Source organism: Astyanax mexicanus, chromosome 7 (genome assembly GCF_023375975.1).
Source record: "Astyanax mexicanus isolate ESR-SI-001 chromosome 7, AstMex3_surface, whole genome shotgun sequence".
In the NCBI taxonomy this organism is placed as follows: Eukaryota; Metazoa; Chordata; class Actinopteri; order Characiformes; family Acestrorhamphidae; genus Astyanax; species Astyanax mexicanus.
Genome location: NC_064414.1, coordinates 39,983,365 through 40,099,669, shown reverse-complemented (window position 1 = coordinate 40,099,669; position 116,305 = coordinate 39,983,365). Strand labels below are relative to the sequence as shown.

The following is a 116,305-nucleotide window of genomic DNA, read 5'->3' as shown; positions in this document are numbered from 1 at the left end:
ATATTTCCTTTCCAGAGTCAGCTCGTGTCGGGGTGCGTCCCAAATCACAGGCAGCACTAATCGCGCTAATTGTGACGCGCTATTTTATTTCATATTCCGCCAGCAACACCCCCCGTTCTCACCTGAAGTACTGCGCCAGCACCCCCCTCCCCCCCCGTTCTCACCTGAAGTATTGCAACAGCACCCCCCCCCCCCCCCCCCCCCCCCTTCTCACCTGAAGTACTGGGGCAGCACCCAACCCCAAAATTTTTTGATTTTTAATAATTTATAAAATTATAGAATAGGCTAGACAATAATGGGTAAAAATCAAGTTCACAATATTTGATAATAAGCAGAAAAGGTTAGTCGACAACTACTCAAGTTCATATGAGCCTTGGAATGCATTTCACCTTCTGTTAATATTTGAAATGATTACATAATTTTAACAACTCATTTACTCTAATTATGAATGATAAAAATCAGTACCAGAGTAAAAATGTAAATACTTCAATTCAGATTGTAATCTTATTTCTTTTTTGGTGTCAGATTTAAAGATGGACTGACTACACTTGGGGTCCTTCAGATGGTAACCTCACACCCTCAAGCTTTTGAAAAAGTCTTTCTTTACGACCCAACGCCACTGAAGGCCAGCGATATTGTGGAACTTTTCCATGCCAGGTGTCGATCTTTGCCAGCATCAAACCGAAGGCGGTTGGAAGCCAGCACCATTGCCTTCTGGAAAGATTGGCTCCTAGAGGTTGAAGGTAGGAGTATCTCTGCCAGATGATACAGAAAATGTGTTTTTTGTGTGTATAAAATTACTTTCATAAAGTCAACTATTTGCTATGATGCATTCTTTTTGTATTGCTATACAGGTGGAGTTGCCCATCCAATAACTCTTGAGCATGTGCTCATTTTTGCCACTGGCTTTCGACGAATCCCAGCAGTGGGTTTTCCAATGCAGCCAGAGCTGGCATTTTTGCACCCAGATGATGGACTAGCGAGGTTTCCAAAGGCCAACACATGTTCACTGGTTCTTCACTTACCTGTAGGCCAGACTTACACTGAATTCAAAAATAACATGGAGCTTGGACTAGGCTGTGCTTCCCAGTTTGGGGAGGCCTGAAGTTTACAGAATGCTTTTGAAGTATTTTATATATTAAATTGTATTTGGTTTGTTTGTCAGTAATAAACCTTACGAGTGCTTGCTTATTCTAAAACGTGTGTAATGACTTTATTCATTTATGTGAATTTCCTATAGCCATCTACAAAGAATTACCATGACAATTATAGAACAAATTGATATTAAATCTCTCAGTACCCTGGCACCCTGAAATAAGTTACACAATTAACAGTTTTGAATTTGTTTAATTCTTAAAAGTTATCATTAATCAAGATATGAGCGTGTTTATTCACAAACATTGGTATTTAACATTTTGAAGTCTGTCTGCAAAAAGTTAAAAATACTGGATCAGAGCAATTGGCATTTGTATTCAAGACAGGTAGTTAAGTATCTGTTCAAAAATATCAGTTCCTAACTGATATTAGGAACATGTTCCAGTTGCACCCCCCAAAGGATATATGTTTTGCCTGATGTGTTCCAATTGTTCTCCATTGAGTATAAACCGATTCACAGGGACATCCACTGTTTGATGCCAGTCAAAGGCAGGCACTCTTGCCTCGCCGCCCTCCGCTGCGGCTGCCCCTGCCTCGCTGCCCTCCGCTGCGGCTGCCCCTGCCTCGCCGCCCTCTGCTTCTGGCTGTTCATCTGCTCCAAAGAGGCCTTGAATGCCAGTGTGATGTTGCAAATGTTGTGACAAACAAGCTTGCACAAAAATCTGATGCAGTGACATGTGGCCAGTTCTCAGCTTGTGGTGGTTCCACTGATGAATGAACAATCTGAGATCACGGTTTATCCGAGGGAGATAAACAAAATGAAGAGCCCACATGTGCATTTCATTACTGGAGTCCAATTTTCCTTCATTCTCCAGCCATGCAAACAATGAATAATAGACGTTTGTAACACCTCTCCACACATCACTCCATAGTCTCTCAATGCGCTGGTTATGAGTGCTCCTCCCTCGTAAAGCACTTCCCCTGCTTGAGCCTCGGAAGATATCCATGAAGAGACACATTCCATTGTTTTCCCCTCCATGGTCACATCTGACCCTTGAAGGGACACCATACTGGCTGACTGCTCCAATTAACAGGTTCATAACAGTGTCACTTCTATTGTTGTTTGAAGCTTGTAGGAAAACCACAAATCTGCTGTACCCATCAACACCTCCATGGATCACAATTCTCCACCTAAAAAAGATCAGGAGAATGACAGAAAAAAACACATTAAATTAAGAGTTAACCACAAAGTACATTGAATTCACACTTAAAATAATGCCCTTATCAGTCCCCCAAGATCACTTAAGACGAACACATTTTTACACCCAATCAACATGGAAAGCATTGTAAGTGCAAAGGGTAAAGAGTTGTGATTTTACTCCTTCAGGATATTTTTAACGTTCAATTTATACCACAGTTAATTTCGACCATGCAGTGTGATTGGCCGAGAAGCGTTTTATGAGTGCCATGATCAGCCTGTAATGCACTGAAACCGAAGCTCTGCATGTATTAATACGGCACATACAGGTAACCTAGCAACAATTCAACGCTTACAAGCCAAACAGCACAGCAATAGAACTATTTTGTGTTTATAACCTCTTTTCGTCCTGTTTAAGTCAAATTTTTTTTAATAAACAGAGATAATGGAACTGTAGTATAATCGCAATAATACACTCAAGGATCATGCTATAACATGTAATATAAACTATGACCGTGGCACAGCAGTGCCAATATTACACGTTGTAGCATGAACCTTGAATGTATTATTGCTCAATTGAACTTAATCTTCATAAATAAATAGGTATCTTTACATTGGGTATTGACACAGTTGGTGCCAATAAATCACATTAAGTAAAAAAAAAAAAAAGTTTATATTGCTACTTACCTATGAGTTTATGATTTCCATCTACATGCCACAGTGAATTTGGTCCTGCCACTTTGTATGTTCTTCTGTGAAGCCTGTGGGACATTGTCCGAAGAGCAGCACCTTCAGGATTAGTCCTGATTACACTTTGCTGCACACGTCGTCTCTGGACTAGGATGCCTTCACCAGCAAGCCGAGCCCTAACAGCTTCAGGTCCTATTTCGTCATTGGCAGAGACAATCTCCAGCACACTGCTGTCAAGTGCTTCATCTGATAGAGTTGTGTAACGACCCTGAAATGATAGATTGTACTGTCTACAAACACAAAGTGCAGAAGAATGCAGATTGGATTTATGATAAGGAAAAGACATATTTTAATACTATGCTGCAGTAAAAAAAAAAAAGTCAATACAGTAAACTGCTTTACAGTGAACAAATCATAAATCAGTTACTAAAACAAACAGAACTCATTCACATATTTTAAATGCATTTACAAAAACATGGCTAGTAAATGTGCTGTTATATGAATAAAAATTACATGATGCTGCATCAGTCATAGTTCAAGACAGTGGCTGTCTTCATATATATCGGAGGAAGCATGTTATTCTACACCCCCACCCACCAGTGAGCAATTCTATAATGCAGTTCCAAAATGTTGTGTTCATTGTGTTGTGTAATTTGTAGACAAAACAATTCACAAAATGTTTCTTGACCACATATTTTCCTTTCAGTGCTTTATCAAGAACATAACCAATTGACATACCTTAACTGTCGCTTCACTGTGCTTCTTGATACACCCAATATGTTTGCAATCTGTTTGCCAGAAAAGTTAAATGATAATAACATCTGCAGCTGCTGTTGTGTTATTTGACAAACTGATCTTCCCACATGTCCTGCCCTTCGAGGTACAGTGAAACCAGGAAAAGCTGTAGTCCAAGACAAAATAGTATAGAATTAATAAAAAATAGAAAAGTTTAAAAAATATCTCCAGAACTTTTAAATTAAACATAATTGAACAAATTAAATAAACAATGAGCCTAAGTAAAATGATTTGCTTTGACATTTCATATACCCAACTGTGGGATGTATGGGAATGCCTTGAATATTGCTTGAATAATTTATACACAAATACTTTTTGCAAACAAATGTTACTGCAAATGGTATCACAAACAGTTTAAATTAGCCTTTTCATTTAAAGTTTAAAGTAGCCTTTTCACATTTTATACATTTTAAATAAACTTTTATATATGGTAAATATAATAATCATGTAAAAGCTGCATTTGTGTTTACTCAAATTGTCTTTTAGTATTTTATAACCTGAAAACTGATCTTGGAAAAAAAATATGAAATCAGCTGGAGAGTATTTTAACACAACACTGTTAAAACCTAATTAAATAGCAACTGTTTTATTTGACAATTAAACTTACAAGGTTGATGTTGATTGCTGGCTTCCTGAATTAATTCATTGATGAGCCCAATCATTTCATCAGCCACTTCGGCTTCAATGAGTCGCCCACTGGCCCAGCGAATGCTCGAGGCCATTGTCTCCAATCTGTTAGTCACATAATAAAAAGAGATGTAATTTCACTGTTTTAATATGAATAATTTTCTCTGCTTTCTGTTTGTGTGTTGATGAACTTGGTTCAGAATTGAAAATTATTAACTTTAAAACTGGGTTCTTGAATCATTCTAAAAGTCCAATTAATAGTTTTAAAGACCGTTTTAAGACCTCATCAAAAATAAGACCAAAAATCAATCGTAATTTATTTGGTAGAAAATAATATAATGTATTGGAAATCAAAAATTAACGTTTCCCTTTTTTTTTTACAATTTTGTAATGTGATGCAATACAGAGCCAACATAACGTGCAAGTTGCATTACAATAAACAACAAGAACAATAAAGAATAATGAAACACTTAAATCAGACTCCATTATAAATAGCTCAAAATTAAAAGCCTGTCCCAAGTACTTACTTAAGTTGAATAGGAATGTACAAAACAGCAAAACACAAATGTTTTACATGCCTCTTAACAAGAGAAACCTATGGAAGCCCATTCCCGCCACCTAAAAAATAAAAATACTCCAGCAATTTTTTTTTATTATTATTAAGTAAATTGCTATCTCAATATTTTGAGATACTAAGTCAATATTTTGAGATACTATCTCAATATTTTGAGATACTAAGTCAATATTTTGAGATACTAAGTCAATATTTTGAGATACTAAGTCAATATTTTGAGATACTATCTCAATATTTTGAGATACTAAGTCAATATTTTGAGATACTAAGTCAATATTTTGAGATACTAAGTCAATATTTTGAGATACCTTAAATGCTGGCTGAATATACATGCGGCCACCTGTAGATAATGACCTGGGAATTAGGCCAAAAGTGAGAGCAATAACGTTTTAATTCATATTTAATTTTATTTACATTATATTTCACTCAGAGTTAAACTCTGTCCCTCGCATTGTGTTCTCCCCTTTATTCAGAGCGTTTTCACAGCACTTTGCTTACATGCTGTTTTTTACTGTTAAAATGCGACATCTACAGGCGGCCGCATGTATGTTCAGCCAGTATTTAAGGTGGAACGGAAATCTGAATAAGACACTGGCGAATAAGAAGCTAACTTCAGCCTCGTCCAAGATCCGGAGGCTTATTTTGATATTGTGTGATTCCTCTAAAAGTTCCAATATTTCATGATTTGTGAATCCACGTCTGAAGTAGTCCTCAATGATGGTATCCATTTTGCATCTTTGTCTCACCTATATTCAGCCAGCATTTAAGGTATCTCAAAATATTGACTTAGTATCTCAAAATATTGAGATAGTATCTCAAAATATTGACTTAGTATCTCAAAATATTGACTTAGTATCTCAAAATATTGAGATAGTATCTCAAAATATTGACTTAGTATCTCAAAATATTGAGATAGTATCTCAAAATATTGACTTAGTATCTCAAAATATTGAGATAGCAATTTACTTAATAATAATAAAAAAAAATTCCTGGAGTATTTTTATTTTTTAGGTGGCGGGAATGGGCTTCCATAGAAACCAATGAACGTCATTAAGAATAATAAAAAATAATAATTAAAGTATCTTCTCTACAAATTATTATCAGTGTCCGTTTATCATCATTATTTATCTCCCTGCTAACCTTAGTTCTCGCCTTGCTAATCGCTCACTACATTTATGTGAAGACACCCGACTATAACAAATAACTTAATAATTGATAGAATAAGTTACCTGGTTATAACAGGCTGAACATTATCAAGTTGCTGGTCATCCGACGATAAAACTCGGGTACATTCTAAAAACGTTCTACGACAGTCGTTCAAAAAATTCCGGGACGCCATCTCGTTCTGTACTCCACCAAATTACTCTCACAGATAAACCCACCCGGCACACATGGACCATTCCGATTACAACTTCACAGCTGCGTATAAGACACGTGATGGATACGTATCCTCAGAAACAGCCTACGTAGAGCCCATGTGACCACAACGTAGAGCCCATGTGACCACAACATAAACCCCTGTGTCGGACCGCGTATCATTTTAAGGAAAACCACGTGACCGATGCAGTTCCTCGCATAGTTGCTTGCAATGACTTTCTCAGTCCAGCAGATGTCGCCATTAAGTGATACAGCAACATAGTTTCAACACAGTGTCGACACAGTTTGGGAAATGTGCCATACACCAAATGAGGCTTCATCTGCCCATCACTACTGGAGATACAGGTAGAGAATGTTTAAAAGGCGTATAACTGGAGTTCAGAATTATACAAAAAATGATGTTTGCAGTACTGAAACATTTGACATAGTCCTGTGTTGAGGACATAAGTGCATATTTCAATATAAAACTGATCAGACATTTATAAACTCTGATTTTGCTCAGTTGCTTTATATGAACCCGTTCATGTTGGACTCATTGCAAGTGCATATTCTCCTCTATAGAGATTCTCTGGCATGGCATCTAGTTTTCGTGTGTGTTTAGTTCAGGTGTGTTCTCGTGACAAAACGTGTTTTTGGAGAATTAGAAATCGTGTAATTTGTGATCGTAATTTATGTCGCTGACCAGTCATGTAGTGTGAAAGTCTCAACAACTGAAGGACTCAGGATTACAGCACAGTAGTGTAAACAGCACAATGACGGAAGACTCAAAAAGTAGTGTAGTGTGAATCTGGCATTAGTTGTTTTGCCATTTGCTTCAGACTTGGGCTGGTTTAAGCTTCTGAAGGGCGGGTTTTAGACTGACTAATGAGGGAGACATTTGACCAATGACCATCTTAGACCATCTGAAATCAGTTACAGAGAAAAGCTGGGGTTGGTTGTATTCTTCAGCAAGGTTGTCATTATCGATCTCGTTAATTATTCACGCTCTTGGTAAGAAACACCCGAGAGTTTGGAGCTGATTCATACTGCTGAATCGGAGAATCGACTCTTCCTGGATTCAACTCCCAGCCTCACCCCCTGCTCCGTGCTGTTGCTGTGATATGTCTCTTAGCGACAAGCACGCGCACACAGTGGCTGGTTAACTCTGAAACGTCTCCTTCAGTCAGTTAGCCTGCTAGCTAAGCTTCATTTCACAAGTAAACAGTTACATTTAGATAACCTAGTTAATTAGTTAGCAAGCTTAGCCTTATTTTTTTGTCCAGGTGCGAAGCCGTATCTATTTCTACTGTGTTTTGTTCTGTTTGACGCGTTTTAAACGGTGAAATGTAATAGAAACAGCGGGCTCTAGCGAAGAGATACTTACTAATTAGCTAATTAGTTAGTTAGCCAACTCTAGCTGGTTACTACGACTAAAAGCAGAAGCTGCTCTTAATATTTGGACATTCCTGGTGTTCAACACAAATGAATGGAGCTTCAGATCCGCCACTGTTTAATACAGGCACAGGACAAAAACGGTAATAGTAGCTAATTACTTGTTTTCTATTAAAACCGTAATAATATTATAGTTAAGTAACTACTTTAATTTAATTTCATGATGTCTTGTTTTAGTTTCCTATAATTAATTAACCTAGTTTATTTTCAGCCAATCTAACAGATAACGTTGTTAGAACCTTTAACAACGTTTTAAAAAGGTTCCAGGAAGGTTAGCCTGTAACAATACAGAAAAAGGTTATAAGAATGTTTTAAAAACGTGCGACATTACCTAATAATGGTTTGCAATAACAACTTTATTAGAATGTTTCTCAACGCAACGTTACCAGTGACCCTGCAGCAACATTATTAGAACGTTTAAAAACGTTAGACCTAGAAAACTTCACAGATTCTAAGAATGTAAATTGTAATTCAGAAAGCGTTTTACTAACCTAAAGTGTTAGCAGGGAGTAACTTAGCGGACAAAGTTCATTAACCATGTAACTAGCTTATTTTAGATGATTAGAAGTACTAAAGGTAAAATATTGCTAAGTAAAAGCAAATCATTTCGTTAATGCTTAATGAAATAATTTTAGGTGAGAGTTAGTGTCACTCTTGGTACACCCATATTAAAAAAAATGTTACTGTTTAAGTAATGAAGCACAAATCACTGAAGACAACTTATTTTCCCTTATTGCCCTGATCGAGTACTGGTACATACAGTAATATTATAGTGAAAGATCTCTCTTAGAGCAGATCTGATTGGGTTTAAACCACTTAGGTATTTTCCACCAGCTCGTAAATGCTTCAGCAGTGTTGAGGTCCAATCTAAACATACAGACAGGGAGTGATAGCAAGAAGACTTTCTAAAGTTTATTGTTCAGACAGGCAGTGTATTATGTGTACTGGTTAGTACAAGATGTGTGTGTTTGTTACACCAGATAAGACAAGCAGGTTGTTCAAGGACTGAACACACTGAAATGGCTTAGTGGCAACAACGGTTATTGGGGCTAACAGTTTCCTGGGTCACTTTATCAGTATGGCTTCTGTTGACCTAACATTGCTTTTTTGCAGATCCTGAAGCTCTGAAGAAAGCATATGGCCTAATTAAAGATGTTTTCTCAGGAAATACGCCAGTGTGTCTTCTCCCTGAGCTGTATGTGTTGTGTTCAGAGCAAGCAATACAGGTAAGAGATATAAGCATTGCACAGATTAAACCTAAAATTGATAAACCATAAAGTAACATTAAGAAAACAAATCTCAGTATAATGAGTGGTTCTTGCCGAGTTGAAAAACTGCTTCATCTAGCTAGGTTACTTCAAGTCACTCTTTGTATGCCTTTAGTTCATATTGCACTGCCAGGATACATTTAGTTGCTACTGACAGGTAGCTTTGTATACAGCTAATGCCATAGTTAATATTCATGCTGTGGCAAATATAGTTTGGACATCCATATCCTGTGTCCCATAAAAAACTAGGGCTTTGGGAACACTGTGCTGATAAGCAGAGTCTGGATATTTAGTTGAGCTGTCTGGCATTAGCAGCTATGTGATTGCTTGGCTTGCATGACCCGGGCAAATTTTCCACAGGCGTGGATAGGATTGAAATCAGAAAGTTGCTGGAAACGCACACGAAAATGTTCCAAAGACTGCAGACACTGATATGCAGGGCTCCCCTTCCAGGCAGAATGACAGCAGGATCAGGCTGTGCTTTGGAGAGATAACACTAGCAAAGATAATTGGTCGCAGGACCTTTTTTTAGATTGGTACGTCTTTTTGACGTGCTGTGATTTTACTGAACCCATTGCTTATCTATGGTCAGGGCCAAGTATACGGAAATAGAACAGAGCAGAACACTGCTGCCCCTTTGTGTTGTGTGCCACAAGGGCAAATATAAAGGAAAAAGTAGGTTGTAGTTATCATGTCTTACTTTTGGGGTTTTTAATTAAATAACTTATGATTATGTAATACTTATTATTTGGATTTAATCTTTACTTTACATTTTTACTGGTTATTTTTGCTAATGTTATTCCATATGACATCTGTGTTTTATAATGAATAGCTACATTGTATAATGTTATTTTATTATAATGTCAGTCTTACAATGTTTAATTTTTTATTTGACAATATAAACAAAGCTGTAAATAAGTAGTGCACTGGTGCTGATTCATAAATTGCATATTAAACAGCCCTAAATCCAAGGCTAGGCTGCATAAGACACTTCCTTTAGCTCCCTGAGAAACCATGGGTCACATTGGAAATTTATACCTGTCTGAAACAGAGAACTGCTACATTATCTATGTAGGGCTAAGCTGAGGAAGTCTGAAAGTGCTGGTGTACAAGAGCTTTTAAAGTCATGATTTTCCCACTGGATCATATTTTACATGCTAAAATAATGCGCTGCCTTTTCAGCATGAAGCAAGCCATGTTTGATTAAAGATACTTCACAAAGGGAAAAAATGTGTAAACACATTAATTTAGCCTATACTTGCATTGCTATTCCAATATTAGGAAATTAATTTCATAATCAATTGAGAATGAAGTTATGGTACTGTAATGTAAAAAGTTGCATCCAGAAAGTGTATCAGATGTCAGTCATCTGGACACAGGTGTATTTTAGTGTGTTTGCTGTGCTTTCAGCTGGGCTGTAAGGAGATCGCAGAGCATTGCCTAATGATGTATTTTGAGACCAACCCCCCATCGAATCAGTTTCTATGCCGCGCTTACTTCTGCCAGGCTCAGTTGAACTCGCCCCACACTGTCACCACTGTGGTGAGTAGCCCTGTTGTACAGAATCTTTGCATACCTTTGCGTCATTTCCAAAGAGTGTTATATAGGGTGCATGAGTCATAGGGGTTCATGGGAACATATGCAACATGCACAGATCATGAACACATAGTTTCTCTTGGTGCATGCGATTAGTCATTGTAAGTTGTTATGATATTTTTGCTATTCTCTGGTGTTTGCAACAGGCACATCAGAGCCCTCATTTTACTGCTTTTGTGTGTCTGTTCCATTTTCAGGAGGATATGGATAAGGCTGTGATGTACTATCTAAAGGCCATAGAGATTTCCAAAGACAACCCGAGGTAGAGTGTGATGTTAGCAGGGAAGTGGAGCAGTGCTTTTCCATCTCCATTCTTGACCAAAGAGATACAAGCCTGTGCTATTTTTGACATGACAGACTGTGTTGAATGCACTGATGTTCTGCTGCTTTTCAGGTTAAAAGCATCAACTGAAATAGGCTAGATATATTTCAGGAGAGAGTACTATTTTCAGGTGCTTGGTAGAAATAACTTCACTACCAAGTTGATACTGAAATAAAAAACAATTATACTGATGATACTGTTACCAAAGGAACCCATACCTTTTTTGCTCAGGGGTGCTGCTGGAGATTTCTCTTTCACAACCACAAATGCACATCAAAGTGTCAAAAACATTTGACCTGTCTACTCACTAAATATTAGAATATTTAAATTTAAATAATTTAAATTAAAATAAATCCTGTTTCTGCCATTTGTTAGTAATCAAGAGAGACGAGTGATGTACTGCTTAGTACATGGTATGCTGTAAAAAGGTATGCTGTAAAAAGGAAAAATATGGACTGTTCTGCTTCTGTGCAGCAGGATTGTGAATTAATGGAAATAGTATTTTTTGTTAATATGTACATATCAAATCAAGACATATGATAGCATAGAATAGCATAGAATCTTTTGAAAATTGCATCTGGAATATGTGACTGTCCAGAAATACTCCTGTAAAAATTATAATTTTCTTAAGAAAAATAAAAATTCATTAATTTTTATTATTTGAAGAGAAAAAAATCATGTTATTACTAAAGTCTCCATCTCACAGCTCTTACTAAACAAAAAGGTACGATAGTGTTTTATTTTTTATTTTTTTTTATTTTCTTTATTTTCTTTGGCATTTTAAATTGGCATTTTACATCAAATAATTCTCGAGGTGTTGGTACTACCTACCAGATTTTTAGTATTGTGATATCCCTAGTGAAAAAGTGCAGAAAAAAGTAATTACAAACAAACAGTCTTGAAAATTTCTGCAGTTCATGCATGTTAAGTTGAGGAGATCTGTTGTGAACTTCCATTTCATCTTTGATGGATAACAAATTATTGATTTGTGTCTGCTATAAAAGCGTATAGCCCCTATCCAAGCTAAAACATATTGGATATGGAGCATGCTAATGTGCGTGAAGCTCCCTGGTGAATAAATTAGCCCTCAAATAGAGTCTTCAACCCCTTTTTTGGTTTGATTCCCCTTTGGATCCACATCACTCCTGTGGCTCATTTTAAGGCTATTTACATGAACCGAGACTTAAGGTCACCACAGGGCGAAAATTGAGATGTTCAGAAAAATCAGACGGGGTTTTCCCAGTAGCAGCAGCCCTGAATAATAAAACTGGTTTCAGTGTCCCAAAAGCAGCACTGTGTAAAGATAATCTTAACTGTTAGAAAGTGTTCAAAGTGATGCTGGCTCGGCAGCTTTTGGGAAAACAAAGTCTGAATATTTTATTCACATCACTGTCTTGGCATGACTTGCTACTCTGTCCCATTCTCTGGCTTTTCTTCACTGTATTTTCGTCTTGTTTTTCTATCTCTCTATCTTTCTCCCCCCCTTTCTTTTTCGTCTGCTCATCGTGTCTTTCTCTTTGCTTTTCAGGTACCACTTTCTGGTCTTCAATGCATCGCTCCTGTACTTCCAGACTGTGCGCGCATTCCTGCGACCTGGCCAGCGGCAGCACCTGGTCTGCTCTCTCTCACAGGTGGTCAGCGCTCTGGAAGCAGTGCAGGAGCCCGATTACGCTTGGCGGGCTGAACTTATGCTGTGAGAGCTTGCAGATCTCCACTTTTAATCTGAACATTTAAAAGAGGTTCAAGAAGTCTTGTGGAAATATAAAAAAATCAATACAAAAAAATGGGGCTTTATCTAATTTCTGTTAACAATTAAAATATAAAATTAGCCTAGATGTTTTTAGAATTGTCTAAAGTGCATGTTCATGTGTAGTTTAGTTTAATAATTTGTCCACAAGGGAGCAGAAGTTAGCTTCATATTTACAATATTTTTGTTAAACTAACAGTATTCTAAACTTGTTTTAACAAATGTTTCTTTTTTATATAAATTTCTGCATGTTGATCCATATTTAACAAAAGTATATATATATAAACCCCAATAAAAATATATATTATTAATAATTATAATATTTTTACTATCACAGCTGCAAATGTTATTAGTTTTATCTTAATTGTTTTTATTTTTATAATATAGCCCAGAATTTCTGAAGGATTTTATTTTAGTTCTGTTTTACTAAAGACACGTTGCATGTCTGACTGGGCAGAACCGTTTTGGCTTACAAAGCACTTCAGCAAATGCAGACAGAACTGGAGTTTAATTCATTTTTATTGTTTTTGAGAAAGCCTGCTTAAGTAGTCAGTAGTTATCTTTAAATGGAATGTGTAAGAGCTGCCACTGATTCACATTGTGGTTTTGTGTTTAGACATCTTGTTGAGTGCCTGGTGGATAGTGGGAAACACAAGGAGGCAGCTGCCTTTTCCAAGGTCACCTCTGAGTTTATAGAAGCGCATAAACCTGAAATGTATCCACGCATTTTCTCCATACAGGTAAATCATTTGCTCTTTTTGTCTTTACGCTGTTGACACCTTTTATTAGAACCTGTTTGGACAGCTGACCCCCCTCACACTCTGACAGTTTCTGCAATCCATTTTTCACAAGAAATAGCTAATGTTTGCTGTTGGTGTCCCTTTTTTCTGGGTTTTGACAACAGCATTTAAAATCTGTGTTTTGACCTGATTTCCAGGTACTCCATGATCTTCTAGATTCCTCCCAAACTGTAGGAAAACGAAGTCATAAATTACTTGTCATCTACAAGATACAGAAACTTAAACAGTGAGTGGATTGATTGCCTTTTCCTTCTCTGTCATGAGGGTTTATATGATACAATATTATCAAATATTTCTACACTGTAGAGATTTAGGAGTGTTTAGTATTTTAGTATTTAGTATTGTGGTAGATATATTTTTTATATATATATATTTTTATAGATATAATTTTTTCTTTTATGTTACATTATATTTTACTCTTTTATAATGTTTCTTAGTATGTTTCTGTTGTTTACAAATTAGACAAAGTTTACATATGTCTTTCTATTGAATGTTTGGAACTGTTATATTGTTTCAAACTGTTTTATTCATATTGCCAAGAATATAATTATCGCAAAAATATCATAATATTATCTTCAGGTTATATTGTCCACCCCTATTAAAGATTTTTGAAAGAAGCCACCACATGAAGAAAGTGCCTACTTTGTATTATTGTAGAGTGTATGAATAAATATTTCTGCTGGCCTCTGATCCTTTGATGAAGTGGTGTGGGCTAGTTTCTGATCCTTCAGAAGAAAGCCCACAGGGTGTGTGACTGTGTCCAAATATAAATGAATTTATATAATATATATAATATATATAATATATTATTTTTTATCCATTCTGGAACTAAAGTTTGAGGCAATTTTTGGTTCACATTATACATCTTTGAGTATCTAAGCATTCCTGTCAAATACTGTTCATATTTAAAGGTTTTACTTGCAGGTTTTTGTTCAGACTGTTCCACAGTCACTTCATTGTCCCTGACTCACTAAGAATAGTAATATATTTGCAATGTTTCTGTCTGTCCATCTGTCTGTCCATCTGTCTGTCCATCTGTCTGTCCATCTGCCTGTCCATCTGCCTGTCTATTTGTCTGTCTTTGTCCCCAGCATTGCTGAAGTGAGTGAAGTCAGTAATGAAACTGCTGAACTGAAGGAGATTTTGCTCTTGCTGAGCCAGTCATCCCAGGCTGAATCACCTGCCTCTCACAGTTCTAGTCCTGATTCTGATGACAGCTCCCACATCCTTTTGTCTGACAGGTAGACCAGATACTTCATGGTCTAACTGTAGTGTAGACATTTATGGACGGGTACACACAGGGGTGAATGATTACATATGCTCGCAATAACTGTAAAACCCCAAAAAGGAATACATTTAAGTATACATTATTCATATGTCAATAATTAGTTCTGTGGAGATTTATCAACTTGCAACAAAGGAAAAATGTGTTTAAAAATGTTACAAACTGTGAGAAATCTGGAAAAAAAACATCCACAGGTATAATTTCTGAACACTCTGCATCTGAAAAGAGCTTATCAAGAAGCCCTTAGTGAGAACATGAATAACAAAAAAGAGCATTTGCAAATCAAGAAGAAGCTGCTTGTGCTTTTAGGGAAACTGACCTCCCAAAGCCCAAAATTTAACACTAATAAGAAGCAGAAAATACTCTAAATTCAGAACTTTGTAGGTGTAAAACATGAATTATATGTATATAAATATATATGCCGTATAAATATGACATACCAGTGTATCTGTATTTTTAGAAATATATTTAGTTGATGAGGCTTCAGTATGGGTTTCAGTTACATAAAAAATGAAAAACTATCAGTAACTGGTAATTAATTTGATTGATCAGAAATAAAATAAACTCTAATGCAGTGTTTTATGTTAAATTTTGCTAATTGCAAAAAAATACTGACAAATTTTGTTAAATATGAAAAAGAAAAATTAAACTATCATTGTTACTGTGGTATATTATGTGATGGGGTAGACTACTAACCAACAAGTAGTTTGTATATACAGTATTCTAACTAAAAAAGCAGGTACAACTGTGTGTCTTAATAACATATATGCACAATGATGTAAGCTCTAGATTGGCTCATCTTGAATTTCATATCTGCTTTAATAGGATTGAACTTCTGTTGGAGTTGGCCTTCTTCTGTATGCAGCTAAAAGAGCACAGGGTCGCAGAAGGCTGCCTTAAGGAGCTACAAGCCATAGAGGGCACTGTGAGTGAATTGATAGTTCCTTATTGTCTGCCAAAATCTTTCAGACATGGCAGATAGATTGTCATTGCTTCTTTACTGTATTAATCCTGCTTATGTTCGATTTTCTACACAGACTGTTGCTCAGCGCATTAAGATGGAGTGTGTTGAGTGTGAGCTGACCCTTAAGGGACAGGTCAGCCGCATCGAGGACTACACCAAAAGCAGTGTGGAGGTGCTAATTTGTGTTTCTTAATATGTGACGTGAGATGTGGCTGATGTATTTTTAGCAAAAACACAGATGAGCTCCAGATGGTGTTAATCCATACTGGGTGCTTGATGCTGCCAACAGAGGGCAACATCTGTGCTGAGACATAGAGAAACACATAATTGCCATAAGTGTATAGAGTATGTATGGAAAATTAAATGAATGTTTCATGTTAGTTTGGCTATTGTGCATATGTAGGCAGTACATAATGCACTATATTAAGTGTGAATATGTTTTCTTCACTCAGGCCCAGCTTGCAGTAGTTTGGCGATTGGATGCTCTGCTCCAGAGAGCAGTGAGAGAAGGAGAAGGCGAGGTAACGCAGTGTGTGTGTGCTGCTCAGTGGAACAGCTGTCTGCCCCTTCTTCAGCACAACCTCCGGAGGAGCATCAAAAGACCTCTGCTCAATCTTGCACATGCACTGGATGACATCAACAGGTATTTTTCCTAACATTTTTTATTCAAAATCTTTTCTACTCTCTGGACAAAAAAGCAGGTCAGTCAGCTCTGAGCAAAACTAGATCAGTGTTTTTGAAGCTGATATTGATAGTTTATGTGTCATAATTATCAGGGCTGGATATCGCATTAACCTTACCAGGTAAACAGGTAAACCTGGTAATACATCATTGTGCAGGACCATCACTGGCCACTATTACATTACAATAGAGTACCATCACAATTGCCACTATAACATCACAATGGAGTATTGTCTCAATGGCCATTATGACATCAGAATTGAGTACCATCACAATAGCTGTTCTGACATTACAATGCAATATTGTTATAGTGGGCATTATGCTTGTTATAAACAAAGCTCAGATCTATCACTTTGGTTTAGGGGAATTAAATAATTTCAAAAACAACAAACAGACAGGCCTGTTTTCAGTCTGTGTAGGTTGAACAAATTTAAGCCTTATGTCTTAAAACATGCATATTTTAACCAGACTGTTAAAAACTGTGTTGTAATAATGATCAAATTGGCTGGAGCACTAATGTAGCTATTTCCACTGTATTCAGAAACCTGTTCATCTGCAGGCATGTGGAAATTCGGAGGTAACTGTATGTGTACCTGGTATGTGTTTGTGTGTGCAGCACGTTGTTGGACATACGCTGTCAGGTCCAAGCTGAGCTGGCTGCTATAGAGGAGAAAGAGGACAGGCTGGAGCCTGCATTAAAACATCTCCATGCAGCCCTGCGCCTGGATGAGAGAGGCCAACATCAGGAACGTTTGTCATCCTCACTGCACCTCCTTCAGCTGCGCACCAGCCTCTACAACACCCCCACTCGCCCAGAGGACCAGGCTGCTGTGCTTATCCAGCAGGTCAGACCACCATCATTTTAATAACCATTTTAGTGTGTAAATCCAAACTGGAATGCTATATTTAGGATGGGTCTGTATAGATACTGCTGAGATCAGAAGGTGTTGTGTGTTTTGTGTTTCACAGGCAAAAGAAGGGAGTGGCTGTATGCCAACAAAGAAGTGGCGCCCCATGCTGGTTAGTGCTGGAACTGCCCTGGCACCTGACACCTTCCAGATGGTGCTGGATGCAGACAAGGCTGTGCAAGGTATTATTATATGAACAAATTTGTCTGTCATGTTCCTTTTTGGTGCTGTAAATGGTAGTGCACTTGAGCAGCATATAATCACACTCATTCCACACCAGTGCTCAAACCAAGTCCCGTCAAACTGGAGCTCTAGTCCCACTGGCATCTCCTCTTTCTGCATTTCCTCTGAGTGGCAGATAGATGATTCCGGTCTCTGTTTCGTTTGATCTCTGGCCTCATCTGCTCTCTCAGGCCCCAAGAGTACCACCCTTCTCTGAAGTTTATTAACCCCAACAAGAGCTTCACATCTTCAGTGCCTGTGTCTGACTGTAATGTGGTGTGTGTGTGTGTGTGTGTGTGTGTGTCTTGTGAGGGTCAAAGTCTCCAGACCTCAGCCGCAACTTCCATTATTCAAGATCCAAAGGGCAGAATGAAGAAAAGGTGTTTGAAGTGAGAGCTGCAGTGCTGGTGTCTAGAGTGTGTGTGTGTGTGTGGGAGATGAATAAATGATGAGTGGTAATGTTTAAGTTGTTACATTGTAGTGGCCTCTCTATTGAGATACACGCGCACGCTTAACCTCTGTGTCTATTATTTAAACCAAACCACTGCCAAGACTGAGCACTCCACTATGTTTTGTTTTGCATGCGCCACAAACGCATGAAAATGCATTATGACATGCAACCTTTATATTATATTCACCATGCTTATTTTCACCAGCTATGTCTAGATTTGCATGATGTGGTGATTAGGAATTGTCATGATTGGAGGGTCTAAACTGCAAATCACACATGTACACTGCAGCTAAATTTCAAAACACTAGAGTGAGTTTTCTGCTTAGTCCCGTTTTCCCCAGATTCAAAGCTTGCTTGCGCTGCAAGTTTAAGGACAGTGAACCTACACAAACAAGCACAAGTCAAGTTCAAATATGTTTGCAGTGGCAATGTATAATTTGTAGCAAACTGAGTATTATGTTTCCTTATATTTTCATGCTGGTTGCTACAACATATTTTTTTCTGTTGTGACTGATAACAGTTTATGTCAGCATGCTGTAACATGACAGCATCAGCTAGCACTATTCTGGATCAGTTTACCTTTCTTCAATATTTACTTCCAGCTGCTTGAAATTACTTAACCAATGAATGAAATTACTTAAAATATCAACCCCTACTACTAGATGATTTACCACCTTCATAATCAGAATTGCATGTAATTAATGTATATTTTAGGGCAAATTACACTTCCTAACTGTATGGGAGTCCAGGAGCAACAAATACAGATTTTTCGATAATGCTACTGATGACAACTTACTTTTGTCATATTTTCACAATGTCTGAAAAACATCTTTGTTGCACTTTGTCATAATTTTGTTCTGTTCCAGGTAAAAGACACCATATCCCTGTGGAGCAGCTTGCTGCCAAGGCCCAGCATCACATGACCTGTATCCAAAAGGTAGAAGGACATCTGGCCAGGCTGGAGGGAGGCACAGATGATAGAGAGAGGTATGAGGATATTGTTGTTGATATCTGTGCCTGTGCACATCCCTAGATAAGGCTTTGTAAAAAAAATGAATTATAGATGTTATGAGAGTTCTTCACTTGGAACCTCACAGTACTGACAGAAAGTTTTTCAAGAATAGTCAAGGACATGCAAGGAAGCAATTTCTAATAAACTTGAATCCGCTAGGACCTCATTAAGATAGCCAGAACCATTAAACAATGCTGCTTAGGGATGGAGAAAAATACCATTAAGAATAGCCATCCTCGAGGTAACATACATTATGTATTATAACCCAAACTCAAACAAAGAAACTTTCTAAAAATGTTTGTTCATGTTCTCTTTCCCCACTGATGAACTTAAGTACTGTTTTTTTCTTACCCTTATTGTATTGATTATAGAGATTTTTTGTATGTACTTTTGTGGCAGGATGAGGTTATGGGCCTCTCTGGTGAAGGTTGCACGGAAGCAGGAGGTGTGGGATATTTGCAGGGCAGCATGCCGCTTCTGTCTGCTTTATGATGATGGCAGATGGAACAGCAAGAGTAAGTTACAACAGGATAAATGTTAAAGAAGAAATCCCTTGTGAAATGGACATGAGGTGTAGTGAAAAATTATAACAATTATGAACTTTTGTTGAATAACCCACCTCCATTTGCAATCAAGAAAGCTGTTTTCCCCCAGATACTTCACACCTTATGTCTGAACGTTTGTGAATATCCCTTCCTATTAGTGAACTCAGCTGCAATATGTTTTTTTCTACTGCTGACACAAATGTTCAGTTGCACACAAAAGCTTAAATAATCTCTAAAGAAAAGCATTCACTAATGAAACTGGATGCTTGTACATGAGCCTAAGGTGGCCACGCACAGCAAAGATAAAAGCCCCTTTGAAAGCCTGTATACAAAAAAGAATAATGATGCAATATGTACACACATCCATTTGCTGAGATTAATATAACCTAAGGTTACTTTTATAAGTGTTTTTAAAGAAGGTCAAAGACGCTGAAGTCTTTACTAATGCATGAGTGGGCAGGTCATAAAAATGACAAAAATAGTGAATTGGGAGAGGACAAAACTAATTTAGAAACTAATCCAGTCCAAACAGGGCTTTTGTCACCAGTTCATTTGAGCAGGTGTATATTTTTGTGTTCTAGAGCCCTCAGGTGAGCTGAACGGCAATGGTAAGCCAGCAGGGAGTAGCCAAGGGGACCATGGAGGAATGAAACAGGCTGGAGAGAGAGAGCTCCTGCTTCTTCTGGCTGAGGTCCACTTCATTAATGCTGAGGTAGAAGAGAATCTACATTCAGTTAATGCATGCTTACCTCTGGAGTAAGTAAATTACCATTTGTAGCCAATTTTTTGCAAATAGCCCTTTTTTTGGTACATAATTATGTGTTGTTATTCTTTTTTTTTGTCTTATTATTATGGAGAAATTAGGGTCTGAAATGTCTTTTAAAATGGCTCTCATTTGAAGAATGCTAGCTGACACAAGTTTGTGATGACATTATTAAGACTGCACTGGACCTCCAGGCTCTTTTCTGAAATGAAGTCTTCAGAGATATTAACTTCCCTTTGAACCAAACAGAGATGTGAGAGCGAGAGAATTAAGAGGAAAAAGAAAAGCGATGACCTTGACAAAAGCTGAAACGGCTGTCTCCGACGCTCCATTTTGATAGCGGCCCATCTCTTTGTTCTCCACGAATATGTTTCCTTTGTTTTTAGAGAGGTCGGTTTTTTCACAAGGCTCGTCTCTAATTTGATGAGGGCGTGCAGGGATTGTAAGCCCAGCTCCCTAATCGACCTGTCTTGCTTTGATCCTCTGTCGCAGCCTGTTATAGACTGTTGCTGGAGGCTCTCAGCAGTTCCGTCTATGTGGCCCACGTACTATAGCTCCTCATCACCAGATCAGTGTGAATAAGGGATCAGATGCAGCCAGTTAGAACTTTTTATGGCTGAAGTGTATGAACATTTGCTGATCAGTAATTTTTACTCCTAAAATAAGTGCAACAAAAGGTTTTTGAGTAATGCCTTAGAAGAACCATTTTGATTCCATAAAGAACCAGCTTTAAGAAAGATGCCCTCGTAAAGGTGTTTATTTAGGGTTTCATTTTAAAGGTTCTACCCACTCACTTTACACTTTTCTTTTACAATTTTTTTTTTGGGGGGGGACCAAATGTTCCCATTTGTAGGTATTTTGTTCTTTAATGGTTGAAGGCAAGAATCAACAATCCCTGTCTTAAGAGAAGATTTTTTTTGTTCAAATCAATTAACATTAATTTGTATTGCGATTTTTACAAAACATGTTGTCACAAGCAGCTTTACAGAGATACAAGTCTAAGCCTCTAAGGTCTAAGCACCACAGCCATAGTGGCAACAGTGTTAAGGTGGTGGTTAAGGAACCAAGACTCAGTAAGTAAAACCCATCCTCCTCTGGTTGACCCGGACAGCGCAAACATATAGTTCTGCACTCACAGATAATAGACCTAAATGCAAATATATTTTTAAGGTTATTAAAATGTTTCAGTTTTAACTGATGTTTGCAAGTTTTAAGTATAAGCAGAATGCTGGAAAGTTCTTTTGATGTGTATTTGGAGCACCTCTGTCCTCTCAAAATGTAATATTAATTTCCAAAACATGATCGTCTTTTTCAAATATCATGACACAAAATTAACTCCAATCCATCTAATTAGAGTGATTGTTCTAATATAATTTGTTTTCATATTTATTTTATGTACCTTGTAACCACACCTATTTTTTTTATTCTGTAACACAAAACATTCATTCTTGTTCTTGTCTCTAAGGTAACTATAGTTAAACTTCGGTCTGAGGGCATGGAGCTTAGTGAATTACCAGTTCGGCCTGCTAAGAAGAAAACACACCAACCTGAGAATGACTCTCAGTGGACGCTGTACAGGTACATGCATAATACCACTTTCAGTCTTAGACCATTTTCACACCTACGGTTTGGTTGTTTGCCCCCTTACCGTTTCTTCGTTGTCTGCAGGGATTGGATCCAAAAGCTTTCAGCCTATGCTACGGATAATTTTCTGCGAGGGGCAGAGCTGGGTGCAGAAATACAGGAAGCGTGGCTGGTGGCTAATGCAGCTGTTTACCTGTGGAACTACAACACGCATTTGCTGTCCAAAAAGCAGTACCCTTCCCTTCTACCCACGTTCAGCCGACTAACAGAGTTGCTCAAACAGACCAGCCATACTGGGTAAGGCAGTGCTTTCAAACCCTGATTAAAGCATGTGAATTTTCTTTCCAAAATATAGTGTTTTGAATTGTGCATATCTTTTTATTCTGTCTGTCATTCTAGGGATGTAGTGCTTCTGGTCCTCTTGTGTGATGCTGTTGCTCAGGGAATGATCCAACCTTGGTTTGAGGCAGCTGGACAAATTAAGCCAGAACAAGACACTGCAAAGGGTGGAGTGCAGCAGCAAGCTGACAAGGTGAAAAAGGGTGGAGGAAAGGTTCTAGAAAAACATAGCTCCACCCATGGCTTTTCTCTAGAGGCGGCTGCTGTGCAGGATATCAAGAAGGCTTTAGAGGTGAGAGAGTTGATTGCAGATGTCTTCTAAAATGTCTACATCACCAAATCAGTATGAATAAGGGATCAGCAGATGCAGCCACTGAGAGCTTCTCAGTAATTTATACTCCTAAAAAGGTGCAATAAAAGATTTATTGAGTGATACCATAGAAAAATCATTTTGAATCCACTAAGAACCAGCTTTGAAAAAGATGTCCATGTAAGGGTATTTACTAGTTTTAAATGTTCTACCCACTACTCACATCTCCTGGGAGATGAAATTTGAGCCAGCAATCAGAAGGTTGTGGAGTTAATGTAAATCCCAGAACTCATAGGATGCTCCTGGTTGTGTGCTTTGGACAATTGGCGTTGCTTTGCTGGTGAGATCTTATATTAGTAATGATCACTTTCACTTGGATCAATTATGTTCATATCATGAGTGCCATGGATATCACGGTGTTATGAAAATTGTAAATTAATGAGATTATACAACAACAATATAGACTACTTGGCATTTTACTACAGTTCTGTACAGTCCTGGGGAGCTATTTTGCAGCAGACTGTAGCTTCAACCACTAATCATTACCACCCAATTCATCTAATTACTGCCTCCAGCAGTACTTGATATGTTAAAATGTGTGTGTTAGATTTAGTGTAAAGGTATAACCTGCAGAACAGTAACTCTACAGGAGCAGGGTTAGTGAACCTGGCATTTAGTGCTGATAGATCAAATCACATTACAACACCTAACAACAACTAAACTCAGTGTTGTGCAGTATATTAAAACAAAAAAAATGAAAGATGATGTAATTGCACCTGTATATGATAACAACACATGCACATGATTTGTTTTAGGTTAAGTCTTTTAATAACAAATTCAGACAGACAGATGCTTGCGAGACTCATACAAAACTTCAATTTAATTAGACTTCTATTAATTAGATTCTCATCAGAATGTTAATCAGCTGGACCTAATTAGATCTTAATTAACTGGGTTGGTGCAGGGCTGGAGGCAGATCTCCAGGTGGAGCAATGCCTACCTCATCTCCCAGAAGATGCATAACAAGGAAGTTGCTCTTCCCCAATGAAATTACACATGCAAATGCCCCATGCAACTTCCCAGTTAAATTAGATGCAAACAGCCCATGAAATTTCACAATTTATGGCATCAGCAAGTACATTGCTGTGTTTCCGTTTCCATTTCTATTTTGATTAAGCATAATTGTGTATAATTCCGTGCAGATTTGGAAAATCCTCTTTTTTTCACTTGACTCAGCATTATTAATTGTTAAAAGAAACATGTAATTTAAAAAATGCTTGCTAGAAGGAGATAAGATTTGCAGCAATTACGCCTGAGCTGAGCTGTTAGAATGAGATTCAATGACTGTGAAAGTATGAAGTCTCTCTGAGGGCCGGCTGACACTCCCTAACAGCCAGTTCGACGGATGGCGGAAGGATGGATGAATGGCTGGCTGAGTGAAGGGAGTTCAGAAGTGATGGATGGATAAAAATAAATCGAGTAGTGATAGATGTAGGTACTTTTGTGTTACTGAATGGATGAACAGATGGATGCTGGTGTTTTGTTTCATGCTGCAGGTATGTGACTATGCCCTGAGGCTGTCCAATGGGAATGAGGCGATGGTGCCCATGATGGTCAGAAAACAACTCATCAGCACGTGGGTGAATACCAAATATCTGCTACAGCAACAGATTGGACAAAAACTTGACATTGATGATGAGGTATTTATTTTTTTGGTGCTTTTAAATGATATGTATTATATATTTTTACTGTTTTATACATTTCAATGCTTCTTCTTCTCCCAGTACACCTGATCTAACTAATCAATAATTTGCTGCTTAAAAGAAATGTATGAGTTAGATAGGTGGAGCACCAGGATTGGGAATATGTGAGTTAAAGTACTCTGCAATGTGTAACCTCTAAATGAAAGTAGTACATTTTTAATTAATTAGAGCACAGGATTCATATTAAACGTGTGTAATAATGTGTGATATAATCTACTTCCACTCACCTCATCAATAAAACAGAAAACTAAATTATTAAAGAGAGAGTATAATAAAGCTCTCAGTCTGCTTTGCTTACTGTGGTTTGCAGTGCTAAATGAATTTAATTTGTATGTGTTTGCCAGTGTTGCTGAATATTTACCTTTACACACCTGTTCTTTGTCTGTGTAATACCCCTAGAGTAAAAATGAGTCTGTAGCAGCCATGTCCCGTGTGCTGGTGGGAGTGGAGATGCTGCTGTGTAACTCTAATCTCAGACTAATGGAATTTTCTGTGCCCAGCCTCAGAGTGGTAAGAGATGCTGTGATGTATCAGAATGTGGATATCCTCGCTGTAGCCATTCTACTTGTAATTGTATATTATCTAGTATTATGGATGTCCCTGTTAGGTTATTTTGCCATTCTATCTTAATGTCAGCTAAAATCTTTGTATTTGCATAAATAAAACAACCACACTGTTTTGATAGGATGTGCTGCTAATGAATACTGTAGTAAAAGCACTTTATAGTTAGTAACACTTTATGTAATAAAGTTTTTTTTAGTTAAGTAGTGAATATCTTTATATTAGTGTGTTTATTGTATTTTACTCCAGTTTTATTGTTTTTTTCTTTACTGCAAAAAAGCTCTATACTGCAGACTTATTATTAAAATATACCATTTTTATAATTTTAAGAGAATCGCCATAACTACAGTTTTTTATTTGTTATTGTGTCCATCATCTTCATTATGTCCACTCTCTTTCTCGGTGGCAGCTGGCACAAATGGCAGCAGACTGCAAGTGGTCTGATCCAGTGGTGGAGCTATACGTATGGTCTCAGCTCGCTTACTTTGCCTGCCAGAGCCCTGATCATGACCTGGTCATGACCTGCACACAGAATGCATTGCAACTGGAGAAGACTGCTATTCATAAAGCGAAGGTCCCAGCAAGCAGTCTGTAAGTGTTTTTATTAGGAGACTAGAGTGAGGAAGCAGAAGAACTTAATGATGCTGTATAAGGCTCAGCAGTTGTCCAAAGGTTTAAATTAAAAGGATTACGCTGAATATATTTATTTAACATTCTTTAGACAGAAAAGAAACACTGAAATATTGTCCAGAAACCAAAATGTGCCACCTAGTGGTCTTGTTTAAATAACACATTACACATGATACTGCTTAGCATAGTGTTCTGTGTTATGTAATCTTTTTATGGTACAGTAATATGAAATTAGCACAGATTATCCCATTCACAAAGATCCAGAGTCTGAGTCATTTAAAAATGTTTTTGGACAAATACTGATTCATTTCAAGTAGCTTAATTGATTATAAGCTGAAAATGTGTGTAACTGTGTTTGCGTTTAGGTACAGTGTGAAAACAGTAAAGGAAATGTTGAGCAGCTCCGCATGTCTCAGAGGATTGAGTATGCTCCATAAGTCTGTTGGACATCCTTCCAGCTACACAGCAGCTCTTGACATGCTCCAGTCTAGCATCAGGTCAGTGTACTAAACCTGTGTGACTGATTTACTGCCTGCTGTGCACATGCTTTTAGGCATGGGGAGAGACAGTATTTCACTTTAGGTCTACATCCTAACTTATTGTTGTATGTTATACACCTATAAGCATGTATATAATGGCAAAAAATCTACACATAACTCAATAAAAAAAATAAAGGCCAGAAAATGTGCACATCAGCTATTCATCATGGACTTCACATGGATCATGTGATTTCCACTCTGTTTGTTTACATATGTTTGCTTCTCCTATATCTGTAGCTATGCTGAACAGGCTGGTAGCTGGACTTATTGCGGGTCTGCAGCCAAGCACTACTGGAATGCCTGCTTGCCACTTGTAGACTTTCCAGAGCAAAGACAGCAACTCCGGGAACCACTGGAGCTCATTCTGAAAGCTCTGAACAACACCTACTCTCAACCAGGCAGTGTAAGAGCTGTCATCATTATTTTCCCTAAATTTTAATTTTATTTCCACAAATTATAACCAAAAATAATTGCATTAATTACATTACACATATTTATTGTCTTGATGTTCACTTGAAGTCTGCTGTTAAATATTCCTTGTCATTTTATTTTAAAAGTGCTTTAGGCTGAAAAGGTGGAATACAGTACTGTGTAAGAGTTTAAGCACCTGAAGAAAGTTATCCATTTGAGCAGGAAGTGCTTATTTGTGTACATGGTTTTAATGTATAGTTTTATGTATAGTTGGTGAAGAAATGTAATTAAACCACTGAGCACTAAAATTTGCCTAAAATAAATAAATTAAAGAGTAAAAAATGTATTGCTTTCTACTGTATTTACCTTCAGTTTAATACTTATTGTTAAAAGCAAAAACACTCTTATTGCTGAGTTTAAATCATTTTAAATGATGTGCCATGTATTCTGTGCTATAGCAGGCACTTTTATGTAGGAAAAAACAGGAACACTTCAGTTTTGCATGATATGACCCATTTAATAGAGTGCTTAATCCTTTGTATGTGTACTACTAATCTACTGCTAACATAAAGGGCATTAAAAAACACTTCAACCTTCTTCTTTTGCAGGAAAAATGTGAAGTGGTGAATGTTGAAAAGAAACTTCAAGCAGAGCCTGTGACCACAGCGGCGGACACTGACAGTAAGTAGATGTGCTGTCATATCCAGTTGTGGAAAAATAGGTTGAAAACCCTGTATAATCTTTTTACTCTTATCACTATAGTAATTATAAAATAAAATCATTAGTGCTCTAAAAATGATACTATTTGGCTATTGGGTTTGGAAAATTCAAAAAGGAAAGAAAAAAAGAAAAGATTTGACTGCATTGGCCGGGAATTGAACGCTAAACGGCCCTAAACGGATTCCCATTCATTCTCTATGGTAGTGCTAAACCACTACGGATGTAATATACTTTTGGCCGCTAGGACTCCAGGTCGCTGTTTCCCCGTTTCTGTGTTTTTAAGTTACTCGCAGTGTCTGCAGACTCCAGGCAGAAACGGTCACTATAAATCACCGGCGCATCGCGGCGATTATTTATCTACACGCTGATCAAAAGGTAAGATATGTGTTTTGGGATTAACGTAAAACAACTTAAATGCACTTTATATGATGAAACTGACGCGCGCACGCACGCGCACACGCACACACGCAGTGGTGGACGAAAGTAAACAGTGTAGTTCATTTAAAATATTCATAATAAAATATTACTCACTCCAGTAAAAGCGGTTCTCACCTTAGTAAAAGTAGAAAACTATTTATTTAAATATGGAACAATGATTTATTAAAGCTCCAATGACAGTATAATTTTTTGCATTGTAATCAACTCATTTAGGTAAAAGGTGTTAGTTGTGTATATATATATATATATATATATATATGTATGTGTGTGAATGTGTGTGTGTGTGTGTGTGTGTGTGTTTCTATACTGTGTTCTGTAATGGTTTGATGTGTGATGGTCAGTCACTGTTTGTATTAACCTCATCCCCACAGATTTCACATAATGTAGTGGAGTAAAAAGAAAGTTGTTTGTAGTGTGTAGTGAAGTTAAAGTAAAAAGTCATCCACAGTGGATGTACTTTGTAAAGATACTCAAAAAAACTACTTGAGTACAGTAACAAATTACATTTTTTTGTTACTCTCCACCACTGATTATTTGGTTATCAAATGTAAAACAATTCCTGGAATATCAGTATTTGCGTGTCATCTTAAAGTAAACTTAAAATTGTGTTTTATTTATGGTAGGTCAAGATGCAAAAAAACCTGAATCGTGAAGCACAATGAAGCACCCAGGTTTATTCTCCAGGAGCCGCCTAAAGAAGCCAGACGAAATGAAGACGACCCCGCCTTGCAGGACAAGTCTACGTTTTAACATTTTTAAGCATTTAAATCAATTTGAACATTAACAATTTTAGGCACAACTGAAATAAAGATTTTTATGAAATATACCATGATATATGTGTAAGTTGTTTTGCTTAAAGCTTCTTTTTTTAAATAGTCTTTTTCCTTGTTTATAACTACTTGCTACCCGTTTGCTTGTTGTCACTGAAAATGTATTTAATAATAAATTAAAAAGAAGTTTAGGTTGGCCATACTACAGAATGGGTGCCATTTGCTCGTTGTAACTTTTTCAAATTAAACCTAATTTGTAATCTTTTGTTCAACTTGAATATGATAACACGCATATTAACATTTCAAAACTGGTCAATCTCAGGCAGCTTTACATAACTTTTCTTAGTCTTGTTACCAATACTCATGTGACTTTTAAAAAGCATGTTTAAAAGCAAGTCCACTAATTCCTTTGATTTTCTCTCAAGAAAGTGTTTATTTTAAAGAAATGGTTGACTGCAAGTTCAAATAATGGATATTTATGACAAAAAATCACTATATATATGCATGCACATTGTATTTTTCTAAAATATACAAAGCCTTTTTTATCTTTTCAAGAAGACCCAAACCAGAAATTGATCAAATTTATTATAATGTGATTTATTAAACAAATGGATAATTGATCATCCAAACAGAATTGGGTAAAAAAAATGGATTACACTTAGTAATATTCACATTAATAAATCAATAAATCAGTGGACCATACTCATTTCTGTTACTTTTTCGTCTGTTATGAGTAACAGGAATGAAAGTAACAATAATGAGTTTTTAGCATATAATTAGCAAAAAACATAAAAAATAGCTAAATGGTGGCTATGCAAATAGCATGAGCACGTTCTAGGGATTTTCCCAAAATTTGTATTTTTTAAAATTAACCAATAAGATCCAAGAATTAATTTAGCTAACAGGACAGAATGAACTTTTTGGTCTTCCCGTGGTCTTCAGAAGAACCAACTAGATGTGACTTTTAGATATTTCAGATGGGGTAATTAGTTATGGTCACAGGAATAAGTGTTACAAAGGGACAAATCTAAAATGTGTATTTTTACTTAAATAGTATGGTTTTGTTATTTTAAAAAGGTTTGGATTACATTAGATAGGATTTAGATAGGAGTCGCACAACAACACAAAAAAAATACATCGCTGAAGGACTTTAATAATTATATTTAATGGTAAAGTTTATAGTTAGAGTGTGGGGACGGGTAACAAAAGCAGTTTTTCAGTGTTCTAAGTAGTTTTTATTAATGTTTTACTTATCTTACTTTTGCAATTAGGTAAATTATGATATTATTAATATTAATGATATACAAGAGAATAACGTTTCAGTCAAAGTAAAACTATTTTCAGTGTCTTCTTCTCATACTTCCCATGTTTTATAATACTTCAGTAGGTATTTATACCCTGTATTTTGTGGAATTTAAAGTAATGAAAGGCACAAAAAAGTATTTCAGCACCTTGGGCAAAGAAAAAATTAAGCTTCCTTCCTATTGGCTGTTTTTCTGTTACAACTATTCACAACTGGCCCACTTGAGACTGTTGAGTGTTAATGCTGACGGACATGGCTAACCCCCTGGTTGGAAGAAGTGGAGGGGTTGGGGGGCTTCCAACCATGCATGATTTCATGTGCTTTAGGCAGAAATGGGGCAGAAGTAATCGGGCATTTTTTTAGTCATGAGACATTACCGTAATTGAGTTTGTTGAACATTAAACTCATCACGTTGAAATTAAGGCATAATGCAAACATGGTTAAACAAGCATTTTTATTTCGGTTTGTCTCATTTTCTTTCTCTTTATTTCCCTCTCCCTCTTTTTCTCTCTTGCTCTTTTTTATAGGTAGAGCTGAAGATGTCCTGGCAGTAAGAGCAGCCATGTACAATGTGCTATTTCATATCCATGCTGACACTGGTAATTTAAAGAGAGGCCTGCAGGTCCTGGACCAAGCCATCAGAGAGCTTCCTCGTAGCTCACATAGACTGTGAGTTCATGTTGTAACAGTTTATTGAAAATAACAAGGATATTCTTATAACGCTTTTAGTAACATTAAATGTAATTATCCCGCATTGGAGGTAATGGTGTTTGTTACCTCTCTACAGTGAAATATGTATCAATAAGAAGTATATAGGTGCATAGGTGAAGTATATGGGCATGGGCCTGTGTCATATATGCTGTCTGTATGACTTTCTTTGCAAGTGTGTTTGTTTGTTTGTGTGTTTTCAGACTTCTCCATAAGCAGCGGGTGCTGGTAAAGGCTCAGCTGGGGCAGAGTGTTGTTCTAGACATGCAGAGGTTTACTGAGGAGGGAGAGCTAGACTGTGCTCTGATGTGGCATCATGTGGCTCACTGTGCAATAGACAAACAACAGCAGCTGTCCTGCTACCAAAATGCCATCAATACCCTACAGGTGCATATGAAACATCAGTGCATGCAGTGTATTGATAAGCTACACACATTGACATTTCCCCTTCCAGCTCTAAAACACATAAACAGAAAATATCAGTATATGCAGGTTACATATGATTAAGAGCTGTATTTATTTTTTATTTTTTAGGCACTGAACATGTACATACAATACCAATTTTTTGAGGAATTTAGATTATAATATAGTACTTTCTAATATTCTAGAGTGCAAGAATGGAAAATATAATCCACCATAGCCTTCCAATATGTAATACTAATTGTAGCTTTTATGATGCAAAAAAATATTCTCTCAAATCTCAAATCTGGGCTTTCCTGGGGTTTATGCTAAAGAACTCGTTTCCATTTTTATTTCTACATGTGCTTTAATACAGTGACACCTGCTGGACATTCAAGTATACTGCAGAAAGTTGCTTTACCAGCTGTACAGAGCTGGAAACTATTGTACCCTTACATTTGAGTTTAATATTAACATTAAGTAGACTTTTGATGTTTCTTTGTGCTGTGTTGTCTTTTTACAGAGTGTTGATAATCTGAAGCAGAAAGTGGATTTTCTTCTGGAATTTGGGGAGTGGCAGTACTCTAATAATTTCCCTTTGTTGGAAGCACAGCTGGAGATTCAGAAGTCCATACAAATTATTCTCTCCTCCACCTCGGACTCAAGCCAGAGCCTTGGTAAGCTAGATGATCTAACTAGATATTTGTTTATAATACAATCCAATAACCATGAAAAAATATATTTGTATATATATGTATATATTGTATATATATATAATATATTGAAAGTTTTTATGATGTGGATGCTTTGAGAGCAATGTATACAACTAGGGCATCCATAGAGAGAAACTCTGAGAGATGCTTGCTAAAACGTCTATATACAGTGGTTGGATACCTCATAGTTGCCTGATATGAAATAGAAATGTTATAATCCTCTTTACAGAGCATATCTTGTTTATAATCCAGAAACTGATTCGATTTTACATCTACGTTAGCCCTCTTCTGCCTCTAACAGCATATTTATTCCCATTAGGAACCACTGAGCAGCCAGAAGGGGTGATTCCGGTGAGCAGTGTGTTTGACCTGAGGGAAGTGTGGTGTCTTGATGGCCTTGTGAGGTCAAATACGCTGCTGGCTCTCATGGAATCCAAAGCATCTTCCCGGCACCAGCAGTACCTGTTTCTTGCATATTCCGCTGTACTGCAGATCTGGCAGGTTAAGAAACAAGACAAGGCATATGTAGAATGCCAATTTTACTTTTCAGTGTTCAGTATTTTTGTTTATTGTATGTGACTTATAAGTGTATGTATAACGCTGTGAGTCTTTAAAGTGTATATGATCTTTAATATGGCAATGCTAATTTAGTGTTAAAGAACAGTATTATGGAATTATGATCATTTATTGAAGGGTGTTCCAGTTCAGTGGTCTTTAGGGTGTTTAATATTTAATTTAAAATTTGATTTTGCGATTATTTCAAGAATAGCAATATGTTAAAGTATCAATAATCAAAAACATTATTTGGACAAAAGTGTTGGGACAGCTAGATATTACACAGATATTAGTTTTTATGACATGCAATTCTAAATCCATAAGCATTAATATGGAATTGGTTCCCCCTGGAGTTGTAGCTCTAACAGTGGGTCTGGAAAGCTACAGTTATTGAGTCAGCAGGGCATTGGTACATTTTATTCAGTTTTAAGTGTTTCAGCATTTGGAAGCCTTGCACTGTAACTTTATGTGAGTTGCTATGGTTCACAAACACTTTCACTTTTCAATAAAATCATTCAGAGTTGATGGTGAAATTGTTGCAATAGTAGCATTCTATTACAGTACCACTGTAATTCAGACAGGTACTTGGAGGTCTTTTCACACACTTTATACTACTTTGTAAGTGGGTGTAAATAAAACTCCAGAATTCAGTAATTAATATGTGTGTCCCAGTACTTTTTTTTCTGTGTTGTGTATGTATAAAAATAGTTGAGCTTTAGTTGTTCCTTAATAAATAAGACATTTTCTTTGTGTGAAATGATGTCTTCAGGTGTCCATTGAAGGAGCACTGGAAATCATCAAAGAGGAACAGAAGAATTCTAACATTCCAGCTCCACCTGCGTCAGCAGCCAGCATCAAAAAAGAAAAAGAAAGAGAGAAAGAGAAAGGCAAAAAGTCAAAAGAGGTTTGTAGCTATTACAAAAAAAAATACATCAGTCTCCTATGGAAACTATGGAATGATATCAATCCCTGTAAAGTGATAGACACACTCTCATGCCAAAAGTCATAATATATATATATATATATATATATATATATATATATATATATATATATATATATATATAGATATAATATGTAAACTGTTCATTGGTCAAGTGTTACCCAAACCAATGGATTGAGATTATGAGGTGTCCTCTTGTGAGTGAGGTTGAACACTGGCCAGCATGCATGCTCATGGCAAGGTGACATAAATGCATGAGATTAAGCAAGACCTGGTAGTGGGCGTGGGTGTGGTATTTAAGACTTCTTAAGACTTATTTAAGACACCACAAGTGCCTAAGTACATAACAGATAAACAACTATGCAGTGAAAAGTGAAAATCGCAACATTTTACCAAGTCTGTGTGCACATTCATTAAAAAATTTAAATATGTCTTTTCAGCCTCCTCCTGTTGAAAAGAAGCCCAAAGGTTTGATTTTAGATGCCTCCCCACCTTCCAGCCCCGAGGAGTGGGCTCAGTTTGAGTGTCCTGAGGAGATCCGCCAATGTTTTAGACATGGCAGTGGCCTTCACTCCATCAACAGCCACAGCATTAAAGTGCAGGTCAGTGGATTTCCACCTAATTCATATAAGTTATATACCTGATTTGATAATTTTCCGTACAATCCCTGCTAAAGTTTTAGGTGAAGGAGACCTAAAGAAGGTCAGTGCGTGTTTCTGGAAAAACAAAAAGTGGGCGTGGCATCGCGATTGTTACCATCCATTGCTATGGTGGGTCATAGGGCACAACTCTATATCGCATATGAAAATATATCAATATTTTCTAAATCTCGATATATCGCCCAGCCCTATTTGACAGGTCCAGTGTAAGGTGTGTGTGTGTGTGTGTGTGTGTGTGTGTGTGTGAGGATAAGCTCAAGTAGAAGTTGAAGACAAGTTCATTATGTTAAACAAGTTCATTAAAATTAATTATCCATTTCATTTCAAAGAGAATCTGAGGACTTCACAGGGAATCAAATGTTTTTTTTTTCATTGTGTCTTTTTTTTTTTGTTTACATTTTTATTGTCTTACATCTCCATAACTAAAAGCATTTTACACTCTGTGATTAGTAAACTACCTTCGACTAGCCACAATGTCTGTACTTCATTTTTGCACTTTCAGAACCGAACTCTATATTATCTGGACATCCTGGTAAGAGAGCTGGAGTCTGCATCTCTGACCCCACTAACCCTGCCTCCTCTGCATCTGGCTGAGGTCATTGCTCGCGATCTATCACACAGCAGGAGTCACTCTGACCTCTATCGCCTCAGGTACAAAGCACTGACTTTGCCAGATCTGTAGTCAGCATCCTGGGGTGTATAGTGTCTCACCTACAGATAAAGAGATTCTGATTGGTTGTGCTGTGGGATTTGACTGTCTCTTTGGTCGTGCCTGTACATTAAGGTCAGTGCAGTTTAAGGAGAGTAGATTTCTTTTAATAAGCAGCTGAACTAAGTTAAGTTGCCGTTAAGAATGAGGGTTTTAAATTTACTTGATGGGCCAGATTGAAACCTTATTATATTTTGGAACTCCCTGCTCTAAACTGTACACATTTACCCAGATCAGGACAGTTTAGAACTGTACCGAAGGAAATGTAATTTTTATATATATATATATGTTTCACAATGTTCATAGGACATTATGGCATTACCTTACATATGCAGTACAAGATGACCATTTTTTTCAGGATAATAAAAGCCTGTGGTTACCTGGGGCTTGAGTCATTCTCACCATACAGAAAAGGGTTGCTGAACCTAGCCCATATACCTGAGGACGAGCAGATGGCGTAAGCAATGTTTTTTTTTTTTTTACCTATGTTAAAACATGTGTATTATATTATGGTTATAGAATGAGTGTTCAGTGATATTAAACAAAAAACAGTTTATTCTGATGCTGAGCTGAACATTTAAGGAGTATGCACTGATTAACGTTAACACACTCAGAATCTGTTTTCTATATTAGCCATAGCTCTATAGTTTGTACCTATCACATTTTTATATTCATAAATTAGTACCTGTTACATTATCTATTATATATTACATTATTTCTCTGTTCTGTTGTTTTGTTCTGTTATTTGTTTATTTGATTGTACTGAGCAGGTCAACTCGAGTAGGATGGGTTCCTCTGAGTCTTGGTTCCTTCCAAGGTTTCTTCCTCTTAAAGGGAGTTTCCTTCCCACTGTGTCACCATAAAAATGGCATCTCTGTGGTGCTGCTCATAAGAGGCGTGGACCTGATTTTCTCTGTAAAGCTGCTTTGTGACAACTTTTGTTGTAAAAAGTGCTATATCAATAAAATTTAATGGAATTGAATATGTAGTTTTTATACAACAGGCTTGGCCTGACTTGTTTTTTTATTATTAAATTAATTATTGTTGTCTAAATCAGTGCAGATAACATTGACAACTCTCTTAAGAAGTCTTGTATTATATATTATAGATAAATAAATGATGAATGACAATAACTTTTTTTTTCTCTTAGGTGCCGAAAGGCAATTGCTCTTCAAAAAGAAAGAAATGGATATCAATTGAAGAGTAAAATCAAGCTAGAAAAGGTAAGTCTGTTGCAAGTAGCACTGCTGGAAACGTGCTGGTGAAACAGCAAATACATTCTTCTCTCTGAAACTTTACTGTGGATGTCTTACAAATAATGCAATGCAATATCCAAACCACTTCTACAGGCTCCTGGCAGTGAGAAGTCTGCAGCTGTAGGCAGTACGTCCAGGAGATGGCACAGGTACACTGAGCAAGAGCTGTGGCTGGATAAGGCCTCTGTGTGTCTCAGTCTGGGTCTGTACCAGCCTGCTAGAAGCTTGCTGGCTGAGGCTCACCTGGTGGCCAAGGTGAGAGCGGACACACACAGCTGTGCATTCTGAGTTCTGTTTGCTGGTTCTATGCAGATTGAAAGCATGAGGGAAGACATGCATGTTGTCTGGATTTTTTTTTACCCAGAAGCACACAGAGCGTGCCAGCTGGCTGTTGGTTTTCTCTGCATCAGTGATTCATTCATATCATGCTTCTCCTAAAATTCCTCTGTGTATGTCCAGGAACTCAAAGACCAAACTTCACTGGCTAAGAGTTATCACCTTTTGGCTGTTCTGGCCAGTCTGGAGCAGCAGCATGATCAGGCCCTAGCTTTACTGGAGCAAGCTCAGGAGTTTGTCGGGGATGAAGGTTTTTGGTATCACCTCGTTCAGAGCCTCTTAAACACAACTGCAGAGCTTGGAGGCAAAGATATGTACACACAGGTTTGCTTGGTTTATTTATTTACATTTAGATTGTCAGCGGTGTTCCACCTTTTGGTTTATCCTGGAACTGCTGGAAATAATTATGAACTGAGTGCTATAGCACCATCTGCTGGACAGTAGGTTTATTTTAAACATAGAATGTTACCACCTGAAAATGTAGTTGTGTTTTTTATTTAAGCAAAACATTTAAAAATGCACATAACATGCACAAAATAGAGTAAAGATGCCAAAATATATAATATACTATAGAGAATATAGAATGTTTAACCGCTTTTTGGAAACGCTGAATGCAGTAGTTGTACAAATAGGTAGATATGTAAATAGACTACATATAGTAAGTATACTGTATATTGGTATAATATTAGTCAAATATATAGTAAACAAACATAGCAGCTATGAGTTTACAGGATTAAGGACTTTCTAAAGTGACAATAACACATTAATATTGTGGAGTGGCAGAGGAAGGAAGACCCGTGAGACTCATGCTGAATACTCAACAGCTCCTTTATTGAACCGGCTTGCCACTCACTTACAGTCTTTAACAAGACTAGGAGAGCTAAAACCATAACCACAGAGCTAACCGGCCCAAAGGCCACCAACCCAGCTGTGTGTCTCCCAGAAACATGCCTGCAGGCAGCCACACACACAACCCAGAGCCGCCACATAGCCCCCCTCCCAAGGGTCAGCCGTCCCGGCGACCCCACCAACCCAACACAAACCCTGTGTACAACAGAACATTTTTTTTTTTTTTTTTTTTTTTTTACAATCAGTCGCAAACAAAGTCATTAAGGCGGGCGGGCGGCCTCCGTGCCCGCGGCAGCCTGGAGGGGCCGGGCACGGCACCGCCTGCCAGCGGCTCCGAAGAGCCAGAGTTCAGGTCAGGCACGAGTGCAAGGCCGGCAGGCTCCGCACCACCGTCCACAGTGTCCGACAGTCTCGGCCTATAGGGGGCCAGCCTATCACGGTGCACAATCATAGTGCGTCTGCCCCACCGGATCTTATACACCACCTCCCCCAGCCTGGACAGCACCAAGCACGGACCCACCCAGGCCGACTGGAGCTTCGGGCACAGTCCCTTCTTCCGCTGAGGGTTATATATCCAAACCCTCGCCCCCACCGCCAACGGGTCCCCAAAGCGGCGCGTGTCGTACGCACGCTTCTGCTTCTGTCCGGCAGCAGACTGGTTGGAGCGCGCTAGACGGTGTGCTAATTCCAGCGAAGACATAAGGTCCGAGACAAAAGTGGGCGTGTCCGAAGCGTACCCGCCCCCGTCAGGAGGCGCCCCAAAAGCCAGGGAGACCGGCGTCCTCAGTTCGCGCCCGAACATAAGCAGAGCCGGCGTGAATCCCGTCGTCTCCTGCACAGCGGAGCGACAGGCCAGCAGCACTACCGGCAGGTGCCTGTCCCAGTCACGCTGGTTCTTGTCCGACACCATGGCCAACTGCGCCGCCAGCGTGCGGTTAAAACGTTCCACCAGTCCGTCACTCTGAGGATGAAGGGGCGTCGTCCTGGTCTTATGGATTCCCAGGATGCGGCAGACCTCCGCCATGACCTCCGACTTGAAATTTCTCCCCTGGTCGCTGTGCAGTTCTTCCGGAACCCCGAATCTGCAAAAGAACTCCCGCACCAGGATATCCGCAGTAGTGACCGCCCCTTGGTCCGGCACCACGTAGGCCTCTGGCCACTTCGTGAAATAGTCCATCGCCACCAGAACAAAGCGATTTCCAGAGTCCGTCACCGGAAAGGGGCCCAGCACGTCCACGGCCACCCGCTCCATCGGGCTGCCGCACTGGTAAGGGTGAAGTGGGGCGCGGGGCGCCCTCGAGGGGCCCTTCTTGGCAGCGCAAATGTCACAGCAGTGCACGAAGAGTTCCACGTCGGTTCTACACCCAGGCCAATAGAAGCGTTGCCTCAGGCGCTTCAGAGTCTTGGTGACACCAAAGTGCCCAGCCCCAGGTGACCCATGAACTCCCCGTAGGACCGATCCCCTAAGGGCCTCGGTACCACCACCTGAAAAACACCCCGCCTGTTCGCCGGATCCTCCCAGGTATGGCACAGCACGCCGTCGGACAAACTAAAACTAGCCCAGTTGGAGCGCAACGCCTTAGCAATCGGGCCCAGCGGCACCACCTCCCCCCACGACGGTGTGACGTTCGCACTGAGCGCGTGTACTGCCCACGATACTGCCCCCGTTGCGCATCGCGGAGCTGCTCTACGGACACCTGAGCCACCCCGACAGCGCCAGTAACATCCCCGGAGATTGCAGCGCAGTGTGTGGTCTCAGCAGATTTCTCCTCAGCACGAGCACAATGTTTGCAGTCGGCGGCCACACACGGCCGGCGCGACAAAGCATCCGCGTTACTGTGGCCACGGCCCGGGCGGTGCACAACCTCAAAACGAAACTCCTGGAGTCTAGATAACCAACGCGCTGCCTTAGCAGATTACACTTTGCTGGATTGAGCTTCAGGTTAGCCACCTGAATCGCGCCGAGCACCATTTCAAGGTGAGACAGTGCGGAGCCGAAGTCGGTTCCGTGCGCCAAGACATCATCCAAATAAACAACGCAGCACGACCGCGGAACCCCGCATAAAACACGCTCCATAAGACACTCAAAAGTAGCCGGCGAGTTACACAATCCGAACGGAAGCACCGTGAAATGCCATAGGGCTGAGCCGAGCGAGAAAGCGGTTTTCTCCCTATCCCCCACCGCGAGGGGCACCTGCCAATATCTGCTCCTCAGGTCTAACGAGCTGAACCAGGCTGAGCCAGACAGCTGGTCCAGCGTATCGTCGATCCTGGGGAGCGGGTAGGAGTCAAGCTTCGTGACAGCGTTAAGTCGCCGATAATCCACGCAAAAGCGCCAATTTCCATCCTTCTTTTTCGCAAGGACCACCGGGGCCGACCATGGGCTGCTCGAAGGCTCAATAATGCCCGTACTCGCCATCTCGCGGACTAACTGCTCCGCCGCTACGCGCTTTGCTAACGCCAGACGGTGCGGCCTCAGCCTGATGGGCTGGGCATAACCCGTGTTTATCGAATGAACCGCAAGGCTAGTTTTAGTACACTCGCGCTCAGACACAACAAAACTCGTGCGAAAACGGCCGATCAGTTCGCGCAAACGGAGTTGTTGGGGACCAGATAAACCCACACAACTGCGCTCCAGCATCTCCTCTATCGGATCTACACTCAACCCCGCATCCAGCGGACCCTCTACCGTATCACGCACCGAATCACACACATTCCCTCCCACCAGTTCACTTACCCCTAACTCGTCGCGTATCTCTACGGGGAGTCCAGTCACCAGCACCGAGCCCCGTGCACAGTCAATGATTGCTCCGACGCGTGAGAGCAGGTCCTTGCCCAGAATGCACAAGTCGTTGATGCGTTCTACCCAGAACTGTTGTTGAAAGGGCCCCTTGCCGACATCAATCGTCAACTCCGTTAATCCTAGGAGACCTATAGGATCCCCGGTGACTGAAGAGAGAGCGATGCGCTGGCTGTTGTCAGTCACAAACTCGGCCGCTACCTCCGTCGCTAGCTCGGGCCGTATCAGTGAGACTGACGAGCCCGTGTCCACCAGCGCGTTCACCGTCACTCCATTCAATGTGCATTTCAGGAAATAGCCGCTGAGTCCGGCAGTTCCGGAATCAGATCCCGAGGGTAAGCATAGCGTTCCTGGGGCCACCGTAACCCTCACTGGGTGGTCCCGGCTCCGTTTCCCGGCCGGCTGCAGTGCGCTCGCTTGTGGCCACGCCCCCCGCAGCGCCAGCACTCCAGTTGGGCATCAGACCGGCTCCGACCCCACCTCTGCGAATCACGGGCAACCGGCGACGCCCCCCACGGTCCAGGATGGCTTGAGAGGATGAGTTCGGACCGCTCCGCCACCTCCACCGCGGACTCCAGGGTCTGCGGGTCGGCCAGCCTCACGTGTTTGCGCAGCTCGCTCGGCTCGAGGGCGCCCAGAAAGTGATCCAACGCGAGCCTCCTCTGGGCCGCTCGCGGAAACGTTGGGTAAGCTTGGCGGGTTAGCAGGGCCATCTCCGATGCCAGCACGCCCAGTGTCTCTCCCTGCTCTCGGCAGGGCAAATGCTAGCATTTTGGCGGCCGCCTCCGACGGTTGGCGGCTGAAACGTGTTCTCAGCGCCCGCGTCAGTTCAGGCAGCTTGCAGCGGCACTCGGCGGGGAGCTCGATCAGTACCAGGCAGAGGTTGGCTTCCGTCTCCGCGTCTGTCCAGCCCGCACCACCCGCCACGATCTCAAGCTGAGCTTCGAAGGCTTTCCAGTCAGCCCTGCCGTCGTAGGGGGTAAGGCGGGGTTGAGCTGTCAAGCCCGCCATCCCGGAGGCTTGCGCCGCCATCATCGCGCCGTCCGTTCCGCGAGTCGGCGCCGCTGTCCTTGCGCCATCCGCTCCGTGAGCCAGCGCCGCCGTCCTCGCACCATCCGCTCTGGGAGTCTGCGCCGCCGTCCTCGCGCCATCCGCTCTGGGAGCCAGCGCCGCCGTGCTCGCGTCGTCCTCTCCCCGGCCACGACCTCCGAACAGCCCGCTGGCGCCGTCAGGTCCGAGTCCACTCCACTGGAGAGCCTTGCCTCTAGTCCGTTGGTCCGCTGTCTTCCTCCTCAGCCGTTCGATTTCCCCTGCCAGCAGCTCAATATCTTCCAGCAGGGTCACTTCTGACACCAAATGTGGCGTGGAAGAGGAAGGAAGACCCGTGAGACTCATGCTGAATGCTCAACAGCTCCTTTATTGAACCGGCTTGTCACTCACTTACAGTCTTTAACAAGACTAGGAGAGCTAAAACCATAACCACAGAGCTAACCGGCCCAAAGGCCACCAACCCAGCTGTGTCTCCCAGATGGCAGATCCAGAGTGGTGCCCACCCTCTCTGCATAACCCCTCCCAAGGGAGATGCCCCACCCCTGTCATCCTCGCACACAGGAGAACAGAAACATGCCTGCAGGCAGCCACACACACAACCCAGAGCCGCCACAATATGGTGCCACTCTGCTGAGACAGCACGAGCTGAAAAGATCTTTTTAGGCAGACAGTGAGCGCCCAATAATTTCCTAGACAGTGAAATTACCCTTTGAAGAACATTGATTAGTTATACAGTTGTTTGAACATAATGAGGAAATAATGTATATTTGTAATTATAATGTTTGTTTGAGGCATGACTTTTAAATAGATTATTCCTTGAATTTCCATGAATCAGGAAAGCAGATACTTTTGTAAGTGCTGCCTTTCCAAAAATGGAAAATGGGGTCTTTTTGTATAATATGCAAATGTGCTTGTTGAATGCATCTTTTTATGCAATTTGTACTTATAAATAGGTTACCTCTTTTTCTAGATTTTGCATCCATTCAACCACTGTTTTTAGAAACGCTCGGCCACTTGGCATCACCACTTCCCCTGTGAGAAATCCCTAGCACCATCTAAAGGGCCATTGCATTATTGTAATAGCAATAATAAATTTGATTATTTTTGAACCTTTGGGAGGAATGGATCAAGTAAACTCAGTTATTTACTTTGTTGATCCAGGCCTGAAATCAGTGCCACCTGACACATTTCCCTGTTCAAACTAAAAAAAAAGAGATGCAAATGAAGCTGTTATACAAGACATAGCTTTACCTATATGTATTTATAATTATAATTCACTCAAAGAGCATGCATGCACAGCCATATACCATTATCTGTGTAATGCAGTATGTTTAATTTAAAAGAAAAGAATACTGTACATTTTTTTTCCACAGGTGGGTCGGATAACAAACAAGGCCATCAGAGACTTTAGGTCTGCTCTGGAACAGAAACCAAATCAAGCTCCTGTCCTCCAGTTTTACATTGCTAAATTGGATGCCAGGTGAGTGCCTAAGTGTGTATTTTGACAGTTTTTTTCTTTTGTGGAGAATTTGTACTATGGTGTAAATGTGTTGTTGTCTTGCAGAGGTGCAGTTCTGTGTCACTCTGCCCTGAGGAATTCTTGTGCTGGTCAGGATGAAAAAATGGAAAGACTCAAGTCAGTGTGTGATGCTCTGAAACTCAGTGTTTCAGTTTTACTTCAACACGGCTACAAAACTTCTGCAGCAGAGACATCTCTGGAGCTTGCAAAATGTCTCAGGTACACAAAACACACACAGTTGAAGCATTGTGTCCTCTAAATTAGATTCAGAATCTTCTCTAACTTGAGCTTATTTAGACATGCGTATAGGGAAGAAAGCTGAATACAACATCATTTTCTAAATTGCCCTGCATGATAGATAATGTATTTTGATGATTGTTTTGTGCTCAGTATTCAATAGCAGATGTTATTTCAGTCTAAGCTTTTGTTGCCTTGGACTGGCATTTATTTAGCCTTGCAGTCATGCCTTCCAGTCATGTCATAATTCTACTGAGACTAAAACACCAGAAACTGTATATTAAAATCTGAATAATTGATTTTAAAATACAGATATCAGTACAATGCAGTACAGTACAATACAGTACAGTACAATACAGATATCAGGCATTTTTATCTTATAAGAGTTTACAAATTCACCAGAAACTGCAATTATCTCAGAACACCACAAAACATATGCAAGAATGTGTCACTTTCAACAGACATTTTATAACAGGTAAAAGGTATATAGTCCACACTGTATATGAATGTAAATTGAATCAGTGAATGAATTCTGATGCATGGAGAATGCTTTTGGGACACTTACATTCATACAATCTTCAGGAAATGTTTTTTTGTGGCTTGACTACTCTGTTTCTTAATTGTCTTGAAATAAAGAGAGCTGGCCATGCTCACATCCATTAAAGAAGAGAAACAGCGGCACCTACTCGATGCCCTCTCATTTATGCAGCAGACTGTATCTCTGCAGGAGGAAGTGCTTTCCAGCTGCCTCAGGCTTCTCCCATCTCATGAGGTATCTTGTCCATACTGTGAGCACACATACACACTGTAGGTTAAGTAAAGTCAGACTTGTTGTGCACAGAGTCATACTTACATTATATTAATATAATGTCATTTATGTGGGGCCCTTATAACATTTAGTCTTTTACACCTTATGGTGATTATTTGTCCCTCTAGGTTCAGCAACAGTATGTGCTGAAAGAATAAGGTCAGCTGACTACCTGAATATACTGAATATAGACCAGGTTATTCCATCAGCATCATCAATCATCATCATTTTTTTTGGTGCCGATTTGTTTTTGGCTAGGCAGTGTAAATACAGACTCAATAGCCTTATTTTCCACTCATACCAGTGTTTTCTGATGACAGCTACAAGTATTTTATTTATTTTACTCCCAAGTATTCCAAAAGTTATTAAAAGGGATATTGACTCTCCTATAATTTGTATATATATTTGTTCAGAATGTAATCCTGAAAAAGTAACCTGAAACGTAATATAACATACTGTTGGTAAACACTTTTGGGAAGATAGTAAAAAGTAATTTTTGAGTATTTGAACAGCCATTTCTGGAGTGTTAAATTTCATATCCACAAGTATAACACCACCAGATTCACACTGTTACTCAGATAAGCATGAATTCCTCTCTTGGCAGGGAAGAAATGCTTATTTTTCATCATGTCCTTATGGTTTATGGAACAGATTGATGTAATCTGTGAAATGTTGTTTTGCTCTAAATATTGTGTGTTTATTTGGCTCGGCATGAACCGTCCCATACTTTGTTTGTGCCCCCTTCAGAACAAACCCACAGTCCACTGAATAGCCCTGGTAATTGATTTTGCCTCATGTTGCTCTCAGGAGTTTCATTTTAGCAACCAGATTTATTTATTATGGAGCACACGGGGTGCTCATGTTAATAAAATGAGGAGATAGACACTCAAGCTGTTTAGGGAGGTCTGGCATTGCTAAAGCAGTTAGACTTCTGCTCCGTTCACACACGTTCATAATTTCATTTAGAACAAAAACTCTAGATGAGGTGAAAGACAACCCAACACATCCAGCTAGTCTTTAACATGGTTAACTAACTAATCAATATTAAGAACAAGTTTATTGGGCAGCTCTGTGATCTTTTATATAATCATCTAAAAAGAATCTAGAAAGAAAGTCATAGTCTTGTACCACATATTACATAATATTCATTAAACGTTAATGTATTTATGTAGTTACATATTTTGCTACATTATCCTGTATAAGATGAAGAGCTATAGCTGGTTCTACAGCAGATGGTGCTGCTTTCCCATCTAATGCAATAAATGTGGACCCCACTACAGATTCCAGGCTGGTAACATTGTGACATGATTTAATATCTGTGTATATATGTGTGTATTTTACACAAAAAACACTTATAACTTTAGACATACTCTGTACCAGGGGCGCAGATGGAAATTTTGAACTGGGGAGACCAAGCTGTAAAATCATTCATATATATATATATATATATGCTGCAATAAACTTTAGAATATTCACTTTTCTGATCTACAATAGCCATACTGAAACTGTTATTGGTCTGGTATGTCAATATGTCCCCAGTGCCATCTGCGCGCATTCTTACACCATGATGCCAAATCACTGACAGCCTACTATTCCATATCACACACCAAAACTTCATGCCTTCTGTAAATTTTTATTTTAACATTTGCTGATGTCAACAAGATGAAAAATCTCAATCTCAGCACAGAAACTTGAAAAAAAACTGAAAGAAACTGTATTATAACAAAAAATCAAAGAACCTATGTGCAAAAATAATAATAACAAAATAACAAAAAATAACAAAATAAAATTGAGATGATTCACAAACATGCCTTCATGTAAATGATTATAAACAAAACAATGTGTATGAAAACACTTATTATACTAACTTAAGTAAATACAGTATACACTTAAACAACAGATTCATATAAATAAAAAAAATAAGTATAGCCTAAGTGGCATGAAATGTGAAATGAAATGTAAGTATGTATATTTGTAAATTTTTTCAAATAATAAACACAATTGATAAAAAAAAGAATTCTCTCTGCAGCCTAACAAATGTACCCTCTAGAAAGAGACACAAAAGGTCCCAAAAACATCTCTCCTCCTTTCATTTCCCTGAAGATATTGCTGGGCAATATCTCTTCTGTCCAGTTTGTCAAGCCTGTCTTGGTGAATATGGCACACAGCAATGCCATTGAGCCTTTTTCGATCGCGACCATGTTTTCAGTCTGCGTAATGCACTGAAGCTGCGCTCTGCCTCAGCAGATGATATGGGCACCACCATCAGCAACCTTACAAGTCTCTCTACCTGATCAAACAGGCCACGGACTTCAGGGGGCATTTCTTTCAAAGCATGCACAGCATCTGCAGTTGTGTTGACCTTGTACTTGTTTTTAAACAAGGTGAGTTGGACTCTCAAGTCATCTCCATTCAGTTCAGGATATTTGCGAACTGCTGCATCGTTTGTCATGGGAGTCAGAAGTGAGTTTTCCAGCTCTTTTAATTTTTGAATGCCTGGCTGCACAAACCTCTCAGTGATTTGAGAATCTACTGTATCTAGAACACGGTAAAACTCTGGTCTGTAAAAATCCACAGCTGATCCAGGTGTATAGGCAGGAGCCTGACCAGAAAGTCTTTTAGGGGGCCTATGTGTGCGTGGTAGAACAATGGGCTCTAGAGACAGACTATCAAACTTGTCCTCTGCCTCCTAAAAGATAGCCTCAAAGTGTTCAGTGTTTCTTTTTGATTTCAAGCTGTCTTGAACAAGGGAGACTGCGGAGAGCAGTGTTTTTCTGGAGAGACGCGTTCAGAACCTCTAGTTCACTGATCACATCTAAAGCAAGCAGAAGTCCCAGTACAACAACACCCTGCTGCAGTCGGACACGTAAACCCTCTGCCCGGCTTGCAGAATCAGAATGACCTGCAGCCATCTCATCTAATGCATTTAACACCATTGCATATTGGCTGAGAACAGCACGGATAGCAGGTGAGCACACAGTCCACCTTGTGGGACATAAAGGCCTGATGGACACCGCTGGCCCTGCCCCTTCAGCGGCAACAATGGCTTTAAACCTAAGTCTTTAAGTTTGCCAGACTGCCCAAAATGTGCCAAGGTCATGTATCCAGTGAAGTGCATTTCGGACAACACCGGAGGCTGAGCAAGCTTGTTGTGTGACCAAGTTGACACAGTGTGCTCCACAATGTACATAAGGTGCTAGTGGTTGTGCTTGCTGAATAACAGCCTGTGCACCTGAATACTTTCCAGCCATATTTGAAGTCCCATCATATGCCTGACCTCTGAGGCCTGATATTGTTAAGTTCAGCCTCAACAGAACGTCTAAAATGATCTTGGCAAGGTTTTCACCGGTTGTAGAAGTTGTTTCATACAACCCTATGAACTCTTCGTGCACAAACAAATCAGCGTCAATATAACGTAGGCACAGTGCCTCCTGCTCAACACCAGAGACATCCCTTGTTCCATCCATAATAATGGAATATTGTAGCACTGGCAAGGACTGGATCTCATCTGCAATTTGCCTGATAATTGATGAACTCATCAAATTTATTCGCTCATTTTGACAGTCCCAAGATGTGTGCATGCCTCTCTTTCCAGATAACCACCTTGTGAATGCCTGATCTTCTTCAGCTTTGTATTTTAGAAGCTGGTCAAGGTTACCTTGGTAATGTTCATGACCCCTAAAGGCCAATCCCTGCCTCGCCAGAAACATCTCGGCTCCTATTATTTTTAACAGGCTATCTCTGTTTTCTGCTTGCTGTGTACTAACTGCACTGCTCAACTGTGTACTAACAGGCCTTGTTTCATATGCAGCAGTTGTAACAGCCACTTTGTGACCCTCTGACTTTTCATACATTGAACATTTTTCAAGTGCTTTTTTCCAATTATAAAATCCAGTACTGACAAAAGCTGGGTCGATACTCTTGGCTTGTGCTGGTTTCCCTGCCTTAAAGTATTTCGAGCAGTGAAAGCACAGAACACCCTCAGTACCCATACTAACATGTAGCCAGGGAAACTTCTCATACCATGCTTTCTGGAATGTCAGTATCCGCTCTTTAAGCACTTGTTTTCGCAAAACTTTAGGGTCAGGTTGATTTGGCTTTGTATATTGCATTATCATGTCGCAGTCCTCTCCCTCTGTATCACCTCTTCTCCCTCCTTCTTCTCTCCCTGCTTCTACTGTCTGTATTCCTTCTGTCTCGTCTTCCTCATGCTGTCTTTTTCTATTGTGGCTTCCACTGCCCCTTGGCAGATCCTGTCTCACCTGACTACAGCCTGCCTCACTGTCATCAGGAATTGCCTGCCGGCTAGGAGGGCAATGTTAACATTTTAATCTTATAATTTAAGCTAAAGGGTTGTTTACTAAAATAACATAATTAATAATAATAATAATAATAATAATAACAGTCTACCACATTTGGGGAAGTTAACAGACAATCGGCCTATGATACTTACATTGTTTGGTTTTTGAAAAAACGCTGTTATTGTTTTTTGTTTCTTCATTGCTACAGCCTAGGCAAGACCAGGAAGACAACATTTTACATCTTATAATTTCAGTTAACAGCGACTGCTTACTAAAATAACATCATAATAACATCATACATAAAATCAATGGAGAGAGCCGCTGCATGCCTCGGTGCATGCTGGGTTGCGTTGCGTTTAACGCAGCTCCGCCCTCCGGCTCAACCTTATTCAAATAAATCCGGCCGCCGCACTGTGTCCAGTCCAGCCAATCAGGGAAAAGCAGGCTGCGTCCAGCCAACGAGGGAAGAGCAGGCTGCGTCTTCACACACACACAAGCCTCTTACACACACACACACAGAACAGGCGCCTTTCAACCACAGAAGAGAAGCTGAAAACGGCAGAATATGGATTTATAGAGCTATAGGTTACAGTGAGGTTGGTAAAAAAAAATAAAAATATTAAACTTATGACTGTCTACTTGCTTGTCTGTTGCTTCATTTTAATTCAAAAACGAGCAAGGAGATCCAGCGCAGCGGATTGCGTTGAAAAAAAGTGCCAGTGGACACGTACCGTAAGGAGCTGGTCACTGCCTGTGTCTGTAGTCTACAGGCAGTTACCAGCTCCTTAGAACCCCGGACTTGAGAAGGTGCGTTAAATTTACATTGGAACTGGAACACGGAGCTCCGAACAATGTAACCTCTGAACTGAACGCTTCCTAGTTTAAAAACGAGGGCATTGTGGAACACAGAATTCCACAAACGTACAGTTAATTAAATTAAAACCCCAACGTTTATGCTTGTAGATGCTAGATTTCGGATGAGGTCACTATAAATCTGGGGGGGACATGTCCCCCCCGTCCCCAGTGCCATCTGCGCCCATGCTCTGTACTGTAGCAATGAGTGAAATCTGTCTTTAACAAGTGTACCAACCTTTTAGTAACTCTGCACTCAAACATAGTGTTGGACAAACTGGAGGAAAAGTAAATGTATAAACTGTAAAACTGTTATTCAGTGGTCCACAAGTTTCTCTTTTTAGGGTTTAAGCTGATTGCCCAATTGTGAGATTCTCAAAAGATTGCTTTTATTTGTTCATTGGCTCTCTTTCTCTCTACTCCTACCTTGCTTCCTCTGTTGAATTATTCATGACTTGCAGGTATTGTTGTAACCCACTTTTCTGGCAAGGATTCCTTTCTCTCTCTCTCACCTTTTTTTTTTTTTTTACTGTCCCTCTCTTTCGTTCTCATATTCTCTTTCACACTCGATCTTTCACTTTTGCCTTCTCTCTTACTTACTTTCTGTCACACACTCTCTTGGTCACTCTCCCGCTCTGTCTCCCACACTCTCCCTCTTGCAATCTCACACTCTTGTGCTTGTACATATTCACTCTCACTCTTAGGGTTAAAGAACTGATTACACCGAATGATGTTGCCTGTTTACTGACATATCTTCTTTTGCATTTATCATGTATCTCTCCTTTCAGGTCTGGGTGCCTATGCTAATGTTTCTGTCTGCCTGTGTGTGTGTGTGTCCAGAGTGGCCATTATAGCCTGCCAGCAGTGCGTGTGTGTGTGGACTATAGGTTGACTCTGGTAGACCTGATTCTGCTGATGCTGGAGATGCAGTGTGAAGAAGAAAAAGTTAAAGCAAGAATCCATAGCAAGAAGAGCTCTACTGAGCAAGCTGTGAAAGACTATATCTGGAGCCCCACAGACCTGAATCCTCTAGAGCAGGTGGGAGTACACACTGGCTTAAGGGTCCAAGTGAGGGTCTATCATTTTGTTCTAGTAAAGGCGGGTGTAACAGCTTCCCAAGTAACCACCCAGTAACAACCAAGATCCCCCAAAAATCCAAACATCGAATAGGAAATAAAAAAACAGGATTCATGATTGAGACTGGTAAAAATTCAAAGTAACTTTAAAGTAATAGTTTGTTTAACCCTGTGTGACCTTGAGTCATGATACAGAAGACGAAAAATATTCACAAACAAATTAGCTCCAGGCAAAGTACATTTCCACATATACAGCAGCTTTAATTTGTCATATGTTCCACATGACAGACTGTGGCAACATCTTTTGCAAAGATTATGTGAAAAGCTCCTGTAGTCATGTACTTTATGGAGGAAAATTACAGTCACATGATGTGCCGGGTTGCGTGTGTGTAGTTGGCTTCATATGTAATGAAGCCATGGTTCAGTACTCTGTTTAATCCTACTGCTTTTCTACAGATGAGCATGTAGAACCTAAAGCCTGTAGTTAAGATGTGATCTGTACCATACCATTGTAGTCTCTTTACCTGCACCCAAGAGATTCAGGACTCTTGGGAATAACACAATATATATGTAATGCATGTTTATAGGATGTTTAATTAGCTTTGTCATGCATAAAATGGACCAGAAGAGGATTTAAATTGTGCACAAAATCAGGAATTTAAATGGGGCAAACACACACATTACCCCCCCCCCCCCCCCTTATTTGCCACACCCATTTTAATGAGTTTGTTTATTTCCCTTTTGTGTAGAATTTCCTGTCATTCCATATTGATTAGTTTATTATTGTATGTAAGGATACACCAGATTTTATGCAGCCAGAATTATTTGTCCGAAAATAGCAAAAATACATTTTTGATGACCATCACATCGCAACCAGTGTTAAGTGAGACCAAGAAGTGGTGAGAAAATGGCCAAATTAATGATTTTTCTTGGTATGTTTTACTTTGTATGGTATCATTTTGGTGTATCCCTAGTTGTATCCTATTCAAAGTGCAGTCTTAAATAATGTACTGCTGTAGACACTGTTCATAAACAGTTAAATAAATAAAAAAAAAACATTCTAACAGGCATTTTGACATTATTTACACATTATTAACACCTTAGTGGGGCACCATAGAACTTATATCCTCTGCCTCGAAAGAAGAGGACCTATGTCAGTGCCTAAAAGTGCCTTTTCAGTGGCTGAAAGTACAAAACAGTAAAAGCAGACGTATGTTTGACGGCTGGGTTTAATTTTATCAGAACACTTAAATCCTTTGAGTTCCAAATAGTTTAATCTTTTGAGCACAAAGTTCTATATGCAAAATTCTCCTCTTCTTTAAATCATTCTGACACCCTCTTTTGCACTTGTTGTCATAGAAAATAAGATCTTATACCATCTACTAACAAGGTGTTAGTGAAATGGCACAAGGCATTAATGGGATGGTGTATGCCTTGCATTCACTGTGCTGCATTCTACATAATTACTTGACCTTAATTATTTTCTATAGGAATGGATGACAGTGGCTCAGACTTTGGGTCAGATGGCTTTGACCCAGCTGTCTGTGATCAACTCTCTATCGCTGGACTGCATAGAAACTAAAGCACGCTCTCTTGGCATGCTGGGAAAGTGTCTGAGGCTGATGGCACTGCAGAGGGACCCACTCCACACCATTTCTTTGTGGGAAGGACCTGACAAGGTACAGCATCCACATCTTCAAGGCTATATTCTCTTTTTTATGATTTTCTGTCTGTGTAATATTTTCTGTCAGCCAGAATTATCTTACATTGTCTTTGATCATTTTATTATATGGAAATAACTAAAAGAATGTTGAATTATTCAGAGTATATTTGCCCAGTATTGCTTGGTGACCAAAGAACGGTGTAAAAATGTAAACATAAAAAAATAACCCAGGCTGAAACCTGAATAACTCAAAAGCATATTTTGTGGCCGATGTGTGTAAATATTATTGGTCCAGTGTGTACATTAATGGTTAGTTCTTAATCCTAATCCTAGTGATAATTTAATGATAATTAAAACATTTTAAGTTCTCCATTTATTGGAAAAAAACGGATTGCTACTGATACATTATATCATGCACCCCTGCTGTTAACCTAACACAAACTGGATGGTGTGTCATTGTTGGAGAGACTTGTTAATGTTAATGTTAATATCCATGGGCTGCATCAGGGGGAGAATGGCAGAGAGGAGAAAGCAATGAAGGATGAAAATGAGGAAGGGGCAAGCAGTGAAGAAGTAAGTGCAAGCACAATACAAAATTAAGAAAACCCTGCTGAAAGTTCTGATCTGAGGAGCTGTATTTTTGTTTACAGAGCAAAAGGAAGACAGTGGAGCAGAAGTTTGTCCAGGCCAGTGAGACTTTAGCACAAGCTCTAAGCCTGGCTCTGCAGCACAGCCTCCCTCAGGTGCTGTCTCAGGTCTGTGTGGATCTGCTGGAGTGCTATGGCCAGAATGACCCGGCCTCATCCGGCCAGTACCTCGCCTTGTTACAGGTGAGAATGTGTGCTGTGGTTAAGGAATGAAAATAGTCACATACATCACCAAAGACAGCAATTAAGTGAGGCCATGCACTTCAATCCTAGTGCCAAGCACAATAGTAAAACAGAAGAGTCTAAAACAAGAGTCTTTCCCCCTTGAGATGTCCAGATTTATAGCTTTTCTTGCAAAGAAAGGTAGTTTACCAAGCAGTCTTGGTCCCATAAATACTTCATTAACAATAAATAATTGGATAAATCTAACAAAGTGCTGCAATGGGGCGGAGACATTACTGGGAATTCCTTGTTCTGTGTGGGTGAGCATTATCTTGCTGAAAAATGTTAGTTGGAAACTATGCCATGAGAGGCAACACCTGTGGCTGCAGCATGTCCTGCTGAGCTGTTAGTGTCCCTCTACCAGGAGTGAAGGTCTACTGTATGTAATTTCTTCCCAGATCACAACACCAGCAGAAATAAAGTGCCCACCACGCTTCTTTTTTTCTAATGATGCACCCCCTCTCAAAGTCTGTCAACTGAGCATTTTCTAAGGGCTTTGTAGTGGCATATCTACTACCAAAAGGTACACTACCCAAAAGTCGCCTCTGAGAGCAATTTTATGCCCTCTTGTTGCAAGACCCAGGGCTCTATCGTACCTTCTGTCAACAGTCTATTTTCATGCCTTGCATCCGCCTTAATAAAGTAGCAGAGTTTTGAAATATATTTACACTGATGGGCATGGTGGTCTGTAAATGAGGTGTGTTGAGGTAAGTATCTGCCGTGTTTCTATCTTGGCGGCTGGAAATACAGGTGCACCACTGACCAACAAAAACCCTGACAACAGTCAACAGTTAGCCACCCAATCCTATCTTAGCCATGCAGGAGCGTCTTGCACACACCCCTAGTCGCTGTGTTAAAAACACTTATATACGTGCTGCACTGCACAAACCCAACTTTTACCTCAACAGAAAACAGACAGAATAAAGAATAAAATAACATTGCTGGTACCTTAAATGAGAAGCTGGCAAACCTTCACAGCATGAAAAAAAGAAAGAAAAATTAAAGTGCAGTGCTGTTAAGATATGAACACACCAAAGCCAGATCGCTTGAATAATAATTTTAAAATTATTTAATAAACTGAAAATCAACAAAAATGGAGATACTTGTTTTTCATTGGACTACGATGATTTGGCCTCCACACTGTGTTTTGGGGCCGGGCAGTTTATACTGCTTGTTTGTGTGTATGTGTAAACATGTAAGCTGTTTTTCACTAACCATTTCGTATATCTTTTCATTTCAGAGCTGTGTGAGCTGTGCTGAGATGTCCAGTGTGTTGTGTGCAGCATGTGTGGACACTCGTCAGTCTCAGTTAGCTGCCCTGCTAAGCCTGCAAAAGAACCTGCGCTCCTCTCCACAATACAGAAAGAGCAGCATCCTCTCAGCCATTGACCAGTCACTCCACACACTCTCCAAGGTGCTGCTCTCTGCACTCGTCACACTGTCATAATTACCGAACTGCATGGATGTTTAGTCTAATACAGTGTTTCTTAGCCAAGCCAGGAAGGTCCAACAGACAGTCTATTTCTGAATCCCTTAATTGGCATGATTTAGGTAGGGGTTTTGGAAGCTACAGCAAAAATGTTGACCCTTTGGTGGGTCTTGAGCAGTCACACCAAACAGTAACATTTTTCAAAGCTTTGATCCTGTTCCATTCACCCAGACTTTATTGTTCCTGGAAGGTCAGCAACATTCCTATATGCTAAGCCATCCGGATGAGCTTTTTATATTAACAGCATTCATGTTCACGCCTGCTTACACTGTACTAATTTTTTATCTTTCCAGGCTTACCAGCACTTGAGTATAAACCCTAACCATATGAGCTTTCTGGGAGAAATGCCACTCAATCTCAAAATCCTGCTCCTGCAACATTCTGAAGATGGGTAAGGTCATTTCATGTGGTATCTGTACCAGTGTTCTACTTACCCAGGCAATTTTTATTAGCTAACTGAAGCTAGATAACTGAATCCCTTACTCACTGCTGTTGTCCATTTTCCTTTCTGCTCACGTTCATTTTCCCTTATCCTCGCAGTCTTTTTTCTACCTCTTGACATAAAAAAGTCACATTAATTCCATTTTGGCTGTTCAGATCATATTTCAATATCGTGCAATAAAGTGTCCATGTACTAGAATTGATCATGTCAGATTTACTGTATTATTTGCCTTATTTGTATAGACCCAGTCTTCCTGTACACTGAGTTCTTCTGTTAAGGCTCCACAGCCTTCCTGTTAAGGCTCCACAAACTCCCCTACAGCTTCTATGCTGAAGTGTGTGTAGATGATGTTTTCATTAATGAAAGGCTATATATAATAATCACAAATTGCACAGTCCAGTCACTACTCATTTATCTAGTTTCATTGACGTTTATGCAGAGCACTTTTACATATGCACATGTGCATAAGCACATGCATTCATCACACTCCCCTGTTTCACCCGAGCATCATGAGATCTGATTTTCTGCTAGTAATAAATTATGAGTGCTCTTCTACTATGTTAATATTACTGTTGTACCCCTAGGAAATCATTGCGCCTGTATTTCTTTTTTCCGCAGTTCAATGTTGTATGGGGCTTTCTATGAGAAACCTAAAACTACAGAAAATCAGAAAGGGAAGAGCACAGGTAAATGAGTCTTGCCTTGTTTCTTGCTTCTTTTCTACCCTAACCGTTATGTCCTGCTCATGCATATGTTTGTGTACAAAGGTGTTTGTGTATTTAAAATCAGAACACATGCTCTTGAATTTTAGTATTTATACAAAGAATAAGAATGCCTCCATTCTAGTGTGATAAAGCCCATCCCAAGGTTTTGCTGGGAATGCTGAATGGAGCTGAATACCTGTGAGGGGAGAGCCTCCTATTTCATTCACAGCACTGTGAACAGAGCGAGGCCCACTGGGACCTATTACTGCTCTGAGCTGCCTGGGCTGGCCTGTATTTTGCGATGTATGTGTTTTTGTTTGCTGCTGCAGGTGGGCTAGCATGCTCCAGAGTGGCCAAAGCTCAGGTCCAGCCTACTGTCCTGCTCAGACTTCAAGCCCAAGCCCAAGCCTTTAGACGACTTACCTCACAAACACTGCTTAAAATGTCCCGCTGCCACAAAAATGTAGAACAGGACGAGCATTTCACACAGCAGGTACACGTGCACACACATACGACTGCATTATGTGTATTATTACTGTTGTGTCATTATGATGATTATAATAAAAAGAACACCCATAATAAGACATTTCTCTCAGTGTATAACCCTAATTCCCTCTCTTTGTCCCTATCTCAATCTGCCCAATCCCTTCTCTGCTTTCTCTTGTCTGTGTAGGAAAACAGAAAAGACAGAGAATTAGGGGTACATTTACAAGCCATAGTCAAGGAAATGGGGGACTATCTGAATCCTGTCCTCTCTCAGTTTGATTTCTCTTGCTTCAGGTATTGACACGCACACAAACACAATCACACACGTGTGTACAAGATGGAGTAACATGGCAAAATATCCAGTTTACGTCTGTGTATGTTTATGGTCATTATCCTATTGGAGAAGCAATTGTCTTTTTATCTGTTTAGAAAATGCAACAGGGTTTTTTTAGATGTTCATTTGAAAACCTGTGATGCTGAGTTTTGTGATGTGGATGTTGGACTCTTCCATGAAGGTCATATTTGTATAGGTGTTGCTTCACATCCACCCTTTCTGTTACCTGCCATTATGGCTGGGTAATATAACTAAAAACTCATATCTCAATATGCTCAAATGAAATGGTGATATACGACATACAGCTAACTATTAATTATCTAACAGTGTATCTAAGTTAAATAATATGTATTTTGATCTATTAAACATATGACTTTTAAAATGTTGTGGTATTTCCTTGACTGCAAATAACATGTTTTCAAAACATGTTAAAATTCTTTTAAATAGTTTGATCAAGGCTGTAGTCTGTTGAAAGTCTTGCCTCTGAAAGCCAAAAACTTTCCCACAACTTGTGACCGTTCTTTTTTTTTTTTAATTAAATCATGTCCAGATGGTAGCCTGCATAACAGACACAATACAATAATTTTCTTATATAATGCATAAAATAATTTAGGGTAAATCTGTATGTATGATGTATTGTCCAGCACTACCTTGCCTTTTTTATTTTTCCTAGGAGAAATTGTTAGCTAGGACAATCATAACTTTATGTGCACCCTTCAGATCCAAACAAACACTGACACTGTTTATAAGCTTATTGGGACATAATATTTTATTGCTCAGTTACACTTTACAATCAGGGTACATTATTAACAGTACTTACAACAGAATGTTTTAATTAATTATTAATTGACATTTGTAAAGACATTTTTTTCAACTAATGTCTCAATGTGTTATTATTTACAACATTTTCAATAATTCGCTTGGTAAAGTACTATAAATATTGTTATTTGTTTCCCTTATTGTAAAGTTACCTATTGCTCTGATAAAGGGATGTGTGTACACCTGAAAATACTTTATCTGTCAGTCAGCTACTGTTACACTTGGCCAAAATAAGTAAATTATATATGATTAATTATTTGCAAACTCCTTTTCAAAGGAAGTGGACACAGTACAAGGTTGTTCAAAAAAAGGTCTGGATTACCTTAACTGATCCCACCCCACCCCCAATTTAAATGATGAATGTGTGTCAGTTTGTTTGGGTTTGATTTTTTTTCCCAGGCAGCCATTGAGTGTGTGTGGCCTTTGCATTGATCCGCAGCCTTCAGTAAATATCAGCTGCTTGAGAATAAACAGCTTGTTGTATGTTTTCGTGTGTGTATGTGTACTGTTCGACCTGAGCCAATCCTCACGTTCCCCAAGGATGCTTCTGCTCGCTTCTCTCACTCATTTAATTTCCTCTTGTCTGTGGAATATTCTTCCCTTTTTCTTTTGACCCCCTGTCTCTTATCGCTCTCTTTCAGCCAGCGCCCTCCATTGATATCCATCGGCGAGGCAGCCCGGCCCAAAGACAAGGAGGAGAGAGGAGCTGCAGATAAAACTGTGCCTGGTAGTCACTGCACTGGCTGTAAAAAGCCCCATTGAACTCATGCTTAAGCAGTCCCAATACTGTTTGAATCATGCTCTCTAGAGTTAAGCCTTAAAATGAAATAGTCTTTTAACCACATATGCATATTTATATTTCTGTTGTCACAAAAAATCCTTGTATTCTTAAAATGACAACTTTACTAGAGAAGAATCAAATCCTAAATGTTTTCATACATCTTGACATGTTTTCCTCCACCAGTCTTACACACTGCTCTTGAATAACTTTATGCCATGTCTGGTGCAGAAATTCAGAAGTTCAGCTTGGTTTGATGGCTTGTGGTCTTCCATCTTTCTCTTGATTATATTCCAGAGGTTTTCAGTTTGGTAAAATAAAAAACAATGCATTCAAGGGGGTCGGTTCTTCATTCTGTTTGTATATGTATGTGTGTTCAGCAGGATCACCTGAGCAGGGGGAGTTTGTGGTGGTTTTTGCTGACAAGTTGTTGATGGAGTTGCCTTTAGAAGCTCTGGCTGTTCTGCAAGGAGATGGAATCAGTTCTGTGTCTCGGGATTTCTCTCTGCAAGTCTTCTACACGCGTCTCCAGAGACAGCAGCCAGGTGAGACCATGCCTAGGCACCCCTAATGTCTGAAGGCTCCCAAGGGCACTCATATGCACTGAGTTCGCTGGAACATGCAGAACTTTTTTTTGCATTGGGCACACCATTGTGCTCTAAACCAGTAGCTTTTGGTACAATGAATGAATGAATTAATTGAATTAATTGCTCAATGAATGTGATTAAGTCACCTCTTTTGCATTTAGATTGGAGCATCTGTATTTTACCCATCTTAAAATGGGTTTCAGACAGAGTTGTCCAAGCATACCATCAAGTCTTAATAACTATTAAACTTTTGTTTAGAATTTGAAAAGAATTTGTTTAATTCTGAGTCATGCTGTTTTTATCTGTCTTGCCTTGCAGTCTGAATGGCAGCACTTGGAGTAAATGTCAGTCATTTTGTCAGCAAAATATCAGAATTTTTTTTTTAGAAGGTCCCAAAAGCATTACTGTATAAATATCAGTGAAAGCAGTTAAGTGAACTGACAGAAACCAAATGTTTTCCTCCATCACTACATGTAATGTAATGATATACAATAACCATTTTAGACATAAATAATCTTACAATTTGAGTGAAAAAACCTGACACTGTAACACTATAACTTCTGTAAATGTTGAAAAGGTGTTTCACATACGATTTCTTTATGTTGGTGCAGATAGACCTTTGTGTATGGGCGTGCAATATTCTGCTAAACAAATTGCAGTTGGAAAGCAGTATTGAAGCGCTTATGACAAGGCATCCATTCTTGAACCTGATTAGATCTTAGCACTTTTACACCCTATTTTTGCAGAGGCATAACTGTATGCCAGGTTGTGCAGCAGTCTTGGACATATCTGTTCTCAAATCTTGTGAACACCGAAATATAGACAAAGACAATCTCCGATAAATATTTTAGTTTGTTTGCAGACACTAGGTTCACTGTCCTGTATGAATGAATGACCCAACTAAATAACTAAGTGGAACATGTAAAAGAACATCCTACATCATGGCTGTGGGCGGCAAAAGTCAGGAGGTATTTTAGGAAAGTCTAAATGCATCCTGAGGTATTCCGTGTCTGTCTGAAGCCTGTTAATCTCTTTCTACCCCATCCACCTCATTCACAAAGCCCCCTAAAAAAAATGCTGTGCTAATGGGAATCCTCTAATAGGAACTGCACTGTCTGGATTTACATCCTTTAATCTCTTTTAAAATTCAAATGTGCTGCTCTGTATATAGGACTGGAGGACCGGTTTTAAAAATTATTTGTGTAATTAATTTGTTCCTTTTTTAACTCATGTGCCCCTTGTGCGTGCAAATTGTCAAATTAAAAACTTAATGCCCTCACCCACTTTTACTCATTAAACATACGCTATGACTCATTAAAGGCTGAGAATTTTTGGACCTGTATTAATGAATTGGAAACAGAAGCAAACAAATCTTTTCCATTTATTATGAGTAAATATTTTTTTGTGTTAGTCAAGGAAATATTATTATAACCACCATTACTATACCATTTTAGTTTACATTCATCAAACACTTATAATGGACTTGATGTCATGGCAGTATTGGGCTTTTGGGAATTTCTTAGAACTGTTCATTTTCAGTTACAATATACATCTAATTATTTGAAAATGACCAAATCCCCAGATGTATCCCTGATTGAAATGCTGTGGGATACTACTCAATGTGCTATGAAAACTACTCAACCCCTGAAGCAAAATCTGCAGGAACTGCATTAATTTTTAAGCTAATTTTGCAACAATTTATTTTAACAGTGATTATATATTTTTATTTTAAACTGCAAGTATAACGTTTGTCCTTTGTTGTTTTCTTTTAAACATGTATGTTTTACATTTATATGTTTTACACTTATAATGCTTTAGGGGAAAAAAGTAGAATTAAAAGTTTATGTCCATAATTAGACATTAGACATTCATGTCCATAATTAGTGTATAATTATGTATATTTATACTTCCAAATTGACCTGCCTGGTAATCAGAGAAAGTGTGGAAAGTTAACTGGGCCATTAAGTCTGTTACCCAAGCAACACTGTACTTCGCAACTTTAAATGGTGTGTAAGTTCAGGGTGATTGGTATGCTATGGGCTAAAGAGGCTTAGGGGAGACGTTTATCTTCTTCAGCTCTGTCTGACAGGGTGACACAGTATTCAGGTCATCATGAGCCCTGCTTTAACCTGTTGCTACAGCTTACATAAACATGTATTTTGTCTTTTACTGCAGATGATTATAGAGCTAGCTTGTACAATATATCACTTAAAGTAAATTTTGATAATTTTATCATAAGGCACTATAGTACTGTAACTGTACAGATCAACATTAACAGTACCTCACTTAAACACTTTCCCCACAATTAGGTTTTTGACCTGGTACCATTCAAAGTGACGAAACATTACTGAACAATTGCGTAAAATCATCAAAATGCATGCAGGTCAAGAGCCTTCATTTGAATTTGTCTAGAGGGAAAAGTGCCATACATAGTTTTAGGGTATTTTTTCTGAACTGCCAGTTTTCTGAAATGGATATATATATATATATATATATATATATATATATATATATATATATATATATATATAGCAACTTCATGACTTCATAGTCAAGAATTACTTATGCACTGAAATAATCACAGTGAAATGCTGCACTGACCTGCAGGATATATGCGGGGCCTCCTGCATTGCATGTAAATGTTATTTCTGCCAGAATTGCCTGTCTGTGAGCACAATGATTAGATTAAAAGAAATGTTAAAAAGATACAAACAAAAAAGTAAAAGAGATGGGTAAATGCCAATCACCTGCAGAAGCAGCAGTTTAGATAGATATGCAACACTAAAAACAAGAGTGTTTGTGTGTGTGTGTATGTTAATTTCTTTGAACCTTGTATATATACATGCAGACATATCTGTGTTCATTACATTCATGTTTCTTGATTTAGTTCAGGAACAAAAGCTGCTAACCTCATTACCCTGGCCCTGCATTACCATAATATTGACTTCTATAGTCTACTATTGTGTCAGGAAGACATAGGGCCTAGATCTGCTCACTGAAGGTGCTATTTGTTATGTGATACAGGACTTTGCTTAAAAATTGCTGGATGAATTAAATGTGTACAGTGCAGATTTTCTAAAAGCTTATTTTAGAATGTATTAGAAATGTATTCTGTTGACATAGTGCATTTTCCTTCATGTGTTATTTCAAAGTGCTATGAGTATTTGAAGCTCTCTTTCTTTTCCCTCCCTTTTTCCCCCTCACCCACAGTCCATACCACATGAATTATGGACTCATTGATGTGTGAATATTCTCTGCTCGTCTGAGTTTTGCAGATGAATGCCCTCCATGGCTGGCATTAGACACGCGCAGCAGCAGGATTTAAACAAACTTTTAGTCAGTCACTGATGCTAAATGTCACTTGGCTGGTTGGGAGGTAGAGTTATAGCCTCAGAGTTTGTTGTCTGCGTTGTCAGTTTCAGACAGGGCTAATGCTATGTCATTTTAACTCCCCAGTCAGACAGTCATTTCCTGTTCTAACACTACTTCCTGTTGATGACAGTTGAAAGTGACAATAAAAAGGAGACCAAAGGTGGAAAGCCAGCCAAGGGGAAAGGAGATCAAAGCAAAGCCATCAAAGTGGTGAGTCAACTAAATGAATCTGGCAGCAGCTGATATAGCGGTGGAATATTACTTTTACCTGTTCACACAGCAGTCAATTATTTAACTGACCCTTCCACTGCTTTTAACTCAGCCTCTCTCAATCAATTACATAATGTGTTTTTCCTAATGATGCTGTGTGTTTGGGTGCCCAGTCATTTTTGTCCTCTCCTGTCATCATGAATGGCTGCCTGTCACTTTGCTTCACCCCTCTCTGTTGTCTGCACCTTCTTGATGGATGCCCTTTTCATATTTCACTCTCTGTTCCTCTCTCTCCAGCTAATTCTTTTATGGGTTGTCTACTAGACTTGGGTAATAATGTAAATTTACACAAACCATTATTGGCTGCCAACCTATCACGGTAAACAATAATATTGCAATATTGCAGTATTTCATGCAGCTGTTATTGCACCTTTCATCTGTTTCAGACATATGACCTTTTACTTTAACCTTTAACATTTAAAATCCCTATGGATACCAGCGTCTGCTAAAAACTGATATCCCATTGCATTGCCCAATCGCCCAGGCCTACAGCCATTTTAATTTATATGGGAAATTGTGTTTATGTGGGAAAAGGTGCCATTAATATTTGTGTTTTTTTATGCAGGCACCAGTGAACTGTGTTTTACCACCACACTCTCTTCCAGTGGATACACACAACTTCAAATGTATCCCTACTCTATAAAGTGACTCAGAATTCTGTATTTGCATTTGTAGACCTGTCAAATAACAAACTGAAGTCTTTTAGTTTTGCATATTTGTCACATTAATTGTTTCAGAACTTTATTTTGCCACCCAAAACACGCTGACACCATGTAAAAATGTAATTTCTCCTTTCAGGTGGATTAAATCAACCATTTTAGAAAATGTGTTTGTAATTTGGATCTACAATGCCAGGTTTGATTACTGCCTTTTCTGTTGAATTGAATCAACGGTCACCTTAGTGTTAGTGACAAATGACAGAAATAGTATTCATAGTCTGTGTGTGCACATAAAAAATAATTACAATTAAGGGTACATTCTTTTTAATGGCATTGTGCTTGATTTTAGCTAACAATTCAAGTATTACAGAAGCCTATTTGATGTAACCATGTTGCCTGTCCAGGCTTACACCTTCAGTATGTCATATGAGGGCTGCTCTTTGTGGAATCCATATTCTTTAACACACATTCAGATATTGTCGATCCATATAATGAGGGTGGAGATTGTGGTAAGTAGAGGCAGATAAACCATGACATGGGGCATGTGTGTGTTGGACCTCCTACATGTATCCTTCATCTCTTGTTTGTTTGCATGGACCATTCTAGCCAGACACTGCTGGTTACAATCATTATCACCAACTGCACCGTTCACAATGGGTGGTAATGCCATCTATGACATGTTTCTAATACACATGACACTGTGGATCGAGGAATATTAAATGCCAACACAGCTTTGAAATTTGAATGTCCCATTCTTCTGGCACCCACTATCAGGCCTCATTCGAACTATATTAATTCATATCACCTTGCCACAACCAAGGCATTCACAAGAAAGCACCCCACAAATATACAGGTGTTGGCTTTTCCAGGTTGTCCTTTGCTGTAGCAATTCATAACATGGCCAGTGGAGGGAGTGTGATGGTCTGGGCAGTGTTCTGCTGAAAACTTGTGTATGGGCATTCATGTGAACATCAATTTGACATGTGCCACCTACCTAAACATAATTGCAGACCATGGACACCTTTTAATAACAATAGTATTTCCCACAGGCAGTGGCTTATTGCTACAGTATAATTCCCCCCTGCAATACTGGACATACTGGGCCTCATCCATGAAACATGAGCTGAATTAATCATGCCTAAATTGTTTGAAATATGTTTTTAAATCTGCATTTATAGTATCAAAAAATTCAAGATTCTGAACAAAATGTATACTTACTATTTATTTATTTATTGGTCAAATATGGATAATTACTTAATGTGCATAAATTCTTTATTTTAAAAAAGCTTAGTAGGGTCTCTTACAGTCACCAGTGGAATTGGCTGACCTTGCATTGTTGATGGATTAAGCTCTGAAGAAGGAGATTAACTAGCTGTCAGGACTAGAGTCAGGACTGACTGTTTAGTTGCCATCACACTATTAAGATCCATTCCTTTGTATTTCTGAAACATTTTAAAGCCACCTTTGAAAAGAGTCAGATCCATCAGGGCCATGTTATTCCAGTACCTTTACAGGTGCTGTTTGTGTGCCTTGAATACTGGAACACTTTTTTCTGATTTTCTTTTTACATTAAGAGGGTGCATCACACGCACATGTTTGCTCCTTAATGAACAAAAACTTCTGTTTTTGTAAAGTTTAACATTACTCTTTTCCTCATTTGGATTCACTGCTTGTCCACATTATTACAAAAAAGTTAACAAACATTCATGGTCTCACAGGCTAGTATTGCTGTCAGTACACATACACACATACATATATACACATATATACATTGCACACATACATATATACACATCATTGCTTTACATTAAAAGCCTTGTATCTCTTCTTTTCTGTGTGTGTCACACTTTAAAATAATTTCATTCTTAATTTTAAAGTTGTTTAAATTATAGCAATATGTCATGAATGAACAGATAAATAATAATAAAATGACTGGGAAGTTCTGAGACTTTTGGTCTATTTTAACAAAAACCTGGCTATACATAAAACCTAATGACGTTTATCTGGTCTCAAATGTTTTGGGAAAATAGAGGAACAAAAATAATGCAGTTCTTGTGAGATCTCGCAGGATGATGTACACCATATTAGTTTGAGAGGCTGAACCAACATCCCCCAATCATGATGGGCAATTGTAATGGACACTGGGGACCGCTTTTGAGTTTCCATTAAAAAGGAATTCCCATGAAGCTCCTGCAATTTGTGCTACCCACACATTATAGCCTACTAGCTGGATCATTTATCCAACTCCTCAGGGACTTTTAGTGCTTGCAGACCTTGATCGAACAAGCCTGTGAAGTAACTGATATATACTGATACCTTGGCACTAGGGGTGTCACGATTCTCTAAATCCTCGATTCGATTTCATTTTCGATTTGAGGGTCACGATTCGATTCGATTCTCGATTTTCTTGTTTTTTTTTCTTGTTATTATTTTATGCCTCATAAAATTTAAATAATATATTTATTATTATTATTATTATTATAAAAATTATAAATATTATTATTATTATTTATTAAGATATATATGGTAATGCCATCTAGTGACTTTTTTTGGTAGCAACAGTGTGCACTATTAAAACAAGCAGTTTATCAGAGCTGTGTGTGGATGGCTGGTGAAACTGCTCATTACATGAAGCTGCAGTTCTTCATCCAACCACTAGTCGGAGCTGCAGCAGCAGCACAAGCTCCGCTCTCGTCACTACTTCAGTACAGCCCAGCCACGGGCTACAGAGCTCAGCCAGTCCGTTTTTACTGTTTCTGTAAACAAATAAAGGTTTTAACCCCACTAACCGGATAATACAGCTCACTACAGTTCATCTTTCAGCCCAAGCAGCTAACAGCAGCAGGTTAGAACAGCCGACACGGAGGCACTGCTCGGATTACATTATAAACTATAATGTTATACAGTTTATACAGTTAGCGCGCTGCTAACCTCAGGATGTTTATAACTACGGAGTTTAGTGGACACACCACGGCCGCCAGGTAAGTCTTTTAAAGGCTACTGAAGACTATTAAAGGCTATTAGAGTGTAACCCCTGGCTCCCAGGGGTTACAAGAGGTTATTGAAAGCATTATTGGGGGGCAGAAATCAGTACAGGCTGGTTAGATAAGTGATGTGGGTATTGTCTTATAAATATTTACACATAACTTATATCTCTCCTGAAAAGCTTTTATTTTAGTCAGAAACACGCTTGTGTTTACTTTATCTGAGAGAAAGATGTTTTTTTAATTCAATGGAAAGCAACAGGTGTAGTCAATTATAAGTTTAAGATTTTTAATCCACCTCACTGTGATCTATAGTCAGTGTTCTCAAGTCACACTGACACACGCATTTCAGCGAGTTCACACGCTCTCACCTGCGCGCACCCACCCCTCCGTTAGATACAGATACAAAACCTGCGCGCCCAACCCCCGCCCCCCTCCCCCCCCTCCCCCCCCTCCCCCGTTGGACAGATAAAAACAGTGATCACACTCCCGCCGACTGCGCTCATGCAGTGGCTATCTCTATTTAAATGAATAGGATGCGCTGTGTTGGTGCCGCGCCATTTGCGTAGCGCGCTGCGCTATTTGCGTAGCGCGCGCGGGAGGGATCGTCGATCCTCTTTTTGACTTCGATACTCGAGATCGTGACCTCATTTCGATTCGATTTCGATAAAATATCGAGATCGTGACACCCCTACTTGGCACTGTGAATATATGAAGCACTTTTCTTTTAAGAATCCTTGTGCTATCTAATTCAATCTCAACCATCTCATCAGATAACACTAGCTATAAAGAACATGGCTACTGAACTTTTTGTTGGGCTTATGTTTATGTTGATTGACCTCTTCTTGCCCTTGCTGTGATTGAAAATGTTGTAGCACAGTGGTAGTTCTGCATTTACTTGGATTTATAGTACCATGTCTACAGCATTTTTATGTGGGATGCCTGCAGTGGTGCATTGGTTTTACTGCAGAAAGCTGCCTGAGCCTGGAGACCTCTCACTATGATTAATGCTCTGTTTGCTAAAACTCAGCAGAGTGGTGGTGCCTGGCCACAACACACCACCCTCACTACCTTCGCCTCCCTATCATGCATTGGGCTTAAGCTCTGCTTTCCACTGGGGATAGTTTTACCTATAAAAAAAGTTCTTAAACATTGGTTTTAAAGAATTTGTGCTTATCTTGCATTTTTGGAATAAATAAAAGATGTTGTTTAGCAGAAAACAGTTGAAAAAGAAATAAAATAACACTAATATTTACTATAAATATTTATTGATAAAATAACATAAAACTTATATAAAACTTGTATATTATGTGAAATGTATTTCCTTTTTACCCATTACATTTTTTAGACCTAAAGAATAAATAAATGATTATTTGTTTTTTTATAATAATTCATTATTACAGGCATGACTCACTAATTAGTTTTTTTTCTATCTTTCTGATTCTAGAGATAATTACACCTTTCCTGAATTTACCTTCAGTATAGAATGACATGCCAAAAATCTTGGGATAGCAGTATGTAAACTGATAATTTAAGTGTTTACCTCAGGGGCTTGTGAATGACTACAGCTATATATATTTGGATGAGCACTGGTCACTGTGCTCATTGGAAGGCGATTTGTATGATAAAGTTTAGATGAGGTCTAACAGTGGGTGCCAGATGGATGGGACGTTCCCATTTCTTGCGTGGGCATTTCACATTTCTTGATTTCATGTCACATGTGTTCTGGGAATAGTAACAGTGAAAGTGCAGTGGATTGTGACCAGCTTCATCTGGCTAAAAGTGTCAAATTTATACATAAATAACATTTCATAGTTAATTTAGAAGACCCCACACGCAGCATACACTGAAGGTCAATGCAGCATCCTTTAGCTTCCATGGGGCTTGGCAAAAGTTATGGGACACAATGCTAGTACCTGCCCCATGCCTTTGGGTATCTCAGTGCATTAGAGTAAATGAAATAAACAGTGCAGGCCACTGGAACTCCTGTATCTGACAGGAATACATGAAATTTAGCTCTATTTGTAATGGGTTTTCTGTTCTGCAGAATGGAGCAGCACAGCTGAGATAATGAGGAAGACACTACAGATGTACTCACATCAGTTCACACCTCTCTGGGAAGGGGTCATAGGCAGTGAGAGTACCTGCAGGTAAGTGTCCACCTCTGGGAAACACTTCTGCAGTAAAGCTTATCAAGATTTTCCCACAACCTTTCAGGAACTCTCTGCAATATTTCAAATAGTGCTGGTGATTTCTCCCAGTCCTACAGAACTAGAGCGTCTGCTGGTGAACTGCAGTTCTTTCATCTTCTATGGCATGGGACGGTTTCTTGCCCACATTCAACCTTCCAGACTTGCCACCCTTAACCTTGCAGGTACGTGCCTAAACACAATGTACATCTCTGTTTTTATTTCAGTACACAAAAACCATATTAGCTTTGTATCTAAAGACAAGACAAAACAACTAGGGATGCACCAGTACCATTTTTTCCCACTTTAATACGATGCCAGAGGTTTTTTTAAAAATCTGCCAATATGGAATACTGATACCCTTTCTGACTAACTACTCAACAAATGCCCATAAATCCTGATAATTTTAGTAAAAACAGGTTTTTGAATCCCCCAAAAAAGTTACAGTAAGCTAGAAAAACAGCATTTAACTGGTTTTCTTTTTTTTTGAGTTATGAAAAAAACAATTTGCCTCAATGCAGTGACACCTGCAGATAAGAAATTATTATAATCCCACACTGCAGACATGCTGCTAGTTTATTCAAGCAACATGGGTTTCAGTGCAACACTAAAAACAAGTATGTTTACAGAGACCTGTGTTGGACATGTGAAATGTGTCCTCCACCTTTAAACCATCAATGCAATAAAAAACCTGGTTCAAGGGTCCTAAAGCAGGTATCAAACCAACAACCCTGTCACATTTTCACTTGGGTTAATTTAGCATCAGCAATGCCGCGGCACCCCTGGAGAAGAGCATGTAAGGGCCTTGCCCAAGAGTCAAACACTGGTAGCTTACTAGACCTGGTTATCAAACCCACAACCTTGTAATCAATGCTCTAGCCAGTTCTCTAACCACTGAGTCATTACTGCCCTCTCAAATGCTAACTCAAGTTAATGCCTGATTTGAGTGTTTCAAGTCATATGAGCGTAAATTAAGTTGAGATATGTTTTTATATTTCTGTCAACTGTTATATACCACAAATATTCCTGGAGTGTGTTGAGAGAAAGAATAGAAGCCAAGTGTGAGGGCAGATGTTTAACAGGTGCCTGATATTGAAACATTACAATTCCTCAGCAGGATCCACGTATAAGTTTACATGGTAAAATATGGTCATTTATTCATTTGATCAGAATGGGGTTAATCCAAAAGTGTCATGTGAGTATCCTAAAGAAGTTCAGTTGGAAGGTGTTGATGGCAGTTACTTTCTTTGACTGGTACATTCACTCACTTCACCCATAAAAATGGTTTCATTATTTATTATTAATCAACAATTATCCAAATAAAGCTTGTGGAGATATCTGTGAGGTTCTTTGTTAACTATAATGCAGAACTACTGAAGAGTAAGGTGTTCTTCTATAGAGATTGTGCTTATCAGTGAACAAAATGGTACATTTGAGCAATAAAACCCACAATGATACACAAATAGCATCAACTATAACAAAAACAAATTTCTGACAAAAGAGCAGTGTAATAATGCATATAGTTGATTTCTGCAAACTCCATGAACTCTCCAACGTGTTGTCCTCCTTTAGAAATCTGACTATAATCAAAGATTGCTTTGTTTACTCTCAAAGAATAATAAAAAAGTAGTTTTGGGTAAAAGTGTGATAGACTAAATTATTATATCCTGTCAGTGGAAGTTATTATTATCATTAAACTGAGAGATACAACAGACACTTAGAGCACTGTGAACTAGTGGTTAGGTAATGTAATGGTTTCCTCTTACACAACAGAATGATTTATTGATCTCAAAGATTGCTTTTACAGCATCAAAAGGAAAAAAGTTATCTGATTGAAACTTAAAGTGTGCTGCCAGACTTATGTAAGTATGAAAATGGATCCATGAACCTTAAGCTATTTAAGTACATCAATCATTTATATCCCTTAAAATTGCTTATGGAGAAACACCCTCTTGAATCGTGTTAGAATCCTCCAGACTGTATTATGTGGATTTTACATCACTTTTCCACTCGCAGGAACATTAAAGGCCATCTGTACAAAGCATTCAGTACCTTATGTAGGTGTCACAGATCATTTAGGTATAAAAGATGATGTTACATGCATTTGCTGTGATGTTAGTCACCTTAGAGATGTCAGTATGTAAGAGAGTTCCTCAGGAAGTGTGCTATTTTCCTCTTAATTGTGTGTTTTAGCTAATGACAAATGTTTCTTCTCCTGTGTCTGCCCTTGCTCCAGTTGATAAGTTTGTCACTGTTGCTTTTGTTCTCCACCCCTGCCCCACCTGTCCAATAGTGTTTCCAACTTTGTAACTCCACCCCCATTGTTGTCCCCAAATTGTACTTCTTAATTCCCCAGTTCTTCATAGGTCTTTCCCTTGATTTCCTGTTGTGCTTTGCCTCCTTTGGTTTTGTTCACAGTTAGGCCCTGTCAACACGTGTAAGCATGTGTTAGCACATAATGTGTAAGCATTTAGCACTGGATGCTTCATTTTAAAAAGATTATGCATTGCATTAAAGTATTTTATTGTGCTTCGCATCATGGACTTACATATCGTACAGCTGTCAAATTGGAGTAATCTCTTCTGATGTATTTCCAGATGTTTTGCAGAACAGCTGCTTATTTACCATTGCTAAAAGAAGTGATGTCAGTACTTAGTAACGCGTTACTCTAATCTGACCCTTTTTTTCAGTAACAAGTAATCTAACGCGTTACTATTTCCAATCCAGTAATCAGATTAAAGTTACTTATCCAAGTCACTGTGCGTTACTCGGTTTTGTTTTATAAAACCACTCTTTGCTGCCCTGCAGAGAACAACAGGTTCAATGATTAGATTTACAGTGTTAAATATTTCAGGTCAAGAAAGACTTTCTTTATTTTTCTTTTTTATAAAAACAAGTATTTATGTTAAGTGAAATCAAGAAAGAACATATTTTATTTTTTATAAAAAAAATAATTTATGTTAAGTTAATTCAAGAGAAATTGTCTTTTATTTTTATAAAAACACTTATTTTTTCAGGAAATAGTTCAACTTTAAATGTCTAGAGATACATTGTTGCTGTTAAAAATGCATTTTCCAATAGGGAGTATTGGCAAAACTGGTTATAGTTTTTATGTTAAGGCGGCGGGAGGTGGTGTCTGCTGAAAGTAACTAATAAAGTAACTTGTACAGTAACTTAGTTACTTTTAAAATCAAGTAATCCATAAAGTAACTAAGTTACTTTTTAAAGGAGTAATCAGTAATCAGTAATCGGATAATTTTTTCAAAGTAACTATACCATCACTGGCTAAAAGTATTTGCCACTGATTTACCTCCTTTGACTACTAGCTGACAGCTTCCCACTGTGGCAGCTAATGGGTGTCCTGGTCCACGATTTGTCTCTGCATCCCCTAGCATGGGTTAACCATACCTCATAAAGCGAGAAATCAGTATACCATGAAGAAGCAAAAAAACACAGAAGTTTAATTCTAAAAGATACTGAGCAGTATTCATAATAGAAAAGTATTTACACTGATTCATATGTTCAAATCTGAAATCTATTGCTATTTACATATAGACATTGTAGTTGTATGCCTTATGTAGTTTACTATATAGGGACTAAAGAGGTATTTAAAAACATGCAAACATTGCGAAATCAGTGTTTTAATGAAGCTTCAATGACTAAAAATTACATTATTTTGTACATTTTTTTTATTTTGTCTTGTGTTTTCTTGGTTTTCTTTTTCGATTTTAGACTTTTTTGGTGTTTTGGTATGCTCACAGTTTTTCTTTAAGTTCAAATAAAGCCCACTTGACCTTGCATCCAGTCCATCTTACTTCAGACTTTAGGCATTAAGCAATGGATTCATATTTATTTTAGTGCTATGTTTTTCACTTTAGAGTTGTTTTAATGGTGTTTGATCCTATAATCCCCAGGTATTTTATCCTTGACCCTCTGTAATATTCTCTTGTGATTGCTACACAAGAATCAAGACAGCTTATTGTGTATTTTAAGTGTCGTCATTCACATCACACTTTACGATGCAGCTTGTAGCCTTATTATTTTAATGGCCATCATGTGGAGTAAAAAACATCTGCTGTGAATAGTCACTAAGGAACAGAGCAGAACTGCTCTCTCAAGCAGTTTTAATAGTTCTCCATACAGAACATAAAGTCCTTGATACACTGGGGGTGGCAAACCATGTTGACAGGCAATTTTGCCTCTGGATATCGCCAGTTGCATTTTTCTCCACACATATTAGTTCTTTATTAGCAACTAAGCTTCCTACGGGGACATTCCCATGCAGCCCATCATCATGCAGGCAACTTTATTTATTTACATGACTTCAGAAACTTTTGAGCATGTCATAACTTCAGGTAGGAACATCGCAGTTCTAAAAAAATACTAAAGCAGACTTCTAACCCACGAGTAAAAAAGAAAGGAGAGCAAGTGGGCATCTTGTACCATCACTGACATTGTTTCCTTCATAATGTAACTTGATGTTGACAAGGTGGTGTTTCACACTCACCCTGTTTGTAACAAAGGACCAAAATTCAGTCAGATCAAAAGAGATGGTCTTGGAATAATTAAAAAAATTGGAGTAAGGCTATAGTCACCCCTTAAACAATAAAAGGAGAAAAAGGGCCAGTGTTGTGCCGAAATCTGACTTTCCTTAGTTGTATGAGCATGAAAATATAGGCTCATAACTCCTGTGTCTACTGTAACTCTATAGATTAATTGAGATCTGAGGGTATACTGCTAAACTCATTCCGCTGCATAACTACAAGCAATAGGAAGTGGATTTCTGGAAGGGAGCAAACTCCTGGAAAGGCAAATGATTTACCTGACACCATTGTACAAACCAATCAGTGTACAGGGAGTATATCTGTATATCTGTATATCAGTATAGGGAGTATATCTGAGTTAATACATATTTTCATATTTTACCCTCAGAATGCCAGATGGCCATCCTTTTTGACCTGGTTCAGAACAGTACTCTGCCTTGTCAGTCTCAACAGGAAGTCCAGGAAAGGTGAGAACACACGCCCACTTTGCCATCTGTGTAATATTTTATGACTTCACGTACCTTGTCATGGACGTCTATTATTAGGCTTATAGAGCATATATATGATCTGACATGTAGTGTGTGTACAATTTAGGACCACTTATAGGATGGAACACACGCCTAGAGACCTGATCACCATTTTTTCTCTTTTTGTTTGCCACTTTGCAGTAAGTTTTGCAGTAAGACCCACGTACCTCTGGAGACTCCAATACAGTGTGCATATCTGCTCACTCTCTGTGGAGCTCACTCTGTAATGCTAAACCAGTGGTCCAGCAGTGCCAGGACTAATGCTCAAAATATGGAAGCCATAATGGAGAGTAGGTCTTTCACCATGTTGGGCATAAAACAAAGAGCAATCCAATTTCTCTTTCTCTCTCTCTCTCTCTCTCTCTTACACTTACACACACACACACACAAACACACACACACACACAACAGAGCTTGGTATACCATTATGCAGGATTCTACAGTTCTATTTATATCAGCTTTGTGGTTTTTCAGCATAAACACACCAGTGGTTGTGCCTAAGTGGAGAAATTGTCAAACTGCACTTGATACTGATCTTCCTGGACTAAAATTAAAGGACTGAGTGGTGGTTAACACTACTACTCCCCACATGGTAGTAAAGAGTTTTAGTTTCCCTTCTAGGCCAAAGCTTTTCAATATTTAAGATTCAAGATTGGCCCATTCCTGACCCATATACCACCTATAGAATGATTGCAGTAACTTTTTCCTGAATCTGGGCAGCAGACAGAACTGGTAACATTTTGCCAGTTGATCATGCAAAGCTTTAACTACACTAACCACTACCCTGGTAAGTGGTAACATCAGACCCTGATTAAGTGCCTTAATTAGGCCATTGTAAGTCCGGAATGGTCTGCCACCTGTCTCAACCACTTTAGTCAAGAGCATCTTTTAAATTAAATTAAAGTAAACTTTAAACATACAGTACCAAATTTGGACACACCTCTTCCTCTTCAATGTGTTTTCCTTTGTATGATTTTTTACACTGTACATTTAGTTTTGAAGACTTTAAAGCCATAAAAGATATGTTATTGTGTGTGTGTGTCACTGTAGATCTTCTGAAAAAAGAACTGACATCGGGCCAATCTGTCCATACTTTGTTGGTGAGCACGACACAGATCTATGAAAGAGGTAAGAACACTTTGAGTCAAGTGTTCATGTGTGTCACAGGTATTGGTCACAAGTATTGATGTCAATGTTTTCGTAAAGATCCATTTCCTCTGCATATGACAACACTTTCTGAGATTTTTTCAAAAGCCAAGAGGACAATATGTTTAACTGCAGAGAAAAATATAGATGTAGATGGGTTTGATGGGGCGTGTACTTGTATGTTCATTTTAAACTAAGAGGCGTGTCTCATTAGCTGACTCTAAATATTAGGATTGTTTTTGATTTCTTGTTTTCAGTTCTCATGTACTTTCTCTTTTATTCTCTCCAGAGGCTGCCTGTTCTTCAGAAGTGGATTCTGTTGAACCCTGGGCTTCACCCTCTGCCTTTAACTTCATCATCTATGGACTTCCTAATTTAGTTGTTACGTGAACCTCTGGCTGTGTTTAAGGTTTAACTCAGGGGACTCTTTTTTTTTATTCAAAGAATGTTCAAAATAGTCAAGTAATGCTATTGCCCCTGGCTCAAAGTACTGTTACAAACAAACAAAAACCTAATAAGAGCTGTCATTGTTTTCCCATAGTTGTTTCCGTATTCAGCATTTTTCTTCTTAATATAATCTACCTGTTTTATTGTTTTCAATAAAAAAATAATCCTTTAGTTGAGTTTGACCACAATGCTGTCAAGCATCTTGGGGGAAATGAAAATAGCTTTTTTTTAGTCACACATATCCTGGCCAAAAGGTATCTTGGAGGGGGTTGGGCTTATGGGATATTTAGAAAATAGTTTAATAAATGTGAATATAAAGTCATGGCTCTGTTTAAAGCTCCAGTGAATTTGAATTGAGCCGTGTTCTATTAAACAAAATCTTAAGTCTGTTTGCTTAAGTTTAAAGCTGGATTTAAAGTTTTCTTTTTTAAGAGATTGGTGTACTGGGGCACATGTGTTATCATGTGACATGTTCTGCAGATACATTTGGTAAATGTTTAATGCCAGTCTAAACTTGTAAACCATGCAGGTTCTAGTAGAACATTTTTAGCAGATACTAGCACTATACCAGCTTTTATTCATTTATACTTGTACACTTATTGTCAAATAAGCAGTTGCAAAAATGTTGCACCCTGAAGTTAGTGTTGGATTGCAGTGCTGTACAGCAGGAAGATAAAGGCTACCCCCAATAATAAATGGTTAAGATGGTCATTTTTTTTTTTTTGGGGGGTGCCGAGTGGTCCAGCGGTCTAATGCGCTGCCACTATGAGCGGGAGGTCGCAGGTTCGAACCCCCGCTCATGCAGCTTTGCCATCAAGCTGCTGGTGCTTAGAGGGAGCAAAATTGGCTCTGCTCCCTCTGGGGTGGGTAGATGGCGCTCTCTCCCCATCACACTTAAGGTGGCGCTGGGCGGCACGAGGCGTCTGTGAGCGGATGAATCGGAACCTAGCTGCTGTGCTTTCCTCCGAGCGCGATAGCCGCTCAGGCAGTGATTCATCCGCAGCAGTTCGAAAAAAGGGGTGATTGACTTCACACGTGTCGGAGGAGGCGTGTGCTCGTCCGCATCCTCCGAAGGTCACGGGCGTCACCGGTGATGGGGGCGCACAAAAGGGGTGGGACAATTGGATATCCAAATTGGGAGAAAATGGGGAAAAAAATCAGAAATAAAAAAAAAAGTAGTAGTAGTGTGTAACGCTTGTATAACAAATGTAAAATGCAACATAACAGGTGTGGTGGAAAAATTATGAGTGAAAGAATGAGCTGAGTCTCTGAGCTATGCCAAACGAGTAACACATCAAATCTCATCTGCCCTAGCTGGGCTCACACAAAGCTTTTTGTAGAGAAGAAAAAGGAGTTACCGTCCACACCGGTTCTGACCAGTCCTTATCTTATTGTAGCAGTACACTCTCACCCTTGCCCTAGTTTATTCCCAGTGGCAGAGTTAAGGAGCAGAGAGCAGGATGATTCTCTGTGTCTATTCTTTGTGGTTGTTATAATTTCAAGCAAAAACAACTGCACAAGCAATTCATAACTACAGAGTACATTTTCATAAACACAAAAGTATCATAATTCAATTAACTTGTTAAGATTAATGAATCACATTATAAAAATACATGACACAGGCATCTCAGCATTGAGTTTTAGAGGTTCCTAGTAGTGTCTTGTGAAAATCCATCACAATTGGAGATAGGTCTGGTGATGCAGCTGGCCATGGCATAGCATCTTTGTCTTCAAGGCAAACTAATGATGGGTTGACAGAGTTCCTGTAATGAAGTGTGACATGTGACAGCAAACAATTGATCTTGGCACTGACCACTGTGACTCCACATAGAGATTTGTTGGTTGTCTTAATAAAGACAAAAGCATGACTCGTCACTGAAGATGACCCGCTGCCATTTATTTAGAGTCACTCCATGACAGTCTGGCAAGATTACACATACATTTTCATTTTTTATTTCTTCGAGGTAAACAGTTGTTTTAATAATGAGTGTATTTTTGTGTCCATGATAGGGCTGCCACAAACAATTATTTTTTATAGTCGACTAATCACCGATTATTTTTTATGATTAGTCGACTAATCGGATCATACGTTAATTGAATATAAAACACAGTTTATCACAATAGAATGCAGCTGCTATTATACAACCAACATTAGATTTCAGCTATATGCTAACTAAAAATAAAAACAATTAAAATCATAGTTCATTAAACCTTTAATGAAATATGTAGCTTGTTGTAACAAACAATTAGTTTACTGTTTAGCATAAAGTGTAAACAACTGTGTAAAATAAGGATAAGGCACTGGCATTTATGAAACATCTCAACCGTGAGGTTGTTTGAACTATTATGAAAAAAAAGTATATTAATAAAAAATGCCTCTCTGTCCAGATATTGTGTACATTACCGTACACAGGGCAGCGGTCTGCACAGATCTGATTGGCAGAGGAGAGGGTTTGGTGATTTTACACCACACATGACTGATCTGTGAGTTTACTGCACCGAAAAGCACTGAAAACAGAAGCCACTGTCAGAATGAAATCCTTCTCTGTAGTTTATCGGTTTGGGACGGCATTTGTGACAACGTCTGGGTCCGGATCCGGATCGCGGTCCGCCTATTAGTGACCTCTGTTTTAAAGCTATCAAGATGAGTAAGTTAAGTACTAAGTTAACGCTCTGTTTACGCTAATTTTAGCAGCTAAATAGCAATTTAGCTTCTTCGTCATTTAATCAGCCACAACATGCCTCCTTTTCAGGTGCTCGTGCATCGCGGTTGTGCTGCCGAGGAAGGCAAGTTCTTCATTGCAGATATTGCATTGCACGCGTTTCACTTTTATTTTCTTGGTGATCCCACACTTTTGAGTTCTGTAGCGGGGTAGCCATGAAACCAGAGCCTGTCTGTATAATGTCCTGAGATGTCGTCCACTACCTACCCCGGTTTCCACTACTGCGCATGTGCGTCCAGGACAGAAAGGCAGTCGCAGCAGTTTGGAGAGAAAAACAAAGAAAAAAAAAAAAACGACTAATCGACTATTAAATTAGTCGTCGACTATTTTAATAGTCGACATAATCGTGACTAGTCGACTAATCGTGGCAGCCCTAGTCCATGATGTAGTGTTTTTTAAACTAAGAGAATGAGGTTGCTAATCTTTTTTATGGACCTTTTCTACATTTTGCCACAGGTTTGTTGTCTCTGTGCTTGACTCTTATCTTGTATCTATGGGTCACCTTGTCTTGTCTCTGTAACGCTGTTTGGTTGCATAGGGACCGACCGACCTGCTCTAGAGACTGCACTCATCATACAAGCATGCAAAGATCAAGAGGCATCTCTCACAAAGAAAAACGCAAGCAGAGAGTGCAGCACTGAGACAGGGTCATTAATAAGTCTAAAAATCCAACAAAAATCACTTCATCAGGTAAGGACTGCTATATTACATACAGTTCTGTTTATCTGCAGTATGTGCTCAAATGTGCTCAAATGATCAAAGTCTGTCATGCTTTCTAATTTTAAAAACAACATGGGTTGTTATGGGCCTTAAAAGAAGCATGAAGCGAAGCACTCCACAGAAATCAGTGACTCATTCAATTAAACAGAGCCTGGTTAAGGCTGATGATTAATGCTAATTTAGGCGGATGTGTTTATCAAAATATGCAGCGCAATAAGAATATTACCTGTAATCCCATAATCCGCTGGTTCTCAGCAAATTCTACTCACTTTTTAATCAAAAGACTCCTAATTGGGACACACATTTCTATCCACAAAATCCTCTGGCTTGTGGTGGGGCGAATAATGTTTCCTCTTTAAGAGGGCGTCGACCTCTGGCTTCTAAAGCCTGTGTGGAATTCATTAATGTCTAAAGAAAAAGCTTGATGCTAAACAGTGCTGGTTTGAAGTATGGAAGTGTTTAATATGTCTTAAGATTTTCCCACAAAGAGCTGTCATGCAAAGGGCAGGAGACCCACAACATCAGTGACAAAATACAGAGAAAATACAGCATCACAAAACACTTGAGCGATGACACTGTATCTCCTGAAGGGAACGTGTTCATTTTGTGACTTTTGTGCATTGCGTATCTTTAAGCAATTTATTCCATAAAGGCTTTTGTGTCTGCAGGTGTTTATTCCAACCAATCAGGAACACACTACCCACCTGTAAATAACCAAGCATGTTGAATTAGGTGTGCATCTGCTTTATGTGAATATAAATCTGCAGTCACATTGTCCCTTTTAGATACATTTAGATAAGGTTGGGAATCCCTGGCATAGTGACATTGTAATCATTAAAACAAAACAAGTGCTGTTACTATTAAAATTAATATTAAACTACATTCAGAAAACACTGTCCTGGTAGACAATATATTGTACAAAATAAAATAAGGGTAAAGGGATAAACAGTTGAAGTGAGGATACAATAGTGGAGTTTTCACACGACTGCATAACCCAGAGTGGATTGTTTTTGCGGTTACAAGGAACGTCAGAAAACTATGGCATGGGACTATGTGGCATGGGAATGTTGCAACTCTCCTAACATTTCTACCTTGACAGGTTATATCACACAACAGAACCTCGTTCAGTGTTCTGACACATACCGAATGTAGTAATCTCATTACATACATCAGTGAAATTGAATTTTCGTGGGGGCTCCAGAGAGCAGAAATTACATACTGTACTGTGCTGAAATAATAAGGGGAGCTGAAAAAGACTGTGACTACACAGGATAGTATGTAACAGGTAGACTGGAAAATGAGATGATCTCTTACATTCTAGTGAACAGGACTCCTGGAGCCTTTTCGTATGGCTTACTGCATTACAGTAAAATGAAAGCTTCATGCCTCTGATTGTCAGACAATAAATGAAAATCCAGTGTGGGGAAAAGTGAGAATCCTCATGAAGAGACATGAGATTCCACAACAACATTGTGTTGTGCAATGTAGAAGGTTACATTCATGAAATGCAAAGCTGTGCAATATATGTTGCAGTTATTAAGTTTTTTTTAGAATTTCATATTCCTCAGCTACAGAGGTTTTTGAGGTTATTTTAACATTTGGGTATTTATCAGAATACTGTGCCTTTAATTCCATTCAACTTTTTATATAATATATTTGTAAATCAGCAGACTAAACAAAAATGATATTTTTCCTGCTTAATCACTTTATATTTTCACTTTCATTTGTCAACCCTGTTATTCCAAGCTGTACAGTACCAGTCAAACGTTTGGACACACATTCTCATAAATATTTGTTCTTTATTTGTGCTATTTACAACATTATAGATTAATATTAAAGACTTAAAACTATGAAGAAAATGATACACAATGTGGTATTCAAAGTAGGTAGTAGTTCTTCACACACACCTGACACCCAGGTAAATTTCACCTCTCACCAGTAGAACAGGAATTGGCACACACAAACACCCGCCCATTCTTCCATCCTCTATTAAATGTGGTAATCGCAGCACTGGAAGACAGTATGTACTTTTCTTATTTTCTTGTTACTGAAGTGGCTACTGTAGTTAACACCAAGCTGTGTAAATAAATAAAAATATATCTCATTAACGAATAATAAAAGGATTAGCACACATATTGCTAGCACAGCTACAGAAAGTGGAGGGAAAACGAAGCTGTGTGTTAGTCTCACTCAGTTTCTATTAGAGAAGCAAGACATAAGCTCATAAATTCTTAACTATAACCTAAAACAATGGATTCTCCACGAAAATACTTTTTAATGTGTCCAACGTAGCGTAACTGCAGTTCACCACTTAGCAGTAGGGGTCACTAAAACTCAATTTTAGAGCATTAAAGTGCGTAATTGTATTAAATTAATCTAATACAAAGGTGTTTTCTTGTTTGTTACAATTGAATATGCGCTCTTTCACAGCTTTGCTGTTTCAGTTTAATAAAAAAATAAAGAATAAAACATTAAATGTGAACGGTGTGTCCAAACTTTTGACTGGTACTGTATGACAGGGTGGCCAATTTTCTGCAAAACTTTGCATTTGATCAGTTGCCAGTTTTACGGTTTTTCTGCCAAATTGGGCTTGTTTGTTAATTTAGTTGCGGGTCAAAATTTAGGGGTGGTGGGGCGCGATTTTCTTTTTTGGCAAAGATAAATTACAATGTAACTAGAAATCACAAAACAATAAAAAATGTTAAAGAGGAGAGAAGAGAGTTCAGAAGAAGCAAGAAGAGAAAAGTAAAAGAAACCTCTTAGTTGTGCTAATTATGTTACTATTAAATATTATTGACTGGGATATAAAACTTAAGGAAACACAATACTAATGTTACAGTATTAATAATGCAATACTGATAAATCCCTTATAAACAAAATACTAAGTCCCATAGTGGTTTTGCCATTTGCTTTAAAAGTTTGAGACATATTTTGGACTAGTTTAAGCTTCTGAAGAGCAGCTTTAAGACTGATTTTGGGATGGATATTTTTGTTGTTCCAAACAAGTTGAATTGTTTGTGGTGACCTCTTTTTTGTTTTTAAAACACACACAATTACAAATTACGTGATATTTAACCAGGACAGTGTGATAAGCTCAAGCATTGCCTCAGCTAAATGCTTGCCTTGTGAGAAATATTAAATGAAAACAATCTTATTATTTTTCAAATATGCGTTAAAACCAGGCTGACCAATCAGAGCTCTGAGCTCCAGTGAGCAGCGGAGGACCGTTAAGCTCGAGGCCACACAGCTAAACCTAAATCCGCAGCAAAGTGAGGAAAAGAGGCTAAAAATGACGGACATTACTGACACTGTTTACGGTATGTGTCCACTAGCAACTTTTCTTTAACCCACGTCGCCGTGCTGAATATCTCGGTTCGCCGTGTGGGCATGTCCGTGAGGTTTTTTAATGCAAATTAGGGGTAGCTAGCTAAAGCTGACTAATGTCTTTCTCACTGATGAGGAGGACATTATAGAGCATTTTAAGGAGCAGAAGGCAGCTGAAGCAGTTAGATAAACGGAAATAATGAAGATTTATAAGAGCTATGGCGTGTTTAGTTATTCGGTTGCATCCTCCCCCCAATATTTAACAAATATTAATCAATTTACTTTCTTTTGATTAATCCAATGTTAACTAGGTTAAGGCTACTGTTTTAATGCGACTTTCAAAATGGGATAATCGATATTTTACATCTTTACATATAAAAGCTGCCCCAGAGTAAATATCATTAGTTAGATTGAGACTTTGAGACATTTCATTTTTTTTAATTATTTTTTAAAACAAGTAACAAGCAGTCCCCTTCAAAAGTATGAAAAGTGTGAAATATGTAACTTAAATCACTGCCATTACACTTTTGAAATGGGCTGCTTATTATTTGTGAAAAAAGTAAATAAATAAACGTTTATATGATATGTAAAGGAAACAATAGAGTGCACATTTAAATGGTGCGGAAGTTAGCAAAAAACAAATGTAAACCGTAATCGAGAATAATATATATATTTTAAGAATAATGAGATTATTTTTTACAATATCGCCCAGCGCTATTTGTACTGTAATTTAACAAAAGTTTCAGAGCAAAATAAAAAAAAGTTTATAGTTTATTTGTGCTGACATTTGTATTCACTAATTTCTGTTAAGATAACCTCTTAAAGACTATCTTTTTAGTCGGTGCAAGGTGATTGGTTCAGTTGCCTGTCAGTCATAAGCCTGCGTAGTGGGCGGGGCTAGGAACTGCGGTCACCAGAGAGAAAGAGCGCGCGAGCTTGGTTATAAAGCTTGCGTCACAGATCCTTTAAAAGCTGTGTAAAGTTCCTTAAAGCAACCCGTCCTTTATTTTTAGTGACATATACCAAACATCCTAAGAAAATCAAAGGGCAGTGTTAGACAGGGTTCGTTCTGAAGATTTAAACTAACTCCTTTCACAGGTATATTATTTGCTTCTACAGGTATGTTCCGACAATTTAACCATTAATTACACTTACTGTTTTACACTCTATAAAACTAGTTCTGACCTGATTTCTAGAACAAATGTTAATAGTTAGGAAACAGTTAGTTTCATTTGTTACATTATGATACATTATAATTGTAAGGTTTTGTTGGGTTTCATAACTGGAAGGGTGGCTGTTGTGATGGTGTGTGCATTAAAACACAGGAGGATGAACAGACTTTAACTGAAGTGGTTTATTCACAGTGTCTTTCACAAAGATGCAGAGCAGAATCAAGATAACAGATGCATGGATGGATGGATAGTGATGTATGAATGAGGATAGAGTATGGTTTGAATAAATGGCTGGATGAAGGAAGGAGGGACTGGATAAATAAAAGAGGGAAGGTAATGAATACATGGTTTATCTACAAATAACCAAAAAATATAAGAATCAGTAAAACAAAATAAAAACAGTGCAACAAAAACAGTCCTCAACAAAAACAAACCAAATGAGCAAAACAAGGAAATCAAGCAATCAATCAAAATAGACAAATTAAAATAAATGGATAAAGTAATACATCAAAAACATACACAAACACAAATCCAAGGAATGTACAAATCCCTAGACCGTGCCAAACAGAAAAAAAGTAAAATGGCTGACAGTGACCTTATAAACCCTAGGCCCCACCTTTTCCTGCTGCAAAGGATTATGGTCTTTGTAGTATTCTTTACATGCTCCCAGGGAATTTCCAACAACAATATTGTCATGTGCTAGCAAAAGGAAACAAACATCAATGAGCTGCGAGCTGAATTTATATGAATTAATTTTTAAACTGGAATCAGTGTTCAGAAATGGGTCTGGGCTCTTATTGGTTAATTTGCCGGAAAACGAGAGAAGAGACCTCATAAATATTTGGACTAATGTGTTGCTTTCAATAGCCTAATATTAGAAGGCTCATGTCGCAGCCATGTGGTGTTCCTAATGAAATGGCCAAACACAGCTACAGAATTCGGCAGCAGCATCAACAACAACAACACAAAAAAAAACTTACCGTGGCCTGCCAGCTGGAGTGGATTCATAGTGATAAGCTCAGCTGCAGTCTTAACTCATTCATAGTTTCTTGGATTTTGACAATAATTAAAGTGAAAATTAATGTGATGTATTGCTCTGGTGCGCATGAATGCCACTTAACAAAGTGCAGATCATTCAGACTGATGTCAGATATGGGTCACATTAAAAAGATTGCGTGAACAACCTAAACTAAATATCAGATGCCACCTGCCTACTTTCCCTATATTTTGTGTATTTATCTTGATGTATATTTTGTTCTACTCTATTTTATTGTGTTCTTATTTTTATTTTATCTATATTTATCTGTTTTAACAATTGCTCTTGGGTGTAAACTGGATCGTGAGATCACAATTTCGTTCCACCTCATGTACCACATGTGATGCGAAAGACAATAAAATCTCCTTGAATCTGTGAATTTGGTCAGAAAATATAATTCGAGCTGTTCAACTGGTGTGTGAACATAGCCTTACTGCACCTCTATTTATAGTCTGCGTAACAGTAAAGGGAGTCTTCATCATCCACCAAACATCACCTGTTCACCATCTTCATCATCACCTTCATCGTAGCAGACTGTTGCAGCAACAGGCCTGGAAAATGAAAAGCACTGCAACAGAGGACACTCTGCCAGAATTAATTATTACACCCATTAGGTCACTACTGCAGTGTTATTCCACAGTCTATTCTGTGTTAATTTAGATATTAAAACGTAAATCAATGTTATGGCTCCACATGGGTGGAAAACAATTATAAGCAAAGAGCCAACTGGGTACTCTAGACTCCATAGTGAAGTGTTGTTAGGCTACACGTGCTCACCAAGTAATAAACCATCTGCTGGTACAAAAAACTCTGCACAAATTTAATCTGCACCAAAGGCATGTTAATCATGAGTTTAATTACTGAGGTAGTGTTTATGTGTATATATATATTTTTGTATATAAGAATTTGTAATCACTGGAGCTCAACCAGGTTTAATTTATTGTCATTGTTTCTAAAGTCACTTTATCATGCTAGCAAGCTTTTCAGGCTTAACTGCTAAAATGCTTTAGATGTTTTATTTATTGCTTTATTGATGTTTTATTTATTAAGACTAATATGTGAAAATAATGTGCATGTTAGTGCATAATATGTGAGTGAATGAAGATCTACTTTGTGCTGATGATCATAATAAGAGCTGTTGCTCAGGTTTGGCCTTCCAAAACTGCAGTAACCAGTCACACCAGCTGAACACAGATGTAGCCAAGTTTAAACATATACTGTCCATGTGTTTGTGTATATGATCTACTAAAATTTAATTGGTCGCACCAAGCAAACTAATTCTAAAGATTTTTATTATTTTTTTAAGGATTTTTAAGTCCAACAAATAATCCAATAAAATCAAATGAACAAAATGTTGGCTGTTGATTTTGAGCAATTGGAAAATTAGCAGAAAAACATTTGGATTTGGTTAGTTTTTCTCCCACTCTTTAATATATTTTGCTAACAAATAACCTTTAATGTGTGCACAAGAGTAGCCAAACATGAGGGACAAAACATAAGTGTGATGACCACACAAATGGAACAATTTGGTTTTGCTTCATGGCTATTCCATGCCTTTTGTAAATGATGTGCATAACTCTTGTGCCTTTTTATTTCTTCAAGTAAATTAATTATAATTTATTATTTAAAACATTTTAAAACTAACTCATTAACTATATTTGCCACAATATCGTCCAATTTCCTTGAAGGGTTTTTTCTGTTGTATTTTATGTGTACAAAGATTTGTGGGGTTACCAAAAGCCATAAAGAATACATCAGTCACTCTAGAGCATCCTCTAAATTGCTCCAAACATCATCTGGGCCTCTCAGCTATGTATGAGGTATCCATCACTGTGGAAAATGCTTCTATGATATAGCACCTAAGATATGTAGCCTACCACAGCTGAAACTTAGGACTTGAAACATATCAAAAAGATCACCTCTTGATGTGGTTGATCCTATTGTAAACTGATATTGATTTCTGACTTTGTGTGTGATGATGATGTTGTTTGCTCAGATCTCTTAAGCTTTTTTACCTTTGTCTTGAGTTGCCCTTCAGAATTGTGATGTCTCTGTCTGTATTGCTTCAGATGAGAAGGAGCTCCAGGCTCTGCAACAGGCTTACGATCAGAAGACCAAGGCTAGAAGGGGCCCGCTGATAAAGACACAGAAGCCTCTTCACAAGCAGAGGTTGTCTACCTACATGAAATGTCCTAGAAGTGGGAAAGGGTTTATGTGAAACTGAAGTGCTTGGCCAGGTCAGAGTGGTTAACACCTGCCCTCGCTAAGAGCCAGAGAGCCCCCTGCTCCGGTCTTGTGAGCTTTTGATGTAACATGGTCTAGAATTCTACAGTGCTCCTTCTCCTGAGCAATGCTTTCCCACTGAAATTTTATAGAAAACAGTTAGTTGGTGTAGTAGACCTGAGATGAAAAGCATTTATTTAAGCATATGTGTATAATCAGCTGTACCTTCTGAACTTCTAACAAGAAATCATTTTTGATATCCCTGATATTTATAACCTATGGGTATTCATGTGCCTGAATGTAAGGGATATCGTTAGTGCTAGTGGGACAAACCAGTGGTGTATAGCCTTAATTTATCTTATTTTTAAATCCCAATGTTGTGAGGAGTTATTTCAACTGGCAGTATAACGTTAGCACACAAAGCTAGATAGTGGGATCATCTGTGCAGAAGACTCTATCACGGGTCCTTCACCTTCAGGCCTTTTGAAATCATGTCTGTATTTTGTGTTTTTTTCTGCTTTTTCAGTTTAGTAATTCCATTAAAATATCACGTGTTTGTGTACAGCCAGCTGATTGGTTCTCTTGAGGAAGAGAGGAGGAGCCCAAAGGAAGAGCTGGAGGGAGTGAGCTATGCATTAGAGAGGAAGCAGCTTTTAAGCCAGTCTCAACGTTACAACGACATAGACAAAAGCATCCGTCAAAAGAAAGAGACCATTACTGAACTACAGAAAGAGGTTTGCTGTCATGAAAAAAGACAAAAGTTGTTTTGCTGTCTCAACTGTCTTGTTTTTTGACTTTACAGACTTTACAGACTTTAGTATAAGAAAGAAGTAAAAGCTACCTATCTCCGGTGCATGCACCAAAAATGGAATAAAATAAAATACGAGACCAAATTAGCTGTTTATTTGTTGAGAGTGGGCAGCTAGTTTGCTGTTTAGCAATATCAAGCAGATCATTACAGCAGTTAGAGCAGATACCAGATTAAAGAATGTGTTCTGTAAAAATTGTAAGGGTACAAGGAAGACTAAAAACAGCATTAACTGTCTTTCTGATCAAATTTAAGCTAATGCAACAACTTCCATCACTGTCAGGGCATGTTTCACACATTCGAATGCAAGTTATGTGTGATTAGGGTTGCAGCGGTAACCGGTTTCACGGTATACCATGGTATTAAAATGCACGGTTATCATACCGTGTGTGTTTGCTTATTACCGGTAAAACGCAAGCCAGCGGAGAAACTCACCCGCGCATGCGCAACTCTGCTCCGCTTCAGCTACTCGGCACACAGCGGCGAGAACAGCAGAAAGTGCATCAGACTAAACAAATCTCCGTCCGCCTAAAAAAAGGCTAAACTAAAATCAGCAGTGTGGGACTATTTCAGAGACCCGCCGAACGCACCCGAGGATGGTGATCCGATTTGTAATCAATGTGGCCGTAAAGTCACAGCTAAAGGTGAACATACGTCAAACCTGTTCTCCCATCTCCGAGAACACCACCCCGCCGTGCAGCGCAAAGTATGTGTTTAGTTTATAATTTTAATCTGAACACAAATAAAATCTCTTTGTAGTCGTGCACAACCCAAAAGCGCTGAGTTATCCGAAATTTGGGCACGTGGGTACAGGCGTGAAGTGCGTGCTACGATGGATTCACGTGTGTCCGTGTAAAGGTCCTGGCCGGACTGGATGTGAAAGACGCCATTCATTTACATGCGTTCATTTTTAAATTCTGACGTGCCTGTTTTTCATATGTTGAAGGTTTTAAGTAGTGAAAGCCTTAAAATAGAAATCTCTATTGTGAGGATCATGTCAGAAATAAATCCCCTCTTTCTGCAGCATCTGGTTATATACCAACTCGGCAGTAAAATGGACGTTTACAATAGTTGTTGATCAGACACTGACCCAGGCACAGTTTATCAGATATAATAATTTAAACTTAAATAATTGTACTGAATATTTTAAATACAGGATCTTTACTTTTTAGAGCACATGTAATGTGTGACACATGTGTGTGTGTATGTGTGTGTGTATATATATATATATATATATATGTATATATATGTATATATATATACATATATATATATATATATATATATATATATATATATATATATATATTTATATATATATATATATATATATATATATATATTTAATGCCCTTAAGAGTAGTGGAAAAACCTGGTTTCCTTCACAGTTCATTTTTTTTTAAGGAGACATTATCTATATAGTTGTTCCAGGTTTCTACAATAAATAGTTAATTGAACAAAAAACCTTTGTTGTAATTTCTTTAAGGGTCAGTTTAATAATATATGTAACAAACTGTGATACCGTGATAACCGTGATACCGCGGTATTTTCTGAGACGGTTATCATACCGTGAAAATCTCATACCGTTGCAACCCTATGTGTGATACATTTAAATTTCACCCCGCTTTATTATAAATATTTACTTCTGACTTGACATTTAAAGCCTCTTTGCTTTTTGGGTCATAGGCAGTGGATAATATCATTCATGGGCTGCAGTAACATCAGACAGTAATAAGGAATTAAGTCTGTGTGAAATAAGCAGCTAAGCCTGTGTGTTGCAATGCATTTGATTAAACAGGAACTGGGGTGGGTTTCCCGAAAGCTTCGTAACGCTAAGAACTTCGTTAACTCGTACTTAAGATTGATCGTTAATTAAAGAGTGTTTCCCAAACCAGTGCGTAACTACAGTACTACGTAAACTCGCTCGCAGATTAACGAGTGCCCTGACCCAGTCGTTATTTTTAGAAAGCTTCTTTAGGGGATCTCGACTTGCAGTTCAGCACCTTAAACACCAGGGACCGCCAATTTTGAGGGAGAAAAATGTTAATTTCCGTGGTTGAAGCAATTATATTATATTACTATTAATTATAATCAATTATATTATTATATTATATTATATTATTCCCCGTGTCTGCGGGTGCTCCGGTTTCCTCCCACAGTCCAAAGACCTAATTGGATGTTGGATAAAAATTAAAAACTGCCCCCTAGGTGTGAGTGTGTGAGTGGATGTGTCTGTGTGTCTGTCTGTGTCTGTCTGCCCTGCGACGGTTTGGCGGCCTGTCCAGGGTGTATAGCCTACTGCCTTCCACCTGATGCCTGCTGGTATAGACTCCAGCCCCCCGCGACCCTTAAAGGATAAAGCGGTTGACGATGAGTGAGTGAATGAATTATATTATATTATATTATATTATATTATATTATATTATATTATATTATATTATATTATAATGCCAACTTTGTCTGTGGCTTGTAGTCTAACTGGGCAAACCCACGAATACATTATTAAAATCTAGATTCCTGCAGATGATGCTCATGGTCTAAGCAAAGCTGCAAAGTCACCAAGTCCGTGGATTCTGTAATCAGGCTGTTACTGTGGAATACACGCAACTATACACAATTCCCACCAGCCCGGGAATTACAGCACAACACAATATATTTCCATGCTATTGGGAAAATCCCTGGTACTGTAGGTCTGGTGCAGGGGACGCCTGCGGTGTCTTTAATCACACCTACACGTATTGTAAAGGGTATCAGTGAATGTGCAGGTAATATTTAATATTATTCCTTTATCAGGTGCTTCTAACCAACATTGTGGCCGTTCATCTGGGCAAACTCTGGGGTGTGTCAGCTCGCAAATATATAAATACCAGTCAAAAGTTGGACACGTCTCATTCAATGTTTTTATGTTATTTTTTTTACATTGTCGATTAATATTAAAACCATGAAAACTATTAATTGACGCATATGGAATTATCTAGTAAACAAAAAGGTGCATGGCCTTCACAATCCCCTGACCTAAACCCAACTGAGATGGTGATTTAGGATGAGCTGGAGCTTTACATAGTGCATACTCCTATTGTTTTAATATATATATATATATATATATATATATATATATATATATATATATATATATATATATACACACACACACCGGAACATACGTATATGTATTATTATACTATTTTTATATTATTAATAATTATAATAATAATAAATTAATATTACTATCAATATTAATATTAATATATAGTATAATATCTATTATTATAATATATATTAACAATAATAGTTTTAAAAAAGTAAAAAAAGTTTAATGTTTTAAAATAGATTAGATTTTCGAGTATTTATTTAGTCATATGTATCTTTAGGATTATTTTATTAATGCCAAAGTACATCCTTTTGTAATTAAAATTTCAGAATATGTATAATGTTGATGATTACAACACATTTCTACGTTTTTAGGGTGTAATAGTGAATAAATACTGCATATTGGCAGTGTTGAATCGATGTTTGTGGCTCGATTAAGTGCGCTGTTTCGGGGGAGGAGTCAACAAAGACGTTCTTTAACCTCCTTCGTTAATTTTCGCTTTGCAAAGCTCTTTGGGAAACACTCGCAGAACTGGCTCATTCTTTACTCACGTCATTCGTTAGTTCATTCGTTATTTGCTAAGATTGATCGTTTTCGGGAAACCCACCCCTGATCAGTAAAATACCAAAAAGACACTTAATAAAGCTTCTTAGGAGCTACGTGTACATTTTGTCAAAGTGATTTAAATGTACGGAACTAATAAGATCAGCATAAATAATTTAATTTCAAGCACGTTTAAATTCACACAATCATTTAAATTTTTTTTTTTTTAATTGACTCTCAAATTCATGAAATATAATGAATGAATAAAAAAAAAAGAATCAGCTTTGAAATAGCAGTAATGTAGTATAATATATTTCCTTATTCTCAGTATTTTTAGAATATGTATCTACTTAACAATTAATAAACTTACACTTTTTATATATATATATATTTTTTAAATAAATTATGTTTCTGTTTAGACATGAGTAAACTGATAACTCACTGAGCTGATTGGTTAGTTGTTAGTTGTTATTTACCTCATTGTTACCTAACTCTGCTAAAGCATAAATAGATCATAAAGAGCAATCACTGTGCTGATCATTTATATACCTCAGCATGCTTTATTGTAGCCAATGGGGGAAAGACTTTAAAGCCTGAATGTTTTCTCAGTGTTTTATATATATATATATATATATATATATATATATATATATATATATATATATATATATATATATATATATATATATATATATATACTGTTTTTTCAATATTCTTTATTCCAAACAACACTGCATATGCATACATTAAGAACATTCATTTGCAATGGGTTTAGCTAGTTTTAACAACAGCTGTGGTGGCAGACCGGCAAAGCAAACAGCACATTAGCCTCAATCTAACACATCAAAAATCCCATCAGAAAATCCACTTACTTAGGAACGACACACACATCTGGATTCTTGTTGTCAAATTGTGAGTAAGTGCATCTGAACTGTTGAACTAAAATCTTGTTCCACAGTTCATTGTCAATGTTTAACAAATGAGCTACTGAGTATATTTGATACAAAATATGAATGTTTCAAAACAGTGTCTGGAAATTGGGTTGCTTGTATGTCCAGGCTCTGTGTGGTAGCTATGCATTAGTATTCCAGTGGAACCAGAGGGATTTGAAATGTGTAATCTGTATAAAGACCAGGCTACAAAAGCATCCAACACTCCTGTTTACAAATTCTAATTGAAATTTTCAAGTTAATAAATAATTTTTCCATTTCATCTCACACTGAGCTCTGAAGTAGAATGGCATCTGAAGAGCCTCTTCTTCTCTTTTTATTGATTCTCCTTGGCAGTTGCAGTTCTGAAGAAAGTAGACTTGTTTAGAAAGAAATAGGATGCAGTTTGATATGTATTGATCCACCATAACATTAAAACCACCGGCCAACTATTATGTAGGTCCTCTCTTGTGCCACCAAAACAGCTGTCAAATCATTCTCCTCAAGGCACCAAGACATAGCAGTATATATGTTAAAATCTGTCTACAGGGACTTTTACACTCTATGCTCTTTAATAAAGGTTGGGTGCCAAATAACCATAGAAAGCATAAAGGTCCACAAAAAATAAAACTCCATAATCCCAAGAAAGTAGTTCCTTTGCAATGTAAGGAAGCAAAGGAGAACACTGAACATTGTTGTTCAGTGTTCATATTCACAGCCTCCAAATATTCTCTGATGATTAGGATAAGCAGGTTATTCAAATTGCTTTACTATACATCTAAACACGCATAAAGCATTGTTATACCACATGGTATTAATGTAGCACGCTTTTATTGACATTTGCAGAACCAATAAAAATTCTGGTGGCCATTTACATTCATTTTAGCCTTGAAAGTAATATTGTTTCATATCACAGTAAATGTTACTTTCATATGTGTGTTGTTTGGTCTGAGCAGATAAATGAGATGCACAGGAAGATTGCAGCTATGGATGAAGACCAAACCAAAAAGGAACAGCGACTTACTCAACAACAAATACAGGTGTTTCCCAAATACCCACTGTCCTTATACATCTCATTCTAATGCTCTTTATCTCTTATTTATCTTAATGCCAACTTCCTTTTTTTCTATTGGAATAAATTTCTGTGCTTTTTGTTTCTACACTGCCTACATTTAAGTTGTTCAGTTCAGTTCAGAGAGAAAAAAATAAATCTTAGTTATGATCAAGACTCCTCTGGTTGATATTGTACAGCACAATAGATTACAAACAACACTATTTTAAATGGTAAATGAGAAACAAAAAGGTTAAGAGTATCAGCAATGGCAAAACCGATTATTTAGCACCAGCAGATGAAACTGGTCCATAGGGCAGCAGGATATATAAAGAGATATACAGCACAGACTAGACATCAATGTGCAGTTTAGGACATAAAAAAGGAGGAAAAACTAAATGCAGTAAAAAGATAAACCAGGCAAGTCTATTTTGCTATTACTGTGCTCGCCGGTTTGAACATTGGAACAATTATGGCAGATGTGGCCAGTAGACAGTGTGCTAACTGGTGGTCTGTCACAGTGGTAACAATTGCACTGTGGTAGTGATTCTGGAAAAGAAACTTGTTATTTGATAAAAGCAGTCTTTTTTTGTATTTGTTTTGATATCTGCTGTATTTAATTACAGTACTGTAGGGTTTTTTGCAAGTAATTTGTACAAAGTTCAGTGTTTTGTCATATCAACAAGAATATAATTATCGCAAAAAAAACCAAAAATTTGTGATATTATTATTTTAAGCACATGTTGCCCATAGTCCTCATGCAATTAGTAATAAAAAGTGATTCAGTCAGTAAGAAAAAATACCTCTGCTAGGCCTGCCCGCTAGGCAGTTTGGCAATAAACTTGTATCCTGTAATGGACGGTTAACCAAAACCATGTGTAAAAAAGCAAGTTTTCTGTTTAGATTTAGATCTTCCTCTTTGTTATTGTAGATTTTTGTGCTTTACATCTGACCACCTGGAATCTTTTTGGCATAAGGCAGTGTTATTGCTTGGTAAATCTCTCTCTCTTCTTCCTGCCCTCTTCTTTCCACCCCCTCACTAAATCCTTATTGTCCCTGGCTCAAACAAGAATAAATTAATTGACTTTGCCATCATTAATTAGATTGCTTTTAACAACCTATCACAGTCCATTTGTTGTGAGCTGTTTCTGCTCCTGTAGCTGCAGGCTGGCTGCTCTTTCTCAGGCCTTTATTGATTACAGATAAACACAGCTCTTTGCTTTCCCTCCCCACTATTCACTTCGTTTACTCCCTCATTACAACATGTGATGCTTTTTTTGTTGCTGTTGAAAGCAGCAAATTAGGTTAATTCTATTTTGTTGCCATATTGCCTGACTACTATAATTAGAACTCATTGCTTTTGAATTGATTGAATTTGATTGTCTTATGCTAAAGCAGCACATTCTTACTTTCTACTTTCTTTACCTGAGGGACCATAACAGAGGAAAGTATTTCATAATGATGTTTATGTTCTGTCTCTTCCTACAATAGAAAGCCTGTAACATACATGTATGCAACTTTAATAATTGAAGGCCACTCTAATTTCTCAGGTCTGAAAGAATGTTCTACACACTGTGTTCCTGATCTGGGAACTGGTCTCAGTTTTTTTTTGTTTCAGTGTGTTTTTGCCAGTTTCACTGACTACATAAATCAGCTTTTCATGAAGGAATTAATAATCTGCAGAATGAGGCCAGTTATAGAGTCTGTCCTAATACTTTGCTACAGAGCAGACAGAGGAGCTCAACCCTGGTCCTGGAGATCAACCACACATAAGAGCTCCAACCCTAATCCAGCACACCTGCGGTAATTCAGGTTATTAAGGTCTTCAGGAGCCTCTCAGTATTAGAGTCAGGTGTGCTGGATCTAGATCTTAACTAACCAGGGGTGGGTTTTCCAAAAGCTTTGTAAAGGTAAGAACTACAATAACTAGTACTTAAGATTGATCATTAATTAAAGAGCTCACTCTTAACGAGTAACCTGACCAAGTCATTATTCTGAATGAACTTCTTTAAGTGGATTCTGCTTGCAGTTCAGCACCTTTAACACTAGAGATGATGATCAATAATCGTTATTATCCTTGTGGTTTATTCTAGCTCTTGACATCAATGCTGCAATGAATGCAGTTAATTAATTACTGCAGACAACTGGTAATGGTCAAGGTCTAAAAAGCAAAGCTGTTGTCTCCATGTCTGTGCATTTTGTTACTGTGCCATGCATGCACCAATATATAAAATTCCCACCAGGACAAAAAATATATATTTCCAAGGCATTGGGAATATCCCTGGTACTGTAGGTCCATTTTATAGGATATATATATATATATATATATATATATATATATATATATATATATATATATATATTTTTTTTACATTGTATATTAATATTGAAGATATACAGGAATATCTTAATATTAAGGAATATCTATGGAAAAAGAATAAGATCTAAAATATAAAAGATATTCTGGTTTGTTTAACCCTTTTTGTCCGGCATATGTTCTTTTATAGCTTTTATGTCTTTAATATTAGGGACGCCAGACTTCACTGTTGAGCCTTCTGGAGGTGTCGTGGGCCTAATTCAGCGAAACACTGACGAAGGAAGGTGCCTGCCTGATGACCCCTGAGAAGAGCTTGCACTGAAGTTTGTGTTAGAGTTTGGATGAAGGGGATTGGTGTGGTCCTGCTCTTGTAATAATTTGTCTCATGAGTTTTTGTAGACGTCTGAGTACTTGGCAGTTGAGGCACGGACCATGAACATAGTTCGCTATGCTTCTGGATTCTTGTCGAGCCAGTATCAGATGGTAGTGGTTGCTGTGTTCTGCTCACGCAACTCATAATGTGATTTATTGTGTGTGATTGTGCTTAGGTAAGTGTGTTGTTGCCATAGTTAAAGGAAGTGAGCTTAGATTAAGGAGGGATTCTGTGTGTTCATAGGTTATTTTTTGGTAGGTCTGTTACTTGGCAGTTGAGGCAATGGACCATGAACATAGTGTTAGGCTGTGCTTCTGGATTCTTGTCGAGCCAGTATCAGATTGTGGTGGTTTTGCTATTATTGTTAGTTGAGTGAGTAGTAGATCCTGGCTGAGCCCTATGCATAACCCCAGCTGTTAGGTGCAGGATTTGTCAATTTCCTGTATTATATTACTTTAAAATATAAAAAAGAAAAAAGAAAGAAAACACACTTGACTATTACTGTATATATACATTTTTATTTATTAAAGCTCCACTAGGTAGGATTGAGATTTGTGCTCGTGGGCTCCCCCTACAGTTGTAGAGTGTAATAAATGTTTCAGGCGGATTAGTTTCTCTTTCTTGTTTTCTGGCTTTCACAGACATATTCGATCTCTTTGCAGCTTCTGCCAGAGTGTCTGTGTGTTAGTTTGTAAAGAATGAACCAATAGTCCTTTTAGAACTGTTAAAACTAAAGGTCGGAAAGCAGCGAGCGTTAGTCGCGGCCGCCTCGGAAAACTTACAGAGTCTGGTTTGAGCTCAGAGGAGCTCCGGCACAGACACGAGAGCACCGCTATTTCTCCTATTAAACCTCAATGGAGCACTGCAGTGAGTTTCAAGCTATAATTTTACTTCTTTAAAAATATCAAAAATCCTACCTAGTGCTGCTTTAAGTCATTTGTGTGTTTAAGAGTATTTTACAAGGCCCAGGTACATCTGTTTGTTATTTGAATTTTAGAATATGTATAATGATATTGATTAGAACACATTTCTACGTTTTTTTTTGGCCGTGCTATTAAATAAATACTCCATAGGAGTTCTTTTAACTTGTTTGTTAAATTTTGCCTCGCCAAATTTTTTGGGGAACACTCGCAGAACTTGCTCGTTTTTTTCTCACATCAAGCATTATATATTTGTCTGTAGTGATATTTCCTACAAACATTTAATTGCTGTCACAAAAATGGTATCACCACAATGGATACTTTAAAGAGAGGAGGAAACAATTACAAACAAAAAAACTAAAACTTAAGATTTTTATTAAAGGCCTTAATATAAAAAAGATAGACCTCTACATCCTAAAAATATTAACCCTGCAGCCTGATGGGACTCTAAACCATTTCAAAAATAAGGAGGAGATGATATTGTATAGATTGTATGCATGTTTTTTTGCAGCATAGCCTTCAATATTGAAGCATTAAAAATAAGCTGTAAGCCGTGTTATTCATAACCTCCTGTAACACAGTGGGCAGAGTGTGAACATGTGCATTGCAGTGTATTTTATACCAGAATTAGAGAAGGCTGATCTGCTGATACCCCACTTTGGTTCTTCAGGTTTTCTGGGGGGTATTGAAATGATTGTGGATTGTGGAGGACTTGAGTAGACTGAGTAGACACAATGTACACACAAACTGAAGCACAATGTTAACGCTGCTTTGAATCAGGGGTGGTGGAAACAGTGCATGTTACTGTATGGTTTAATATGTGATAAACGTTCAAGGACTTGTGATGTGTATATGTATGTGTTCATTGGTAACATGCTGTTCTAAATATTGTAGGCTACTAAAAAATTAAACATCACTGCAGAGAATGTGCAGCTCCGGCATGACATAGAATCCCTGGTAATAGAAAAAGAAAAGTTCCTGCAGAGGAGCAGCAAATTGGAGAAGGTAAGTGAGGAAAAAAAGATAATAAATACTCTCTTTACTGGTTTCTTACACAGAGATTTAAACTTTTTAATTTTAATGGAAAAAACTACTAAATATTCTGTGTGATATAAGACTGGGCCTAATCCCAGTTTAGGAAACTGGCCAACCTGGTCCAAAAGTTTGTAGACACCTTCTTATTTAACATTTCTTCTGAAACAAGGTTGTTAATATGGTATTAATAGAGTTTGCCTCTCGAACTTTAAAAGTTTAAATATTTTAGGAAAGAAAAACAGCACCATGCAAATTAGAGCAACATTTGTTTTGTATTAGTTTTTATAATCATGATTATAGGCCTAATCCTTGTGTGGGAAACTAGCCCAACATATCCAAAGGTTTGAAGACACAAGCTTATTTAATGTTTTTTTCTCAAATCAAGGTTAATAATAGAGTTTAAGTAGAACCCTGCTTTGCACCAGGAACAGCATTTGCACTTTCTAGAAAGATTGGAACTGTAACATTACTGTGAAGTAGTGTGTGCACTGAAGTTAGATTATTATTTTTAAATTACAACTGGCACATCATACTCATTCCCTATTACAGTACATATATATACTGAATTCATAATTCACACATTTAATGAAGTAGGTCCCTTCTAATCTTTAGGCAATCCAGGAGGCCGATCTGGAGCTTGGCAGAGAGCTCCAGAAGATCAGCAAGAGCGATCTCATCAGGTATTGTACAGCCACCTCAGTTTTTTCACATTTTTCACATGATTTACTCTTTTTTTAACCTTTTCTCTGTTAATTGACATAGTCTGCTTGCACAGGCTGCACTTTCCAAAGCCAGCTGTCAAGTGGAAAGTAGCTAAAGGAGGGAATCGGATAAAGGGCTATTCTGTTTGTATGTGGCAGTGATGGGACGGCAGGTTAATTTTCTTCTTCCCATCTTCTATCCACCTAAACCAGTAAAGACAGACATGGAGGGGGCAAGTTTCACCTTAATAAGTTAGTCTTCACTTGTTTATTTTAATCAGAGCTGCCTCAATTACCAGTAAAGAAAGGTAATTGATTGAAACGTATTTTTTTCTCTGACTACCTGTTGGTCTCTCTCTTTGACATAGTCTGCTTGCACAGGCTGCACTTTCCAAAGCCAGCTGTCAAGTGGAAAGTAGCTAAAGGAGGGAATCGGATAAAGGGCTATTCTGTTTGTATGTGGCAGTGATGGGACGGCAGTTTAATTTTCTTCTTCCCATCTTCTATCCACCTAAACCAGTAAAGACAGACATGGAGGGGGCAAGTTTCACCTTAATAAGTTAGTCTTCACTTGTTTATTTTAATCAGAGCTGCCTCAATTACCAGTAAAGAAAGGTAATTGATTGAAACGTATTTTTTTCTCCGACTACCTGTTGGTCTCTCTCTTTTCCTAACCCTGACTTAACTCACATTTACTCTGGTAAATATGAAATTCATCACATTATTAATAATTAAGCATCTGTATATTACATATACTGTACTGACTTATTCAAATACTAGCTGTGTTCCAAAGACTAGGCTACAGCCAAGTTGGACTGCATTTCTAAGCTGTTACATCATAGAAGACTGTTTCAAAGTAAATTACCCTTTAAATACAGCCAAATGTACATGTAAATGTACAAATGTGCGTGGACAATGTAAAAGGGAAAAAAGAGCACCACAAAAAGTGAAGCTCCTTTTAGAATAATTTCTTTATATGCGAGACCTTTCGACTGTTTCATATGTGTGGGAGATACTACTGAGAATGTGTCTTCATAAGACAGTCCTACCAAGGACCTGCCCTGCCTCAACTGAAACATTTGCATGATTTGTTTATTGTTATTTAGTTACATACAGTGAGTCCAAGAAGTATTTGATCCCTTGCTGATTTTCTTCGTTGGCCCACTAATAAAGACACTATCCTTCTGCACTTTTAATGGTAGATATATTCTAACATGGAGAGACAGAATATCAAGACAAAAATCCAGAATATAATTTTAAAGAATATATTTTAATTAATTTGTATTTCAATGAGGAAAATAAGTATTTGATCCCTCTTGCCAAACACACTCAATACTTAGTGGCAAAGCCTTTGTTTGCAAGCACAGCGGTGAGACGTTTGTTGTAGTTAACCACAAGTTTAGCACACACACCAGGGGGAATTTTGGCCCACTCTTCTTTGCAGATCCTCTCTAAATCATGAAGGTTGGTGGGCTGTCGCTTGGCAACTCTGACCTTCAGCTCCCTCCATAGATTTTCGATCGGATTGAGGTCTGGCGATTGGCTGGGCCACTCCATGACCTTAATGTGATTTTTCTTGAGCCAATCCTTTGTTGCCTTTGCTGTATGTTTAGGGTCGTTATCATGTTGGAAGGCCCATTTTCAGATCCCTGGCAGAGGGGAGGAGGTTGTCCCTCAGGATTGTGCGGTACATGGCTCCATCCATCTTCCCAGTGATGCGGTGAAGTAGCCCTGTACCCTTGGCAGAGAAACACCCCCAAAACATTATGCTTCCACCTCCATGCTTGACGGTGGGCACAGTGTTCTTGGGGTCATAGGCAGCATTTTTCTTCCTCCACACATGGCGGGTGGAGTTGAGGCCAAAAAGTTCAATTTTGGTCTCGTCTGACCACAAAACCTTCTCCCAATAACTTGGTTCATCTTTCAAATAATCATTGGCATACTTGAGGCGCGCCTCCACATGTGCTCTCTTCAGCAGGGGTACCTTTCGGGCACTGCAGGATGTGAATCCATTGTTGCGCAAAGTGTTGCCAATTGTTTCCTTGCAAACTGTGGTCCCAGCTGCCTTCAGGTCATTTGCTAACTCCTGCCGAGTGGTTGCAGGACGATTTCTGACCGTTCTCAGCATCATTGCCACCCCACGAGGCGAAATCTTCTTTGGAGCACCGGGCCGAGGTCTGTTGATTGTCATGTTATACTCTTTAAACTTTCTGATAATTGCACCAATAGTTGTTACTTTCACATCCAACACCTTACTAATCTTTTTGTAGCCCATTCCAGCTTTGTGAAGGTCAACAATTCTGACTCTGAGGTCCTGTGACAGCTCTTTGGTTTTACCCATGTTGGAGACTTGAAATCTGTGTGATCTGTCTGATTCTGTGGACAGGTGTTTTTCACACAAGTGATTAGTGAGAACAGGTGGCTTCAGGTCAGGTAACAAGTTGATTGGGAGTGTCTAACTGGTCTGTAAAAGCCAGAACTGCTAATGAATACTAAGGGATCAAATACTTATTTCACTCCATGAAATACAAATCAATTAATATATATTCCTTAGATTTATTTTCTGGATTTTCTTTTTAATATTCTGTCTCTCCATGTAAGAATACATCTACCATTAAAAGTATAGAATGATCATGTCTTTATTAGTGGGCCAACGAAGAAAATCAGCAAGGGATCAAATACTTATTGGACTCACTGTATATTGGCCTTTTAACTCAAATTCCTCTGTTACTAATATTATTAATATTGACAGCCTTTACAAGAGCCAGTATAGACCTTGTTAGATGAAGCAAGTGTGCACTTGTTTTTACAAAATTGGTAAGCAAGATTAATGTTATAAGTCCTTTCTTCCACTTTCTGTGTGTGTGTGTGTCAGGGAAGAAACTGAAGCACAGAGAGTACGAAAGTTAGAGCAGGCTTGCTCAGACGAGGACACTTGTGCTACAAAGATACAGAAGCTACAGAGACAGACAGACCATGGCGACAAATTAGCGTACTTTCTACAACAGAAGAATAACCCCAGGCAGCCAAACCTAAATTACTGCTCTACAGCAGAGAAAAGAGGTGCCCACACACATTCACATACCATACACATACTAACAGTTTCTTTTCAGTCTCTACTAGTCTTGTAGGAATTTTGTAAAAACTTGGAAGGAGGGAAATGGGGTGCAGGTGGCATGGTGGCACAGTGACAGTGTGTGTTGCACAGCTCCACTATGGTTGTGGGCTGTGGTTTCTATCTCTGCTGTGGTCACTGTCTATATGGAGTTTGGTGTGTTCTTCCTGTGTCTGTGTGGTTTTCCTCCAGATACCTCCCACCTTCCAAAAATACACATTGTAGGTGAATTGGCTGCTATGTTAAATTGCCCTCTAGCTGTGATTGTGAACGGTTGTGTGTGTTATCATGCGAAGGGCACAGCAGACACAGAAATCAGTAATCCCAACAGATAACATATACATGGCCCCAGTACACCACTAAATATGAGCTTGATCTTACACAGCCAATATGAGAGAGAATTCAGAACCTGTTCATAAAACAATTGCAAATATTACTGTACCAACAATGCTCTCTTGATAAGGTGGAAGGGCAATCCAAACCACTGATACATTTTAAGAACAGAAAGGTCAGATTAGACTTTCAGAAGACATTAAAAAGCCAGTCCACTTATTAAACAAAATTATTTGGACAGTTAATCCAAAATAAACATTGAGTTTGGAGAAGAAACAGAAGAGTTCATGATCTGAAGCATATCACATAATTTGTCAAACATGGTCGAGGCACTGTTTAGGAACAATGCAAGAAAAATCAGATTTTTTTTTTTTATATTTAGTGTAAAGTGTAATTCAAGAATTTACAATTTTCTACCATTATCATAGAAAGGTTCATTCCTTTTTTAAGTACACATTTTGTTATACCATAGTAGATGCATCTCTTCATATATACATCAGGTATAGGCTTAAGCTGTGAAACTACAGTCATTCATACAGTCATATCCCTTTTTATTCACCTCAAGCAAGAGCTTCAGTACTTCTGAAGGGCACTGAGATGAGTTCCCATGGTATCTAGACTCCCTCAGGAATGTCTAGCCTCAATCTATCTTTCTCCATTCTCTTTCCTTTTCTTAAAGAGTTTTAGGAATAGTTTTGTGTCGTCCGATACCATTTAGTAAGTGCCCTGGGTGGAGGTTTTCAGACCATGGCTATGGAGAATTCTAAGCAGTGCCTAAGAATTGTTTTATGGTTCATTTTATGCAATGTAACTGCAGTTTGATCCTGGAAGTATGTATTGCATGTTTATGGGCACTTTCATTGCAATAGTGGAGCCAGAAATATCTAATTTTAGAGGAATTGGCCAAATTATGATGTAAGCATGAAATGTGTATACCGTGGACATTATTTTTTAAGCTTTTTTTTTATTTGAAGCATTTCATAAAATTATTCTTGATAGTTGACAGTACTTAATGGTTGACTCAACAGGAGCTTATATAAAGAATACTGGTCCGTAGAGTTCCTTCCAAAGTATTGGAACAGTGACACCCATAGGAAAGAAAAATTAAAAAGGAGATTTCCTTAATGTCTCTGTTGTTTCTCCTAGACAGATATGAGATTAGAAGGAAACCCAAGAGAGATTTTACTTTAAATCTCCTGCTGCTCAGATGTTTCTCCTGAGACAAAGACTTCCATAATCTCACATGCATCTCCTCCTGAGTTTTACTACAGATCTCAATACAGTCTTACATTGTGCTCAGATTTGATTAAAAAATAACAGTAATAGTTTACTAAATACAGAAAAGCTTAAATAAAAGTAGACCATGAAAAAAATCTTTCCAAGAAGAAGCTTCCGAAATGACCTAAACAACGCAGAACATGAATTACACAATTTAGCATAAAAAATCTGATTTCAGAAAATCTCGTCTCATTTTTGTCTAAATTTATTTATCCTAGGCAATTTTAGGAGAAACATCTGTGACAAAGTTGATATCTAAATGAGACAAGGGAGAATCACAAATATGTCTCCTGAGACATCATAGAGCAACATTTAAGCAATAAAATTTTCCTCTGCGCATGCAATGAACTCAAAAATCTATAGAAACGTTTGTCAGTCAATTTAAGGAAAGATGTAACCAAACTGTTTGGGAGATCCTTCATCATGCAGCAAGATATTGACCCAAAATACATTGCCTGGAAAAGCATCACAAAAGAAGAAATGCAATAGCGATTTAAATGGGTAACAGACTTGATGCATATGCACTTGTCTCATATTCACTTTTTAATGTCAAAAAAGTCTACAGCAGAAGTAAAGGGTTTGGTCTCGCTGTTCCATTAGGGAAGGGGGTTATACATTAATGGTAAAATAACTCTCTCTTATTTCCAACATTCGTATCAGCATAGGCCCCCAAAATTGGTCTGGCTATATTTTTATAGGCTGTGTTTTCTCAATAAATTAATGTACGGAAGTGCTTCAGATCAGGGCTCCTTTGCTCAGCACTCTGCAGCTGCATATGTGACCAGTAGCAGCTAGAGGTTACACAATTATACTGGTGTTTTTTTTGTTTCTTTTCCAATAAAGTTATATAAAGTTTTCTTCTTTCCATTAATAATGTGTATAATTAAAAATGTATGCGTCTGTACATAAAAAATACAATATAATACAGTTGACACTAATGTCATTCGAATTAGTAAACTACACACAGGCTAATTTGGCAGCCATCTTGAAACATGGATTTTCAAATATCCAATTGGACAGATTTTATCAATAGGCCCTAGAGAACAATTAAATTCAATTTTGTGCTTGTGTCATAATTTGCATGATTTTTCTGTTATCTGATCCACTATACACATTAATACTGGTTCATAGTCAGTATTTAAATTAGCTTGAAAGAGAGTATTATTTAACTTCAGTACTTTTGGTTCATCAATGTTTGGTAAAAAGTGTTGAACAGGAATTAAACCTTATGTTTTTCTAAAACTCACTATGAAGTGACAGATCTATAGTGTCTACTTTTAGGGGGTTAATTATCCTGAGAAAAAACCCAGATTTCCAAAATAAAGGCTTTGCCTTTGTCCATTAGTCTGTAGTGACACCCATGGCTGCATGTATATCTGTGGATTAGACACTAGGAGTCCAGGATACTCTCTGGTTCTTCTACTTTGATGTCATAGGATGCGCTTAGTGGTATGAGATGAAAGTTTGGTGGATCAGTCGTGGTCAGGTACAGCTGTAGACTTCTACCTAACTGGTTTCGCTGCGTCTCATTATGGAAGAGCCTGCTCTTGCTGGATCTCTCCTGGGCACACAGCCATTCACCTTTTGCCTGCCAAGAACAGAGAGAGAGGGAGGAATAAAGAGTGAGGGGAATCAGCTTTTCTTTTGTTCTGGGTCAACAGGCCACTAACAAAAAGAAAAGTGGGAGAAGGAAAGAGGCAGAAGTGGACAAAGAGAGAGAGGTAGAAGTTATGATCGAATAAAATAATAATACAAAAAAAAACAGTGTGTGATAGTGGCATAGCCAGAAGTGAAGTTCATAGAGGGTCTGCTGTCCTGGGGAGTGAAATGGATAAGAAGATTATGTCCTGGACTAGAGATATGTCTATAGTAAATCTAACAGTTCCCAACTAAATTCATGTAGTTATTTTACTTTAGTTACTGTAACATATATATATAGATATGTTGTACAAAGCAATGCATTCAGTATAGCTTACTTATACCTATAGTCCAAATAACATAGTTAAGTTTGTCTTACCAATGTGCCTATTAAGAGTAACTTAGAATGAATTACTATGACTTAACATCATAAACATTTAATGACTATAATATTACCAATTTCCACTTCTCCAGTGGCATATATCTGCATTAGTGTATGAGAAATCAAGTAGTTTGAAACAACTCTCTGCAGCAAAGAAAGTGTTAAATATGTTAAACAAAGAGGTCAGCCAGCTAAACCAAAGATGTTTAATCTACACACAAAGAAAGGGGTGGTAGCCTTAGGTAAATGGCCACACACTGATGATGAGTGAGAGGGGGAAAGACATGCCCAGTGTTCAAATAGATGGTGCCAGAAGCCAATGGGGAAGGTTTGGTTTAACTCTCCTCTTCTTGAGTTGGTAATGACCAAACTGATGAGCTCTGTTTGTAGTTTTTAACGGGGAAAAAAGCCACAATGATGTAAGACCCCAACCTTTCAGGGATTATTGTGCATTACAAAAGTTTAAGACAAACATTGTTTGAGCAGTTAGGAAATATATAGGGCATGAATTCCCACTGAGAAGGTCTAGACCCCCAGGCTACCCCAGGGCTGTATGATATTTCTCTTTTATTTCTGTTTTTGTTATTGAGGTCAAGACATGGGAGAGTTCCTATTACAAATATGTAGAAACAGATATGTGTGCATGTGTGTGTTCAATTTTGTTAGTGTGCCCCTTTTGTGTATTTTAGGGGCACACCAGCAAGAGCTACAGCAAGAACAGCTGAAAGAATATGAGACTGATATGGAGAAGATCAATGATATTGTTCAAGGCAGGCAGAGAAGAAGCGAGAGAAAGGAGAGTGGTTCTGAAGATTTTGACTCTTATGGAGCCATCTCCAAGTACATCTTGGAAATCAGGTGCATACATACACAGAGACACTTAGACCCTATGTACAGACGATCACTTCTAAGTTAGTTTGCTAGTATATAGTCTCCAGTTATTTAGACTAAAAATAATTGATGTGTGGGATGGAATATGCAAATTAGCTTGTTGCACGGTGATTATGACTGGTGTAAAGACAATACTCACCTTTTTCTTCCCACTCTAATTAAGCACCTTCTTTATTGTCTCTTACAATGTTTTTACTTTCCAAAATTAAGCTAAAGTTTGGATGTATTAAAACACAGTGAAAGTAATAAGAACCTGTAGACTCTGTGAACAGTGGGATTTCAAACCAGCACTTCAAACGTGTCACTGTCAGCAGCCTGTCAGACTCATTTCTACATCTCGTAGTACACCAGTCCTGCTAATTCTAGCTTTCAACCATTCGAAAAAACAATAGCACATTAGCCATGAAAGTACTCATCACCAAAAATATCTTTGTCCCTAAAATGAATGGGTGTAGGCCCCTAATAATGGCTATAATTAGGGTTATTTTACTAATTATCTGCATGTTTTTGTCTGACTTTTGAATGCTCATTGCACTGGCTGAATTATTTTATTATTATATTTTCATCCCATTTCCTACATTTTTGTCTTGCATTGTCTGACTCTTTAAAAGGCCTTTAAGCATTTGAAATCACTCTGTGTGAATACACAATCACACTGTTGTACCAATGAGCAAGTGGACAAGAAACTCAAACTCACCTCACTTTCTTTCTTCCTATTAAAGGAGGCAGGAACACAGTCCCAGAGAATAAAGCATGTCTGAGGCAGGTTTGAGTATGTGGATGGTGGTGAAAATGCTGAGGAGGTTGCCCTGACTGCAGTCATCTAATCACATCACACTGTAGCTCAGTACAAAGAGTCCCTCTGCAGAGCCCAATGTCAGAAAAATCAAACTTGAATAGAACTGGTTGAAAGTGAAAGGGAATGCTCAAAACATGTCTTTGTGTTTTGTGAATTGCTGATTGTTGTGAGTGAGACTGGTGATTTGTAGTTCCACACTCAGCTCATATCTTACAATACATGTTGCAACAGTAAACACTTTACCATATTATAACTGTCAGGCTTTTATTTTTTACTAACCACACCAATACATTTGTGAAGTGCAGTTTTGGAAGCTTCGGGTCACCTGTGAAGGACATGCTTTAGACAATGTATTTTTGGACAAGCTAATAGTTAATAGAACTGTCTTTGAAAGTGAAAGAGGAAAGCAGTTCTCATGAGCATTATTCTTTTCACTTCACCAGTGTTGCATAGTGCAGTAACCAGTGGCATATATGAAGGCATTTTCCTATTACATTTAGTGGATCATCAAATCAATTTTAAAGCTATTATTTAACCATTTTTGATGAGATTTAAAAGGAGCCTGTGCAAAGAGCAGTTGCACAATGCATGTTGTCATGGTTCTGATTTAAAAACTCCTTCTATCTATTACATTGTGTGAACATTTTTATGTCAATGACCTTTTAAAGAAAAACATCTTGCTATACTAAAACAGATTGATGTACCAAAAGTCAAGGGATAGCAGTATTTAAACTGATCATAAAATCTTACATGATGGGAGGATTCGGGAATGCCTATACAAGTTGTGAGGTCTGTAAGTTAGGTTGAACACTTGCCAATGTGCTTGTGGCAAGGTGATGAGAATTATCTGTTGTCTATATTCAAAAGTCTTTGTTCAAAACATAACTTTTAGGCCTTCTAAATCTCCTAAGCTGATTGCAGAGCACTAGGTGATGTAGCTTGTGTGGAGAAACTGCACCTTTCTGCTGATTCGGCCTCGGTTTAGGTCTCAAGCTATTGAATTTAAGTGTCACTTCAGTAGTGCTGAAGGTCACACACTATAATGAAGCACCTTTCATGAAGTACATAAGAGAGTGATCATCACGCTAACCTAGTCAGTAGTACTGCAGCCTTGAGAGTTTGGGCTAGAGCGTCTACTTGAGATGTGGATTCAGAAGCAGAAGGGCACTGAGCAGGAGAGCTCTATGTGCCAATCTGCTGGGTGTCAGTCAAGGAGATTCAAGGTGATGGTGTGGGTGTGCAGCAGTGACGGATCATTTCTGACACATTGAGGACGCAGAGCTGCCTAGCAGGCAGGTAATTGTACCAGAGGCTAGTCCCATAGGACTCGATCTCCATTTCTCTCTTTTCCTCGCTCTTGCTTGCTCTTTATACCAGGAGCAGGGACCTTTTTTTCTTCTTCTTTCCCTCGTGGCAAGTATTGCATGCTGCTTCCGTGATGTACAACTTCTCCACAAGGACACAACAATCACAGGGAAAGGACACAGTGGAAAAGTACATTCGTTCAGTGGCGAAGGAAGGCATGATGAGCTGAAGTTGGAGATAAACATTCAAAAGTTGACGCCAATTCCAGAGACAGGGTCAATTTCCAGACATGGCTCAGTGAGACCTTGGAAATGTTCACAGACTATAAATCCCAGTTCACACTGATCACACAGGATGTAGTTTTGAAGTCTTGACAGTGGTTTGAACCAATGACTGTAGAAAAATATGGGCACAGTGGACCCTTGAGAGGAAGTAGTCTCAGAGGTGTCCCAAACAAACTGAAGTGGTTAATTTGTGGTGGTAATGTGACCCGACTTCGATTCGAAAAAAAAACTCTCAACAAGTTCAAGCTAAATGGCTTTGCATGTGGAGTTTAACCTGGCCTAGGTTATTTTTTACAGCTATAAACCAATGCCTTATCAGGTTTTCCTCCATGTTAAATAGCACAGGAATGTTCATTAGTCCAGAAAATGACACCCTCTTCCTGTATTTACATTCTTTCTTTTGCCCCGGACAGGTTTGACCAATGTGATCAATAGGCAAAGTGAAAAGAATGCTCTCATTTGTTTGTTTTTTTGTGCTGCACTTAGGTGCCCTTTAATTTTTTCCTGTGTAAAAAGAAATCAAACTAAAAGAAAATGCTCAAAAAACTGTTCTTATTAATTCAGAGCACAGTTAGAATCTATAGGTGTGAAATTGCTTGAAATCGGAAATAATCTAAACTGGAGAGTTAACCATGTTTAATTGTTTTCATAAAACTCTCAAATTATCTCACCAGTTCTTTTTTAATCTCTGGCTGAACAGTAGTTAGGAATCAGGCGTCTGAATAAGTGTTTGTACAAGAAATATATGTTGATCTTGCCTAAAGAGCTTATAGAGTTTACAGTTTGTTGTGATTTGTTAAGGTTGCACCCTACGTAAAGCTTTAACACCATACCTATCTTCTTGAATGCATTGCCCAGAGAAAAAGCCTCTTGCTTATCTCTTCAGTTACTTTCTGCATTGTTTGCATGATGTACAATGTTATGTATCTTTATACATCAGACCTGAATGTTTTTTTCATATCTGTGTCAGAGCTCAGCTTTAATGCTTGCTTTACGTTATGTTATATAAGTCCCACATTTCTGCATGGCTATCTGACGGCCTTTAAGATCAAGGTGAAGAAGGGCCACTCAGAGCAGTGTATCGTCTGTAGTCCTGTGTTTGAGTGTGCTCTTATCCCCAAAGCAGTACTGTGTTCGCAGACCAAGCATAGCTTGTCATCTTGAGGAAAAGCAGCACTGGGTATGTAAATTTATCATAAAGTGTTACCTAAGGAAGGTGCACCACCTGTATAAGCAGGTGCTGTATTACCTTGTGAAGGAAGTTAAATAGTGGCTAATGTATTTTCTGTTTCCAAAGTGGGTATTTAACATTCCTAGATTAACTTTGTCACATGTACCAAAAATACACCTTAGAAGGGATCAATATAACTTGCAGTGGAGTCGGTAATAACTATCATGACAGAAAGCATCTTGCTAAAATTGTCTGTGCAAACAGACAAGCAACTATGGCAGACTGTGCTTTTAAGATACAAGCTGTGAAATGATCATTAGTTTGATCTTCCTTATTTAAAGAGTAGTGGAAACTAAAATGTGGGAAATCTAAATGACTGTAGACTGAATATACATATGTGAGTAAATTAACAAAATCATTAAAATAGGCTGTTCGTAGTTTAATTTCCACATGTACTGTTGATCACCCCATTTCTAATCAGTTTTTATTGATATTTAACTACTTTAAATCCAGGTACTAACCTGAAATAGTACAAAAAGGGCTTCTGAGGAAAAGCAAAGAACTCAAAAGTGAATATAAAACGCAGCAAGTAGAGTTTGCTATACTTCTACTACTACTACTACTACTACTTGCTATAGAATGCTTCTCTGACTTGTATGGTCTACTGCAAAAATCTTGGGGATCTAAAACTTTTAAACAGTAGTGTTGTATTAACTGTATGTGCTAGTTACTAAAAGATAATTTTGTTTGTATACGGTGCTGTGTGTTATTCTTTTTACTTTTGTGCCCTACATGCTAACATTGTTAGGTAAGAGGGTATTATTTATCCCAGCTTCAGAGTTTTATGTTTTGCTGCAAGCTGTAAGGTTAAGACCATTAAGCACTTTCCCATTTTGAATACTCTACTCTATAATCCATCATATTAACTCCTGACAGCATCAGTATTTTTGACCTCTTATGTAGCGTTTAAAAACGTAGTCCAGCTTTTCTCCTAATTGATAGATATATATTTTATCATTTCTTTCGTTTTCCAGACAGCAAGAAATGCTCCACCCAGATGGGCCCAATGTTCCAAAGGGCTGCAGCTAGGTTTGGGGGAGAGACTAAAGGGGTCCGACTAGGGGAGCAGCAGGAACAACTGAGGCAGCTGCCCTCCACTGTCCTGCAGCAGAAGCCTGCAGCAGGCCCTGACCCAGATCTTCTCTATAACTTGTATATGAAGGGTACTGTATATCACACTTACAAATTATGTGATTATTAACAGAGCTCTTCTTGAGCTACAGTGTAATGCATTTATGTCATTACAACCCACAGTGGACATCCTAAACATGATGTCTAATACTATTGTTTGGTCTTTCATGTCTCCCCTTGACATCCACAGTTCCCATAAACTGGCATTTATTAATTATTTATTAATTACTCAGTATAAACTGCAAACTAAATACACTTGGTTATCATAATATAGCTTTGTAGATCTTAATTCATCTTTGTGTTAATAGTCTTACCATATATAACTGTTGTTTCTGCACAAAGCAGCTTCTTCTTATTTCTTGTAGGAATCAGTGGTGATCAAAACCATTACTGGAACAAATGAAGGTTTTCACCAGGAGCTGGATTCAGGGGTCTAAAGCATTAATAACATAGAGATGGCTTATCTCTTCATAGTGGCTGCTGTCAAACACACATACATACACATACAAACAGTTGTACATTCATTCACACAGTTAGCTTTAGTATCTGACTTGTCCAGGAAGCTATAACAATTATTAATGTCTAATATTCATTTTATTGACAAATATTTGTAGAGGAATAACATGAAACATTTGAGGAATTCATGCAGAAGCACAGACACGATAAAGTGGGAAGTAGTTTATACAACCCCTGGCAAAAAGTATGGAATCACCAGTCTTGGATGAGCACTCCTTCAGACATTTCATTCTGTAAAACAAACTCTGATCAAAAACATGATACAATAATAAGGTCATTCCAAAGTGCAACTTGTTGGCTTTCAGGAACACTCAAAGAAATGAAGAAAAAACATTGTGGAAGTCAGTGAATGTTACTTTTATTGACCAACCACAGGGAAAAAAATATGGAATCACTCAATTCTGAGGAAAAAAGTATGGAATCACTCAAATTGAAGGTAGAAAATAAGGACACACCCAGTCAATTTCCTTTCCCTAAATGGACACCTGCCTCAGATTAGATCTGCTCGTTAGTCTGCAGTTAAAAACACCTGCAGTCATGACACCTTGGAGGGCTGCTGGACGAATTAGAGTGGCAAGAACCATGGCTCCAACAAGAGAAATGTCTCTTGAAACAAAAGAGAGGATTGTGAAACTTCTTGAAGTAGGTAACTCTTCACGCATGGTTGCTAAAGATGTGGGCTGTTCACAGTCAGCTGTATCCAAGATATGGACCAAATACAAACAGCATGGAATGGTTGTTAAAGCCAAGCGTACTGGTAGACCGAGAAAGACATCAAAGCGTCAAGACAAGCAACTTAAGGCCATTTGTCTTGAAAACCGAAAAAGTACAACTAAACAGATGAAGCATAAATGGGAAGAAGCTGGAGCCAATGTATGTGACCGAACGGTAAGAAATCGCCTAAAGGAAATGGGATTTCAATACAGGAAAGCTAAAAGAAAACCATCATTGACACCTAAACATAAAAGAACAAGACTGCAGTGGGCTAAGGAGAGGCAATCATGGACTGTGGATGACTGGATGAAAGTTATCTTCAGTGATGAGTCAAGAATCTGCATTGGACAAGGTGATGATGCTGGAACTTTTGTTTGGTGCCGTACCAGTGAGATTTATGAAGAGGCCTGTCTGAAGAAAACAACCAAATTTCCACAGTCCTTGATGATATGGGTCTGCATGTCAGGCAAAGGCACTGGGGAGATGACTGTGGTAAATTCTTCTATCAATGCACAAGTTTACATTGACATTTTGGACAGTTTTCTCATCCCTTCAATTGAACAGATGTTTGGAGATAATGAAATAATTTTCCAAGATGACAATGCATCGTGCCATAGGGCAAAAACAGTGAAGGCATTCCTTGGAGAAAGACACATTCAGTCGATGTCATGGCCTGCAAATAGTCCAGATCTCAACCCAATTGAAAACCTGTGGTGGAAATTGAAAAAAAAATGGTCCACAAGAAGGCTCCGACCTGCAAAGCTGATCTGGCAACTGCTATCAAAGAGAGTTGGCACCAAATTGATGCAGAATACTGTTTGTCACTCATCAAGTCCATGCCTCAGAGACTGAAAGCCATTATAAAAGCCAAAGGTGGTGCAAATAAATACTAGTGATGTATTTTGAATCATCTTTTGTTTATCTGTTTTTCATGATTCCATACTTTTTTCCTCAGAATTGAGTGATTCCATATTTTTTTCCCTGTGGTTGGTCAATAAAAGTAACATTCACTGACTTCCACAATGTTTTTTCTTCATTTCTTTGAGTGTTCCTGAAAGCCAACAAGTTGCACTTTGGAATGACCTTATTATTGTATCATGTTTTTGATCAGAGTTTGTTTTACAGAATGAAATGTCTGAAGGAGTGCTCATCCAAGACTGGTGATTCCATACTTTTTGCCAGGGGTTGTATGTGCGTGAGTGAGAGGGTGCACATGAACTGAAGCACACTTACCCTTGAAGGGACAGCTCATCACGTCATTAAACCAATCTCTCACTCTTAGTTTGCTTGCTTGGTTTCATTTACATTAACTAGAAAATTCCAGCTAGCGCTCGGCCCTTTTTAGGGGCCTGCCTGACATGTCATATGCGTCATTAATTTTAATACTTCACAGGAACACACCGGGTCAGGAGGATAAATGTCATTTATTAAGGCACAATCACTTGCAGCATGGTCATTATATCAATGAATGTCTCCCTAAATTAAAATTGCTCTGAAAGTATTTGCTTTAATCCAGCAATCAGATTCCAGTTTTAATGATTAGCTTTAGTCAGCTGGGTAATTAAAGACAGACCTGCACGACACAGACAAATCTTTCAACAGCCTTGGCCTTCACCAGTGCTGTGCTGATGAATGACCTGCTACAGTACATTCAGGAACTGATTACAGTTTAAATGGCAGAACATTAAGCATAAAAAAATGCCTAAAATATATGGCAACATCCATTTATTAATAGGAAATGTAGTAACTTGTCAGCTGAATAATAGACAACTTTACTTACATTTATTGTTTTCTTAACTGTCTCTGATCTTCTGTCTTTGTTACCCCTCAGGAGAGGACTTGAACTTCAGCCTCGACAACTATATTTCAGAACAGTACAGACACATAGGACAGATTACCAGAGATGTGCAGAAGGTACAGTACCTTGTGCTATTTACAGCTAAGTGTGTGGTTTTTTGTTATTAAAGGAAGTAAACAACGCATATATTTTAATAATTTAACAAAATGAATGTAAATTTCCCAGAGCATAGATTGTTAGAAACAGTTTTCATGTTAATAAGTTTAAAATATTTTGCACAAGTGTAATTAGCCCATGAAATGTAAACATTGACATCATTGAAATTTGAAATTTGTTATTAAAACCAAACTTATTATGTCCAAAATAATCATTTTAAAACAAAAAGGAAAGGAATACTAATATAAGTTAATGTAGCAAATATTTATACTTATATATTGTTGCTTATATATTCATGCAAAAACCTTGAACCTTGAGTGTATTATTGCAACTATACCACAGTTCCATTATCGCTGTTTATTAAAAGATTTTGAGGTAAAGAGGATGAGAAAGTATGATCTGTTTGGTTAAAAAAACTCGTAAGGTAAAATAGTTTCATTGCTGCTCTGTTTGTAGCTGCACTGTTTGGCTGGTAAGCGCTGCATTATTGCTAAGCTACCTGTATATGGCAGACTAACAGTTACAGTGCATTACTGGCTGATAATAGCACTAATAGGACACCTCTCAGCCAATCATATTTCAAGGTCAAGACTAACTGTGGTATAATTAGTATTATACCACAGGCTTTGTTGATGTAATTGCTTTGTACATTTTGACAGTATTTCATACATGAATAAAAAAATATACTGCTGTGAGAGTTTCTCACAGCAATTTATTTACATTAACCTGCATTAAAGGTAGTCTTCTACTCTCTGCTCGGTGCAATTACACTTTCTCACCAGAGAGTTCTCTAAATTCTCAAATTCCCAAAACTCACACACTGTCGCTTTAAAGATAAACAAGTAACAAAAATAGTGTTACAAGGGTTTGATAAGACAGCAGTGTCATTTACCTGATATGTGTATGTGTTCCTGTTTGTGTAAATAATGAAATGCTGTTTGAGTGCATTGATTGAAAGTCATAGATGTGGTTGTCAATCTCAACTGCCCGAAGCTGTGAAATGTGTTTATGAGCTGACACAAGGATTGAGCTCCCCTATTGCTAAGAGCCAGTGTTACATTTCTGCACTCAGTGTGCTGGTATAGGCACAGTGGGACACACTAATGATGTTACACAGCTGGCTGCACAGGGTCGATATGGAGCTGGGTGCTGATGAAGTAAAGAATTGCTCTTTAAGGAGAGGGGAGGGACATGACTGATCACTTTAGCGTCTCGTGTGTGTACCTCTGAGGTAATTAAAGAGCCAAGGTGTGTGTGTTTCTGTCTCTATCTCTAGCAGCTAAGGATGAGGATGGAGAAGGAGCAGGAGAGACATAGTGCAGAGCATCATCATCTACAGGACAGACTGGAACAACTGCAACTTGGCTGCCAGCAAGCCACCCAGGCTGCTGAAACAATCGAGAAAGCACAGGAAGAAAAAGATAGCTTCCTGAGTCTGGTTAAAGCAGGTACACTGACCTCTGTGTTATTGGTTAGAGAGGCAGGGAAAAAGAGAAACAGATAAAACATCCTGTAATGTCAGGTTGATAGAACATTTTGAGATGAGAATAAATTATTTCACCAAGGGCCTACAATCACTTACATGCCGTCATCCACATAGCCTCTCCTTTTGCCCTCATGAGAATCCCTGACGCCATCTTCCAAGCCGTTTAATTACTTCACTAGCTGAAGTGAAATTGATTATACGAGGGCAGAGAATCGAGCGAACATGAGTGTTTGCTTCAGCAGTAAAACTTGTCTGGAAATCATTGCAAGGACCTGATGCGTTTCCCTTTCAAATCTTCAAAAGAAATGGTGAACAAAACTGTTCAGAAGCCATATAGCATCAGGCACTGGAGGTCCACTATGTTAAGATCTGGGCATAAGGGTATATTCACACACACACACACCAGTCACCTGAACTGCCATATAGTGGAAGCCTCTAGTAACACACGTGGCACACAGATCACAACTCATCTATGTAAACACATGGCCAATTAGAAAACATCTATAGCCTAAGGGAATTATTACTGTAAAAAACAACTGTGGCATTACATTCTACTCCACACTGTTGTAGCTCAAATTTGGAAATTAATCTGCAGTTCATGTGCTTTCTGTGTTGTACGTACAAATCTGTATGGATCACATTACTATTTAAAAACATCCACATTCAATTTTCTGGACCTTAAACTGTAAACTAGTCCATTGAATTCTTTACTGTGCCAGCTTGCCAGTTAGAAAGCTTAGAGCATATACAGCTAACAGCAACAACAATGTTTTGCATTGCATAGATTTAATAATTAGCTTAATAGCACACCAAGGCTTGTCAAACCTAGGATCTTTGGCCATTCCAGTTAAAAATTGTGCTCCTCTTCACCCCTCCAACTCTAGTACTCTGATTAGGTATGCCAAACGGCCATGGGTCAAATGGTAGAGAAGTGGATGTTAAAAACTATTAAAATGGTCAAGTGCATAAAGTCTTAACAAAACAATTGTCTTAAGAAGTAGTTCTGCGAAAATTCCTACACCTCCCTGAAATAGAGGTTTTGATTGGTTTTGCCTCTATATTTGAATGTCTGTTTTGATGGATGACTAATTCTTGACACAACTGCACTTAAAGCTCTCCTCAAAGATATCGACTGGTGATCCACCACTTCTGAGGACAAAATTGCTGTAATGCTGAAAGGCATTACACTTGCTAACACTTGACTTTGGACATGGTGACCTTATGCAGTTGTTCTAGAGTGTTCTGTTCTATTGACCGATTTTCTATAGCTATTACAAAAGACTTGGGTCAGCAGTTGAATGCCTTTAGCCAGCTTTTCATCCAAAGGTTTTGCAAACGTTATGCACACTTATGAGGTTCTGAGAAAAAAGACAAATTAAGTTGTGTTTACATCCACTAAAGTTAAAAACTTAAAAATGACAGTGTCATGATTTAAGAAAAGCATAGTAACAAGCAGAATGGAGAGATTAAACTTATTTTAGCATAATCAACTTATAGACATTTACATTTTGTCTTTCAACAACATTCAGAAAGTGTAAACATTCTAGTTTTCTATTGAGTTTCGGCCCCCTTTCAATTGGTTGGAAAGCTGGCTATTGCCATTTAACTGCTCACCCACATATTTTGTGATATCTATAGAAAATCTGTCAATAGAAAAGAACATATTAGAACAACTGCATAAGGTCACCATGTCCAAAGTTTTGAAAAGTTTGTGAATTTTATTAATACCACCCAAAACACTAAAGTCTACAGTGCAAGTGCATGTGGCATCATTAGAACATGTTCTGACCTTCTCCTTTCTGAACATCTGGTCCTCGAGGCTGAACCCCTTTAGTTTTTGAATAGGGCAAAATAGGTCAACTCAAAGCCCTCTGAGATAAATAGATTCATTTTCTTGATCCTGCAATGTTCTTTTAATATGGGATTACTGACCTGCATCTCTGTCTCTCTGTCCCTCTCTCTCTGTCTCTCACTGTTTCTGCTTCTCTGCAGAGTAATACAGTGTTATGCAATCACGTTTCCCAAGGAACTGTAGACAGAGTGAGAGAGACTGTTAAAAAGAAAAATGAGGAGGACAGGAGACAGACAGGACAGGAGATGAAGAATACACCTCCATATCCATTAACTGATGATCTAATTTGTAAAATTATTATGGTCCTGACTGTATTTAAAATAATAAATGTTGAATCAATAATCTTACAGTACTCAGAGTACAAGGTCCAGCTGTGGTTATTTAAAATAGTGTCACCCAGTCTCACCAGGCTGTCAGATGATGCAATGCATCAAATTTGTAAGTGTTCTCTGTGCTCCAAAGCCTCGTTAGCCCTATTATATTGTGTTCATTTTACAAATGAACTCACTACATCTGTCTTTGTAGCTCAGTAACATAGTACATCTAGATATTGGACCTACTGTTGAAGATAATGAGAGTAAGGCTATGCTTGTTTACTGCTTTCTCCGCCTACGTTTTTTCCCTTCATCCTTA

General features: G+C 38.4%; 2 protein-coding genes and 2 long non-coding RNA genes across 5 annotated transcripts; 2 read left to right on the top strand and 2 right to left on the bottom strand.

Moving 5' to 3' along the window:
* Positions 1-1,286: 1,286 nt before the first annotated feature.
* Positions 1,287-6,474, bottom strand: LOC111196826 (uncharacterized). The gene is made up of 5 exons (XR_007440093.1): positions 6,209-6,474; positions 4,386-4,510; positions 3,722-3,884; positions 2,981-3,251; positions 1,287-2,286 (listed from the first exon to the last, which is right to left on the bottom strand). It is a non-coding gene; the product is annotated as an uncharacterized LOC111196826 (long non-coding RNA).
* Positions 6,475-7,329: 855 nt separating this feature from the next.
* On the top strand, positions 7,330-73,969 carry LOC103041657 (cilia- and flagella-associated protein 46-like). Its single transcript, XM_049481806.1, has 59 exons — positions 7,330-7,870; positions 8,901-9,013; positions 10,466-10,597; positions 10,849-10,913; positions 12,502-12,666; positions 13,337-13,460; positions 13,658-13,746; positions 14,612-14,761; positions 15,631-15,730; positions 15,843-15,941; positions 16,222-16,412; positions 17,067-17,295; positions 17,420-17,540; positions 18,898-19,018; positions 19,443-19,558; positions 20,170-20,300; positions 21,817-21,929; positions 22,020-22,232; positions 22,335-22,566; positions 24,141-24,284; positions 24,747-24,857; positions 25,318-25,499; positions 25,904-26,035; positions 26,315-26,480; positions 27,097-27,169; positions 30,247-30,388; positions 30,631-30,814; positions 31,350-31,503; positions 31,859-32,040; positions 32,864-32,998; positions 33,478-33,639; positions 34,199-34,347; positions 34,764-34,862; positions 35,556-35,628; positions 35,755-35,916; positions 36,121-36,321; positions 42,070-42,176; positions 42,261-42,434; positions 43,089-43,224; positions 49,254-49,451; positions 50,980-51,168; positions 51,660-51,725; positions 51,803-51,982; positions 53,262-53,435; positions 53,804-53,901; positions 54,571-54,638; positions 54,986-55,149; positions 55,330-55,436; positions 56,937-57,022; positions 57,454-57,618; positions 61,163-61,242; positions 61,868-61,928; positions 62,435-62,470; positions 66,993-67,095; positions 67,207-67,319; positions 72,067-72,145; positions 72,347-72,495; positions 73,256-73,333; positions 73,641-73,969. Exons 1-59 carry the CDS (start codon positions 7,822-7,824, stop codon positions 73,739-73,741), a joined length of 7,716 nt encoding a protein of 2,571 aa, XP_049337763.1. The 5' UTR covers positions 7,330-7,821; the 3' UTR covers positions 73,742-73,969.
* Positions 32,206-43,093, bottom strand: LOC125803031 (uncharacterized). The gene is made up of 2 exons (XR_007440094.1): positions 43,018-43,093; positions 32,206-32,930 (listed from the first exon to the last, which is right to left on the bottom strand). It is a non-coding gene; the product is annotated as an uncharacterized LOC125803031 (long non-coding RNA).
* Positions 73,970-80,144: 6,175 nt separating the features above from the next.
* On the top strand, positions 80,145-116,030 carry LOC103041357 (apical junction molecule). Of its 2 annotated transcripts, XM_022664393.2 has the most exons (11): positions 80,150-80,558; positions 84,843-84,942; positions 85,562-85,730; positions 91,323-91,406; positions 95,922-96,032; positions 96,675-96,742; positions 99,639-99,826; positions 104,199-104,367; positions 112,212-112,294; positions 113,614-113,782; positions 115,813-116,030. In XM_022664393.2, the coding sequence occupies exons 1-10, from the start codon at positions 80,531-80,533 to the stop codon at positions 113,649-113,651; spliced, it is 1,038 nt and encodes a 345-aa protein (XP_022520114.2). In that variant the 5' UTR covers positions 80,150-80,530; the 3' UTR covers positions 113,652-113,782; positions 115,813-116,030. The 2 variants fall into 2 exon arrangements, with proteins under 2 accessions (XP_022520115.2, XP_022520114.2); XM_022664394.2 differs by lacking the exons at positions 112,212-112,294; positions 113,614-113,782; positions 115,813-116,030 and adding an exon at positions 105,123-109,011 and having other exon boundaries at positions 80,145-80,558.
* The last annotated feature ends 275 nt before the right edge of the window (positions 116,031-116,305 follow it).

Coding starts and splice junctions, on each gene's coding strand:
- LOC103041357 (XM_022664393.2), top strand. CDS start 80,531: ATGACGGACATTACTGACACTGTTTACG. Junction 84,943..85,561: donor AAGCCTCTTCACAAGCAGAG/GTTGTCTACCTA, acceptor GTTTGTGTACAG/CCAGCTGATTGGTTCTCTTG. Junction 104,368..112,211: donor AAGTACATCTTGGAAATCAG/GTGCATACATAC, acceptor GTTACCCCTCAG/GAGAGGACTTGAACTTCAGC.
- LOC103041657 (XM_049481806.1), top strand. CDS start 7,822: ATGGAGCTTCAGATCCGCCACTGTTTAATACAGGCACAGGACAAAAAC. Junction 17,541..18,897: donor TGCAGACAAGGCTGTGCAAG/GTATTATTATAT, acceptor GTTCTGTTCCAG/GTAAAAGACACCATATCCCT. Junction 34,348..34,763: donor TCTGACCTCTATCGCCTCAG/GTACAAAGCACT, acceptor CATTTTTTTCAG/GATAATAAAAGCCTGTGGTT.